The sequence below is a fragment of the Cajanus cajan genome, chromosome 4 (assembly GCF_000230855.2).
Source record: "Cajanus cajan strain Asha chromosome 4, NIPB_CcT2T_4, whole genome shotgun sequence".
NCBI lineage: Eukaryota > Viridiplantae > Streptophyta > Magnoliopsida > Fabales > Fabaceae > Cajanus > Cajanus cajan.
The window spans coordinates 9,626,951-9,743,212 of NC_138520.1; the positions used below are offsets into that span (position 1 = coordinate 9,626,951).

General features: G+C 32.3%; 6 protein-coding genes across 9 annotated transcripts; 2 read left to right on the forward strand and 4 right to left on the reverse strand.

Moving 5' to 3' along the window:
- Positions 1 to 20,094: 20,094 nt before the first annotated feature.
- LOC109802347 (cation/calcium exchanger 1) lies at positions 20,095 to 22,343 on the reverse strand. The gene has a single exon (XM_020363680.3). It carries the CDS (start codon positions 22,085 to 22,087, stop codon positions 20,330 to 20,332), a length of 1,758 nt encoding a protein of 585 aa, XP_020219269.1. The 5' UTR covers positions 22,088 to 22,343; the 3' UTR covers positions 20,095 to 20,329.
- A 12,806-nt stretch (positions 22,344 to 35,149) lies between these two features.
- On the reverse strand, positions 35,150 to 41,378 carry LOC109802952 (protein EMSY-LIKE 3). Of its 3 annotated transcripts, XM_020364383.2 has the most exons (8): positions 41,193 to 41,376; positions 40,138 to 40,259; positions 39,912 to 40,021; positions 39,449 to 39,638; positions 37,580 to 37,804; positions 35,707 to 35,778; positions 35,544 to 35,601; positions 35,150 to 35,461 (listed from the first exon to the last, which is right to left on the reverse strand). In XM_020364383.2, exons 1-8 carry the CDS (start codon positions 41,236 to 41,238, stop codon positions 35,328 to 35,330), a joined length of 957 nt encoding a protein of 318 aa, XP_020219972.1. In that variant the 5' UTR covers positions 41,239 to 41,376; the 3' UTR covers positions 35,150 to 35,327. The 3 variants fall into 3 exon arrangements, with proteins under 3 accessions (XP_020219972.1, XP_082928327.1, XP_082928326.1); XM_083072201.1 differs by lacking the exon at positions 37,580 to 37,804 and having other exon boundaries at positions 41,193 to 41,378; XM_083072200.1 differs by lacking the exon at positions 40,138 to 40,259 and having other exon boundaries at positions 41,193 to 41,369.
- Positions 41,379 to 50,065: 8,687 nt separating this feature from the next.
- RIF10 (polyribonucleotide nucleotidyltransferase) lies at positions 50,066 to 81,608 on the forward strand. Its single transcript, XM_020363124.3, has 25 exons — positions 50,066 to 50,509; positions 52,014 to 52,082; positions 55,244 to 55,350; positions 55,452 to 55,494; positions 57,214 to 57,297; positions 58,717 to 58,781; positions 59,419 to 59,575; positions 61,314 to 61,370; positions 61,901 to 62,014; positions 63,686 to 63,952; positions 65,730 to 65,801; positions 68,006 to 68,119; positions 69,849 to 69,941; positions 70,733 to 70,911; positions 73,150 to 73,333; positions 73,516 to 73,563; positions 73,838 to 73,910; positions 76,907 to 76,980; positions 77,062 to 77,169; positions 77,267 to 77,361; positions 79,145 to 79,208; positions 79,555 to 79,608; positions 79,699 to 79,740; positions 80,292 to 80,767; positions 81,226 to 81,608. The coding sequence occupies exons 1-24, from the start codon at positions 50,243 to 50,245 to the stop codon at positions 80,646 to 80,648; spliced, it is 2,787 nt and encodes a 928-aa protein (XP_020218713.1). The 5' UTR covers positions 50,066 to 50,242; the 3' UTR covers positions 80,649 to 80,767; positions 81,226 to 81,608.
- A 3,506-nt stretch (positions 81,609 to 85,114) lies between these two features.
- Positions 85,115 to 87,343, forward strand: LOC109802191 (Ribosomal protein L30/L7 family protein). The gene is made up of 5 exons (XM_020363432.3): positions 85,115 to 85,369; positions 85,443 to 85,534; positions 85,651 to 85,788; positions 86,662 to 86,764; positions 86,860 to 87,343. Exons 1-5 carry the CDS (start codon positions 85,205 to 85,207, stop codon positions 87,073 to 87,075), a joined length of 714 nt encoding a protein of 237 aa, XP_020219021.1. The 5' UTR covers positions 85,115 to 85,204; the 3' UTR covers positions 87,076 to 87,343.
- A 562-nt stretch (positions 87,344 to 87,905) lies between these two features.
- Positions 87,906 to 106,380, reverse strand: LOC109802457 (cationic amino acid transporter 2, vacuolar). Of its 2 annotated transcripts, XM_083072202.1 has the most exons (15): positions 105,723 to 106,380; positions 105,167 to 105,368; positions 104,551 to 104,635; positions 104,022 to 104,162; positions 103,117 to 103,235; positions 102,926 to 103,022; positions 100,472 to 100,627; positions 92,386 to 92,558; positions 92,216 to 92,282; positions 91,566 to 91,724; positions 90,524 to 90,788; positions 89,928 to 90,033; positions 89,527 to 89,639; positions 89,226 to 89,301; positions 87,906 to 88,494 (listed from the first exon to the last, which is right to left on the reverse strand). In XM_083072202.1, exons 1-15 carry the CDS (start codon positions 105,868 to 105,870, stop codon positions 88,338 to 88,340), a joined length of 2,064 nt encoding a protein of 687 aa, XP_082928328.1. In that variant the 5' UTR covers positions 105,871 to 106,380; the 3' UTR covers positions 87,906 to 88,337. The 2 variants fall into 2 exon arrangements, with proteins under 2 accessions (XP_082928328.1, XP_020219426.1); XM_020363837.3 differs by lacking the exon at positions 100,472 to 100,627 and having other exon boundaries at positions 105,723 to 106,378.
- A 2,081-nt stretch (positions 106,381 to 108,461) lies between these two features.
- Positions 108,462 to 115,325, reverse strand: LOC109802580 (cationic amino acid transporter 4, vacuolar). The gene is made up of 14 exons (XM_020363999.3): positions 114,962 to 115,325; positions 114,387 to 114,588; positions 114,076 to 114,160; positions 112,971 to 113,111; positions 112,753 to 112,871; positions 112,567 to 112,663; positions 111,940 to 112,112; positions 111,782 to 111,848; positions 110,850 to 111,008; positions 110,509 to 110,746; positions 109,769 to 109,877; positions 109,466 to 109,578; positions 108,895 to 108,970; positions 108,462 to 108,797 (listed from the first exon to the last, which is right to left on the reverse strand). Exons 1-14 carry the CDS (start codon positions 115,122 to 115,124, stop codon positions 108,641 to 108,643), a joined length of 1,899 nt encoding a protein of 632 aa, XP_020219588.1. The 5' UTR covers positions 115,125 to 115,325; the 3' UTR covers positions 108,462 to 108,640.
- Positions 115,326 to 116,262: the final 937 nt, after the last annotated feature.

The window sequence follows — 116,262 nt, forward strand, 5'->3', positions numbered from 1 at the left end:
TCTCTATAGTACTAGTATATACTTGACTTGCGAAGGCTTTAACCATGGAACATAGGTAAATATCCTGTTCTCACAACATAGTTTGATTAAAGAAGAAGAGATGTTAACATTTGTGGCAAAAATGTTTGGTTTGATCTGTGAAGATAGTAATATTGAAATCCTTAAAGCGAAAAAGGAATGATAACGTTGGTAGGTTGATGAGGCAATAACAAGTGGATGGGTTTGTCGTGATCTAATCCAGTCCATTGGTGGAAAGTTAAATCGATGAACACATCTTTTCTCAAGGAAATGCCAAAATGGTAACCATCGATATTAATGTGAGGTACTATTCCACACCAAACCAATGCTCATTCATATACGTCAATAGATTATGACCATATTTCTTCTCGTAGATTCCAATACATGAATTCGTATTTTGTAGTTAGTGGGTTTTTGAGATTATTATTGACAAATCCTAGACTTTTGTCGGTGTCAAGGATAAGCCTATGTGTGACTGTTACACATTGCTCTATTCATTGCTTACGTGATGCCATTGCCCAAGATACTAATGGAAATTTTTTTTTTTTGTTCGTCTTTGGAGTATTCACTGTTGATAGCAATGACTAATCTCCTCGCTAGGTTAGAAGTACCTCAAAGGGTGGGATAGCTAATTCCAAGATTTAACGCAGTTACATGCCTACATACACAAGGCATGATTCAAACCTCTGACCTTACTTAAGCGTAGATCAACCCTTATCGTTAAACCACACGCTTGGGGTACATTGCTCTTGATTTCAGAGAACAATCTTATAACAAAGTTTAGGGTTTCAAAAAATGGGATAAATATGTCTAATTTCTTAAATAAATAAAAAAAAAAAGAGTGATAATGTTTAAGCACAACATATGAACTTTGTAAACTAATGACTAATTGAGGTACATATATTTATTTAAGGGAATCACATGACATCTCCAACAATATGTCACATTAACTTTATTGATAAAACAATATACAAAGTTAAAAAGGTTTGTGAGAATTCTTAATTTAAAAAATAACTTTTCATTTTTATTCAGCAAAAAAGAAATCAATATAGTTGGTGTTTATTGCATACAATATGTATGGTGCTAAGTAGCTCAGGTGCTTGCAATGGGGAATCCCTGTTCTCTTGAACTTTTACGTTCCAAAAATAAAATAAAAAACTTCAATGTTGACCCTTTGACAGCACAACTCAATTTAAGTGGTAGGTGAGGTGAGTAACCTAAACAGCAGGTAATTGAAGTTAATTTTTCTTTCCATTTTAAGTTAAATTTAATAATTATAAGATCAAATAATTAATGCAGGTTATAATTTTCTTTGTTTATTAATTTATTAATTTTAAAATAATGTTTTATTAGGTAATAAAAATTATAAAATATGAAAATACAGTAACTTGGAATTTTCAGTTTCGGAAAATTTAAAATATTAATTTAATTTACAGAAATTAATAATTGGTAATTTATAAATATCTCATTATGTCTAAATATTGTTCATCGAGGACATTTGAGTATTGTTTAAAGAAATTACAAAACATTAAATATTCTTTAATTAAATAACTAATTAGAAAATATTTATTTAATTTTATATAAAAAAAAAGCTCAAAACACATACAAAACAAACCGAGACAGAAGAGTGGTTAGGTGAGAAAAAAAGTATATATAGAGAGATTGTTCTCATGCTTAAGAATAAAAAAACAAGTTTATTACATAAAGATGAATAACTTTTTTTTTATATTTTTAATCAATATAAAAATTTAATGATTAATTTTATTTTCAAATAAGTCAATAGATTGACGTGTTTGAAAAACATTTGTCACCTAGAACAAAAACCGAAACTTATTTGTGGTTACAAAATAAAGTGTTTGGTGGTCAATTAACTTTTCATCTATCCATGAAATATGCTTGTGTTTATTTATTCTTTTATTAATTTTATACTATAATATATTAAATCAAGTAACAACAAATTAAGTCTTTTGTCATTAGGCGAGATCAGTAATATCATAATTTTATAGTGTGAATAATGTTTATAAAAAAGTAATTGAACATGAAATATTTTTTAATGGTATTGGTCTATTGGTTATAATTTTTTATAATCTTCTTCTAACTTCAACGATAAAGTTACTTTCCATCCAATTTACTATTTATAGTAGCCTTTCATAACTCTTTTCTAAATATCTACATAATTCTCAATCTATAAATTTATTTTTAACAAAAGAAATGAAATAAAAAGAAGAAATTAGACACAAAAGTAACCATGTGAAACAACTGATAAAAGATTGTTTCAACTTAATTATTAGTCTCGAGTTTGGATCTAAGTATGCAAGTGTCATTTGATGATTTTTTTTTTCTTTTGTTATTATATAAGCTACCTCTAAAAGTAATGCACATCAATATTGTACTAGACCTACGAGACTTGCGTAAGGGTAAAGCTATTAAAGATTAGGCTTTAAGTTCACCATCAACAAAAATTGCTATTAATTTTTATTTAAGTAAAAAGGTCATATATATTACAAAAAGGTCTCATGTTATTTTTTTAAAAATTTAACATATTCCATTTAATAAACTTATATTTTACATTAAATTTTAACGATTCAATTGTTGAATTTAAAATTTTTAATGTATAAATCAAGTCTGTAAATTTTTAAAAGTTTTAAAAATTATTTAATACTTCATTTTATTAACTTAAATCAACGTATAAAATATTTTTATGATTATCTGTCTATCTGAATTAATGAAATGAAATATAAAATAATTTTTAAATTTTTTAAAAATTCGTAGACTATTAAGAACTTTAAATTTCGTTGAAATTATATATATATATATATATATATATATATATATATATATATATATATAAGATGTTAAGCTTTATTAGATTCAAAACGTATAAGACGTTGAGCTTTATTAAATCATCAAACTGTATATCAATATATGCACTTTAAATAGAATATACATGCGATTAAAATCACAATATATTAAAGTATCATAAGTATGATGGTTTTGAGGATGAGTTCAATTCAAACACATTATTTTTCTTAAGGTTAGATGGTTCTTTAGGGGTAACTTATTGTTGAACTCCCTTTTCTGTTACTAAAGAGATTTTGGAGACTTCAATAGGTATTCCTATTTATTGTATTCATTTTATGATAAACTTTGTTCTATCTACTATTTTTTCACGACCAATGTTGTCAATTGGTGCATATGGAAAATCTTAGTAAATAATAATTTTTTTCTTAGTTATCATGTTATAGATGTAAAGAATTAATTAATATTATTAATTAATAATTTTTATTGGAGAGACTAATTGATTGTTTTCGTGAAAATTTTCTTGTCAATTATGTTTTTCTATCTATAAAACTCAAACTCAAGATCTTATTTTAAGAAGATGTTTGGTACATGACAAATTTTTTCATGTTTGAAAAACATGATATATGAGAATCGTAAATTCTAAAAATCATGATTTCTACAAATATGATGAAAATATGTTTGGTTAGTCATAAATATTTTTAGAAATGTTTATAAATGTTACCTGAGAATCATGAATTTTTTATTACATTAAATAAACAAATAAATATAACATGATACTTTTACCACTTTAAAACTTTATTTTTACATTGAGAAAGTTAGTTTTTCACATCTCTCATGAAAATATTTTTGTAGAAAATTTATGCAAAAATTATTATCAAGAAATAATATTTTTTAGGAATATTATTATTTAAATAATAAACAAAACATGAAAAAAACTAACATTTCTGACGTTAGATTTCTAAAAAGATTAAAAAGAATTATGTATCAAACACCTCCTAAAAAATTGCGAGACGAATTTCACTCGAATCAATATAATGTTCGTCATATTAAATATCTTATTAGAATCTTTTATTCTCTAAAGCACGTCAACAAGTTGTACAACACAATTACAAGATAACTAATTTGTTATTTCATCAACAACTTAAATAACTAGACTTCAACAAATTGTACAACACAATTACAAGACAACTAATTTGTTATTTCATTAACAGGTTAAATGACTAGAATTTGTCCAATTTAGAAAAATTATCTTTTGCCTCGACACAATGTCATGACGCATGAGATCATGTAGAGTTATTGTCTTGGTCCCATTGTTAGTGCCTTGTATTCTTTAAGATTTCATTCCCATAAAAAAAAATCATATTATGGGACAGAATCAACCTTATATAGAAATGCAAAGGATTTTCATTTTCATGTAATATATAAAAAGTGTCATTATAGATATAATATATGTAGGTATATATCTATTTGATATATAGTTACACATAATTTTAGTGTTGATTTTGAATAAGTTTTAACAACATATTTTGTATATTACTATAAGCTATACTTACATTTTTTAATAATATATTAACATATATTGTATTTATTATTTCGGAAAAAGTAATTTTTAGTGACATGTATTATGTCACACTATAGAATATGTGTTACTATATGACAATTTTCTTGTAGTGACCTTTTCACCTCACCAATATCTCACCAATTGATATTATAATTCATCTCATAGTTAGGTAGTTTTTTCTTCATTCCAATACTCAATTGCTCTACTTAATCCATTAATACTTAATAATGAGGGATTTTATAAGTGTCACCACCTTCATCTACCATGGTAACATCCTAAATTTTCTATAAATAATAAATAATGTTTTTTAATTAATAAAATGTTTTAATAAATAATATGAAAATACTTAATCGTGTCTTTATTTAATTAAGGAAGATTTTGTGAAATTATATGATATTATGTAATTATTGAGAGAGATTGGTGTTTTTGTATTTATTTTAATTAAAATAAGATTAGGTTAATTTTAAAAAGAGGTTATTTTTTTTTTCTTAAACGTGGAAGTCTTTTTGGAACACATGTTGGAAACCCTTGTCTTTCGACTAGCATCAATCGTGGTAAGAAGGAAAAAGTTATCACACTCTTAGGTATGAGGCATATGTTAGGCAGCGGGAGCTCAATCTTATTATTAGCTTTTCTGTGCTTTATGGGAGAAATTCATATTGATATGTACAATGAGAATTAGTGCTTTGTATGATTATAAGTGCTTTGTAATTGATCATTGATTAATTGTGAATCTTTAAGATCTTGTAATTATTGTAGGAAACTCTTGATTTATAGAGTATATTGAATATTGATATTAATTAATGATATTTGTCAAATTGATGTTGACAGTGGTGCCACTCTCCAATGGAAGAGATATGCCAAGTGAACACCTGCCATAAAGAGAAATTTTTTAATGAAAGTTCAAATGGAGTCATATTCTAGAGAGAGAAAGAACTCTAAGACCTTCACTAGTGGAAAATTAGTATATTACGTCACCTCTTTAACGTTGAAAATACGAAAATCGGACGTAAAAAAGACGTAGTGGCATTTTTGTAATTTTCACGAACTTTTTTACATCGGACCTGGTATGGTCTGACGTAAAATGTCAAATCTACGTCAGATGTATGTTGTGTCTGACATAGATTTGACATTTTACGTCGGACCCTACCAGGTCCGACGTAAAAAAAGGACGCGAAATTGAATAAGAGAGTGCGAGACATACTGCGCGTATTCACTTTTCATTTTTTTCTCTATAAACCCTCTTCCTCTCCTTTGTTACTGAATCGTTTTTTTTGTCTTTTGCAGAGGGGTGAACTCTTTGTTACTCATTCGCACACTATTGCAGCTCATCAGGTATGAATCAAGGTTTCGTTAACACTTTTTTGCTTCGCATTGCTATTGTGGCTATCTGTTCTATTCGATTTTTTGGTTGTTCTATTTGTATAGGTCGTTGGTCTTTTCTTTTTGGTTGTTCTACGAAGCAGAACAGACCGTTTTGAATGGAGAACGGGCCGTTCTGCTTGCATTCTTATGTTTTTTTGTTTTGTTTTTTTACTACTTTTTTACGTCGGACCTTGGTGATGTCTGACGTAAATTTACGTCGGTTTTACAGGACCGACGTAAATTTATGTCTCCCGCATTAACGTTGGTATTTTTTCTGACGTAAAAATCTCAAAATATCCGACGTGGAATACCTCTTTTGTACTAGTGCTTTGAGAGAGTAGAAAAATTAATTTCAATTTCATAAATGCTCAAAAATGTTTGAACCAGGTAAAATAAACCTATTTATAAAGTTAGTTAGCTTATGGTGCAAGCTAGCTTAACCATGGTCTAGTTGACAATGGTTAGGTTAGCTTGTAGGACAAGCCAACTCAACCATAGTTCCACTAACCCATTCATCTAACCCATAGTTACATGCTTTCCAACCATAGTTTAATCCTTCCCTTAATCAAGTCTAGATGCATTAGACATGAGTAATGTGTGACTTGGGATGAAAGTTATGACTAGGGGTTGTGGTAGCAATCACATGGAAGGTGTGACTAAGTATGGAAAGTGTGACTAAGGGGGTTGTGTGAAGTACATGAGGGAGGTGTATGGAGCACCAATCTAAGTGCACCCCTTTGACTTCTCACAAGTTCACTTGGTTGTATCTTCCATTTACTAGATGCACCCCCAAAAATGCAATACATTCATAAAAGAAAAGTTACAAAATTATTTTTATACTAGTGACTCATAATACAAGGTCAAAAATAAAAGTCAAAGACTAAAAATATTTACAAGAAAGAAGAGATGAACTAACTATCAATTAACCTAAAGTTTAACATGAGTTTAGATCTTCGTTCTTCATTTCTAGTTTATACCTCTTGTATCCTTCTATATATGACCCTTGAAATATAGGTCCTTTAGGAGGTAATATTTCATCACTTGCATTTTGATATTAAAGATTGATATGAAACTTAACACATTTTTAGGAGGAGCAATTTTAGTTGTTATTTCTCTATTTTTGTTTGATGTTGGTTTAGATAATTGGTCTCTCCAATTTCAAATTAAACATGTTAGTTTTTAAAAGATGATAAGAATTATGAATTTTTCATTATATTCATATAGCTATACTAGCAAGTGACATTGCTTTTTCGTTGAAGCTATCACTACTAGAATTTCTCTTATTACATGCGACTTTTCCTGCGAATTTTTCTGCAAAATTTTATTTGCAGGTAATACCTTCGTGGATAATATATTTTTGCGAATTTTAAAATTCGCAGGAAATTTTCCTACAAAATTTCTTGCGAAAAAAATTCGCAGGAAAGTTTCCTGCAAAAAAAATTTGCAGGAAATTTTTCTGCAAAAAAAAATCCGTAGGAAAATTCGCAGGAAAGTTTCTTGCAAAAAAAAAAATTTGCAGGAAATTTTCCTGTAAAAAAAAATTTGTAGGAAAATTCGCAGGAAACTTTCCTGCGAATTTTTTCGCAAGAAAATCTACAGAAATATATTTTACCAAAAAATAAAAAAAAATTACTATAAATTATATATTTTAAGAATTCATAATATTTTATTTTCATGTCTCATACATAATCTTTTAAATTCTAAGATCGTAGATTATAAGTCTAACACTTAACCATACAATTCAACTTATAAGGTAAGTGTTGCCCCAACTTATATACTCTTTAATTGTTTTATTTTCAATCAATGTGGGACTTGAAGATTTTTTTAAAATATTAAACTTATGAATTTAAATAATTTTTTATTTTTCCTGTGAATTAAAATTTGCAGGAAAATCTGCAGGAAAAGTTACCTGTAAAATTTTTCTACCATTTAGTAAACATTACTTGCGAATTTATTTTTGCAAGAAAATTTGCAAGAAATAAAATAAAATTCTTACAATATTTTCTACAAATTTTTACCATGGAAATTTTTTTTCCATGATTATTAAAATTGTAGCAAAATTTGTAAGAAATATCTGTAAATTATTTTTTTGCAGGAAAATTGGCAAAAAATTTCTGCGAATATTTTTTTGTAGGAAAATTCGCAAAAAATTTCTGCGAATATTTTTTTGCAGGAAATTTCGCAAAAACTTTCTACGAATATTTTTTTGCAAGAAAATTTGCAAAAAAAATGACACTTTTCTAGTAATGTATATTATTTTTTCAGTTTGTACTTTAGATATATCTAACTAATAATCATGGACTAATTTCTTTCAAAATGTAAAAATCTCCCAAGTGTATTTTGTCTTTCCCATCAAAGTATTCTCCACACACAACTAGAAAATTAAACTTTGTCAACATGCTTAATATCTACCAACTGTTAGATATTATTGGTTCATTGAAAGTATATTAACTACAATGAACTTGATAGGTTTGAGCTTCTAAATAATTGGGTTATCTTGATCAAATTAATCCGATTCTTTTCAAGACAATTTTTTAAATCCATACGACTCTTTTAGCCTAACCTAACAACTCTAGTATTTATCATTCCTTAGCTATATTTCTAATACATGTATATCACAAAATTACATCTTGGATACTTGTTTGTGAGCTTTGAATTTGAATCTTGGTTAACTTGCGTTAAATAATTTTTTAAAAATATGTCACTTATAGTAATTTTAATCGGCTTAAAAAAATTGTCTCCCAATATAATACAATTTGATTAATAAATACTCACTTGAGAAATATATGTAAACATATCTTTGTAACCAAGTTTAATGCGATGTATTAATTAACGAAAGGAAAACTCTAACCATACTATTTTTATCTTTCTAATACATTATTATTAGATAAATTTTATACTGCTCTAACTAAATAATTTGGGTCACACTTTATATATACCGAGACTTGTATATATGTAATTTACCTAATAATAATATCTTAATTAAACTATACTAACATGGAGTTTTGATATACTAATAAACAATACCATTTTGTAATAATAATTTTAAAAAATTATTAAAAATAATTTTTAATCAAATAATATTTGACCATGCATGAAAATTAAACAGTGTTGCTAGATTTTTTATTTTTTTAAAAGAAAACTACTAAAATTGACATAATAGTAAAAAATTAAAGTAATATATACATAATATATATTATTATATATGTTTGAACCTGTTGTAAATAGATAAAGCAAAATTTTCTTAGAAAGACATCACAGTGACAAAATGTTGGTTTCAATCAATTACATTGAATTTAAATTTAGCCAATTGAATTTGAATGATATTTATTACATGAGAACATTAGTCAACATCTAATGAACTCCACATGTTGAAAGTTGAATTGCAGATGACATCAATAGTGCACCTATATTTTCAGATACATATGAAGGAAAAGTCAAAATGGTAAACATCAACATATACTGATGTCAAGTATTTATTCCACACCGAATCAATGATGGTTCTCTCCACAATTGTTTCCCTGTTTGAAAGATATGAAGTTCTGGAAGACCATTGTTTTGTTTGGAGATGGAGATTATTATTCATGACAATTAATGTAGTTCTGTGGATAAGTTTCTGTTCTGTTCTTGTCAATATTCTTTCACTTCTTACATGATGGAATGGATACGGTCCAATGCCAAGAATTGAAGCAAATGAAGAAGAAGTAAAATTGCCACTGAATAGTTAAGTAGCACCAAACAACACCGTTTATCAAAGTTACGTTTTGAATAGAAAGTGTTAATAGTTCAACTTCAACATATATGGTTTCCATATTAGAGTCGAATACAAAATACATCTTATTTTTATATAACTTATTATTATCAATATAGTCAGAGACGGATTTTTTTTAAAAAAAATGTATATTAATTAAGTAACATTTTATTCAGTATTTTATGTTAAAATAAATATATTTAAGTGATTCTTTTTATAAAATATTTTATACTTTTGTATTCTTTATTATAGAAATAATAATATTTTTCTTTAAATATTTGAGTATCATTTATTTGTTTTACAATAGATTTTATATTTTATATTTTATATTTTGTTATTACTATGTTAAAAGTTATACATAATTGTACTTGCTGATATTCTCTTTATATTGATTTCTAAATGATGCAAGCTTACAAATTCTATATTAAGGATATTCTTGGTTCATATCATTATTCTATCCATATTCTTTTTTTTATATTATTTTTTCTTTTTATCTATGTTGTTGTATAATTATTGAAAAAACAATTTTTCTCTCTTAAAAGATAATTTAGTATATATGTAAAGTAATTTATTCTAATTAATTTAGTATATTTTTAAGACACTATTAATTAAAAATATTAAAATATATTTAACATAGATATTAACTCTTATTATAAATTCATGAAGAATTTTCGCGACATGTGAAACTAATTAATGATTGACATGTAATTTTAAGCCTTTAACAAAATATGTTTAGTTTATTTTTTCATGTAAATATATTTTCTATTATATATTCATAAATTATTTTTAAAAAACCCGATTATGGATATTTTATATATATAAAATTTAATTATTTGGTAAACACTAATTTTGTCTCCCTCATCCTTCCCCAACCTGGCTTGGTCCCTAAATATAGCGTGGGAGATTTGAATAATTTGTAGATTTGAATAATTTGTATGAAGTTTTCAATCCTTATTGTGCCTATAGTGAAATAAACAAAATATGCTTTTGTATAAATTTATACTACTTCCGTTTTATTTTTCATAGTCATTTTGACACTTTTTATTTTTTATTTTTTCATTGTCACTTTTTTAAAATTAATGACTTATTAATTTTTTTATTATTTTTACTCTTGATAATTAATGTATATTTAATGAACAATGTGTTTATTCATTTTCAATGTATTTATTTCTTCTTTAACCACCTAAAGGGTATAACAGAAAAATAAGTAATAAATATTTTGAAAAACTAAAATATCAATCATTTTTTTAATTCTTGTGCATAAACCTTAAGCGTAAAACAAAAAAAAATCGGAGGGAGTAATTTTTTCTCAATTTATAAAACTTTTGGCCCAATTTTGATTGAAATACTAAAATGAATGAAAAGAATCACTATTATTTATCATAGATTTATCTCTCCTATATATAATGTATCCTCTACACCTATTATTTTATCTCCTTCCTTCTCTATCCTTTTTTTTCTTCTATTTCCTTATTCTGATTCAAGGCAAGGGATACCTTCTATGATATTTGTTCACCTTTCACTACACAACTTTGTGTGCCCTACCAGGCTACCACCATCAAGGCGCTCGCGCTCATAGTGGTAGAGTTGAAACCCACAACTCTTGATGTTTGCCATCGTGTTCATACATCAGAATTTTGAAAAATCTAAATCGAACCAAATCAAATGTTATAAAAGCAGATTGGTTCATTTTATAAAAAAAAATATGGATCAGATTTTTTAAAACTAAATTTATTCCATGTATTGCAATTACCCACTTTATACCCATACATGGATTAATTTTTTTAAAAAATCAAATCAATCCATTTTGTAAAAATGCATCAGGTAACCGAAATGGTTTTGCAAAGTGGATCAATTTAATTTTTTTTCTTAAAAATAAACCAGATTTTTAATAAGGATTCAATCGATTATGAATCGATTTAGATTTTTTGCACACTCTTACGGCCATCAATGCCTTTAGTCAAACACATAATGCTTGGTATCCACCTTCATCAGGATTCTTTTGCACACACCTCACAATGGAGTTGAAATAGAGCCAGAGCTTGGCATCAACCAAAGAATTTTGTTGACAATGCTTAAAAGCTCCATGCTCATGAGTTGTGAATTTCCCTTGTTAATAGTGTCATCATGGGAATGTTCTACTTCATGAACGTTTTCACGTGAATGATGTTTCCCTTTTAGGGACATGTCATTGTGAAAGGGAAGATCGGTGTTAGAGCACGGACAACAATGGGGTTCTAGCCATTATTGAACTAAGACTAAGTATTACATTGAGCTTACATCATAAGCAAATATTCTCTATTAGCAACTTGAAAAGTTGTTTTTCTCTTTAAAATATAAGATGTTGCGGGTTGCATCAATTGTCCCGTGGCGGAGGCTAGGTGGGCCAAGTCACTGTCGAATCATGGCGCTTGGGCTGCTGCGCTCTTAAGTAAAAAGAGTTGCGCCCTGACTATCAGCTATAGCTTTTGGCCTAGTGGTAAGCGCTCGATCCAACAATTGGTATTAGAGCCAAGGTCATGAGTTTGATACCCAACGGGGCAATTTCTGAGGGGGAGATTGTTGCGGGTTGCATCAATTGTCCCGTGGCGGAGGCTAGGTGGGCCAAGTCACTGTCGAATCATGGCGCTTGGGCTGCTGCGCTCTTAAGTAAAAAGAGTTGCGCCCTGACTATCAACTATAGCTTTTGGCCTAGTGGTAAGCGCTCGATCCAACATAAGATAAGCAAACTTTTTTATTAAATAAGAGGTGACATAATAAAGAGGTGTGACACTCTACCCTGCATGTCATTATAAGATAAGCATAAAAGAAGACAAATAAAGATTTGATATAAACTTTAATAAATGAAAACAGATTGCAAAACTTCTAAGAATAGAGGAAGTCACATTTGCAAAAGTATGAAACAAATACAAAAGAAGTACCAAAAACTAAATGGCTAACAAAAGACCATTACATTACTAAAAGAACAAACTTAGGTCCTAAACATGACAAAGACTAAAGTAAACATGAAACCCTAAGTTAAAAGTTCTGATGTCACATCCTATTGAAACTCAACTTATCATCGTAACATAAAACCTAAGTCTCATCTCTAATATCATCGTCAAGATGATCCTCACCTACAAAACACACATAAAAAACACAACAATAGAAGAAAGACAATAAGAAACATCGCACTCTAGCTACTAATGTGAGATATGGTTAGTTAGCCACACAAACAACAACATAACATATATCATTAAATTAGATTAGCATAGCTTTAATTAATAGCAATTATAACTTGAGAATAACTCAACATAATGACAATTCATGATTCACACAAATGTAATGGACATGGACTTCACTAGTTTATATGTGTGTGATGTCAATAAAATATCTTATCCTTTCCCGAAGGCACACATAGAGTAGCTTAAGATAACATGTCGAGTCAAGCCATTACAACTCTCTACACTAAGGAGATACATCAAGGTGCATCGGGACAACAATGTCGTGCAAGTTATATCCCATGCACATAAACAACCAAAACTAGGGCTCCTAAACTTAGTTATCCCCAAGGTCATGAATCCCCAAGCTTACAAAAAGGTAGGGATGACGAGTAAACCCGTACCTATGGGTAATGCCCAAACCTACCTTAACTTTGACGGAGAATACCTGATTTGACTAGACACAGGTATGTGTACGAGTAATACTCGATTTATTGAATTGTTTATATATGAGGACAAGGATGTGTATATACATACCTATCCCATACTCGTACTTATACCATCTTTAAATTTCTAGAAAACTTAATTTATTTTTTTAAAAGATTTACTTAACATTTATGTAATTCTTACTCTATTTAAAATTTATTTCAAATGAAATTTAATTAATGTAATTTTGTAATTTCTACTCTATGTTTAACATTTTTTTTTAATATTTTTTACAAAAAAAAAGTAATTAATTTTTGAGTGGGTTCGAGTATACCTAATACTCAACAAGGACGGAGATGAGATGCAAATTTCATACCCAACGGGTATAAAGATGGGGATGAGTATATGGTATGGGAATGGAGACAGGGATGGGGATACCAAAACTCGTACCCACCCCACCTCGTTGCCATCCCTACACAAGGAGGTCTTATTCATGACATTGTATTCTATATCGTACTCTTCACACAAAAAATACTTATGCTCATGATACATGTTACACAAGACTTAATGAACATTTCATGTGATATCATCATCACAAGTACGCATCACATATATTATCCATATCACTCCAAGGCAATCATTGCCAAACTTATCCCGACTAAGTCTTAGCTTAGACTTCACGTTACATGACGATCACATGGTCAACATATAAAACATCATACATCACCGTTAATCAACCTTAAGGGATAAGCAAGATAGTTAAGATTTACTTTTAAACTACTAATGCAATTCATTACTTAGTCATCATCTTATTAAACTCAACAACAAAGATCATACTCTTATTTAGATACCTCTAAAAGACCATCACATTATAAACATAAGTACTTGCTTGTAAACAGAGTGGTGCTTGGCGAACGACGACCTACACTCAATGAATAAACACTAGGGAGCCCCTAGAGCTCCCTTGCCCAACATGACCCAAGTCACGCCCAATGTATGAACCATAGAGAACAACCTATACTCTTTATTGTTCTCGATCCCAACGACACCATAATGATGTTCGATGCCATACTGGTTTTGAAAGAACCTACAAAAAGTGCAAAAATCGCATAATTCATCCCAATACTCAACATCCAATCCACACGGCAAAAGCCTTAATTAAACCTTACTATTATACAATTATCCCATCAATTCACTCAAAAAACAATAATTTCACATACACCCTTCAAATAACATCAATCTTCAACTTGCTCTAAAACAAGAGTTTCCTACAATAACTACATATGAGAACTCATAGATTCACAATCAATCAACTCAAAAAGCAATTCATGATATATATATATATATATATATATATGTATGTGTGTGTGTGTGTATGTATGTATGTATGTATGTATGTATGTATGTATATAATCCATATAACAAATAAAAATCATATAAAGCGTATATTTACAAGGTACAAGTCAAAAATAGATATTTCTCCCACATAAACATGAACAAATCGGGATTTGGGGCTAATCTCACTACCTAACATATAACTCACACTTTAAAGAAAGACTACTCATTCATTTTCCTGGATGAATGCTAGATGAAGTTTTTAGAACTTTAGAATGATCTCTTTCGATTCCTACTCTCTAGGCGGTTCTTCAAGTTTAGAGAAGGAAACGTAAAAACAAAAAAAAAAACATAAAGACTGACTGTTAATTGTCAACTTTACTTGAATAACACACATGTTTTTGTAGTACATTTGCATAACATCATCCCATTTTCTTTAGAAATTGCATAAGATGGCAAATTTTGTCAATACATTTATACTTATCCTTTTTTAATCCAACCCATTGTAGTTATATATCATTTTTTGATTACTTATGGTGGGTGTTATTTTGTAGGAAAATAGAGAGAAAAATAAATAAAGATAGGAGAAGATAATCAGAGATTTAAGCAACATTTGAAAGAAAGAAGATGAAAATGGAACAACCAAAAATTTGCTCAAGTATTAGAACAAAAGCTTAAGAAAATTTACAAAAATGAAAAATCAAATCTTTGCCAAAAATTCACTCTAGTGTTGGTTCAAAAGCTCGAGCGAATTTGAGGCAGAAACACAATAACTTTTTGCCAAATTTTTGCTCAAGCAAAAATTTCAATGCTCAAGCATTTGAGTAAAAGCTCAGGCGAATTTTCAATGCTCAAACGAATTTAACTTCTTTACCTTGAAGGATTATTTTTGGCTCAAGCGAATTCACCAAGGCTTAATCGAGTATAGGGCGGTCAAGTTGCTCTATTTTGAAAATCAGAACATATTTAAGGTCAAAGATAGAGAACAAAAGGTGACTCTCTAGACTCTCAGATCACATACCTCGCTTTCTCTCACTCCACCACAAAAGACCATCGAAGTTGAAGGTCTAAAGGGTGATTCCGACATTTGAGGACAAAACAATGACATTGTCCCTAGCTTATTCTTCTTATTTTTCTCTTTGTGAGTTGACTCTCATGGAAATAAGTGACTAAACTTTTTCATTTTGAAATTGGATGTAACCTATTGTGCTTTATGTGACTCTTGATCTTTATATATGTTATAATCTCTTCATTATGTTGTGATTTCATTTTTGTTTTTAAAACATTTACGTTTTAATCATTTGTGAATTGATTTTTGGTTTGGGATTCGATTGGAAAATGTTTTCTAAATCGAGACTTGAAATGAATCATCTACCGATCCAAGTTACTAATAATAGAGCTTAGATTCATAGTTTAAAAAAGGTTTTTCTTAATGCAAGTTTTTCTCTTGAATATGCAAGGAATTGGTATTCAACGAAAAAATTTCATCATAATCTTTTTTATCAAGAAATTGATATTGAGTGAATTTAATCATAATTAAAATATCAAAGAGTAATTAACATATATTTAGTTTCAAGGTCACGAAGAGGTATAAGGAGTCAAATCCAATCCCAAACGTCTCATATATGAATTTCTCCTATACTTGTTTGTTTGTTTGTTACTTGTCTTGAGTTTTATCAAGTTGATCTTTTAGTTTAATGAATCAAACAATGAACTTATATGAATATGAATATATCGTATATAACTATTTCTTATTTTTCTAAATTAATTGAAAATCAATCAATTGACTCAATCCCTAAGGAGATGACCTTACTCATCACTATTACAAGTTGACTATGGTACACTTGTTATAAGATAAGCATTGACCCAACCTTTTAAAACCTCCCTCTTAAAAACTTTAATCCCTTTTCTTAATAAAAACATGACATAATTAATAAAACAATACAATAAAGCACATATTTTAAATACACATTATACAAAAACCTCTTGGTTATTATAAAACTTAGTTATTTAATTAAAATTCTTCTATTAATTTTTAAAAACAATTGAGATGTTACAAAATGAGCATTAAAGACAAGCAATCATGTGTTGTAACAAATTATTCATTGTTCAAGGACAAAATAGACAAAGTATAGAAACAAGACATTATGATAAACAAGAGATGTAGATATTGCACTGGTCACATGTCTCAAATGCTTGTATAAATACCAAAGCATCTTCTTGAAGACTAGGTGTTGCAACAAATGTAAAAATGCTAGTTAAAAGAAGAGACGATGACAAAGTTGATGAGCCTAACTCTTGTCTTCTAAGGGTGATATTTAACATCGAAGAGATGAAGATAAAGTAATTGTTACAATTCCTTTCTATTGACATTTAGATCCTTGTTATTTTTTTTCTCTTTTTTATTCATATTTGATCTTAAAAATTAGATGAAAAATTTGTCATTTAGATTTTTGTTGAGGTAGCAATCATTGTCCATCTAAGTGACAAATATTCACATCATTAATTTTATGATACATAATATGTCAACTAATCACATAACAGAATGAGTTAACGTCTCTGTCACGCTAGGAACTAATTATTATGATGGAAATTAAAGTTGAGAGTTAACATTTCATTTTTCATAATTCAAGAATTACTATGTCACCGTTCTACAAAGTCGAGAATTAAAGTGGTAATTTACTCAAATATATTTATACAAAAAATTTAAATATAATATAATTTATATATTTAAATATAATATTTATTTTTATATATAATTTATTATAAGGTGTAATGCGTTCAAAATTGATTTTCAATATAATTAGAGAGGAACGAGAATGCACTACTAAAAGAAGTGTCATTTTCCTGCGAATTTTTCTAAAAGAAAATATTCACAGAAATTTTTTTGCAATAATAATTTCACAAATTTTTTTAAAAAAAATTTATTTACGAAAAATAATTTACAAATATTTATTACAAATTTTTTTATGAAAAATAATCTACAAGAAATTTTTACAAATTTTGCTACAATTTTAATGATCATATAAATTTTTTTCCATGGTAAAAATTTGCAGGAAATGTTGTAATAATTTTATTTTGTTTCTTGCAGATTTTCTTGTAAAAATAAATTTGCAAATAATGTTTACTAAATGGTAGAAAAATTTCGTAGGTAACTTTTCCAGTGGATTCACATTGATTAAAAATAAAATAATTAAAATATATATAAGTTGGGACAACACTTATCTTACAACTTGATTTATATGATTAAGTGTTAGACTTATAATCTGCGAATAATGTTTGCTGCAACTTTTTATATAAAATTCATATGAAAAGTCGCAGTAGTAAAGCCTTCTTCTAATGTTTCTGTATTACCCATTTATTTGCTTATTTGATCAAGGATCCAGCATTGTCCTAAAGAGAGAATCTACGAGTAGGAAATGGACCACCATGATTTGGACATGTAAGAAAACACAGTGGACAAACTTATAAATATCGATATGATTCATCCTCCCACTTGGTAGGACACTCGTGTTGGGTCATGATTATTGATTATTGGACTTGGTTCAGGCAACCTATTACATTTTGTCACTACTGCCCCAACTTGAACGTGTGACGTGTCCTAATATAATAAATACTTTTTTTCCCATTCAAAGTTTAAAGAGAAAACATGCATGTTTCATTCTTAAACAATTCCATCCTACAATCTTACAAAAAGTTTGATCATCATAGTACTGCTTATGAATCTACTAATATAAAAAAGAAAAAAATGACATCTTAACCTTTTTATTTTGTGTGTTGAAGTTGTTATCAGGCCTTTACCCAAAAGTTTTGGGTTTGATTCTTTTAGTTGAGCTATACACCTTTTAAACCAAAAAGATTTTTTTTCTTCTTAGTTTAAATACTTAGAAATAAATTTTATGTTAGATTCACAATCAAATTTTAAATACAAACATCCAAGCATAAATAACTTTACTTTAAAATCAATTTCAACCTATATTAATTTTATAAACTTAATTTCATCCAAAAATCAATTTTATAAACACTAATTCGAACATACATTAAACGTGCTCTTAGTAATTAAGTTATACTCAAATGACAGTAGAAAAACTAGCGTGAGATTAAATACCTAAAGGGCAGAGGATTCGGTTTATGCAAGGGATTTGCATTAAATAATGGTACAAAAATATTATCTTAGTTACACACTTTTACCAAAATTCAGATATATACATGTTGTTGTCCAGTAATGTTGAATATGAGGTTTGTCTTTGGACTAATAATTGATGACAAGATATGACAGTAAGTTCCAAACGAGACAGAAACATGAGCTTGCCTTGCTTAGCCAAAGAAAGTAAAAGACATTTCATAGTAACTAATTCAAGCGATAAGATAAGATAATGATCATAACAACATAGCTCTTATTTATAACTCAGGACTTTCAAGTTCATAGTGTGAGTTTTTGTTGATTGAGCTATTATCATTGAGGGATTGACTAGCATATATGATTTTGAATTAAATTTTATTTAATTTGGTAATGGCTTTTCAAATAATATTTACTACTAAAGTAACGGATGCTGAATTAATTGCTGATAAAATATTTGGACAAGTCTTGATGCATGTTTAATTCAACTAATTTTAAAGTTTTTTTTATATATAAATTTCTTGAAAGAAGCTTTAAAAAGGGAAATAATTTCTAAAATGTTGTTCCCAGATAATTAGTACTAGCCATGTATATATTTAATTCTTATAAATTTTTGTACACCTTTTATTTTAGACCTGAATTTTGGTAGACCTACTTTTGCTTTAAATTGAATTTATTTCCTCTTAGCATGTTATTTTCTTTAGGATTCCTCTTAGCATGTTAAACGACATAAATTGTGACAAGACATACCGATGCATACTCCATGATCCCAATCCTCGTATCCATAACTTAATTATGAATTAGTAGCTCTTAAACAAACATGTATGAGTATGACAAGAAAAATGAAAAATAAAATAAAATTGTGGCATATGAATCAGATGGCTGAAAGTGATCCTAGTCCTAACCCACATGCAACCAATCATTAGTAAGAGAAACTCTAGATAACATTTTATTGTCTGATTAATTGAATTTTTACAGTAACTAGTAGTAATAAATTAAATAAAATATAACTGACTTTTAAAACGTCTACCTATACAAATATACTCATATGACTGCATAAATCATCATAAAGAAATTTGAAACACACTGGGCTGTGAAAAATCACGTCCACCCGGAGGCAACAAGTAATAGTTTTCACATATTTTGTCTTTTGAACATTGGAGAAAGAACCCTAATACACGTTTAAAAATCTGTTCCAACTTTCAAACATGCACATATTTGTTATTCTTTTTTATTGCAACGAGGGGTACAACAAAGTGTCTTTTTTCTCCTTTACTATAAAGGGGTAACCTCCTTTGTTGTATATTTATTTAACCCATTTTACGATTCATAACTACACATAAACAGCTGCACAAACTATAATAACAAATATTTACTATTTTCCCTTCTTTTAAGTATGACATGTCTCTTTCTTATTAATTTTAAATAAAAGAAGAAAAAAAATGGCGGATACCAATAGTTAACACCTATAGAAGACAGGAGAGAAAAATATATATAAGTATAATACAAAGAGAGATGAAGAAAATAGCGAGTATCAGTATTTGATATCCGAAGGTGTATATCTATCTGCATATCATTACTCTAAATAAAAGTATTATTATTATTATAAAAAAAAAAAACTAGAGGAAAAATGTACAAAGTAGGCGTGTTGATTGTGACATGTATGATTAAACATGAGCTAGTTCCAAAAGATGGACCACAACGGAGAATGGACCCTCTTATGATGAAGTTCCCTTTAGAAACTTGCATCTCTAGAATCTCACAACCCCAACAGCCATAGCTATCCTTATGAACAAAAAACACAGGTACACACTCAAGAGTCCTGCTCCTAATGATTTATCAAGCCTCATATTCTTCCTTGGCAAGATCACAAGTGCCCAAAGCACCCCTCCCATCAAGAACAGAAGGGTCTCATAGAGTGAAGGATCCTTGGGAATGACATAAGGGTCTGGTTGCTCAGACCATGCTGAGAGCACAAGAGGCAAGCCCAAACCCATCAAGGTATTGAACATAGGCCCAGCAAAGCAGCCAGATATGGCCATTTGAGCCCCATCTGGCCCACCATTCAAGGCCATGGCACCATTGGCTATCAAGTCCCCAAGTGAGTTGCCCCAAGCTAGGACAGTTAGTCCAAGGATTGAAGGGCTCACCCCAATGATGCTCCCAATTGAAACCAACAGAGAAACTAGCTCCTCGGCAATTATGTAAGTCCATGTTACACTCATGGCAAAACCCCCTGCCAACCATGGAAACAAGGACTTTCTTGGTGGGCTACACCTCTCAGTTGTCACACATGCCATGTTGCCTAAAATTATCCCAATCAAAGTAGCTACTATGTATATGACAACACTGCTCCTTGAACCAATGTTTTCACTTTGAGTGTTGAAAAGAATTGCCAATAAAACTGGTGCTAATGTCACAGATATCACTGCATATGGCTTTGACCATTTCTCCTCACTCACCAATGGTATGGTAAGCCTTCTTGGCATGCCAAGAGGTAATTCCAGCACTTGTAGGATCTTCCAAAAGTAAATACAATCAAAAAATGAATTATTATCACCAAAACACTCTTGCTTTTGCTCCTTATCTTCAACCACCACTATCTCTCCCAAACTTTGTTTCTCTTCATCAACACAGCCTAACAAGGGTATGCTAGACTCTACCAGTGATTCATCAGAAGACACTGAGTATTGCCTTTCATTTCTGTCCTCTCCATAGATCAGATGTGTGGCAGAGACAGCACAGACATAGATAAAGTAGATGGAAACATAGCAGATTGAGCCCAACAAAGTGATTTTCCCAATGTAAATGATGACAAGGAGGATTAGAATAGAGAAAAGGAAGAAAAGTACATCCCTGATGAAATTGGCCTTATCAACTTCAACATGGTTTGGACTAACAAGTATGCTTATGATCCCCAAGACAGCACATGACACAAAGAAAGACCCTCCAAGAATGCTGTTGAGTCCAACAGCCCCATTGGAGGATGATCCTGTGAAGGACACAACACTAGCAAAGAAATCAGGAGCCCCATTTCCAAGAGAAAGAAGGGTCACCCCAGCAATGGTGGGGGAGAGCCTCAAGATGTTGGACAAACCCTCCAAGGAATTGCAAAAGTAGTTGGAAGCTGTGTCTCCCAAAAGATAGAACAACACCACAAGCCACAAAGCAAGAAGGGTTTCCCCCAAAATTGGGAATTTTCCTAGGTTGCAATAGTAGATTTGGAGATAGTTTATGTACCCTTTTGACCTGCAGTCAAGATGGTTTTTAACATACAAGCACTTGGAACCATAATCTTTGTACTTGTGGAGATCAGTGCAGCCTTCAACACTGATATCTTTGAGCAATCTTGCATGGTTGAAGATTGTGAGGGGGGCATTGGAGTTTGTGTTGGGAGGGTGGAGAGAGGCTTTTAGAAGGAAACAGAAGAAGAAGATGAAGGATAAGTTGAGGACAAGAATGAGTAGTACTCTTGGATGAAGCTTGGCATTGGACATGAAGGGTGCCATAAAGAGAGCAGTTTCTTAAGGATATGATGATGAAAGTTATTTTGTGAATGTGTGAAGTGAGAAACTAGAATTGGTGTCCATATTAAAAGGACTTGTTCTAGGGACAGTACTAAAAGGGTGAGGGGTTTGAGGAAGAAGACATAAATAGGAAATTTAACTCTCTACTCTCTAGTCTCTAGAATTCTTGCAGTGCTGGATTTGGAAGGTGTTGAAGGGAGAACAAATTTATTTATTTATTTTGCTGTGTCCATATGTGGGATTAGAGTTAGGTATACTTAATAGTCTTTGTGTGGATGGCATGGGAACGTACATGGGGAAACGGATGAAGCCAAACTCAGCACTTAACAATGGTTTGAAAATATTATAGATTTAAGTGGTATAGTAGTAACAATGTATTAAACCCAGCACACAAAAAGTATAACAAAAAAAACTTCAATAATTTGTTGCAGGGGAAGTGAACAAATTCGGATCTCAGACAAACTTAAACGAAGGTTTTATCTATAAACTACTACGCTTAATACGAGTGATAATCTTAGAAAAATATACCCCACCCGTCTCCCTACAACACACACAATTATGCTTATTGAGAAAGCACAAAATAAGATTTTCATTTTATTATCGATGTAAATTTTAAATTAAAATGAATTTATTCTAAGCCTTCTGAGTCTAAAAATATATTTAAGTCATTAGAATTAAAATAATAATAATAATAATATTATTATTATTATTAAATTTAATAATAAATAATTATTTTTGAGCATATATATTATATTGTGATTTTAATTATTGATATTTTAAAATATTAAAATATAATTTAAAATAAAAATAAAAGCTGATATTGAAAAGAGTTGAGATTAAGAAAAAAAAACTAAATTAAATGTTTTAAAACCACTGATCATTAAACTAGTTTAAGAAAGATTTTGATAATGATTTCTCTTATAAAGAAAATGGATAAGCGATAAATACAAATAAGAAAAAATAATGAGCAAAAATAAGATTTCATAACTTTACAAGCATTTAATACGTATTGATGTATACAGCTTTTTTATGTATGTAATTTATTTTTTTCTTCTATGAATAAAGTATTTTTCTTTATGAATTTTTTTTTTCTATCAAAGAAAAAAAAGTAAAAAATTGATTGGGTTTTTTAGATCCAATTTAAGGTTTAATAATTTAATTGTGATTGAACTAATATTAATAAGATAATATTAATATTTAAAGAATACATGAAATAATATTATATAAACATAATATATCATAAATTTATAAAAATTAAATTAAATTATTATTTTATATATTTTTATTTTTTAAAAGTGCATGTAAAAGTATAAATATAATATTTAAGTTTAATTTTTAATAATATATAATAATATGTATTAATAACTTTATAGTTAGAGTAGAAAAATATTAAATTAGTAAAATATAAAATATCATGATATAAAAATTATAAATTAATATAAATAGCTAAATTTTATCTTTATAAAATATTATTAAAAAATAATATAATTTATTCTAATTTATAATTTTATTAAATATATTATTTATTATAAAAAATATTTTTAAAATTTAAAAGAAAATAATAAAAAAAACATTTAAAAAATGGTTCAGTCCAATTTTTGGACTGATTTTGAGTTGATTTATCTAATTTTTAATCGGTTCTTTTATGTACTAATTTTATGATTCTTTCAAACTAGTAGACCGATAATTTTATGTTTAATCAATCAAAACAACTAATCCGATTTGACATCACAACTAAAATCACTCAAGAAAAAAAATCTTAAAAATCACTTTCCTAAAAATGATATATCAACATTGCACCACCACTATCACTTTCATCATCTTCACCATTACCATCACTTTCACTGTTACCATCACTTCCACTGCTAACAGTGATGGCAACAATGGTAGCGTTAGAGTGATGGAAGTGGTTTAGACAAAAAATATAAGAACACATGAAAAAATATTTATTTTAAATTGGAAAAAGATTTTAAGACACTCCTTAAATGTAGGCGTAGCTACACCTTGAGAGATGTGGCCACCTTAGTTTTGACATCTCATGAGCTATACTTTAGAACATTTTATATGGTGATACTTCACATAATATCTTATTGATCGAAATCCTTTGTTGGTTGTCCTTTTTGAGATCTTCAACAACTTTTAGGACCAACAATTATCCTCATAAACCAACACAAAAAACTTCTCAACGTGCTTTATTTTCACTCAAGCACTTTCTTGAAATTTTTTTCAAAATATCATCTCTCTCTAAATCACTTTAAGTCAAACATGTTTAACTATATATAAAAAATTTAAGTAATAAATTATAAAAAGTAAATACATCTTATTGATATAGGTAATACTAATTAATCATTTTAATTAAGTCATTCTAAATTATACAACACACTTGTATATGAATTTCTATCATTTTAATATATTCAAGCTGTTACAAAAGAGATAAAGAGAAAAGAGAGATGAGTAATTAATATAATTGGTAAAATGTGTGAGACCCCCCCCCCCCCCGTACGGATTTTTCTCCAACTCACCTTCTCTCTAAACTTCTACTTTCATACTTCACTACTCTCGCTTCTCCTTTCTCTCATTTTGAACTTGTGGTTTTGGTGGCTGAAGGTGTTGATTGAAGGTTGAAATTCTTGTCGAACTGTGCTGTGCGGAGCCTCTTCCTTCATCTTCTTCTCCAACTCTCTTCCTCTTCGTTCCGTTTCTCTTCCCGGAAGCTCGGATTCTTCACCCGAGGTAAGGGAAGTTAGTTTTCTTGCTGCGTTTTGGTTGAAATGGGTTGAGAACTCATTGGGTTGTTAAAGGTTGTCGGATTCTTGGCTGATTTGGGGGAAATATTGAGTTTTGGGGACTTTGGGGTTTTGAGAAAATTCTTGATTTTTATTTGATTTGTGGATGCATGTATGAAAAAAATGTCGTTTTCGAACTCTTGGATGGGAATGTGACACTTTGGCTGGATTGCATGTACTTGAAAGTGATTTTTTACAGGTGTTTGGGGAAATTTTTGAACTAGGTAGGGTTGCAGATGATCTTCGCGCTGAGCGCTGTTCATCCCGCTGAGCGCGTGACCGCCAGGGGACCTCATTTAGTCAAGCTCGCTGAGCGCCTTGATGAGTGCGCTGGGCGCGCTTGAGAATGTGGGTCTCTGGTTGGCCCTCGCTGGGCGCGACTTGGACTGCGCTAAGCACGATACCCATTGTAACTTGTTGTTGGGCTCCAGAGGCTGCGCTAAGCGCGACCCTTGTCGCGCTGGGCGTGAGACTCCTTGGAAGTCTCAGCCTCGCGGGCGCTAGGCACAATTCCGAATTGCGCTGGGCGCGAGACCAAGGGGTGGTCTCTGCCTACCCCGCGCTGAGCGCTGGGTTAGGTACGCCGGGCATGGGAGACTCCTTGAAGTCTCTGCCTAGCCTGCGCTGGGCGCAATGGATGTTGCGCCAAGCGCGGGAGAGCCTTGTGCTCTCTGGCTGAGTCCCGCTGAGCGCGAGCATGCTTGCGCTGGGCGTGCTGGCCCCCTGGTGCTCTCTGGTTGTACCGCGCTGGGCGTAACCATAAGTGCGCCGGGCGCGGGGATGTGAAATCTTTATATGTTGGTTGATGTTGTTTTATACTTAGTTGAGTTGAATTAGATGAATATATTGTGATGACTAATGGATGATGTTGGTTGATTGATGTTGTGTTGTATACTTGTGTTGTGCTATAAGTTGATGTTGAGTTGTCCAGTTGAGTTGTGTTGAAGGTTGATGTTGAGTTGTCCAGCTGTGTTGTGTTGCAAGTTGATATGTTGAGTAGCAAAAGTTGGGTTGTATTGAATGTTGATATGGATTGTTGTAGGCCTAAATGGCTGAGTTGTTGTAGGCCTAAATGGCTGAGTTGTTGTAGGCCTAAATGGCTGAGTTGTTGTAGGCCTAAATGGCTGAGTTGTTGTAGGCCTTAATGGCTGAGTTGTTGTAGGCCAAAGCGGCTGAGTTGTTGTAGGAGATCTCCGAGGTGATATGCGTGACGACGCATTTGTATTCAATTGCTGGTTGGTTGTATAAATTGATGGATAGTAGAATGTTGTTGTATTGGCGGTTGAAGTTGTTCTAATTACTTGAATTTTGTTATACGTTGTTTCTTTCTGTACTAGCTTACCCTTTTCTGTTTCCTTGTGGTTGGACTGCTATGATCGTACTATGTACGGGAGCAGAACAGGAATAGGTGTTTGGTTCGTGATGAGTAGGCAGCTGGTAGGCGGAGCTGGCTATGTTTGATTGGTGTTTTGTTGTAGTGGCTACTAGGTGTAGCGGTTGGCGTTGTATCTTGTTTGGTATTGTTATTTTGGCACTCTAACCCTAGTCGAAGTAGGACTTTGTATATAATTATATTCTAGAACCTATATTTATATACTTGTTCTTTCTGCCTAGTGTTTCTGGTGTTCAGTGGTGCGTGTAGGACCTGTCTCGGGTCGTTACAAAATGATTTACCAAAAATAAATAAATAAATAAATTTTGAATGTCACTTTGATGTTTTAAAAATATTAGGTATCTAAATAATAAAATCATTTCATATTCTACAACACTTTTTGATAAACTACAGTGTTATAGATCTTCAAAATGTGACATTCATTGTCACATATTAGTATTTTGAAATTGATCATACAAAATAAGATTAAGTAAAATGTAGCTTAATTTTTTTTTTTACATCAAAATTAATCACTAAAGAAATAAACATAATAAAATTTTGGAGAAATAAATAACACTTAGAGCATCTCCAATTAAAGCTCTTTGAGTTGTTTAATAATAAAATATTATTTTGCATGTCATATCACATGTTTTTGGTTGTTTAAATTTAAAGAGTAGTTGTTTACATAATCAACCACTTCTCCTGAGTTGTTTAGCATTTTAGTGTGTGAAAGTAAAAGAGAGAATCCAGGTATTGAAAAGAGAAAAGATATTTTTAAATTTGACAGTTTTTTTATAGGAACTTCTGTTAAAAGAAAAACTAAGTGTCAAGTTATTTAAAATTGAAATGATATATATAAACTCACTTCTAAATCTAATTCATAAAATTTGAAAGAGTGAAATTATACAATTATCATAATTGAGGACCAGAGTTACATCAAAGTCTATATTTTATTAGTAAATTCAAAATAAATTGCTTACAAAACAATGTTTCTTTTGGTACATTACAAAACAATATTTAATTATAGTTTTACACTTCTGCGTAAAACTATAATTATAATCAAGAAATTAATAAATATTCAAAAGCAGGAAGCAAATCGAAAATAATTAAAGTAAATTATTATAATTAAAAAAGCAAAACTAAAACTAAAATCTATAAATAAAAGCACAAGCAAATAAAATCTTAATTTTCTCATGACTAGCTAGGATATCATAATTTGATAATGAAGTAGTGAATGAGGCTTAGAGTTAGGTCTGGACATGTTTTTCTCCGGTGACAAATGAAGACGAATTCAAGGTTGGACATATATATGTGTCAATGTTGTCATCATTTCTTGTTATGGTATTTTTGTTAGATGTGGACAATAATCAAGTGGAAATGTGGGATGCCAAATTAATTAGCTATATATTCTGTAGATGGTCCTCATTCAATGTATAGTTAAGGCCACTGTCATTTAGGACACTACTATTAACTATAAGGCTTCAAGATGAGGGTAACAGTAAGGAAAATACTGGAACAAAATATTAAGCCATAAGTGTAACCCTAAATAAACTATTAAATCATGATAAATATGTTAACTTTACCTATTTTTAATTATTTTTTCAATCAAAAGACATTTTCATTTTCTTTGGTTGTTTTCACTATAATATTTAATTTTCTTCTATCATTATTATTAAGATTTATAGAAATAAATAAATCCCCGTAAAATAAGCTTATTTACAAAATTGTAACCAGCTTGTACCATTTATTTTTATTTATCAAGTAATGGGACTATACATAAAATAGGAATATATATATATATATATATATATATATATATATATATATATATATTCAAGAGTTATCCACTTATTTTAAGAATAAGTCTTAGTAAATTATTATTATTATTATTATTTATAAGAGAAAAAACTGAAATAAAAGACAAAATAAACTAATTTTTTTCTTAAATTAAAATTAGTTTATATATAGATTAAAATTCATTTTTGGATAAGTTAAATGAGTATTTTTATAAATTAGGGTTTTTATAAGTTAATTTTAACTTACAAAGAAACATAAAGCTTATTAATTTAGATAAACTTTTTACATAAATATTTACAAAAAAAAAAAAATGAATTAAGAAAGTAATATAAATTGAGTTTCTCTCCTGAGATAAAATCATACAGACCAACTTTTAGAGATGTTAAATAAGATAATTTTTATAAAAAAAAAAGTGAAGTTCATATATAAGTTTATTTTAGGTTATGGACAAAAGGTGAAATCGTTGTATCTTCTCATTCTCTTTTATGCTTAATTCATTTTCCTTTCTTATTTTTTCCTTTTAACTTATTCTTCTTGTGCTCATGAAGGCCGACAAATATTTCTTGCTTCAATGAAAAGCATTCAGTGGGGGAAAAAGTAGTTTTAATAAAAGTGAGATTTGAGAATGAAGGGCCACGTCTCATTGTGAATGTGGTAAGAAAGAAGCTTCCGGTGTCCGTTATAAAACAGGTTAATAAATGCTTTTTGTTCCGTTTTTGTTGTCTTCATTAGAATAATGTCATATGATATTTTTTATTTTGAAGGCCATGCAAGCCATGCAAATTAATGTAGCAATATCAATCAGATGGCAATTGATGTCGATGACCACAATTCACAACAAAATCTTGATTTATTCAATTCATTACCTTGGCTTGTTAATCATGGTAATTTCTTTTTTAAAGGTCCTGTTATACCCAAGACATTGGTTAATTGAGAAATGAATAATGAAAGTTATTTGTTGAAAATTATATAAGAAATGTGTTGTTTTCAATAAAAAGAATTCTTTTACTCTTAAGTTAGCATTAAGATATTAATAAATAATAATTTATATTTTACTATTAATTAAGCAACTAATTAACACACTTTTCATTAAATTTTAAACAACAATTGATCTTGGATATACTCATATGGGTTTGGTATTTGGTGAACTAAGTAGTTCTTGCATCATAATTTTTGAGCAATTTTTTTTTATTTGATAAGGAAATATAATCCCTTCTTACTAGATTAGTCTCTATATGGGTTAAGAGTAAAGTTATACCTTCAGTCATGACTTTAAATTTAAGACAGAGATTAACCTTTAATCTTTAATTAAAGAACATAAATGTTAAGCCAATTGAACTTAAACAAAGAAATAAATTACAAGATTTTATGAGAAATTATTTGATACACATTCTCCCATTATTCTTTATAAATGTTATTAAATCACATAATTAATTATACCTTGTGATGTGAAGGAGGGGGAAATAGGGTATAAGACATTTGATGATTAAATAACTAACAAATCTAGCTAGATTAAAAAATAAAAAATAAAAAAGAGGACACATTCTAACTTAAGTGTTAAAGTATCTTTTTTATAGTTTCTCTTTATTATTTGGAGTGGTAGAGGCTTCAAAACCTTCCATTAAAATTTTATTTTGGTAAGCATATTTACTCAATGAAATCCCTTAATATTAGAAGTAAAATTCCTTCTTGTGAGTCTATGTTGATCCTCAATTTGATAAATAAAGTCTTTAATCAAATAAAACATTATTAAAATTTGGTCAACCACTAATTAAGTTGATGGTGATACTTGACCTAAAAATCTCTAACATGTCATTAATTCTTTGTCCAACAGAGTTATGAAGGTGGCATCTCATATTTATCATTTCTCAATCACAAAAAATAAATAAATAACAAATTCATGAATTTTTGCACGAATACAATACTCGATTAGTGGGTTTAGAGTTTAGGATTTAGAGTTTAGGGTTTATCAAAAGTTAATTAATTAATTAGGTGATTCTTGTCCTTCTTTTGATTAAATTAATCGATAAGTATCATTATCCCTACTTGAATCTTATGCCCACCTCTCTCTAATTCAACTAAATACATTTAAATGAAAAGAAAAAAAAAAGAGACAAAAATGATATTAATTATTTGACTGAAGATAAGAAAAAGAGACAAAAAGAAAGTAAACCTAAACCCATTATTGTGGCTCTATATCCGTGCACTCAGCTCAAGTTTCCCATCTAATAAGGTTAATTAAGGAAACTTCCTAAACAACAACAACATCATCCATTAGATATATAGTATATGTCACTTGTTCATCCCCAACCTCAACAAGTTTCAACTTCCCCGTCTTGAAGTGCCTCTATAATAAGTTAGGGAAATTTCCTAAAGTCGTACAACAATGTCAACATTGATCATGTTAATTATTTAGTCCTTCATTGGATTTGATTTATTCTCTATTCTCCTGTTTGTTTTCAATCATCAAACGTTTTCTGTGGCGTTACCGTTGCTGTTCCGGTTACACAGCGACGAATGTTGTCTTTTACGTAAACCACAAATAATATTGGGCATATATTAATATTTTATTTTATACTATACCCTCTTCTCATCATAGCCACGCAATTTTTATCCACTTTACTCATTTTCCAGTGAATAATTCAACCAAGTTTGCACGTGGGAGGAAGTGGATTATTGTACAATAAACACGTTTTTTTTCATGCAATAATATTTGTAACTTTTGCTCATTACTATAGTTTTTTCCCTTTATTTAGATCTATTATTTGAACATACCAAAAAAAAACTGAGATCACATATTACATCATGTACAGTACCTCTCTCTCACTTTTTCATATATACACATAAATACAGTACATATAACATCCTGAAGACGATATCCGGAAGACGATATGGACGAGCAGGGATGACAAATAAATCTATACTTGTTGGTAATATCTAAAAATAAATCTATACTTGTTGGTAATATCTAAGTGCTAACTTTGACGGGAAATACTTAATTTGATTGAGTACGAATATAGGTAAAATTTGATATATTAAGCCGGGTACGCGTATAGGTATATACATACTCGCCTCGTACTCGTACCCGTACCCGTCTCCGATTAAATTATGTTAAAAAAAAAGTTTAATATTTTATTATGTGTAATTATTTATTATAATATAAAATATTTATAGTTGTTTAATTATTAAAAAATCTCTTGATTAAAATATGAGATAGAGAAACAATTTATTATAATTATAATATAATAAAAAATAATTTAAAAATATTATGTATTTTTTTTATAAAAAAATAATAATAATTTTTACAAGTACGAATACGAGTACAAGTATATCTGATATTTAAAGGGACAAAGATAAGAACAGAAATTACATTCACAGCAAATACAAATACAAGTACGAGATGAATTTGAGTCGGGAAAATGGGAGTAAGTATCATAAAACATGTACCCGACCCGTTACGAACCTACGTACGGGAATCCTATCCCTGCAACATACTATCATAGTCGCATAGAGAATAATTGCTTTCTACTCATTTGCTTGTTAGGAAAAGCCACATGACTGGTTTATTATGAGAGAAAGTGAAAGAAAATTAAAAGAAATAAAGACAAATAATGAAAAGTTAGATAACTTTATAAATTATTTGATAAAAAAATGAAAGGGGAAAAAAGTTGAATATGAGTATTATATGAGATGTGATAAATATCGTGAATAAAATAAAGTTTAATGGTGATCAACAATGTAGTTAACTAATATAATTTATCATAAATGATAAGTTTATTGAATTTTATAATAATTTTTAAAAACATGATTATTATTTGATTGACTGTGTAAAAAAGTAAAACATGATTATTAAACTCATAAAATAATAGTGTATACAAAAATAAGAATGTTTTTTTTTATGATATTATTTTCTCTCTTTCTTTTCGATTTGACTGAGAAGACAGTATGGGTCCTACCCCTTTTTTAAGCATTCCCCCCTTTGGCTAAATAGTAATTTTTGATAAACTTTTATTTATTATAAAAGTTTTTTTAATAAAAATAAATATTCTTTTTTTACTTTTTAATGTGTTTGTTTAAACTCATTTATTTTTAAAATAAGCAATGTTTTTTTAAGAAGTAACTCTAATTTATTTCTTTAATAATTTTTTTAAAACTTATTTAGAAACATTTCATTTTAAATTTAAATAAATAGACCCATTATATCTTCTATCCAAATTGAGAAGAAAGAAAAGAAAAAAAAAAGGTAACGTTATATATTAAAAAAAATCCAGATTCCTTGTTATTATTTTCTCTTTTGTATATTTATTATGATGTGTTACAAATGAATGATAGATTTTAAGGTATTAATGTTATTAGATATGATGTTGTACATACCTGACTTTAATTTTTAAAAAAATTATATTAAAAAAATTAAAATACTCCCATTTATACTTTTTATTTTATTCAAACTATTTATGACATTTCAAATACAAACATTACTATATTCTTATAAGGTCAATTTGGTAGGAAAGGGTTATGTCTCCTTATATACTAAAGATAGTATACATGTACTTAAATTCTCATTTATTCCATTTTCTTTCCTATCAAACAATTTATAAAATCATCTCAGTTTCAATTTTTTTCTTTCTTTCTTTCTTTCGGTCCTTTCACTTTCACTCATAAATCAAGCATACCATTAATATATATTTGATAACATTAAAATTTAAAAGAAATAATTGTTTTTAAAGTTTCCTAAAGAAAATAATAATAATATTATTAATTTTAAAATAAGTTAAATCAATCGAGCAATTAGTTTTCATTTTTTTTATTTGTCTCCTAAATCATGAATAATTCATGGTAAAAAAAAATAGTTGATCTTCGTATTTTATTTTATTTTTCTTGTTGAACAGAAGTGATATTTCTACCCAACATGAAAAGTAACATTGTTAACTTTGACATGGTTCAAATTGTATCATAAAGCTGACTTCCCATACGATATTGACCTAGAATTTGAGATAAAGCCTCGCATGATACCATTTCATGCGATATGATTTCTATCTCCATCTTTGAAAAAATGAAATTATACTTCCCATGCCAGAAATGCTTAAATGATTTTAATCTCTCTTTTGTTCAAAAAATAAATAAATAAATAAAACACTTTTTTTCTCGTTAAATTGATGTGTTATATTTAAATTTACACTAACGTAAGTAATTCGATCAAAAGCAATTTTATTGAAAACTAATTTCAAAACCCTATTATTAATTTGGAACGTTAAAAGTTTAAGTATAAATTTCGGGCTAAGTTCCAAAATCAAAACATATTTAAATTTCATTTTACTTTCTGAAGTTCTACAAGCAATAATAAAGTTTTAAAGGTGTGGATCATTTTCATTAAAATAGACTAAAATATAACAAATACAAATTATTTCTCACAAAAGAGAAATGTAATTTTTAAAAATTGGGGGGAAAAAAGCAATTTAATTTGTCATTTCTCCACAAAGAAAGTGCAATTAAAAAAAAAAACTCAAATTCGTGCACTATGGACATTTAGCCTATGATACCCATTTGTTGGATGTATATTGTGCTGTTATATAGATCCATATGATCCAAACTCCAAATAATGTTGCCTGTTGTGCTACTGCAGATCGAAGCACTTGCTTGGTTTTCTATAAATACATAGTAAATAGAAAACAAAATTAATAACAACTTTTACAAAAGAAATTGGCTTAATTAACCTTTAACTTCTTAGTGCAAGAGAAGAAAGGTGAGACTTTATCTATAACTATATATAAGAAAAATATAAAACTTTAGTATACACAGTCTTCAATGTTATTTAATCTATATGACTATCTCAAATCACTCGCTCTAATTATAAACCACTCACTATTATTTAACCTTTATTATTTGTATCTTTTGTTCATTTTTTTAGATAAATAAATGGAGATTTGAGTACCTCTTTTTCTCTAGTAATAAAGTTATATATATATATATATATATGAAGAAAATTTAAATAAATTGTTAGATCTTGAAAATATATATTACGAAATTAGTTTTTATTTGTGTTTAGTTTCTAAATTAACTTTAAGAAGTGTGGTTCTAGACTTCTAGTTTGTATAAAAGCAATAGGCACAATTGCTTTAACCAAAGTTGATTTTCTTTGCTTTTTGGTTAGAAAGCAGAATTTCTCAATTGACTGAGGAATGTTGAAGCCTTCAGAGAACGGATAATTTGTTGTCTTTTATAATTATCTTAAGAGTCATGCCTAAAATGATTTGTGATTTCTCGATTTTATTAAAAAAAAAATTAGATTGACAGGATATGAACGTTGAACTGTTTTTTAAGCTGCTTCACAACAACGAAAGTAGAACCAAATCATTTGAAAAAATAATAAAAGACTAAACCGACTCGAAAAATTCTTTTTAAATAAGATTCTCATCAAACTTCTGATAAACACAACTAATCCTGTAACAACGAATAAAAAGTAACAAGACACCCAACAATATCTTGAACAGAATATTAGCTCTATCAAACAAAAAAAAAATCACCCAAAAGGAAAGAAAACGAAAGAGACAAAATTAAAGAAAATGCCTAATTATTTATATATTTTTTTCTCAATTTATTTCTTTCCTCTCATTCAAACATACCATCTAGGGTGATTTATCATTTAAACTAAAATGAAAACATCTCCAACCAGAACTCACATTATAATGAAGGTGAACAGATGCACTCCCTCACTTTAATTAAATTATTAGTCTAAGTTTAAAAATATTGTATTTGGCATCCCTAATTTTATATATTGAACTCATGATGATTTTTTTTAACATTTATATTTTATTCTTTGTAAATATATAATGATGATGAGTATTAATTTTTAATTTTTTAAAAAAATTGCTCCCATTAACCTGGGAGTTTAGATCCGCCACTGTGGACCCCACCACACTAATAAGTAATAACAATCGAGACAAGCCACAGATGCAATCTCTGACTGTGAACTATTAACAACCAACAAGAAATATGCACAATTGCTAGCAGAATGGGCAAAGATTGGATTCTAACTTAACAATATATACTTAAATAAGCTGTTTGCAGTAGTATAATTCAACACGTATTGAAAGAAGTCATGCTAAAGAATTCATCTCACATCAATTAGCTACTAGCTTAATCCTAAACAAGTAAACTGTTCACTGAACCAATTCTGCATTAATATCACTGTATGAGTTGCATTGTCTCTTTAGTCAGAGGAAAAAGTTCTATATATTCCATGAAATCATCACCCTAATTGCACAGATCAGAATGAATCACCTAGTTCATTCAACCTACCATTCCCAATTAGTTTACAGTAATTAGCATGTATCTTCATTTCTTGCCCTCCAGGAGTATTCTTGGAGACTCCATAACTTTGCATCTGATTAGGTGCATCACCTGATAAAACCAAATGTTTACCCAAACACTAATGAAAACAAGATAAAGAGGAAAACCAAGGATATCAGCAAAGTATCCTTACCCCTTTCTAACACATCAACCACTTTACCAAGTGCTTCAGTTATGGCTATTTCTTGTTCCTGGGCCAAATTATATATTCGTATGATAAACTTTGTTAGAATTGTCTAAAGGGTGAAGACAAATATTTAAGGTAGCACAACGAATATCAAAAGGGCAGAAATTACCCTAAGAGTCCTTTTTGCCCTCTCAATATCAACTGGGTCAGGTTTCCCACTACTGAAAAGCATCTTCTCAACCTGGCAAAAATATTGAAGCAACAGATTGCAAAAAGAATTATCCAAAAACTGAAATTACAGTATATATTAATTGATTGCTAAATGAATGATGTATTAAACAACATATAGGTAAAAGATCCTGCTCAGAAACTCGTTGAGTAGACAATAGGTATCAAATCATGAACATGAACCAAAATACATGGAACAGTAAAACAGAAACCATACATGACAAATCATTTAGTCCATGAAAAAATGCTATTTGATATGAATCATAATATAACCACATAGATACCCTAATGGCCTATTGAATCATAATAGCAACCTCATGGTTTACTTAAACTAATCTTAACCAAATTATACAAGATATTCAGATATGAAATCCATGGATTTACCAATGCATTATTGGTCAATATGCGAATATTCAGATGCTTTACAAATGCATTTCACAATTTACTTTATCAAGTAAACAGTGGAATAGTGTTCCTTTAATCGGGCTTCTATTCTACCCTTATCATTTATTAAGGTTAAAACTTATAATTTTACTATCCATTCCAGAATTATGAACATAGAAAATATTGACATAGTAATTTGTCTTTTCTTCACTAATATTCTCTCTATCTTTAGATGAGAAAATAAATATTAAATATTTACCAAAAAAAAAATATAGAGATAGACGTTAAGAGCATAGAATAAGCAAATAAGCAAAGCCTGTCCGTCTCCCTATAAACCACTTTATAAACTATTATTGTAGGTACGCCAAACCACACCATAATCTGATCTCGAACTCAAAAACTCAATTGATCACAAGAAAATATCTTGAAACATGTGACTTCACCATAATCTGTCCTCAAGGGCAAGAACTTTTTTCTTTTTTGATCAACAAATAAAACAATAAATTAAAAAGGTACAAGAAGTACCTTAAACCCGTATACAAGAAAACAAAGAGATTATCCTATTACATCAGCCTGGTTAGAGCTAACTCGTATTTGAAAAATACAAATTACTGACTAACCATGTTTACTATAAAAATGGAACCATTGACCATGAGACACACTTCAACCCCTGCAATATTTCGGTTGACTCTATTTCCTCGAACCATTCTAGCAGTTTCTACACATTAACTCTTTCTAAAATTACTAGCACGTTGGATCTACTCATATACATAGAACCATAGTATATAATGAGATTCAAAGCCTCCACATGGCACCAACATCATATGACTGTAATGTATAGAATCAATATCAGTAAAAAGGACAAGAACTTATCCTCATGAGGTGCAAGTCCTCCAGATTTAATAGGCTAGGCTCCTCCCAGCTTTTATTGAGGTAACAGAACAAGTTTCCCTCTTATTACACAAATTAAGGAACTCAAAATTTGAGAGAAGAAAAGAGAGACAGGTGGAAAAGTTGGTTAACAGTAAAAGGGTTTAACATATATAATTTAAAATAAATCCGAAAATTAAAAACATTATTGAATAATTGAAACACTAACCTACTTTTTGAAATATCTAATAAAAACCACTTTCGAAACTACTGGCATTCTTAACCCTATCTGCCTCCTCATCAGCACCCTCCCCCCAACTGTATTTACCGATTCAATAATCATCGAATATTGCAAAACCATATTCCGAATACATACTGACAAAGTTGATAAGTACATAGGTAAAGTGGGTTTATTAAGATAGACAACGATCATCAACATCTAAACATGGCTTTATCCACTACAAAGTGTATTTTCTGGTTATCTCTTCATATCTACAAGTTCCATGAACAGCCAGTGAAAATGAAAATAACAACTACATGCAAATGAGGATTTTGCTTACATCATGGATAACCATATCTGTAGCACGAATCTGAATTATATCAGATTTTTTCTTTAACTTGACGCAGTCAGATCTGTGAAAATCCTTCTGCAATTGGTGCTTTCCTTTCAGCACTCTCCCTCCTCCAGTAGGTGGTAACTGAACTTTATAATTGAACATTTCCATAGAATGCTCCACATTTCCGTGGGCAAATTCAGCAGTCAATGGGACCTCGTTAAATTTTGGCTGGCACAGACAAATTAAATCACAATTGATAAGCCAGAGACTCAATGGTTTTTGACATGCAACTGTATCACAAACTGGCTGGTAATGTTCTTAAGAAATGTTCCAAGAAAAATTAAAAAAGAAGAAACTACCAAAACAAGCTATTCTAATATGAGAAACGTTAAATTTGTTGCCTTACTAAACTGTGTATAAACATTTTTGCACAGAAAAACATTCATAATTACATATATCACAAAAATGCATCTGATTATCTAAATGATATCCTTTGAGTCTTCGACATTATCTTACAGTTAAATTTTACAAGTCATCCTAAACTTCCAGGATAATCCCACAGGCTTTTTCTCTCTGGAAAAAATAGTTAGCAGGAACAGTTATACTACATGAAAATGGTTAAAATCAAAACACTAATCAAAATTGTTGAAGTTACCAATAGATGAAAATGAAATTGATTAGAAATCTCTTTCTTGGGACTCAGAGGCATGGCAATGCAATTGAAACAAGTTTAGATTTTAGAGAATTAATTTTGAACAAAACAATTTTTAAAACGGGTTGTGGAAGAATAGTTTTTGATAAAAGAAGGAATTCATTAAAACAAGGACAAAAAATTACACAGAATGAAGGGCACGGAATATTCAATAACCTAAGATCAAAAAGAAAAAAACACAAAAGGAGATGGAATAAGGAGATGGAATGGAGCAATGTTGTGGAGGCCCTCAACATATCTACTAGAGAAACCAGACAAACTACATAAAAAAGCATATGCCTTAAACCAAATAGAAGCCATTATATGCCCATTTTTTATCCTTAGGTCAAAAAATACAATTTAACAATTTACCAAATAAAGACCCAAGACATGCCTAAGATTCAATTTACCAAAAATGCCAAATAAAAAATACCATAACGAAACAGAAGCGGAACAGTATGAGAACAGGTATGGGAATGAACATAGCAAGCATCATACATTACACATATACCAGGGGAACAAGCTTTAGGCAGCCTCCAACTAAAAATATGTCATTAGAATTAATTCTACAAACTATAAAGTACTGTGTTTACAGTACAAATAAAAGACTTGACACTAAAGGGAGCTTTAGAGTTCCAAAGGAATTTATCAAGAAGAGAAGTAAAACCATTCAAAGAATGTGTTAGGAATTGGAATATTATATATGTGTGTCTGCACGCGTGCATGAAAAAACAGCTAAAAGGTCAAATCCTTTAATTTGTACCAGAAGAAGATCAATGAATAGAGTCAAATTGATTGCATAAGAACTGACCATACAAAGGTAAAAAAACAACTGGAATATATTGTTAGACTAAATTTCTTTTCAAATATCAAATTACCAAAATGTGTTTACATTAAAAAATTGTAAATTCATGATAAGGGTATTTATGTAAACATGTTGTATTAGGAAGTGTGAGAATTGATTTTTCAATCACAAGTAACAGTTTTTCATTCTAACTTTTAGACCCCAACATCAATTCTCAAACTCCATAATTCATAATTTTTGCCTAAAATGTATACATTCTGTTCAGCCATAAATCAGCCTTGTTTCAAGAGTGTCTAGAATCTAAATAAAACTAACTTTAGATGCATGTGAGAAGGCAATACAAACTTCATATTTGTATTAGGCTTGATTTACTCACGGGCATTGAAGAAGGAACAGGAATAGAAATTAGAGAAGCTTGGCTGCGTGACATTTTCTTCTGGGTAAAAAGTGTAGCAGAGGATGGAGTTTTTAATCTTATCATTGAATTTCCCATCGAAACAGAAGCACAAGCAGGAGCACTAGCTTTAATATAATCCTTAGCATGAGATGACAGTTTTCTCTGCTCCCTGCATGTTAAATGTCAATAGTAAAGATTCTGCATCATCATGACAATAAAAAATAAATAAAATTGTGCATCAGGGATTTAGCTCTTCAAGAGTGAGCAAATGAGTAAAGTAAGAAAGTAAAAGAGCATCTACTGTTGATTTGAATTAAAGTAGCTCTTAATCTTAACTAACCTTAGATCAAAAGTATATCCACCCTTACTTTCTCACTTTATACATTTACTCACTTTAGAGGAGCCATATCCAGGCATAAAGTATGAACAAGAAAACAATCACCTTATTCGCTTAATTAACTCATCTGAATTTATTTTCGTTAGAATTTCTCCATGTTCAATATCTGTAATGTTTAGTTCCTTTCGCAGCTCAGTCATAAGCCCCTCTTTTCCCTGCAGCCACAAACAAATTTTCAGCAGCTACATTGCATGGACAATTTGCAGGAGTACACTCAATAAGAAGACAAACTTGTTCGCAGATAACAGGTTTAGAATAAATATTAGTCTACCCAAGTAAGAAGATCAGATTGAGCAATGAAAGCCTTCAAAATAGAAGTATAAGCCTCAGTTTCCAGATAGTGAACATGACGCTCCAAGTCTGTTACATTCCTTATCCCATGAGGATGAGGTTCTGTAGTCGACGGAATAAAGAGACCAGCTATTAATAAACACTTGACATCATCAATAAACTCACATAATGCATTAAACCTTTACTTCCATTGAGAAAAATCAATGTCATCAACAGTAGTTACACATAACATGAGCAGCCATGAGCCAAGTACATACATTGCATAAAATCAATGGCATTTATGGTAAATTACATGCACATTTATGAATTGGGTGGAGTATCAATGCCATTAGTATAGTATCTTCACCGCAGGTATATATAATTCTATATCTTATGATGACATCAGATGTTGAAGAGCCAAGTGGGGCATAACAAAAATAAAAGGCAGATCACGGATAATCCTGCAATAAAGTGATTCATGGGTCCAGTTTTCAATAAATAACACCACCAACATTCACAGATCCTTTAATAAATTATTCCACCATAAAAAAATAGAGGAAAAAAAAAAAACAAAATTCAAAGGGCTGACCAAAAGGTCAACCACATGTCACCAAAAATCTAGGCAGCACACAACACAAGTAATGTCGGCCACTGTAAACATCATACATACTCATGATCACACTTTACTTATAAACAAAACTATTTATTTATTTATTTATTTATTATGATCCATGTAGCCAACCTTACCTAGAAGTACAAGGGTTTTGTTGTCATAAAATAAACAATTAGGATGCAACAAACAACACAAGCAAGGAGCCATTGGTAACACAAATGCCCATTTCCAAAAAAAAAAAAAAAAAAAAAAAAAAAAAACACACACACACAAAGCTCTTTTGGGTTCTGACTTGTGACCTTTGTTTGACTTTTAAGGGTCCCATGCCCATTAATTTATTTACTTATTTATTCATTTCTAGTTGAGCAAAGAGAAACACAATGCATGAAGAAATGATGATGGAAGTTAACAATGGAAGAGAGAGAGAGAGAGGGAAGGTTTACCAATGGCAACAGTGCGGTGCTTGGTGTCGTATGTATAATCCATCATCACTCACACTCACAGTAACCCCTTTCTTCGTCTCTTCAATGCTCAGCCTCGTTCCTTAAACCGAAAGTTTTTTCAACTTTCATTTTTTTCTTTCACAGTTTAAATTTTTCACTTATTCCACACTTTCTTCTTTCTTTCTTCTTCGGTGATTCCATTTTCATTTTTATATCTCTTTTTCCAAACTCATAAAAATATATCTTTTTTTCCTTTTCTTTTCTCTTTTAAAACTAAAAGGTTAGGATTTTTTTCAATAATTTTTTAAATTATTTTTAATTTAATTTAAATATATTCACTTACACTATTACTTGATCATATATATTTTTTTAAGTAAGCTTTGTTCATTATTTTGTTGTGATAATTGAATATATTTTTCTTAGTTATAACGGTGTAGAATAAAAAAATAAGGTTGTGTTTTTAATGAGAATAAATGTAATTCTTTTCTTTTAAGTTGGGTTTGGTTGTGAGATAATAATTTGATGAAAAATATAATAGAGATAAATAAATAAATAAATAAGAGAGAAATAGATAAGAAAGGAAGTGAAATTTAAAGAGTTTGGTTTAAGAGAAATAAAAAAAAAATAATGTTATATATGTTTAGTAGGTGAAAAGAAATAAGTATAATATGGATATATGAAAATTGGAATAAATTAATATGAGAATTATAAAAATTATAAAAAAAATTTAATTAATTAAATTAAATTTTATTTAATTATTTTATTTAGACCAATTAAACTAAAAGATTTAATCAATTATAAAAAAAGTTATAATTTATTGTATAATCAATTATGAATTAATAAAGATACTTTCGAAGGTAATCCACTGTGCACTACAATTAAAAACTTTTAGATTACTTAATCTCAAATTATTTTAATATATTATTCGCACAAGGATATTATTCATCTCTTTCTTTTTTCACCTTTCAACAATCCATCATCCATGACCACCATGAACCATTGTGAAAGTGATTTTTTGCTCATCATCGACCACTATGTACCACTACATTGGTGATTTCTGGCTTATTACTAACCATGGCACAGTATAATAGAGGTGATTTTTGGCTCACCACTAACCACCATGCACCATTATAATGATGATTTTCAGGTCATTATTGGCCACCATGCACCATTGTGAAAGTGATTTTTGGCTAACTTTTGACCTCCATGCATCATCATGAAGATAATTTTTAGCTCATCGTCAACCAATGTGCACCACCATGAAGTTGATTTATGACTTGGTCGTCAACCACCATGCACCATTGTGAATGAGGTTTTTAGTGACATTTCATTTTTCCCCTTTTATTGTCCCCATTTCATCCTAAATTTGAATGGTTGTCCCAGATTAAAACCAAAAACCCTGTTTATGTCTGTCACAAATCACTCCACACTTGAATCCATGTTCTTCCTTTCATTTTTGGGGTCAAAAATGAAATATTATTGCCTTCTTTCACAAATTGCTTCATGCTTAATCAAAAAGGAGGAGTAACAATTTTCTTTGATTTACAGCTTCAGGACAACTAGTTAACTGGCATCGTTTCACTTTGAGATATGAATCATTTTTGTCAAAAATCGCCTTTGGCAACACTATACAATAGTTAGTGATAATGTTGTAAGGGAAATGAAGAAACAGTGCTGGTATGATAAAAAAAGGGTGCATGACAAAGTTATGAAGATCAAATTAATTTATAGGTCATTAAATGTGGTGTATGGTGGATCACATGTGATTGTTGTCTTATCATTATCAATAGATCCATATTGAACCTTATACTCAAGGTTTTAAGACAAATATGAAACATTGAAATTTGTGGAAGATGAAGAGGTACAAATCGGATGGCGTGTGGCCATAAACCATTTTGAATCACACGATTGGGAGGACATTTAGGAAGTTGCATGGGGACTAGCTCTCTTAAAGCGAAAAAGGTCCAACAAATTGTATGAATAGACAATGGATGCATCAGGAGAGGTGGGCATCGAGAAGAGGGATTATGTGGAACAATAAGAAGATTGCGTGGGTAGGATGAATAAATGTTTTTGCAATTTGGAATTAGAGGGGTCCTAGAAAAATCCATAGGTCGTGAATTTGGAGATGTTTAAGGATGGTTATAGGACAACACTCTCCTAAATTTTCCCCCATTAATACCACACACTTTTTTCTTGTTTGATAATCTCATTCATCCAACAAAATATTTTGCACAAACCAAATCCCACACGACATCATATCACCTATACTCCCTTATCCAAATTATAAACCCCACCCCACAAATGCATTTCCACAATCCTCGTTCACTCCTCCTTTAAAAGTAGAGAAGAAACTTTTAAACCATATGTAACAGTACAAATGGATGCATCTAGAAAATAACTAGAAGAGAAGGTTGCAACAAATTTTTCTTTTCCACTTGTGATAATACCAATAACCAATTTTCTACAATTAATCTTGCATCTCTCTTATACCTCACCCTGTCATTTAATTTATTTTACATTTCACATTTTGTTACAATTATATTACCTACAATCAAATCTTTATTTATCTCTAATTTTAATAGTTTAGATTTACCTCTAAACCTTGAGGGCAAGGTTCAATGTGGACTTACGGGTAATGTTAGAATGGGCCTACAAAGGCCAAAATACCTTAAAAATAAAGTGATTGAAAGATTATATCGGATAAAGTTATATTTTTTTTATTCTCTTAAAATAATGGGATGTTGACACATGGATAAATGTTATCCATTAATTGATATCTAGTAGGGTTATATAAATGTATCCTTTTTAGATGTTATCAGAGAAATATTAGTTTTATATCTTAACTTTTATGTAGGTTTTTATTTTCTTTCATGGCTCTAATGTTAGTTTTCTTAGCATAGTAGTAGTCATATAAATAGTTCTTTATCATCACTATTGTTTCGTTTAGCAAATAAATAAAAAGTGACGTGTCTCACCATTTTTTATTTCTTTCTTCTCTTATTACTTTTCAACTAAACACAAACTTTTATATTTCTTACTTCTATCCTTTATTTTTCACTCATTTCACCTCTATCAAATATATATAATTGTCAGTATACACAATTTGACTTGCTCATTAACAAATTTTTAAAAAAAGTTAAGATATACCATAAAATCCTTAAGTAGTTAGAGTATTTAGATTTATTATCATTTATGAGAATGAAATTGTGAACAAAACATTCTTAAATTTCATATAAAATTATTTTTAATTTTTATGCAAACTTTAAAAATTCGATTTTAGATATTGGAACAATGTTGTTGTTTGGGTTTTATAGGGGGGAAGGTATTGAGTATTATGCCAACAATGCAAGATATTGGTTGACAATGTTTTTCGTATTTTATTGCTAATTTCCTTCAACAATCTTAGGACTTTTGAATATTTTTGCGAAAAAGTTTGATGTGCAATGTAAACTTGTAACATTAACTTGTGGATTAGTCGTATGGAAGAATACAAAGGTACCACAAGATTATACTTTACAATGTATCATTCCTTAGACAAGTATACTTGGGTAATTGAACATTTCTCATTCTCTTTCATTATATTACACTAGTGCATTCAATGGTAAAAAGAAATATTACACTTGTGCATCAAATATTATCATTGAAAGTGTCATTTCATCCATTATAATTTATTTTTGATTCTCCATTTTAATTTGTTTGTAAAGTGTGTAAGGAATTGTCATTCTCTGTCATGCAAATAGGACAACGTGACATAGATGTTATACCCCTTCTTTCCCATCAAAAATTTGTACACAGGCTTTCTTAAGTCACACGCCTCAACATGCACCTAATAGGTTCAAGACCTGACCACCTCCAAATCACCTTGAAAATATCATTTTGCATTCTCCCATTTGAATTATGAATAACATCATATGTTTCCTTAAATGAGAATGATCCATCTATAAAATTTTCCAAACAAAAACATAATTTCAACATCCAAAAAAGGAAGAGGATGCCTAATAATTTTGTACTATACCCATTGGAGCAATAAGTCGTATAAGTGCTCAATATCTCATACTTTTTGTGACTAGCATGTCATGCAACCTTTTTATCCAACTCCTCTAAAGGAACAAGGAGTACTCAACACTAAGAATGAAATTAACATTCAGAAGTCAAGGATCCAACCAAAAATTAACACCACTCTATCTCATATCTGCCAAATAATATTAGACTTCACATGCTTCCAAGTGTACACATTCCTTTCCAGCAATTTGAAGCATTCACTTTCTTATTAAAAGCAATAATGAGATTCAATGGGATCATGTCAAAGGGTGTCATCCAAAAGGAGCCCAAAGGAGTGGGTTGGGCTAGAAGGGCTTGGGAATATTAGGCCTATGTTGAGGTCAGTGGACCTTAGCTCATTTTGGGCTATGGGCACTAAACATATTATCCCAATACCTACCATATGTTTGTATATAGTTTCTTTACTTTGGGAATTGTATTGTGGGCCAAGTAGTCTAGTTGTTTTGGGTCTTATATTTTGGGTCAAGTAGTATAAGAAGTTCATTGTATTTTTTCTCTTGTATATTCCTATTCAAGCCAATGAGGTATAACTTTTATTTAGGCCTTGTAGTCAGATTTGAAATTGATTAAATAAGTCATGTGACCAACCATGTGGGAGGTGTACATGGTCTTTCTTAAACAAAATTCAAATACAACTTACATGGCATGCAAATTAAGTTTTAACCTCCTTAAATCTAGAAGCACATGGGTGCACGTGGTTATACCTAGGATTGAGGTGCCTAGCTTAACCAAGGCTAGGCGACCATGCTTCAACTTGAACCTTGGTTAACCTAGCTTACTCCATAAGTTTTTGAAGATCCCAATAAGCCTTTTTCTTTGTGCAATTCATCACTTTTGGAGATATATGAAAATTTAATTCAAAAATCTCTCAAATTCTCTCTTGAGTCACCTAGGAGAATTCACTCCTTAAGCACTTTCATCAAGGAAACTCTCCTTGTGGCAAACACATCCATTCTTACTTATCTCCTGCCTTGAGAGGTGGCACGCCACTTCCTATTCCTATCTCTCTATCTTTAACTTTTGTTTGATGATCCGTGGAAGGAGCTTGAAGAGCTTGGAAGATCCTTAGAGCAAGTCACGAATCACTACTTTATGAGGATTCCATCAAGATTTGTATAATTGACATGCATGATTTTCAATATTGGACATATGCTTTAATATTTTACTATGACACTCATGTAAGTGTGCAAGTGTTGTCTAGTCACTTGTAATGTTTTTTATTTGTATATTTTATCTGTAAATACATTTAAAATGTCTTTTAGGTGTAAATGCATTTATATATTTACGTGTCTTTTCTCACAAATCTTACCTTATGACAACCTTCTAAGTTGTTAGCAAATGTGACATGTATATAAGGAGGTTTAACTTCAACCTTTCTAAAAAATTTCTATTTGCATAATATCAATTGCAATCATTTTTTATGTAGTAGTAGTAATACACAATACCTTTCTTCTAACAAGGCATGATTGTGATGAAAATTGAATAATGACACATACCATTTTTTGATGTTAATGTCTACATGCACACGAAACATAGTTTCACTCATAGTTTTAAAAACCGAACCGGTCATCGAACCGGTTAAGGTACTGGGTCAGTGGGTTAAAGGTTGAACCGGTGAGTCACTAGTTGAACCGCATGACTCGATTTTTATTAAAAAATATTTATATTAAATATATTTTATACTTATAAATTTTAATAAATTCATATCTTATTTTAAATTTCAATTTTTCTATCTTATTTAAAATTATTTTTATTTTTATTTTGTAAAAAAATACATAAAAAATTACATGTTAAACGGTATATTAATACAAATTAAAAATATAAATAATATGTACATATATAATATGCTTGCAATTAATATCACAAAATAATATATGTAATATTTACATAGATATTGCATTATTAAATATATAATTTAAAATTAATAATATACAATAAAAGTTATTTAAGTTGTATATATTGCAAACAAATATATTAGAACAAGTAGTCATTGTTATATTTAATAAGACTCCTTGCTTTTTCATTAAGAGATTCAATTTTTATTATTATTTTTGTGATTTATGGTCCCTTAAAAAATTTTTAAAAAAAATAAGAAAAAAAAGTGGTTGAACCGGTTTGACCCATCGGTTCACCGGTTGAACCGGAAAATTGACCGGTTCAATCCGGTTTGAAACGGGTCGACTGCATAACCGATCCAACTTCAGATTCGAACCGGTTAGACCACCGGTTCCCGGTCCAACTGGTCCGATCGGCCGGATCGGTCCGGGTTTTAAAACACTGTTTCACTTCAATACCTTGTTTCACTTTTTGGTTTACATTTCAATTTTCATCAGTTAAAAACTTATCTTCTCCAAAACATGTACATGAGCAAATAAATAAATGTTTTCGATGATGTTTCTCATTTCAAATTTCTAAATACATGGCTTTTGCAAATAGAGAAACTTTTAATTCTTGCACATAACTAAAAAAATAAGTACACAAGTTTCAAATTATCAAAATCTAACCTCAATACATCATTAATGTTAATATTTTTCATGTCAATGTTCAATATATACCATTCCATTTATAATTATATCTTTTTCGAAAAATTAATTTTCTACAACACCTTTAAGTTTAAAATGTATTTCATTCTCCCAATTATTGTCATTTCTATTTCCATGTTTATCAATATTTTGATTGTTATCTTCATTTTCACTTTCATCTTCATTTACACTTATCATACTTTGTTTCCATTGGATGACTCTTGATTGTTGCTTTTATCTCTTCCTTGATAACGTCAATTTATGCTAGCATAATCAAAACATGGCCGTAAGCATAATCTAAAATATGTCACAGAACTATTCTTTTTGTTTAATATAATTAAATAATAATAATTGCAATTCTATCTTTATATTATTATTCATCAAATATGACAATTTCCATTTCAAAATCTGTATCACAAATTATAAAACATTCACATACAATACAATGTCATCTTAAGTTGCAGACATTCAAATACAACACTACACCATGTCAAATTACAAATTTGAAGAAAGGTTTTTTTTTTAATACAAACCGAGGAAGACAATTTACTATACAATGACTTTTTCCCCATTGCCATATTCACAAAAGTAAGGGAAAAAGAAAAACAACCAAACGATTATTGTCATGGGAATGTTATATGGTCATTAATGCTAATGGAACATCAAATAAGTAGGTGTGCACAATTTGAAAGATCTTAATCAAACAAAATTTTAAAAGTTCTTTCCACACCACCACCAATGCCTTCAACTACTACATAACAACAATAAAAAATGAATAAGAATAATTGTTTCATGAATGTGCAACCACAAAGCTTAAACTCACAAAATATCCAAATTGAAGGAATAGTAAGAAAGAACCAATGGATCAAATGCAGGTCTAACAAAGTTTAAAGGGGAACAAAAGATGCAACCAATTTGAAAAGAGTTGGTTCTCACTATTTATAGGATAAAATACTAATTAGGTTATAATTAATCATAATAATTGAAAATTAAATAATTTAAAATATTTGATCATTTAAAATTAAATAAAATTAAAACAGTCGAATTATTATCCCTCATTAAAACTAATATTAATTAAAATTTTAAATTTAAATTTAAAATAAATATTTTGAATTTAAATTTAAAATAATTTCATAAATAAATTAACCTTTTAGAATAGCTCAAAATGTACAACATGGGACCATGCTCTTAACGGGTTATATAATGCTAAAGCTACCTTCCATTGACTAACCAATGCTCCCCTTTCTAGTGACCCCTCCACAAGTATCGAATCTTAAGTTTGGTATCTTCCTGAAAATATTTTAAATTTTGTAAGGATAACATACCATATTTACCTATACCAATGTTTGTTGTCCTAGGTGCAGTTATCATCAAGAGTCAATTATTCACTTACTCAAGGATTGTCCGAAAGTTACTTATATTTGGCAATCTATTAGTATGATGTTTCACATGGATGCTATCATTATGGATTTTAAAGCTTGGTTGCTTCACCATGTTGAGGGTCTTTAACGAGTTCTTTTTGCAATAACTTGTTGGAGGTTATGAAAGTCAAGGAATCATGTAGTTTTTAATGAATATGAGTGGCTTGTTTGGTATATTGTTCGATGCATTCAAAATATGCATTTGGTCAAATCAATTGTGAGATGCACAGAAACTTATATTGGTAACACCGTTAAGCTTAATACTGATAGTAGTTCTCAAGAGAATTTGGGTAGCTCATGATTTAGAAATTTATTTTGTGATGTTTTTGGTACATGACTTTATGATTATTTTGATCTGTATGGATTCTCTTCTAGTTTAAATGCATGATTATTTGTTATTCTTCATGGCCCACAACTGACCTGAGCTAATAAATATTATTCTCTTATATGTGAATTAGATTTAAAGCTTAGTATTCATTTCATCAATAGTAAAATTGTCTCAACTCATCTATATACTCCTCTTATGTATATAATTCACTCTTTATTATCTTTTGCATGAAATATTACCTTCGTTCATTCTTACATATAAGCGAATACTTGTGCCTATTGTTTATTGAAGTACAACTTCATCTTTACCTTATGAAATCTTAACATATTGCCCATTTTCTCTTACATTGTTGTTGGTAGTAGATGTTGCAGGAACTGAGTTTATTATAGTAGCTTAATTACTTTGTTTGTGTTTCGTGTATTAAAAAAAATACAACATGGGATTAAGGGATAATTTAGTAATTTTAGCCGTATTTAAAAAAGTTGGGGGTTTTAAAAAGTAAAGTGGAGGTGTGAAGAGCAAGAATGCCCCCCAAAAGCCCACACCCTCAGCGCGCGTCTACACCAAATAGCAGAAGCGGATAACGGCAACACTTTCTCCCTCTTCTCTGCGTCTCACACTCTCACTCACCACTCCCTCACACTGAAAACCAACAACTTCACCTTCTTCCTCCGCAATCCAAAACCCTAACACCCAAAGAAGAAGAAGGAGAAGATGCTAGCATGTCCTAGCAGCTCCCTCCATGGCCTCGCCGCACTGCAACGCCATTCCCAACCCTCTCACTTCCTCCTCTCCAAGCCTCTCCTCTTCCCTCCTTCCTCTCGCTTCGCAGCTTCCCGCAAATGCAACTTCCGTTCCCTCCTTTCCACCGCTCGCCGCCGCTCCCGCGTCAGAGCTTCCGCCGAGGTGACGGACTCCGTCGTCGGCGATGGTGGCGTCCTGGAACCGTATTCCGTGAAGATTCCCGTCGGTGATAGACATGTAAGTTTGGTTCCGTGAAGTTCTCATAAAACAAAATTATTAGTATATTTGAGTTTGTGAAGCCTTTATTTTAGAAGAATGGAAACAAAGTAATGAAAATGTCAATTAGAGTTCATGCATTGAATGAATAAGTGACAAATAATAATAAACTAGTGAAATAATCAAATAGTATATGTTTAGAGTGCTCCTTCTGTTCCTTTTCATTAAACAATTGAAGTCATATGGCTTCTTTATTTCTGTCGCAAGACTTAGTGAAAGAAAAGTAAAAAAAGAAAAATTACGAATCATTGAATTATGTGATTCGTATCAGTGATATGAAATTACAGTAATTCATTCATGTACCGTAAGATTCATAGTTATTCGAGATTCTTCTCTTGGTTTTTTTTTGGGGTGTATATCCACAGGTTCCCTCCCTTTGGAGATATTCTTGTGGGGGCTTGTACCAAGTGACCCTCTACACAAGGATGTTTTTTTTGCTTCACAGGATTCAAACTAAGAACTGAGATTCTGATAACTATGTCAAGAGAGGTTGATAGTGAAAAATTTAAGGAAGGATTGCTAGCTATTTTTTTATTGTAAGTTTGTAACAATGGGAAGGAGGAGTCTCGGATTTGGTAGTATTTTGCCTAAATACATAGCTCTTTTGGTTAAACGGTTGTGAAAGTTTTCCCTTCGAACCTTGTTCCCTATGGCATATTTAAAGGGTAAGAGCTTGGGGGAGGTAGTAGGTAAGGGTTGAGTGAGGTAGAAAGGTTTGTATGGGCTGGGATATTCTGTTCTGCTGCATAATTTCCATTGTTATCCTCTTGTTTTCTTCTACATTTTAGTTTTCATCTCTGCTTGTAAGTTGTAAGGAGTTGGATCTCTATTTTCTATTATAATTTTCTGTTCCTATAAGTTTTGGCTAATAAAAGAAAATTTTCTGAGCCCAGTCTCATTACATTTAATTGGTTTAGATAATTTGGTTATTAATATGTGATCACCCCTAATTTTTGGTTACCAACAAGGTGATTGTTGCAATACAGCACACTTGGTTCTATGGAAGTAAATGCCATTTTTAGACTCTAATTTTCTGAAGCTGGGCAATATTTCCTCATTATAATTTTGAAGGAAGTTTTTCATCATCCTTATTATTTTTTCATCAAACTTCCTTGTCTTCAGAAACTTGAATGAAAGAATGCGTTGACTTAGAATCCATTTTTGTGATTTCACAAAAACGTTTATTCTTAAAGATTTTCTAGCTAAATAAATGCGGAAATGGAACAGTTTAATTTTTATCTTTCTATTGCAGTTGTAAAGTTTGTTTTTATTTCTTTGCAAGATTTTATGCCCTTGAGAAGAGTTTATTTTTGGTTCCAAATGACAAATCTGCACAATATTTTTGTGTCAAATTATGGTTGTATGTGGGGTGGGGTTGTTGCAATTTGCTAAAATATATTTTTGGAGTTAAAAATATGCATCCAGTACTCGTTTTATTTACATATTAGGTTGTGGCATTCTACAGATTTTGGTTGAGACTGGTCATATAGGAAGACAAGCAAATGGCTCTGTTACAGTTACAGATGGAGAGACTGTAAGTTCCCTTTATTTCTTCTAGTTATTAGTTTATACATGATTGTGAACATTGTCAGATGGATAAAAATTATGTTAAAAGAAAATTGAATGCTCTCTGTGAATCATACCTAGGGGTGTAAATGAATTGAGTAATTCATGAAGTATTTTAAGCTGGACTCATTAAGTTCTCAATCAAACTCATTTGTTTTTAATAAGAAATAAAATCAAGCTTGACTTTAAGCCGATTATATAAATGAGTTAAGTTAAAACTTTATAGGCTTGATATTAAAAGCTTATGAATGACTCATGTGCATTTATGTAATGATAGAAAATTAAGGGTGAGCATGAATTGAACTTTTAAATGGATTGGATTTAAAATCCATACCCATATAACAAAAGAACAGGTTGATTTTTAAAAGCCAGGTTGAAACTGGTTTCTGGTTTAAAACCATCAACTAGATTTTAAACCAGTTGATGTTTCAATACGGATTTTAAAACTGGTTTGGTTTAAAAATCGGTTTAAAATTAAAAATCTATTTAGAACCATTTTAAACCATAACCAGATTTAATCCATTATGATTTAAAATTATGTTACAACTTTTTTTCATACTCTCATTTTTAAATGACGTTAAGCATTCAAACTATGATGATTTAAAAACAATTTGATTTTTTCATGAACTAATTTGAAATTGGTTTCAAAACTGGTTTTAATAACTTGTTATAAAAGAGGTTCTAATTCACTTTCAAATATATTTTTACATTTAATATAGATTGAAGCTTGAGTCATAATTCAGAGTAGTAGTTGTCACAAAATCATATATCGGTCAATCAGGAGAAGTGAAAAACTCAAATTCCTATTTGACCATACTCTTTTTCTTCTAATATAAACGCATTAACTAAATAGAATATTTATATTTATTGTTTAAAATTTTTATTTACAGTTAGAAAATAAATAAATATACGGTTTTATATTCTCATTTGAATCAATAATTATTTTATCTATGTAAATCTTAAAAATGAAATGGTTATATTTTACAACTATCTAAGTTTTAATTTTAAAACAGAATATATCTATATAATTTTATGTTTGATATATTTTTTTAATAAAATTTCCATTATAAAACAAAACGTAATTATATAATATTATGTTGATTTTTTTTAATATAAATTTACTTTATTAAACTAAACAATGTTATGTTCTGTAATTTTCAATTATTGAACAATTTTAAATTGTTACACAAATTTAATTTGATACTCACTTTTATATTTGCTTGAGAAATATAAACGTATAAATATCATGGTGCTATATATATCACAACACTTTTATATATGTTAGAGTGTGTGTGTGTGTATATATATATATATATATATATGAGTAGAATTTAAACGGCATTGGTGTAACTTTTATCAACCATTGCACCCCTCAATAACTTTATATTAAATGTGAATTTTTTAAAACTTATCGTTAGATTGAAAGGTTCTTACTCCTATATCATATATACATTTTTATATTAATCTAAGATGATTTGATACCTCATTCTTATAGAACAAAATTGACATAATATATATTTCAAAATATATTAAAATATGAATACTTTGATTAATTTCAAATTGTTGTTCAGTTTTAACAAAATTTGATATACACATACAATGTAATATGAAGTTATGATTTAGCAGTTGGATCGACAAAATTCACATTTAACATAAAGTTATTAAGTAATATAATAGCTAGTAAAAATTACATTGGTGTTGCTTGAACCCTCTCTCTATATATATATAAAGAGGGAACCACTTACTCTAAGAGGAAGTTATGGTAAACTTACTCTACTCAATAACTCATGTTCTACATTAAATTTTAATTATTTAACCGTTAAATTAAAAGTTCTTAATTTATAGATCAAACTTTCAAATTTTTAAAATATTTGAAAATTTTTTATATTCCGTTTGATTAATTCAAATTGACGGGTAATTATAAAAATATTTTATACGTTGATTTGAATTAATGAAACAAAGTATTAAACAATTTTCAAATTTCGTGAAATTTTGCGGACTTAATTTATGCATTATGAATTTTCAATTTAATGGTTGGATTGTTGAGATTTGATATAGAAAATAAGTTATTGAGTGGAGTAAGTCTACTAAGACTTACTATTTGAGTAAGTGAATTCCTCCTCTCTTTTTATATATATATATATATATATATATAAGGAGTAATAATAAAATGGTACGCAGCTTACTGATAGTTAGTTTTTTGAGACTTGCAATTTGGGTTTTTTGGATTCTACTTAAAATTCATGTCATGGGAAATGGATAGTGGTTCTCAAACAGATTACAAATATGGGTTGGATAAAATATCCAATCCGTTAAAATAGGTTTATAAATCGATCGAACTGGTGCAGTTATGGATAGGTTTAGTAAAGTTGGATTTTTTGCCCACCCAAAATGTTAATTTTATTTTAAGAAAATATACTTGGTAAATTGTTATTTTTTTATTAAAAATTATTATTAAATAATTTTGTAAAAAAAAAATAATGAAACTATAAATGAGCTAAATGAGTCAACCTCAAGCTTCATATTTTTCCAAGAAGTCAAGTCTAAGCTTTAAATTTGGCTTTTGTAAATAATTGAGTCAAGTTTCAGCACCACCTTTTTTTATTTTTGCAAGACAAGTTTGAACTTTGAACTTTCAAGTATTCAGCTTGACTTGACTTTTACAAGAAAAAGGAACTAAAATTTGTTGTTTAATGGGTTCAAAATATTGAGTTTTTCCAATTTACATGATATAATATCGTACATTCTGCAAATATATTATTAGATGGCTCAGGTAAATAATGTACTGTTCTGTTGGTCATAAAAATTATTGGTGTTATTGAGAGGTTAGTAAGTGTTAGTGCCCATATACTAACATTTGACTAAGTGAAATTTTTAGCCAGGACATCAAATGAATTAATATACTGTTTTATTATATTGAGATGGAGAGTATGTAAATTAGGAATTTTTATGATGATGCATTGACACATATAATTCAACATTGATACTTAACAACTTTTTTTCACATTTTATTTATTGAAGAAAAATATGACATTTTACATTGTTTTGGATGGAAACAATCATTAACTTATGCATGAAGAACTCAGCTTTTATTCTTTTGAAAATTCAAGCTGGTGTTTTTCATTGCAGATTGTGTACACAACTGTTTGCTTGGATGATGTTCCTACTGAACCGTCTGATTTTTTCCCTCTTTCTGTTAATTATCAAGAGCGTTTTTCAGCAGCTGGTCGCACTAGGTATGACATACACACATTTCTATTTCCATATTCCATTTTACTTGTTACTTGATTTGTTTTTTTGTTCGGGTGTTTAATACTTCAATTTACTATTGTTTCAGTGGAGGGTTTTTTAAGCGAGAAGGAAAGACAAAAGATCATGAGGTACTACTTTTCTAGTTATTAACTTTGGCTTTCAATAATGTCAATCTACAATTAATCTTAATCCTGGTCACCCATCTTAAATTTCCACAATTTGTGACTTATATTTTGTTATTTTTCGTGACGGAGGATCACTTATTTTCATTTTTACATAAAAATAAATAATGATAAAAGCTGTATCCCTCTAGGTGAGGTCGGCTATATGGATTTTACATGACACTTAAAAGTAAATAATAGAGGAAATTCAGTCAATGATACATTATTAAAATTTTCATTTTTACATAAAAATAAATAATGATAAAAGCTGTATCCCTCTAGATGAGATCAGCTATATGGATTTTACATGACACTTAAAAGTAAATAATAGAGGAAATTCAGTCAAAAATACATTATTAAAAATCTTGTTCGATACTTAAAAGAAAATACAAGGGGAAACAAAATCCATATATTTTATTTGTTTCTATTCATCATGATGACCAATGCCTACTTAGTTTATGCCTACTTTCTTAGTTTTCCATCTTGCACTTATGCAATTGATAAAGTCCTTTTATCCACTATTACAGCCTGATTAGAACACTTCCCTTCATTTTTCTTATGAAGTGTAACAATTTATATACCCATCATTCCTTTGACAAAAAGGGGCGGTGCCTTTTTATTTGTTCTTATTTCAAGCATGATTTATTTCAGGAAGGTGTTTTGCCCTCTAATTTGTACTTGGTTTCTTCTCTAATTTTTTCTCTACCCCCTTCCCAATCTGGGAAATGTATGGATGGTCCTTCTCTCACTGCCATTTGTGTTATGCTGCCTTAGCCATCTCTTATTGCACAGTGAGGTAGCTTGGCAATTGTTTGTTGGGTAAGTTGTTTTGTCTGTTTGGGATAACATTAGCCATTTGGCTTCCCTATGTTGTATAGCACTTGGTCTTTTTAAAGGGGTGCCTCTTACTGATATGTTGAGGCATTGGCTTGATTTACTACATTGATGTCTGTTGTTCTTGATACTAATTTTTTCCCGTTCAAACCCTACACTAGAATCCCATACTTTCAATGTGGGATTAAATTCCATACCTTGTAATTTGATCCTAACATGTCACCACGCTTTGCAGCCCTTGTACCCATACGGGCTGGTTGTGCACTAGCCCTTTGACTAGTCTCGAGGGAACTCTGCAATGCTGGTGTAGTGTTACTACCTGCATTGCTCTTTTGAAGCTGAAAGATAAATCTCAGATACCAATCAACAAGAAAAAATTGAAGAAATATTCTTGGCGGTTACTTTTCAAGAGTTTTGAGTGCTGATTTAGAGTTCAAATGAAGATACATGTTGAAATATAAATAAGAAGCCAAGCTGTTGATGGAAGACACATTTTGTAGTCGTAAGGGGCCTCTCAGAGTCCAAATAAACCTTTGTGAAGCATGTATTTCATGTGTAAAGCTTGAATGCACAGTTCAATTTCTTTTTGGCTTGACATCATGACTCTGAAAAGCCAATTGAAGAAGTTATGTACTAGGATTTAGCGATTTGGAAGTTTTTATGGATATTTGATCAATTCAATCTTACTTAGTATTGGCTTCTTGGTTTTATTTTCAATTTGGATGAACTTGCTTCTACAGTATATTTTTGAATAAAAGAAGACATCTTATTTATATACAAGTTTGCTATTTGTAAAAGGTTTTGTTTTTAATTCTTGTCCTTAAATTTTTTATTGTCATATGTTGCTTGCAGGTTCTTATTTGTAGATTGATTGATAGGCCCCTACGTCCTACGATGCCAAAGGGCTTCTACCATGAAACTCAAATATTATCTTGGGTATAGTCCTTGTAATTTCACTTCTTAAATTTTGTTGTTAGACAGTTAGAGTCTACTTCTATTGATCATGTATATTATTTATATACATAGGTCATAATTGGTAGCCATCATGTTTCGAAAAATCATTAGTATGTCACTCACACCTCGTTAGTAACAAATTCACAACATGAGCTAGAGGTACAAGTTAACAATGCAAATATAAAATCTTTTTTTTTACAATGCATGAAGCTAAAACACCAAAAGAAAACAGTCTAACTCTAGACCTAGCATATCATTCATGCTATGATCATCATAGCTATCATTTTCCATAGATTTTTCATCTTCATCAATATCCATGGTATTTTCTCTAAATTCCATCAAGTTCGTCTAGAGGGGAACCAACACCACCACTAGAATCCTCTCCTACTTGAACCAAGTCTTCTTCATTTGGAGTATCCAAATCCAAACCCAAGTTATCTGAAATTTCATCAATATTCCTGATCTAATCATCATAGGAAGAAAGGTCATCATTGTTATACTTAATTTCTTCTGTAGCTTGCTTCTTGGACAATTTAAAGTTAGCCATCATAAAAACATCATTCATGTCTTTTCTTTCAAATGGTTTTTTCTTTAGATGTAGACCTGAACCAAATACAAAAGCATTTAACATGTCGCCAATGGTAGGTAACTATAAAAATGAAATATAATGCATATTCCATATATTTTTTTCTCATATGCACTTTAGTTACACTCACATCCATAGGAAAAAAATACATGTAAAGCCTAATGCATGTATAGCAAATTTTTGGAGCTCTGGATGTTTATCCCATAAGAATTGCACCATTGTGCTGGATTTTTGGTATTAACTCCAGTCATGGCTACACTACCAAAAACTTTGACTGATTATTGAAAGTTGAGCATAAAGCTTAATTATTTCTTAAACACTCAATTCCATACAACATGACATATCTTATAGTTGAGTGGCAAAATTATCTCTTAAGCTTGAGTAGTACCTTTTTGTCATAGATAACACGTAAGACACTCATCGTTTTTGTTTAATCATTGTTTACAAAATTTATAGATAGATAGTTGTGGGAAACCGTTAGTTTTATTTTAGTTGTGGGAAAACATTAGTTTTATTTTTCTTTCTTTTTTATCATTTTCTTGTTGGCCTTCAAAATAGATTTTAGGAAATACCATATGTTGATATTGAAAATGTCATGGCTGTAAGCATCCCAGGCAATAAGAGAGATATGCAGAACTGCCACCCTTTTCTTTGTTCTTTGTCTATCAACAACTTAACAATATTTATTTCATTTCTCTGCTGTACTGAAATGGTTTATATATCATGCTTTTGTTCATTTTTTTGGTGTATTAAAATATGTCTCTACCTTTTGGAAATTTCACATGCTAGTGTCTATTGTAAATTAATGCTTTTAGGTTTTGAGCTACGATGGATTGCACTCCCCTGATTCTTTGGCTGTCACTGCAGCTGGTATAGCAGTGTAAGTTGGTCATTCTATTTTTGCTGCCAACCATAGGACATTTAGAACCCATGCACAATGATATTTTTTTTCTTCTATTTAAATGAATTAAAAAAACTTCTCTTACTCAATTTTTGGTTGCCAAAACATAAAAATGATGATAATTCAGTAAAAAGGGGAAAGAAATACAAGCCGAAAGGAGGATGAGATGATGAAATATCCTATAGAAGATGTAAAAATAAGGTACATATGCAATATGACACAAACACAGACACTAAAGTTAGGTCTGAGGTGTTTTGTCACGTGCTATTAGATTTCTGTTTCAGTGAGAGAGAAGAGGAGAGTATAGAGTTTATTTTGAATCTGAAGTATTTTCATTATGCACCAGAATGCAAGGATCCCTATATTTATAATAGGGAAGGTACAAAGTTCGGTTATAACTCAAACAGCTACTAACAAATAACAGTCTAACAGAAAAATAACAGAAAGCAAGTAAAGATACAATACAGCAGAACCCTGAGAAGAGCCTGTGCCTGCACTACAGAAAGAACCTAACAATTACAGTCCTACTTGACATATTCTAACACATGCATTATGCTATTTACACATGCCCATAAACACTCTGCATAACTATTAATCTTATTCATTTAATTTCCAGAGCACTTTCAGAACTTCCTGTGTCAAAAACAGTTGCTGGAGTTCGTGTTGGTCTTGTTGGTGATAAATATATAGTAAATCCTACAACTCAGGAGATGGAACACTCTGAGTTGGACCTCTTGCTGGCTGGCACAGATAGTGCAATATTGATGATAGAGGTAAAACATTATCCTTTATTGTGAACAATAAAATATTAGGAATATGTCAATAGACTGATAGAGCATGTTCAATAATTGTTTGTAACTTGCTTTCAAAAGAAAATCATGCAGGTCTAGATATCCTGATTTTTGGGAAATAAATAGAAGGTAATAAATATTAGATTTCTCTTCATACAATGCAATTATTCTGTTCTGTATATTTGTTGTGATTCAGGAATTGTGTGTATTGTTGTACACATACCAATCTTATTTATAGAGTGAATACAATAAATGATAGAGATACTAATCTCTAATATTGTGGAAACTAATCTAATCATATCCCTAATTGATAGTGAGGATAATAGCCATAATATATGTATCCACAATATCTGTAATATATTCACAATATCTGTAACACTCCCCCTCAAGCTGGAGCATATATATCATATGCACCAAGCTTGTTACAAATGTAATCAATCTGAGGTCCTTTAAGCGATTTTGTGAACATATCTGCTAACTGGTCACCAGAGGCAGCCGGAGGCAGTGGTCAGAGGCGGCGATCGGAGGCGACGGCCACCTGAAGCGACGGTCGGAGTTAGCGACTGGAAGCGGTTGTAGGTGGCGATCGGAAGCGGCGGTCGGAGTTGGCGACCAGAAGCGGCGACTGGAAGCGGCGGTCGGAGTCGGCGATCGGAGGCGATGACCGGAGGCGGCGGTCGAAGTTGGCGACCGGAAGTGGCAGTCAGAGGTGGCAATTGGAAGCGGCAGTTGAAGGCGACGACAGGAAGCGACCAGAGGTGACGGTCGGCGGCGCGGCAACTGGCGGCACGACGACCGGAGGCTGTGGTCGGAGGTAGCAACCGGAGGCGGCGGTCGGCGGTGCGACGATCGGAGGTGGTAGCCGCCGGCGCAGCGGCCGATGGCAGCGGTGGTCGGCCGGCGGCGGTGGTCGGCCGGTGAAGGCCCCTGCAAGAAGAAAAGGAGAAAAAAAAAATTCTAAAGGAATAGACCTAAGCTCTAGATACCATGTTGTGATTCAGGAATTGTGTGTCTTGTTGTACACACCAATCTTATTTATAGAGTGAATACAATAAATGATAGAGATACTAATCTCTTATATTATGGAAACTAATCTAATCATATCCCTAATTGATAGTGAGGATAATATATGTATCCAACAATATCTGTACAATTTCTGTAACAACATAAAAATAGGTTATCACAAATTAAGACCAATTGTGAATTGCAAACATAAGAGGCTTCCATGAAGACCAGTTGAGTGACCTTTTGGAGTTAGGCTAGTCACTCTGCTGAATGCCTCCATATTAGCGATTAATATTGAGAATGAATATGCCTTGCTATAGTGCCTTGAAGCAAGTTTTTTCATTAAAACAAATGTAAGATGAAGTTCTACATCATAATGATTAAATAATTGAAACATTTAATTAGCTTTTTTGTAATCCTTATCCAGATCAAGTATATGTAATCTTAACTACTATGAAATTTTATTGAACTGGCACTTGTCAGGGGAGCACAAATTCCAAAACTTTCTTCTCTAATAATTTTCAGTATTTTGAAAACAAAGAATTGTCACCATTTTCAGCTGTTAGAGACAAGTTTCTGGAATCTGCATTGATTGGTATAAAAAAGGCTTATGAAATCATATCTTTCCCAAACCTATAATCTGTCAATCATGATTCTTGAAATTCCGATGGTAGTACTTTCATACTGGCTCAACTGCTATAAATTTTTGTTGCAGGGCTATAGCAATTTTCTTCCAGAAGAGAAGTTACTTAAAGCTGTAGAAGTTGGTCAGGTTGTTACCTTAAAATACTATGTAGACAAGCTTACCAATCATTGGCACATTTAATGGATTTTCCTTTCCTACCCTAAACTGAAATCATATGCATGTATTATTTAAAATATTATTTGAACTGCATCATTCAATACACATTTATTTATGGGTGTTTAATATAGGAGTCACCGCAGAAGGTTTTGATCTCTGGAAATATCCTCGTCCTCAACTCCTTGCAAATGTAATATTGTTAAAATATTTCAAAATAACCTTTTTGCTGTGTACATCTATCTATAACGTTAGGACCTTCAATTCAGTTTTCCATGACTATTATTGCATCGAGCATTTGAAATTTTTACTAAAAAAGCTCATATGGTACAAGAATAAGCACTTGCCTCTCAAAAAGGTTTTGTTTTAGTTATAGTGGGATTGACATGCTTTACTTTATAGGTTTTCCTGTTTTTATGTGCCATCTGTTTTCTTTGATAGTTTATGAACAGCTCTTTGCATACTTACCAATGAATCATCTTTTGCCTGTTGTTTACTGTCAGGATGCAGTGCGAGCTATCTGCAACGAGGTAGAAGCTCTGGTTAAGAAGTGTGGGAAGCCAAAGATGTTGGATGCCATCACGTTGCCTCCTCCTGAACTTTATAAACATGTTGAAGTATGCTCTTTGCTATCCATTATCATTTTCTTCTGTTTCTTTAGTCTAAAGATTTTGAATTATTCCTGATTTGTGAATGTCTAGGGAGATGCTATTCTCCCCTTCACAATTCCTACATTACTTGACAGCTCCTCAACAGTTTGTATGTTACAGTAGTTCATTGTTTGTTTGGGCAATAGTATTTCACAGGTTAATGCTATTGACTATATCAAGGACCTGGCCGAGAAAATCCAGCTTAACAGATCAAAATAGGACCATACAGCAACCATAACACAGTATTTCATGTGGGCTGGGAAAGCAGCCTAGCAGAGAAGAAATCACCAAACAATAGCAAGTTAATCATATAGAGGCAAACAGGAAGAATGCCGGGACCAAACAGCAATATCTCAGCCAAATTAGGGGGTTCCAACAAACAGAATGAGTCTGTTGAAATTATAGTTCTCAGACTTTAGGTACAGTAGGAGGATTAGAAAGAAACGAGGCTCTTAATATTATTAGGAGAATATTGATTTGGTGTGTATAATACAAAGTTCTAACACCTATCTTGTCTATACTTATAATAATTATGTCAACTGCGAATGTAGCAAGGTCATCAAAGGCATTGGGTGCCCTTAAGAGGCTGATGGATTTTAATGCCTTTAGGTGAGAGGGAACCAAAAGGCACACCCTTCATTGAAGATAAGTGCTTATAATAATCAAATCTTTTGCTAACCCTGATATGCATATCTTTTTATACTCCTAAAACTCTGCATTCTGTTGCCATTGTGCTGTGAAAGTAATTATTTTAAATTTGTTGGGCTAGTGCCATTCCTGACTGGGCCCAAAGATGACTGTCTTCAATCAGAATTATCAATGGCAGGCAGTAGAGGTGCTACAGTGCTGTCAAGTTGTGGCAGGTGGCTGCTACAAGTGCTTAATCGCATTGTGTTTAACTGTTTATTGGCTGTGGCTATTGTGCTCAATCATAGCCGCTATATTGTAAAAGTGTGGCTGTTGTGGCCACTATGATGAACAGGGGCTAAAATCCCCATTTTCCCTTGAATTGAGTTTTCAAACCATTTTTGTGGGATAGTCTCAAGACCTAGCTATGGCTTTGTTGTGGTCATGTGCTCTGCGCTGCTATTCCAGATTGATTACTATGCTATGAATTAATTGGGGTCCTCTAATCAGGCTGGTTATGCCCACTAGAGCTTCTCTAGTGGCCCTTATTCAGGAGACAATTCCTCCACCTGTGTTATACAAAAAACTTGCTGTCGAAACCAGAGCTAATATTCTTGGAGGAGTTTGGAGGCATGCAGTGCCTCTTACACATCTATGGACTCTGGCCAGATTTATCACTTTCATGATGTCGTTGGGATCATGCAGTTGCGCTCTGTATTTCACTTCAGTCTTCACCATCCTGCTCTGCCATGTGTGTGCAAGAGAAATACCCCAAATATCTTTCCTCTAACATGTTGTGATACTGTTATTTTGTGTGAATTTTTTGTGAAATATTTATGAAATCATTTTGCTCATCTGTTGATATTCATTGTTTGTTGCATGTCCATATAAGAGGAATATGCATTTTACTTGATTAAGTATTAGGTTAGACAAGATGATTGAAGACTTCATTAAATATTTTTCTTCAATATGTTTGTTTGGATAGAAACTGAAGTGAGTGGGAATGTGCAGGAAATTGCTGGTGATGAGTTAGTAAAAGTTCTTCAAATTAGAAACAAAATACCCAGAAGGAAAGCCCTTTCATCATTAGAAGAAAAGGTTCTGAAGATACTCACAGAAAATGGGTTTGTCTCAAATGACTCAACACTGAGGAGTAATTTTGAGACCATTGCAGAGATTCTTGAGGAAGAGGATGAAGATGAGGAAATAATTGTTGATGGTGAAGTTGATGAAGGTGATGTTCATATAAAGCCAACTCCACGCAAACCAGCCCTTTTGGTACGAGCTAAGCTTATTTCTATTTTTCTTACCCTTCTTTAAATGGATTATAAATGTGATGCATATATGGATGTCTTAGGCTCAGTGCTCTCTATTATAAAACTAGGCCAGAGAAACAGTCTAGGATGCTCAAATGAGTTGATTTTTCTTGTCCTCTTTTTTTGTTTCTGTAGTTTGTTTGTTGCCTTTGGAGGTTTAATCATATTTTTCTCATTTTTTTATTTATGATTTTGTTTGTAAAAAAAGGTGATGCATAGAGGTAATAGTCTTGTTAGAGCTGCAACAGCAGGTCTTTTTAGAACCAGTGTCATCAAATAGCAGTGCTATAATGCTATTGCGTTGCAGACTTCATCGGAAATGCAATCGCGACGGTCATGTTGCAGAGTCTGCTATAAAGGTGATTGCGGCGCCAGTGCGGGTATTGCATCGTTAGATGGGTGGGGCTTGTCGTACTCGAGTTGCCGCTGTGTCAAGAGGTTGATGACAATGCAGCACTAGGGTTTTCATGTGCAGGATAAAATGGGCCTTGTGGGTTTCTCCATATTCTGTTTGTGTTTAAAAATGTCCTTATTCATGCTTTAACTGATTCTGGTCTGCTGATGGTTGAGTATTGGAGAGCACCATCAACAGACCTTTAAAGTGTGTGTTTCTAACGAAGTTAGGGAAAGTGATAGAATGAGAAAGAAACTACAGAGATAGAGGAATCTCTCCAGAAAATGAGATCCTAACCTTGTGATGGTTATAGCATGTACATGGTGCTTTAGGAGCAGTTATGTCTAAATATACAACAGTCTGCTACAGATTACCTAAATAACAGTATTGTAACAGAGTGCTGACCTTTTAACACATGCTCTGTGAAAACTTCAGACATTATGACATATTCTAGCAAAGAATCTTGACTCTAGTTGGACCAGGTCTCTTTCATTTGGAGATTGCTTGATCTGGGATTAAGTCCCAACCTGGAAGCTTGGGGAATGATTTGCAGCAGCTTTCTCTAGGAAGGTGAATCTGTGAAAGAAAGTTTGTGATGTTAAAAAAAAGCTTCATGAACTAAAAAAGGTAGTTGAATTTGTTGTATTTGCCTATGAAATGACTGAAGAATCGTTACACTTAAAATTTTTCAGAATGACTCAACTTGGCTTGTGTTGCAATGAAGGCCTTTCCGGACTGGATGCTTGAGGATATCCTTTCCCCAGCTTCAGAAATCCTAGATTGAAACGTGACTAACAATCTATCAAATTTAATTTTCGGAGTTGCCTGATAGATTGCAAAATGCACATATTGCAATTTTCTCAATGAAGCATGCCAAACTCAATTTGAGGCTTGTGCTGCCAATATATAGTTTTCCTCTCGTTGGTGCTCTGCTTGTGATTCTTTTAGGGGAATAACCATTGTCAGTGCAGAGATATTAGCCAGTTTTGCTACAATTTTTTTCCTATTTGGTTTTGTTTTTATTAAATTTCTCTTTTTAGGATGAAACCTTACTGTATCTCTTGTAATCTTTTATCTGTTCTCTGTCTAATAATGTCTTTATTTATACCCACCCATGATCCAAGAACTGGGGCAAAACAAGGATATTGCTCATGTTTTCTTTCCCTTGTTTTGTCAATATAATGTTCTATATAGTTTATTTTTATGTATTTGAATTGTTAATATTTATACTTTGTCCCTTGATTCATGTAGAGATGATGCCCTGCCCTATGCCTATTGTTCTGAATTCGTTTGGTTTTACTTTTCAACATATATATATATTTTTTGTTTTTTTCACTTTGTGCAGTTTTCTGAGGTAGATGTGAAGTTGGTATTTAAGGAAGTTACATCAAAATTTTTGAGGAAGCGCATAGTAGAGGTATGAATACTTGTCATAAAATAATTAAGATTACTATCAAACAATTGTATGTATATGTGCGATTTTTTTTATTTTTTATTTTGTCTTGGGGAGACTTCAGTCAAATAGTCTATAAATTTCTGCTTTTTTCATAAAGGAAAAGCTCTTTCACTAGAGTATAATTGAGAGTTTTAGATATAGTTTTTAGCCAATGAGAATAATTTGATAACTGTGGCAAATAAATCTTAGTCTTTGTGGAAGCATAAATGGAATATGTATTCCTTCAAAAGAGTCTTAAAGGAGTTACTGTTCTCAACTGTTGAAATTTAAACTTGTAAGATTATTCCATTCCATGCTATCGAAATGCATTAATCATTTCAATGGGCAATGAGATAGGTAATGCCCAACTATCTATCATGAATTTGCTATAGAAAAGACAAGTCCGTTTTGTATTAAATTATTCATGGGCTTGCATGTTAAACAGCTGAAACAATTGGTGACATGGTATTGGATTGAAATGATCTTTGCTGCCCGTTTTCAGCTAGCCTAAACATGTGTCATGTTTGAAGTAAAACCATTATAAGTTTTGCACCTAACTTGTTAACTTTTAGTTTGAGTTGGTCCTAACAAGAAAAAGGCATTACCAAGTAAATTTACCTTTGTACTTCAACTTAGAGGTTTGCATTTGAGCATGTTGATGAGCATTGGTTCATTTATGCCTTTAAATAAAATTGATAAATTTCAATTGCTTCATATATGAAACTTTATGACAATGCTTACTGCGTATGTGGATAACCTGTCCTTTTCTTTTGCATATGAATATGTTATATTTCTCTGATTTAAATTTGGGCCAACATTTTTTTGTGCTGAAAACATGAAGCTAATAAAGGGTGCATGCTATTGAAGTTCTTCCTCTTTCCATCTTTCTTTAGTTCTTCAGTCAATCAATTAGGGTTTGCAGAACTGTTATTTGCTTCATAGTGTAAGTGCTTGACTGATAGGATTCCACAATTATAACACCGATTTTATTTAGTAAAGACTGAGCCAGGGCTCATCCAGATCATAAAGCTCCTACAGAATGTTTTTACTTTCTACTTATGTTATGAATATTACATGCATGAAAATCTGTCTACCTATTTCCTAACTTCTATATTGTATAGCTTACCTTAAAAAACGGCCATAATCCATAAAATAACTGTCTCAGCCGTGCTTGCACTCTACATTATTAATTCTAGCGATTACCATACTCCTAACAATAACTGCCTCATGGCAGTTATTGCACTCTACATTCTGAAAATTAATATCTATATCTATATCTATATTTATAATCTATATAATCTACCCTCGAATGTTAAAATAAAAATAAAAATTTCTCATACTCTCTTTGAATAATTACCCACAACTATCTAATATTCTGTCTGTGTAATTGCTAGAAGTACTAAGCGTCTCGGTCCCTTTAGTCATAATAACTTCCATACTCCTAAAATAATTGTCTTGTGTCAGTTATTGCACTATTCCCAGGCCTGGAGTAAACTCTCCAAATGGGTGTGGTTTGTTTTACTTGCATTCTCTGCTTGTGTTTCATTTTCTGCTTTGTCCTGATCTTGGTAACCATCATTGACAGTGTCTTACATGGAGTAACTGTTTACACCTGTATCATGTTGGACCTTTGAATATAGACGTAAAGCAGATTCCAAGACTCTGAACAAGAGATGTTCAAATAACTATTTTTTGTTGTTCATTTCCAGTTTGTATTATTAGATAGATAATGCTGCAGCATTGCTTATTTCAGTGCCAACATATTTATTTGGATGCTAAAATTGCAGATAAAGCTACCTGTAGTGGCTGTAAGGTGATAGGATAATAAGCCTTTTATTAATAAGGATGCCGTTGGCACTTGGCATCCTTGGGTAAAACAGAGGAAGTTGTTCGGATTTCTTGATTTGAAAGTGACTTAAGACTTGTTTACCAAGGAGCTTATTCATAGAGTTGTAAACTAATTCCAACTTTTTCTTGATCACAAAGTATTTTAAGCTATTAACTTGGCCATGTACTTGTCAAAAGGATGCAACTTTTTTTTTAAAAAAAAAAATTGTATAATTTTTGTAAGTTCAAGTAAATGTTATTGTGACAATACTGCTGCAATCCTTAGAAGCTTGCCTGCATGATGAATTACCAAACATGTGGATCCATGTTTATTGAATTCTTTTCTTTGTATGTGACAGGGGGGGAAAAGGAGCGATGGTCGAACACCTGATGAAATACGACCAATCAACTCTAGATGTGGTCTATTACCCAGAGCACATGGAAGTGCTCTTTTCACGAGAGGCGAGACACAGGTCTGAGCAACTTTATTTGATTCCCAGTTTAGTTTTGATGATATCTGTTGGTGTGTTTATATGCCTGTGCAGTCACATTACCTCTTTTCTTTGTTTGTTAGTTTTATTAGAAGGGAGATAGAATGAACAAATACAGAGGAGGAACAAAACTAATAATAATAATACTGACTCTTTGAACAGAGAACAGATCCTGACCCACTACTAACAAAATTCTCCAAAATTGCCTGCTCCAATTTCCTCTTTTACCCTCCTACTTCTATATTTCTATTATTTTTTATTCCTCCTGCTTTATGTCTTCCAGACTAATAGAGTTGTGAGAGAGAAAGGTAGAGAGAGAGAGAGAGAGCAAAACAGAGGAGACGAGAGAAAGTTTATAATAAGAGAATTATGTTTTCATTAACTAATTCAAAGGAGAACAATACAGGTATATATAGAGCCAAATTATATTGGTCTGTATTAACATAAATAAATGTGTACATATATATTTTAGGAGTAAAACTATACTCCAATACAGAGACCCTGGGCCCATGTTTGAGTTGGACTGGGGCTAGCTAATATACGAGTCCTGACAAACTGTGTGAATTACTCAGGTTATTACAAGCCTTAGAAGGATGGAATTATATAGTTTCTCTAGCTTGGTGACAACATAATAGTATATTTTCTGTTGACCCTTGTGTAAATTTTTGCATTGAGCACTAGATCTGGTAATACTTTATACTTATTGTTGTGATTCAGGAATTGTGTGTATTGTTGTACACACACCAATCTTATTTATAGAGTGAATACAATAAATGATAGAGATACTAATCTCTTATATTATGGAAACTAATCTAATCATATCCCTAATTGATAGTGAGGATAATAACCATAATATATGTATCCACAATATCTGTAATATATTCACAATATCTGTAACACTTATTTTAGTATACATGTAATTATACTTATATTTCTGAGGTATTCCATGTTTAAACTGCTACTCTTTATTAAAAAAATATCCACCTTAAAAAAAAATTGGTTCTCCATATTGCTCTTCTAGAGTTCTAGACACACCAATTGTGATGGTTGTTTTAAGAAGCTTCTACTTGAGGAAACATGTATTTTCATTATGACTTCACCCAAAATCATAACTGTATGTTTCTCCATTTTCAATTTTGGGTCTGGTCACAAGTCTTCCATGCTGCCCCATTTTGGCAATTTGGTGTTGTTGGAGATCCCAGATCAATTACTGAGATGACCATAATAATGTATATAAGTGGAGATTAATCCTATAACAGTGTATATTAATGTGGAGCAATCCTCACCTTACTTTGTTAGATTGAGTTAAACTCCGATCCACTTTCTTAAGTTGGTATTAAAGCCTATCCTAGGCTATTTGTTGTTGGACTTATCAAGCCATCTTGCTATTGGACTGTTATCAGATTACCTGCAAATGTTCGGTCTTCAATGTGAGGGGTGTGTGTTGGAGATTCTACATCAACTAGTGAGATGATCATAATAATGTATATAAGTGAGGAGTAATTCTTACCTTACAAGATGGTTTCGTAAGGTAGAATTAGACTCCAATCCACTTTCTTTAGAGGTGTACAATGAACATCTCATGATTACTAAAAACCATGTGATTTTTATTTTTGTACTTTTTTCAGAGTTTGACTTTCAATACTTCCTTTAGTGATTTTTATATCTGCATCTTAACTTGAGTGATAAATTGGCTTTATCTGGTTGGCAGTCACTAGCAGTTGTTACACTTGGAGATAAACAAATGGCGCAAAGAATAGATACTCTTGATGGTGTTGCTGATTTCAAGAGGTTTTATCTGCAGGTATCTTTAGAACTTGACTACTTTTATGTTCTTTTAAATTGGTGTAAGGCTGTGGATGTTGCCTATTTTTAGAAATCTGAGCAATATTTGAAAAAACCTAACTGGACTGGTTGGGTTGACTTGTAATCCGTTTTCAAGTTTAGTTCATTATTAGATCTATAGATGCCAAAAGCCAAGATAACGCTCTGAACTGCCATTCAGCAGGTCCAACTAGTTCTCAGTTGATGACATGGCAGTGGCTGCATCAAATGCTCCACATCACTGTCATGAGCCAAGAGGTTCCAATATTAAAAGATTATTCTAGGAGACAAGGGAACCAATGAGATGTAATGAGTGACTGATTACTGGGAAGCCTCGTTTGACAATTTGGGATTTGTGGAGGGGGCTTTATAAATACCTTTGTACTTTGAATTAGGGGGGATATTATTTTTCTTTGTATTGAATAAACTGTTTTCAGAGTAGTAAAGGAATTTTTCCCTAGGCAGAGCAGAATAATACATTTGCATTTTTCTCTCTGATTCTCTTCTCTTTCATTTTCCATTCTTATTTATGTTCAAAACCAACCCACCTGATCATGATTTTTCTCAAATCAACCACGTTATATATCTATACTCTTGTAGTAACATTTGATATTGGTGACTGGATTTAACTTTGAACATTTGTCGCTTCTTTTCTTTGTATTCATTTTTTTGCTTGTTTATGCACCAACAAAACTTTTGGTATCCATGTTTTATGCCTCTTCCCTTAAAATTTCAGAATGAAAATTGTTGTGACTAACTCAACATTTGCAGTATTCATTTCCACCTTCATGTGTTGGGGAAGCTGGCCGGATTGGTGCCCCAAGTAGAAGAGAAATTGGTCATGGTATGCTTGCTGAGAGATCCCTTGAACCAATTTTGCCTTCTGAAGTTGATTTCCCTTACACTATACGAGTTGAGAGTACTATCACAGAAAGCAATGGCTCTTCAAGGTGAGTTATTTCTTTTTTCCTTTTATTTTCTTTCCTTTTTAAGTTTCAATACAAAATTTACATTCTTTATGTTGGAAATCAGAATATGATATTCTGTATTTATTTATTATCATAATAGCAGTTTATAGAGGAGACAAAATATCCTCAACTATGGTTCTGATCTAGAGGAAACAAAATATCCTCTATTTATGTATAATTAATGTAATAAAATCTGACAGTGAAAGATGATATAATCCTCAATTATGGTTCTAAATTGCGGTTGCGAGCATTGCGGCTACTGCAATATAGATTGTGACATGAAGTTATTATGTGTTTGCACTTAACATTAAAAAAAATTCTATAATTATTAGTATATCTTTTGTTTAAGTTTCTATATATTTAATATTTTCATTCATTTTTAAAATTTTGTATCATTTATAATAAAAGTAAGGCATAAATATGTTTAGTTTCTCAAATTTAGGGTAAAGTTGGTTTTAGTCACTCAAATTTATAACTGTTATTTTTAGTCTCTGTAATTTTCAAAAATCTTATTTTAGTTCCTCAGGTCACCAATAATATATTTGAAAGCAACAAATTGAAACAATTATACGCTATTAGTTTGGTTTAATGTGATGTTTTTACTAATAGAGATATTAATAAGTAGATTTTATGCGACAATATTTGATAAATTCTCATATAAAATTTGAATATAAGGATTAAAAAAAGATTTTTTGAAATTACATGACTAAATAAATCAGTTTTAAATTTGAGGGACTAAAAACATATTTAAGCCTAAAAGTAAAGATGCAATCTAAATAAATTTAAAAAAACTAGAGAAACACAATTAAAAATATACTAGAGTTATTTCAATATAACTAAATATTAATTTTAAATTAAAAATATAAATATAAAATTATTTAAATCACTTATATATTAATTAAATAAATATCAATTAAATGGCTGACATATGAAGCTCACAAAGAATGTGCACATTGGGCGGTGTGGGACAACTTGCAATGGAGTGCATGCGTGGAAGACAGTTCAAGCCATAATTTTTTTTTTAATAAAACACAAACCCATAGTCTCCCTTTTCCACTGAGTCATGGATGGATGAAACCACAGCCCCTTCAACTCTCCCTACTCTCCTCCTCATTAGTGCAGAACAGAAACAGGAAGGTGGAGAGCAGAGCACATTCAGCCACACAGCGAGACAAAGATGTAGGGAGAACCTCTTGGAGTCTAGATCTGAAAGACTCAAACAATTATCTGCTCTGCTTTGCTTTCTTCTTTTTTTTCACTTGCTTCTTCGAGTTGTGAATGTAGTGGCTCTGTTGTGGCTGTAATGGCATTGTATTGCAGGAAAACGTGATTTGAAATCACTCCACATTCCACAATTGCGGTCTGTTGTTGTGTGAAGCTCTAGAACCACAATATTGTAGCTGCAACACGTAATGCAGCCCGCAATTTAAAACACTGATATTCTCAACACTCATGTCCTGCCTGGTACAACGATCCTAAACAAGAACAAAAATTTAACAAAAAAAAAGTTCTTGGCTAAAAAATTATAAGTTTAATTGAACTTTTTGTCATTCATATTTTATGATTTTGCCGCCAACTTTCAAAATTTCGCATATTCTACCATGTTAGTTGATCGTTTGACACTTTTAGTAAACCACCAACATGGCACATTGACGGCTAATGTGACACATTGATCACTTGTATGAATCGATGACGTAGCATAATGTGTCACGGTACGGTAGCAGTTATTGGTCAACTAATGATGTTTGACGACCAACTAACAAGGTTACACAATGTTGAAAATTTGAAAGTTGGATGGTAGAATTTACGACATTGTGAAACATGAGTAACAAAAGATACAATTAAGCCAATAATGTTTCCCTGGAAAATGAGCATCGAGGGACACATGAATTACATTGATTGTTCTGTTGTACTCCAAACATTTTAAGCTAAATTCTGAAATGTCTTGGGTTCCAGAATCATGGTTTTGTGATGGGTAAGAAGCTGTAGACTTTCTGAAGCTATGCTGTTTTTGCTGTTGTTTAGCATTTATGTATAGAACTCAGATCCAAAGCTCATGGTTCTTTTGCTGTTGATGAGATATTTTTGCTATTTAAGGGGGATGTCATATTCTACCACCTCTAATTCACTGTTTTATATTTTTGCGCACTATACTATTGTTCTTTTTTACGAGCCTTTGATATTTCCACATTTAATATAAAAAAGTTTATTTTATTATAGTATGGCTTCTGTTTGTGGAGGTTGCTTAGCATTGCAAGATGCTGGGGTTCCTATTAAGTGTTCAATTGCTGGAATTGCAATGGGTATGGTACTGGACACCAAGGAATTTGGTGGAGATGGAACTCCACTTATTCTGTCTGACATAATTGGCTCTGAAGATGCATCTGGAGATATGGATTTCAAGGTTGTAATTTACATAATTGAACTTGTATACTTACTTCTTCACCTGATCATGTGGTTGATAAGTAATATGGAGAGTGGAGTTGGGTCTGTTCTATAATTTCATTTCTAGTTTATTTATATTTGGTCAACATTGTATTCATATCATATTGCTAAAAAATATGTTTTGACAATGATAAAATGCAGGTTGCTGGAAATGAGGATGGCATAACTGCATTTCAAATGGACATTAAGGTGAAATATTATGAATATGAACATTTAAATGCTAATATCTTGATATGCTTATTTCTTCTTTACTCACTTGTTTGGATTTTGAAAAACTGCTTATTTTCTTTGAAGGGAGAGCACTTATTATTTATTAACTAGCTTCTACTTGTTATTTTTATTCACTTTCCCTTCTAAATAAGTTATTTTATTTGATATATATATATATATATGTGTGTGTGTGTGTGTGTGTGTGTGTGTTATGGTACTCTTTGTTAATGGTTATTAATATATCATGTTGCAGGTGGGTGGAATTACTTTGCCCATCATGAGAAAGGCACTCCTTCAAGCAAGAGATGGCAGGAAGCATATACTTGGTAAAGTTAAAACACTAGCTTCCTTCATGCTGGTATGACTTGCATGTATGGTGCAGTTAATGAATTTGTACATTTCATAAGTGGAGCTTTTCCTTGTGATTGGAACCAGAGGAATAAAGTAGAAATGAAACTAAATTTGGTATTAAGATAGCTCAATTACAATCTCACAGAACACAGACATCACAAATGAAATAGTAAGAAGACAGTCGGTGCATACAGCTACTTACAAGATGGATAGGAAAATTAAGGAAAAACAATGACACTCCAACCGAGATAGAAAACCTTCTTTGCTCACTCTATGGTAAAATAAAAAAATAAACTGTGTTTCCATCACTCTATGGTAGCAACTATCAAGTGATTTGTAGCTAAAATGTTGAGTGGGTGCTAATCTCAAAGAGAAACACATTACACAAACCATTAGGGGAAAAGTTCTTTGTTGTATTATGTAGTCTGCAGCATTTCATTCAATTTAATCCTATGTAATTATTCAACTCAGAGGGTGCCTTAAAATGCATTTAGCACGTAGAAACTCATATACATGTTGGAGATCCCACATCGACTAATAATAAGGTCATAATAATATATATAAATGAGATGCAATCCTTATCTTACAAGTCGGTTTTATAAGGTTAAGTTAGGTTTATAACTCATTTTCTTAAGATGGTATCAAGGTATATCCTAATGATTATTAATTGTTGTTGGACTTATTAGACACCTATTATTAGGTCGTTATCAGACTATCAACATTTGTCTAGTTATGCTAATTTCATGTTAGAAATGTCCATTCCTTGGCTTGAGGGTGTGTTAGAGATTTTACATCAACTAGTGATAAGGCTATAGTAGCGAGGTGTAATCCTTATCTTACAAACCGATTTTGCAAAGTTAAGTTAGGTTTATAATTCACTTTCTTAAGAACATGTATGGAGGATGAGCGAGGATCTGGAATTAGGAATTGCCCATTTACATGAAATACTTTAGAGGAGTGTAAAATCCAAATCTTTTCCTGTTGTTTGACTAGTCCATTTACTGAAATTTCCATTTTTTCTTCTTTTTATAATGTTAGTGATCATGACTTGTAGTTGTAAGACTTCTGTCATAGTTTCCTTGATGGCCATTCTTGGCTGTTCCTCTTTCGTAATCCCTAGGATGCTTGTTTTTGGAGTCTTTGGACTTTAGAACCATAAGGTTGTTCTCCTGTATGTCCTTCTTCCAGTTTCTTATTTCTAACTCTTTTATATATTTTTCATTGGTAGTTCACATGTTCTTTTTGGAAGGTCAGCTTCCTGTATATTGGTTAAGGCTTTTATTTTGACAGTGATGAGTTTTCCTCTATTGTCCTCCTTCCATTTCCATTTTTTTTTTAATTTCTTAAATTTTCACTATATTCTTACAGTACACACATTCTTTCTGAAAGACCAAACTCCCCTATATGGTTAAGGCTTTTATTTTGAAAGTAATGCTTAATAGGATACTATTTTAGTGCATGACCTACTTATCAGTATAAATTGGTAATGGGTTTTATCCAAGCATATTATTCACTATCAATTTTATTTTCTTTTGCTCTCTTTTTCTTAAATCCTGTAGATTTTTCGTGGGGGGAGGGGGGATGTCAAAAGCTTTTTGTTTATACTGTAATATAACACCATATTGATGTTGTTGGGAAGTACCACATCTCTTGCCTCAATTATTGGGGTGTCTTAGAATGTGGGTTTGGAGCTTAACTCAACGTTACAAAATCGGTTTATAAGGTGAGAGTTGGCTCCCACTTATATACTTTTTGTTTGCTATATATCTAGTCAATTTAGGACTTGGGTGTTTCCCAATAGGGTGTAACACATATGTGTTGGACAACTTCACTCAATACCAATTGGATTTAAGATGAAATCTAACATGTTATCAAAGCCTACAACCTATCTTTGTGGTTTGCCTATTCTGGCATGCATTGCTTGTTTTGGCAGTCATATGTAGAGGGGGTTGTTGGCAAGTCCCTCATCGCCTGTTTCAATTCTTGGGATGCTGCTTATATAACTGTTTTAAGATGACATCTAACAACTGCACCTTTCAAAGCATGAACCTATCATCTTAGAACTGTCTTCTTGGTTGATGTCAAACATGGATAATTAATATAAGTAGTTTTTTGTAACTCACTTTGGGACTTTAGTTTCACCCTGATTATTGCATATCTTGCTTTTTTATATTATATGTAGGAGCTTTCAGTCTCTTGTGGCATGCTTAGTCTTAGACTATATGGTATAGCTATTAGCTAACTATCAATTGTAATATGTTATATATTATATATGACAACTGTACTCTGTTATAGGTTAGTTAGATAAACTGTAAGGTGGGGAATCTGACTAACTTTGTAACTTAAAAATAGGCATCACTGTGCTTGGCAATAACTTTGATCAATCCATCAATTTTCTTGGATTTTCTCTCAAATCTCTCTAGATTCTGAACACTTAGTAAAATGACAAAAAGTCAAAAAAACTTAAACTTTTACATTTACCCGATAAAAGGTGTCAACACAGGAAAAAAAAATAAAAGTGGGGTTTTGAAGATGGGATAATGAGCTCTTTTTTTTTTTTTTTTTGTCAAAACCTAAACTTAATGGTTATCTATTCATATTAGTCACACCCATATTTTATTCAAAATTCACATGGAAGGACCAAACTAGTAAATACTAAATATAAGTAGGATATTCCTTACCCTTACGTTAACAATTCTATAGAGGTGAACATTTTCTATATTTTCCATTTACTTTGTTTGCAGTTAAGAAAATATGACTCTTGATCTTCCTGTTCACATTTTTAATTCAGTCTGCATATACTTCACTCTTGGTGAAATAAAATCCTACTTGTGATTTAGGGAGCAATACTTGTAGTTCTGTAAAATTCCAAAATTGTTTTATATTTTTCAAGTATTAAATTAATTTTCTTTGGTTGCTGTTGATGTCTTAAATATCTGTCTTTTGTTCTCCCTTTTGTTGCCTAATCCAGGAGCAATGATGAACTGCTCACCTCCTCCCGCCAAAAAGCTTTCCAAGCATGCTCCTCTGATTCACGTTATGAAGGTTTGTTTGTTACTTTCCTTTTCCCCCTTCATTGGTTATCACTTAATCATCCATCGGTTATCATGTACACATTTTTAATAGGTCAAACCAGATAGAATAAATCTTATAATTGGTTCTGGTGGGAAAAAAGTGAAGAGCATCATTGAAGAATCTGGAGTAGAGGCTATCGATACAGAAGATAATGGCACTGTACGAGAATAATCAGCTTATATACGTGCTTTTATGTGATTATTACAGTTACTCTTCTGTTAATTTACAATGAATAACTCTTCCGTGGCTTTTGCAGGTGAAAATATTTGCAAAAGATCTATCTAGTTTAGAGAAGTCTAAAGCTATTATTAATAGTTTGACAATGGTTCCAACTATTGGTGATATATATAGGTAATCACTTTTTCTAGTTATATTGATTTGTTGCTTGCATTGCTACGACGAAAATAGTACAAGTTAAAAAATAATTAGATAGAAAGTGTGAAAAATTAAGTACTCCTAAACAGTGAAACATCTGCAAGAGACTTGTTAAATATATGATTTGATATGATCCCTTTGTAATTAGTAGGGGTGTTCATGGATCGGTTTTTTTCAAACTGAACCGAACCGTTTTATAAAAGTGGATCGGTTAACCGATCCGTTTTTTATAAAATGGATCGGTTTGTTTTTTTTTATAAATATGGATCGATTTTTTTGAAATTGGATCGGTTCGATTCGGTGTGGTTATCCATTTTTTACTCACATATGGATCGTTTTTTTTTTTAAAACCAAACCGAACCGAACCGATCCACTTTGTTAAAATGGATTGGATAATTGAACCGGTTTTATGAAGTGGATCGGTTCGGATTTTTTTTCTTCAAAATGGATCGGATTTTTCAATATGGATCGGATCGGTTATGGATCGGTTCGGATCAATTTGGATTTTTTGCACACCCCTAGTAATTAGGGAAATTTGTATAGCAGGAATTAGGGATTCTGTTCATTATTACTTGTTATCTTTTGTTTTTGTATTTTCTTATTTTGTATCTTTATTCATTATAAATTGAGGATTACATGTGTGGATACACACATTTTCTCAGCATCTCTTCAAGATTCATGGGTCAATTGCTGCTCATAACGTACAAAATGCTTGGAAAGTAATTCTAAGTGTTATTTTGGTGGGGTGGGGATGGGGAGTAGGTTGTTAACCTTTTGGTTTTATTTCCTGCTTCCTCCTCTTCCTTCTTATCTTTCAAATGAAAGAGTAGTATGTATGCTTTGGCTCAGAACTATTCATCTGGCTTTCCTGGTCTTTACCCCCAAGGCCTTTGAGAATGATATATTTCTATGTCATAAAATTTATAAAATAGTAGACTTTAAATAGTGACTTATCACTTAATACAGAAAATAAAGACAAAGGTTTGATAGAAAACTTGCTTGAGTGAGAGTCTCCCCGCCCTTCCATGTATATAGAAGTACTGTACATGTACAATGGGGGTTTCCCATAATTAGGGAAAGAATATTACTTGATCTACAAGATAGTCGGTCTAATTATGTTCAGCTATTAAAAGGAAATAATTACAATGAAGTCAGTTAAATATTCTAGCAAGTCTCAGCTTATATCTCATAATCTTGATACAATCTTATCGTAATCTCAACAAAAAGAATTATTTGTGATTTTCTTTTCGAAATTTAATGACATGAATGGATCTATTTTCCTCTTGATTTTCTTCTTTCTTGCCTTAACAAATTTCTTCTTTATAAAAGTAGTTTAAGTTATGATTTTTGTCCCTCAAAATATCATGACTCTCCCATTTGGTCCCCATTTTCAACAAGTTATTTAGTTCTCAATTTTGCTTTTTTTATTTTTGTTCCCATATAGTCTGTTTGTTAGACTTCTATTTGTTTTCTGTCATGTGCCAAGATGACTAAGAAAAAAATAAGGGACCAAACGGAAAAAAGAGGGTCATATTTAGAGAGACTAGAAAATAAGCAAAATTTTTTTTTGGATAAAACTAATGAAAGACTAACGAAGGGGCCAAATAATCACAATATTTTAAGGGACTGAAAACATAAATTAGCTATGAAAATTTCCTTTTGTTTTTCTTTAATGATTACCATTTTGTTTACAAAAGAGAACTATTGATAAATTATATATATATATATATATATGATTGTGCTGCCTTCTATACTTCAGGAACTGTGAAATCAAATCAATAGCCCCTTATGGAGTTTTTGTAGAGATAGCACCTGGACGAGAGGTACATGCTTCCACCTGGTTGCCAAAAGTGTAAATGTAGATAATTTAGAAACAGATACCATTAGATATCTTCTTTAATGTAGTTGAATTTTGGATTTTCTAATGAAGTTGTATCTTTGCTTGTTTTATTTCTTAAATCTCATATATGTTTTAGAGCTGAGCTGATACTTCATGTTATCATGTTTTATAATTCTCAGATGATTAGAAAGATGTATTTCCCTTTCATTGTTTGCATTTCACTTGAGAATGCTTTAAAAAATTTTGAAAGGAAAAGTAGCATGCTTCTATAGAATGATGAAATTCTGAACTTTATATAACATGTAGACATTTTTTATCATCTTATGTAGGGACTTTGTCATATCAGTGAACTGAGTTCAGGTTGGTTACCCAAGGCAGAAGATGTAAGCTTGTTCTTCTGATTTCATTTTCCAATGAAAATTAACAGTGTATGCAAATAATGCTGGGATAATATTTGACTTGCATTCCTCCAGGTTTTCAAAGTGGGAGATCGTATTGATGTAAAGCTTATAGAGGTATGTCATTTTACTCATTGTTAGCTTTGAATCATGTTCAAGTTTACCAATAGCTCTATGCCTGATTTCGTAGTAATTCGTGTTTTTCTCAATGGTGATTCAACATAGCCAAGCGATTCCTTCATTTAGTGTCCTATTTGCTAGGTTATTTTAGTGAGTGACATAGTTGTGCTCACTTCTCACTTGAGGGTGTTCGTAAGTTATAACTATTTTATAGACAGTTGACTACATGATTTGGGTTTTATTTGCTCAAAGGAACATAAGGTTATGATATTACTGTCTTCATGTAATTGTAGACTCGATTTGTCCCTGAAAAGAAGTTTTTATTTTTTATTTTTTATTTTTTTTTAAATTATAGGACTTAAAGATCAATTTTAAATTTGAGAACTAAAAATATATTTACTTCAAATTTGAGGCATTAAAAACATATTTAAAACAGAATTTTCTTATATTCTAAGAATGTGATTTGTGTTTTTGTTGTTTCAAAATGTTCGATGTTACCATTTTGTGTGGTAGGCATTCTGTCTTATGTTTTTAAGCATGCACTGCAGAAAAATGATAAGGGCCAGCTGCGCCTTAGTCACCGAGCAATGCTTCCTGATACAGATCCTGACAACTCAAATGTTAAACAGCCTACTGGCAAACTCACTGAAGATGCAGAAGAAACTTCATCAAAATCACCTGATAAGGATTCATTGAAAAAGGTTTCTAGCACTCCCAAAGTTACAGCCTCTTCTAAAAGGAGTTCAGAGGATGATTCTGTACTTCCATCTAAAAAGTTTGTCAGGAGATTGGTCAGCTCTTCTCAGGACAACCCTGATGAAGACAAAACTAATAAGAGTAGCAACAAAGAAGCTGGTAGTGTCTCTGGCAAAGATGAAAATAGTTTGGTTAGTGGAGAGGCATAAAACCGATAGCCAAAGTATTTGCAACTAAAGCAGAGAGAAGTAATGCTAATGAGAAAATTTTGGTTTCACATGCACAAGAAGGCTGAGGTTGCAAGCTCTTGCAAACAAGCAGATTAATGGTATGAACAACCTATATTGATTCTCTGCTGATTTATTTTATTGATACCCAGACTCTCAAATCTTGCCTCAAGGAACAACTATTTTGATAACACTATATAAATGGTAAACAAGAGAAAATTGCCAGAACTCAAACTGCTCAGCCCCTGTTAAATGATTGGCAATTCAGTAGCCCCAGAACAGAGGCTATTTAGAGGGCAAGCCTTGACGCAAAAATAAGGTTGCTGCCTTGTGACTGGAAGGTCACAGGTTCAAACCCTAGAAACAATCTCGCAGGGATGAGACTGCATAGCTAGGATGGCAGTTGAGTTTTATGTTTATCTAAGAACTAATGACTAAGTAGTATGATTGTAAGTCTGAAAGTTTTGTTTTCTATAAGCATGATGCAGGCTTTGGTGGCATGTTTTCTATTTCCAGAGTTATTTTACTTTCCTACTGATTGTATTGATCTTATTGGCAGTGAAATTTTTTTGGAACATGCTGGAGCCTAAACTGGAATCCATGCGACCCTTGCTTCTTTGAAAAGCAGACAACCTTTGCTTATGCTGGAAAGTGGAAAGGTGTAAGAGAGAACTCTTTGTATAGTCCGTACATCTCACTGTAATGCTTCGGATGTTTGTGATGATGGGAATTTTGTCTGTTTCTTCTCCCGATGATACTCTCTATCTTCAATCCGTTGTTATATATTTCAGTCTTGAATTATTTTATGTGTTGCTTCCCTCCTGATTTGGAGGTATCAAATGTAAATCTATGTAACAACAGTTCAAGGGAGAGGGATGAACATCACATTGTATTTATTGTCAGTTTTACTTAATTAAAATTTTGATATTTCGATACTCCAAATCGCAAGTTTTGCTGTGTAACCTCACTGGTTATTAGACTCTATTTATTTATTTTTATATAGAAGTCATTAGACTTGTTAATACTCTACTGTTATTTCGTGACATGTATTACTTCGTAAGATTTGCACCTTGAAATTGAATGATAACTTCGAATTATTCTGATAGAAATAGGTTTTTATTTTTATTTTTATTTTTATTTTTTTACATCATTAATAAGCTGTCTAGATTATATTCCATAATTATGGCTTGTGTAGTCTTAGTTTATTTGTGTTTTTATTTTTTAATTACAAAATTATAATCTTGTTTTCAAATATTTATCCAAGAAATATTGAAAAAATATATATTTTTGTTTCATATACAAATACTTGAACAGAGAAAATAGATTAGAAATAATGATAGTTTTGTAATTAAAAATGGGAAATGGAAACACAACCGGGTCTTAAATTTTAATTTTTTTTTCCTTCTTTCAAACCTTCGTAAGATGATTTAAAGTGAAAATTAAATTAAATGCCTGTTAGACCTACTAAAATTTTGATTATGTTATTTTTAAATAAGTAAATCGATTTATTATAATTCCAGTAACTTTTGTTTGCAAAATATAGCTTCAAAATATAAAATGTAGTTATTATTTTCCACAATTTACTACTAGTCTATCACCTAGACGAATTATACATTCATTGGCATGTAGTGTTTCAAAAAATTGACTCACTATCTGGTTGGGGAACCATGATTTCGTGCAAGTTGTCTCACGCTTGTTAGCCTTGCATAATATGAGAAAAACACATTTTGAAAAAATTATAGAAAATGTTAGGACTTTGATTAAAATGAAATTCGAACTCGAGTGTTTACGAATAGTTGAAGGCTAAATGACCACTAACTCACTTTTTTTTTTCTTTCAATTTGATATGCACTCAACTCGATGCAGCAAATTCAATTATATTTATTTTTAAACTTTAAAAACTTTAACATCTCTTCTAGGCACATGTTTGTCATTGCTCTATTTTTTCATGTTTGTCTCACGTTTGTTAGTCTTAGACGGTATGAGAAAATCACATTTTGAGAAAATTACAAGAAAATGAAAGGATTTTGAATGAAACAGGTTCGAGCTCAAGTGTTTAAGAATTGGTGAAGGCTAAATGTTCATTGAACCAACCAGCTCTAGCTTCTTTTTCTATTGGATATGCACTTGATATGGTGCAACCTGTTCAATTAGATTTTTTTAAAACCTTAAAATTCCTAGCATCTCTTATATGCATGCATTCGTCATTGCTCTATTTTCCATGCCTATCATTGTGTAGTGCAAATTGTCTCACGCTTGTTGGCTTGGCATGTTATGAGGAAATCATGTATTGGGAAAATTATAGAGAAAATGAGAGGACTTACAATCAAATGGGATTCAATCTTGAATGTTTAAGAATAGTTGAAGGCTTAATGACCACTGAACCTATTGGTTTAGGGTTTAGGGTTTATATATATATAGGAGGGTTCAAACGATACCGGTGTAATTTTTATTAAGTGTTACACTGCTTAATAATTTTACATTAAATGTGAATTTTAAAAATCTAACCGTTAGATTGAAAATTCATATATCTTAAATCATATACGTCAAATTTTGTTAAAATTGAACAACAACTTGAAGATAATTAAGGTGTTCATATTTTAGTATATTTTGAAATGTATATATTACGTCAATTTTGTTTTATGAGAATGAAGTATCAAATTATCTTAGATTAATATAAAATTTAATATATATGATCTAAGATATATGAACTTTCAATCTAACGGTTGAATTTTTAAAATTCACATTTAATATAAAGTTATTAAGCGGTGTAACACTTAATAAAAGTTACACCAGTGTTGTTTGAACCCTCCTCATATATATTTTATATATATATATATATATATATATATATATATATATATATATATATATTATGTTTGTCATAGTGTAGAGCAAGTTGTCCCACTCTTGCTAGGCTTGCATATTATATAAAAAAATCGTGTTTTGAGAAAATTATAGAAAAAAATGTGAGGATTTTGTATGAAATGGGATTGAAGTTCGAGTGTTTAAGAATGGTTGAATGCTAAATGACTACTTAACCAGCTAATCTGAGCCTTGCATGTTTTAAGAAAATTACATTTTGAGAAAATTACAAAAACTGAGAGAATTTTGAATGAAATTGAACTCAAACTCGAGTGTTTAAGAATGATTGAAGGATAAATGAACATTAACTCCTCCTACGCTTGTTGGCCTTGCACACTATAAGAAAATCACAATTTGAGAAAATTATATATAAAATTAGAGGATTTTAAATTAAACAAGATTTGAACTTGTGATCTGAATTTTTTTTTTAGTAACTCATTAATTTAAAATTATTTATTTTATTACATATTAATTCAAGCAGTTCAATCAGTAATTTACTCATCTAATATATTAATCTAGTTGATCATCGAACCAAGATTTATAATTATGCTTAAACGAGTCAATTTCTAATATCTTGAACCTATTATCACTGTAATAATTTGAATGCAAGAACTTTTTCTTTGTTATAATAACTAATTTATTTGTGTAAACTACTATTAATTTTATTGATGACTAATATTTGAAACTTGACTGAGTGCCTTTAGTGAAGTCTTCCTTTTCAATCATGTTTTTATTTTCATTCTAAAGACTTAAATTCAAGGTTTTATTTAGATGTATTGAAATCAATTATTAGTTGCAAGAACCTTTCTTAAATGCCTAAGTTTAATTTTGAAATTTAATAATGTCCAATTATATAAATTAAAAAAAAAGTAAATAAAAATCCCCTCAAGTAACTCAAATGCGTGATTGCATTGGACATTAATTACGAAAAACATGCTCACAAAAATAAAAAAGAATAGCATGAAAATCTAGTAAATAGTGTATTTTTTGTTTGACAAGTAGTGTAATTTTGTTATGCATGTTCTATGCGTCTTCCTCTCATTAGAGATGAATGAGAGAAAATAGTAATGTTTATTTTTAAAAGTTTCTTTGTTTATTTTTATTTTAAAAGTATTTTAAAAGCACGTAAAAGATTTCATAAATTCTATAAAAATAAAACACCATGGCTCAGTTATAAATTGAAATATTTTCTTCTTTCTCTAGATATATTTTAAGAATCTGTGTTGTACCAGTTCCATGTGCCAAAAAACATATTATTTAATGTTATATATTTTATTCCAATAGATTTCACAATATTTTTCTCTGAATTTTTTACGAATGCATAAAAAATTTAATTAGTATGTGATTTGCACGAAAAAGTGTACCTAAGAAAAGGATATTCCTGTTATTATTATCATTTATCAGTATATATTATATATATTATTTTTTTTATTAAAAAAGATGTCCAACTTAAAAAAGCCCAATCAAAAACTCGGCCCAATGGATCAAGACCAGCCCAATGAAGCGCGCAACCAAAATCAAATTAAAAGAAAAAAGGAACAAAAAAAAAAAAAAAAGGAGCACTATATAACACCAAATCGAAAGCCGAAATAAACACACCTTAGGGCTTTACGTTATCGCCGCCGTTCGCCGCCGCAAGAGTACAACCATCTCCGCCGCGCGCGTTTGCAGAGATGGCAGAAGAGGATCCAAAGCCTCTGAACTACATCCCTGAGGTTATACTGAAGAAGAGGAAAAACAGCGAAGCATGGGCCTTGCGGAAAAAGGAACAGCTCCAGCACAAACACTACCAATCCATCAAAAAGCCCGAAGATTTCGTCCACGAGTATCGCAACAAGGTAACTTGTTCTCTGGCGTAACTCTTTGCAATGAACCACTAAACCTAATTGTTTCGATTTGATGTATATATAGGAGGTGGACCTTATCAGAATGAAGCGGAGAGTGAAGAGGAATGTGCCTCACTGTAACTCCTCCACCGCCTTGATAGTTATTCGGATACAGGGGTTGGTATCTTGCTACCTTTTTTTTTTTTATAAAAAAAATATTTGGTGGTTTGATTTTTTATTTTTGGAATTGTGAAATTGAATAAGTGGTGACGTGTGTCTTGCCGTTGGTTTAGGAAAAAGGACATGCATCCTAAGACGAGGAAGGTGTTGTACAGCTTGGGGTTGAGGAAAATTTTCAGTGCTGTATTTGTGAAGCCTAGTGAGGGGATAATGGCCAAGCTGCAGAGGGTGGAGCCATATGTGACCTATGGGTAAGATATTGGTTAATGTTTGTTTATTTTATGTTTGCTGTGTTAGTGAGGGATAGGGTGGTTTCAGGTATTTGCATATTGATTTGGAATAGGAGTGTTCATGGGCAAAATCAGTTTAGGGTCCATTTGGGATAGGTAGTTTTAGCTTATATGCATGTCCTAGTATAAACTCGTGTAAGTGATTGGGAGTGTTTATCCGTAAGTTTTTTTTTTTTTTCTTTTCAGCTTATTTTAATAAGTTTTCTAGAATAATGTGAAAACACTTGACCCTAATTTCCTGTATAATTGTAGAAACAACTTTTACATAAGTGCTTATGTGATTAATACGCAGGTCCTGCTGTAGGAAAAGAACATAAGAAGGTAACATGAATCGAGATTCTATCATAACGTAAAATCAACTTATACCCTTAACTTCGATTGAAGTGTTCCCATTTAACTTCTCCAAAAGCTGAAGCACATAAGTTGATTTTATCTTATGGTAGAATTTCAATTCATGTTACCTTATTATCTATTTTCTAAGTGTTTATTATGGAGAAGTTTATCCATAGGATCTTATTCAATAAGCCTTTAATTAAGCTATTTACCCAAATTGACCCTTAGTATTTAGGAAAGATAATGCTAAGCAGTATGATAATGTGTTCTAATCCAACGAATATCACACTGTTGCTTTGCTCCTCGCACATCAATTGTATTTCATCCAGTGTGGAGTGCTTTCAATGCATCGGGTGGAATTCACTGCCTTCTTGAAAGCCTTGTTTAGCAATTTCTTCTATCTTTATGTTCCTGTATATATGGTGTTCCTTACTAAAGTGAAATCCTATATCACTTGCTAAGGGTTGTTCTTGATTTTGTGAATGTTTGTTTCTTTTTAAGATATCCGAATCTTAAAAGCATAAAAGAGCTAATTTACAAGAAAGGACTTGCGAGGCTGGATAGGCGAAAAGTTCCCTTAACAGATAATAACATTATTGAGCAGGTAATACTAATATATGGTATTTCTTGATTTCTGGATTTCCTTTAACTTTTTTCCCCTTGATTGTTTTTGTTATTGTTCTACTCGTTGCCATGCAGGAATTAGGAAAGTTTGGTATTGTATGCATAGAAGACATGGTGCATCAGATTTGTAATGTTGGTCCACATTTTAAGGAAGTTGTCAGTTTTATGTGGCCCTTTGAGCTCAAGAAGCCAGCTGAAGGTTTGAAAGGATCAAAAACTCTATACAAAGACGGTGGAGACACGGGGAACCGTGAGGATCACATCAACGAACTAATCAATAAAATGAATTAATAGTCATTGTTGTATCAAAATTGCGATGTTGTCTATGAGGTCCATCGGATGATTACTAGGTGCAAGTTTCTCATTTTTGAAGTTACCAATTTATTAGCCAGAAAATTTTGTTATAGTTGAATTTTTATGTGTGTATTATCTTTAAGCTTTCATTTACTGCCTTTGCTTCTCATTGAGTTCCATGGGGGATAGCAGAATGTGCCGTGGTGCTTGAGCCTGTGGATTCTCGTTACATTTTTAATGTGAAGAATTATGATTAGAGTCTCAATGATGTTCTTACAAGGTGGAATGAAATGTGATGGTAGTTAAATCGATACCTATAATAAAGAAAATACCTTTAACCAAGCACTAGGTTTCAATTTTTTAATTGGACATTTTTACTCCTAAATTCTTGTTTTTCACCCTTAGCAATAAAAAAAAGCAGTGCACACAATAATAAATATATGCTTCTTTCCCGAGCTGGTCTGAATAAGGTATGAACATTAATTGTTAAATGATCCAATTTCTTGTTCGCGAGTTTAATAAAGGATTTAAAACTTAAAAAGATTGTCAACGACTTTTAAAACTTAAGATGTATGCTCAGCGCCCACAATAGCAGATCTCTGGATAAAGTCATGGGAAAAGTGCAGTTTAAATTGGAAGTTTGTTCTATGTATATACATGACTTCGGGAAGGGTACTCCTTCACTTCACACGTTTTCAAAATTCTGAATACATGTTCTTATTCGGTGGTTCCTTGAGAATTGAAATCGGTAGCTAGATTCATGTTAACCGGCTCACTTTGAATTTTTTTTAATGACATTGAATTTCTACTGTCATCATTCTACCATGGAAAACAGAAAATAGTAGGTTTTCTTAATGATATATATATACAACAAATTTGTACAACTTGTCAACATCACTTTCTGCGTCTTAGAAAATAGACTCCTCTAATGTTTTCATTGTTCCAAAACAAAAAAGATGAATTTAAATTACAAAGATCAAGCTAAATTTACATTCTTTTGAACATGCCCTAAGTCACTCACACAGAACAAGATATATCGTACAAATGGTACACAATGAGGGAACAAATGAGATATATTTTAGGCACACCACAGTGACATTCTTCTCGAGAAGAAAAAAAATATTAAACACGACCCTAAGCTTGAGAAGCACTTCTGTACGAGATTACATGTTCAACCGGGGGAACTGCACTATTTTCTTTGGCTTGAGATGCAAGCAATCTTCACACAGACATATTCCTCCTAATTTGGTTTGTAGAAATTAAGCAAGACATCTTGTGTGAGTTTGGTAAATTTCATCCACTTGCTTCACTGGCACATAAATTGCATCTTTTAGAGAGCTATGTGTTCGGCCATAAAACACGTACACTAGTAGTCCTGTTGCCAGCCATATAGAAACACGCAACCATGTACCATCTCTGAAAGAAAGATAAGCAAGAATTAGATAAAGCATGCAATTCAATTAACAAAGTCTCAACATAGAATTTCTGATTCGACAAAATACATTGAAGATGTCTTAATAGTTTTGTCCACATGCCTCTTCTCTGTTCTTGTAGGATGAAAGTTCAATTTATTGCAGAGTTTCTTTCAGGACATGGACATTCCGTTTGTAAAAACAGAGATAAAAAAATGAAAACAACAATTACATGTACTTTTGATTTAATAAAGAAAAGTTTCACTTTGGTTCCTAGATTTGCAGGAATATGTAGTTATTGAATTGTACTAAATTTTATTATTCATTTATAAACTATAAATATAAACCAACGACTAAGGAGGAAGGATAATTCACTAAAAGAAACTAAACAGTTCAATTAACATTACATATGATATGACTATCATTATACTATTAGAGTCCCTGCCTGTTTACTCAGATGAAGATGAAGTTTAGTTTGCCACCGTTAAAGCAGGCATAGCAGAAAGAAAATACCAGATAGATTCTGATATTCATTTTAAAAAATATTTATAAATGGATAGATGGTCCCTGAGTTACTTTTAGTCTTGAAATCAAACCACTTCCTTCAGTTTCAATATTTCATATCTGTGGAAAAACTTAAATGTTCAAGATTTCACACAACTTGACAGAAAAAATATATACAAAAGGTGAGCTTGATTAATCAAAAGTATTAGCAAATTAAGTATCAATGCTTACCCAAGATTAACAAGTAAGTAGCAATTGATGAGAATGCAAGCTATGGGAAGCAGTGGCACAAATGGGCAAATGAAACCTGAAAAAAGATTAAATTATTGTTATTTATCTTAAACTGAACAGGCTTAATGGCCAACCTACTTTCTACAGTTCGTTTTGATAGTACACTATGCTTGTTCAATACACTTCGTGTGTGTGACATTGCATTACATCTACATTAGTCGACAGGAATGAGATACTACCCACACAGGCAACACTAATGACATAAATTTATGAAACACAAGGAAATGATTGTAAGACATACCTCCAGAGTGCCCAAAGTTATGCCGTGCGTCATCTTGATCTATACAGGTTAGGAAAACAAAACAACACAAAAGAAGAGCACCTCCTACTCCACAAAATGCGAAGCGAATATAACTGTCAATATCATAAAAACATTCTCAAGACTAGGAACATCAAGCAATCTTTAAATGACACGATAAACACTAATGAAGTGCATATTTATTGTAGAGATTTTCCATTAATAATATTGTCAAACCACTCCACTTCCCAGAGCATAAGGCCAAGTCCCTAAATAGTCCACTTCTTTGCATTTCAAACCAGCCACCATACTATTTAGGGATCTTGAATCCTTGACCATGAATTAATATATTGTTATTAAATGTGCAGCTTAAGCAAAGTTACATAATCTGCAACTAGACTAACCTAAGAAGAGTTAAATCTGAAGCAGCGTATGCAAGGACAAACGCCCCTAAACATATGAATGCTATGATCCACCCAACAACAATTCGCCTGTTACCTTCATTTAGATCTGCACCCAAAATAAACAAATAAATTAAGGAGAAAAGAAACATATGCCAAATGACAAAAAGAGAATAACAATCTGGATATAGTCTAAATCAATCCTCACAAGTGAACTAGTGTTAGCTACTTGAGAAACATAGATTATAGGTTTAATTATCCTTTTAGCCTTGTAGTTTCATAAACTTTACTTTTTAGTTTCTATTGTAAAAAATGTTTCATTTTAACTTTTATACATATCATTTTTGTTTCTTTTTAGTCCTTATCATCTATTACTAGAGGGACTAAAAAATAAAGTTTATGAAACTAAAAGAATTAAAAAGAAACAAAAATGATATGTATTAAGACTAAAAATATTTTTATTTATAGGAACTAAAAGGTAAAGTTGATGAAACTATAGGTACCAAAAGGGTAATTAAACCAAAATTATATATCTGGAGTACTGAAAGTATATTATCTATTATAGAGATCAGTAAAGGAGAAGCGAAATGATAACTCACGGTTGCCTACAGCAAGATGTTTAGCAAAATCAATCATAACATCTTCCTTAACAATTAAAGGCTTTCTGTCCTCAGCAGTACCAACATTTGCAGCATCTGTATATTCCACATCTGTCTCTGCACTGTTCAAACTACACCGCTTTAACACCGAAACAATTGAATCCTGGAGAGATGGAGGCAATGGGACTTCATCTGGAGGAATATATCTTAGGATCAACACAGACACTGCCACCATGGTGAATGCTAAAAGCGTACCCACACTAACCTGCAGGAGAAAAGGTACATGCACATTAATACTACTATAGACATTTACATGACAGTCAAAGGATCTTTAGGAGAAGACCATACATGCCATTAGTACTACTATAGACATTAATGATTTCATGAGTATGCAATCACAAACAAGAAAAGAAGATCTAGCCACATTAAGATAAACAGCCACAAGTTGTTAAACAGATTCATTGTAGACTTTTATTGAAGAATTCCTGGTGTCATGACCCGTATAGTGTCACACATTGTTATTACATGTACATGAATGATAAATACACATTATTTAATACACTATATTATTAGTTCATATTTTAAAAAGTGAATTTAGTTACCTCATAAGCAGGTCACTATTCAAAGAGTATTTACTTTTATAGAAGAGTAAGAGCTTGTTTGGATACAAATTTTGAAGCGCTTTTGAGAACTTTTCTACTTAAAAATATTGTTCATTTTCAATAGAGAAACTCTTAAAAGTGCTTTTAGCTTGTATTCAAATAGACTCAAAATTGTCTATACTCTATATAGTGATAGTATAATGGGTTTTTATATTGTCATTCGATCACATATGGCCATGAGTCATGTATGTTAAGTTTGTATGCTTTGAAGGTCAAAAATCATACCATGATTTCTTGTTAGTTGATTGTGCAAAAGTTTTTATTCTAACAATGTATAAAAATTAAACTGATAAACTCTATACTGCAATGCATATGTCAATTAGTACTGAAATTTTTATACACTAAAGCGAAAAGTCCTAGCAGATAATTTCTGGGCTTACCATTCCTGCCAGTTGAGAGACTTCCATAAAAAATGCCAAGATTGAAGCCATAACACCAGTAGCTATTGTGCCCTTAACAGGAACTTGAGTCTGCTTATTTATATCAGAAAAAAAAGGTGGCAGTAGCCCATCCCTTGCCATAGACATCAAAATTCGTGGCTGGGAAACATCGAAGAAAACACATTTATCATTTTTGCCTTGTAAATTAAATACTTGAAAAGAAAAAAGGACTAATTTGTGATGAATGGAACTATATGATTGAATGATTCGAATGAAATTCACTAGACTAACCTAGGTTTTCTTGTCCATTGCAAAATGCAAATGAATTACTAGTAACATTTTCTTTTGTGCTGAAAATCAAGGTGTGTATTGAAACATTGATAACATTTTTCTATGAATACCTCCACCTGTAACATTCTCCTAGAAATGATCAAGTAACACAAATCCTTAATCAATACCTACCACTATCTACTCGATAGAAATATCATTTAATTTTCCTCTTCAACAAAAGGTAATTTCATTACACTTACTAGGTATCATTAATATGAGAATCTAGAGATTTCCATTTGTTTAACAAAAATCTTGAGCGACTGAACAATTTATAATATGACATTAAAAAAATGAAGCTAAACAACTTTCATTGGTTTTACCTGGGGAAGTATTCCACCCAACAAAGCTGAGCAGAGAGCTGTGAAAGCTCCAGCATTTATAATGTAACTGCAATCACGAACAAGAAACTTGTCTTTGGCAAATACTACATAGATTGAGCCATCAAAACTTAATGAAGATTGAAGAATGAGATGCCAAATTGTAAACTCACGCTGCCCATTGCATCCCTTGATTAGCAAATGCAGATGATATTGGGGTATCCGGATCAATTGCATAATAAGGTACTAAACCAACTACAACAACGGACACCATCATATAAATCCCACAACAAAGAAACAGTGAACCACCAATACCAAGGGGTAAATCTCGTTGAGGATTTTTTACCTGTTCATCAAGTGAACAATTGTCAGCAGTTTGAACAATTGAACATCCTTTGTATAGATTATTTCTTTTTCTCATACTTGAATCTGAATAATTTTCATGTTATTGAATTGATGGATACAATAAAATAAATAGGCATAAAACATAATCAATCCCTAAAGTTTAGGGATTTAGATAAAACTAACTAAGGAAACTAAACTAGAAATTAGGAGAGGATAAACTAGTATATCTAAACTATATTTTATAGAATTATCTTAACACTCCCCCTCAAGCTGGAGCATATATATCATATGCATCTAGCTTGTTACATATATATGTTATCCTAGGACCTCGTAAAGATTTAGTAAAGATATCTGCAAGTTGATCCTTGGAGCAAACTGAGGTGGTCTTAATGATACCGGAGAGGATCTTTTCTTTGATGAAATGGCAGTCAACCTCTATATGCTTTGTTCTCTCATGAAAAACTGGATTAGAGGAGAGGTATAAAGCTGACTGGTTATCACAAACTAGTTCCATATGACCAACCTTGCAAAACTGCAACTCTTGAATTAAGAATTTTAGCCACAAGAGTTCACATGTGGTGTGAGCCATAGCACGGTATTCTGCTTCTGTACTTGATCGTGCAACAACACTTTGCTTTTTACTCTTCCATGAGACAAGATTACCACCCATGAAGACACAATAGCCTGATGTTGATCGTCTATCACTTGCATCACCTGCCCAATCTGCATCTGAATATCCAACAATGTCTGTATGTCCTCTATCATTGTAAACAAGTCCTTTTCCTGAAGATCTTTTGATGTATCTAAGGATTCGAACAACTGCAAGGCAATGACTCTCACAGGAAGAGTTAAGAAACTGACTTACAACACTCACAGGAAAAGATATATCAGGTCTGGTCATGGTGAGATAATTCAATTTTCCCACTAATCTCCGATATCTCCCTGGGTCAGGATAAGGCTCCCCCTGACTAGGCATAAGCTTCACATTGGGATCCATGGGAGTGCCAACTGGCTTACTGTTGAGAGTAATGGTGAATGGAGAGAACATATTCCTTGTGTATTGCAAAGCAAAAGATGTGTTTAAATACAAAGCAGTGGGCCTAGGCCCATAAGATAAAAAACTATAAGATAAAAAACTATAAGATAAAACTATATCTAACACTCCCCCTCAAGCTGGTGTATATAGATCATATGCACCAAGCTTGTTACAAATATAATCAATCCTAGGACCCGTAATGATTTGGTGAAGACATCTGCCAACTGATCAGTAGAGTTAACAAACTGAGTAGTAATGTCCCCAGATAAAATCTTCTCACGAATGAAGTGACAATCTATTTCAATGTGTTTGGTCCTCTCGTGAAATACTGGATTTGAGGCAATATGAAGGGCAGCTTGGTTATCACATATGAGAGTCATCTGTGTAACTTCGCCAAATCTCAGTTCTTTAAGCAACTGTTTGAGCCAAATGAGCTCACACGTAGCAGAGGCCATAGCACGGTATTCTGCTTCTGCACTAGATCTTGCCACTACATTTTGATTCTTACTTTTCCAGGAAATCAAGTTATCACCGATAAAGACACAATAACTTGAGGTGGATCTCCTGTCAGAGGGAGAGCCTGCCCAATCTGCATCTGAGTATCCCACAACTTGGGTATGATTGTTGTAGCCATATAATAAACCTTTTCCTGGAGCACCTTTGATATACTTCAGAATGTGGATGACTGCATTCCAATGTCCTGCACATGAAGAATTGAGAAATTGACTCACCACACTAACCGCAAAAGAGATGTCAGGACGAGTTACCGTGAGATAATTCAATTTCCCAACCAGTCTTCTGTACCTCTCAGGATCTGAGAAAGGCTCCCCCTGACTAGGTAGAAGTTTAGCATTAGGATCCATAGGTGTATCAATGGGCTTGGAATTCATTAGCCCAGTTTCCTCTAAAATATTCAATGCATACTTTCTTTGAGATATTACAATTCCATTTGTAGATTGCGCTACCTCAATCCCCAAGAAATACCTAAGTTTACCAAGGTCTTTTGTCTGAAAGTGATGGCAAAGATGTTGTTTTATCTGAGAAATGCCATGATGATCACTACCAGTAAGAACAATATCATCAACATACACTATCAAGTAGATGCACCCAGCAGTGGAATGTCGATAAAAGACCGAATGATCAGCTTCGCTTCGAGTCATCCCAAACTGTTGGACTACAGTACTGAATCTACCAAACCATGCCCTTGGAGATTGCTTAAGACCATAAAGTGATTTGCGGAGACGACATACCAAACCGGAAGACTCCCCCTGAGCAAAAAACCCAGGAGGTTGCTCCATATAAATTTCCTCAAGCAAATCCCCATGAAGAAAGGAATTTTTAACATCCAGTTGATAGAGAGGCCAACGGCGAAGAGCAGCCATGGCTAAGAATAATCTGACAGAGGTCATCTTGGCAACAGGAGAGAAAGTGTCACCATAGTCTAATCCAAAAATTTGAGTATAACCTTTGGCGACCAAACGAGCTTTGAGTCGATCAATGGTGCCATCAGGACCAACCTTGACTGTGAAGATCCATCGACATCCAACCACAGACTTCCCAGGAGGCAAAGAAACAAGATCCCAAGTACCATTGTTCTGAAGAGCACACAGTTCATCAAGCATGGCTTGTCTCCAACCAGGGTGGGCCAAGGCATCACCTACATTTTTAGGAATAGACACAGAGGAAAGAGAAGAGAGACAAGTATATTGGGAGGGGGATAATCGGTGATAACTCAGAGTAATATAATGAGAGGAAGGATTACGAGTAGAACGATTACCTTTCCGAAGGGCAATAGGGAGGTCAGACTCAAGTGGTTGGGCCGGAGGAGACGAAGGAGGTGGCACCGAAGTAGAGTCGGGTGGGGTCCAATGGGAAGGCTGGAGCGTTGCCGACGATGATAAACTTGAAGTGGAGGCTGAGGTGGTGGGTCGGGTGACACAGCAGACACAGGAGGAGTATCAAAGACAAGAGGTAAGGGTGAAGGGGCAAGGACAGGTGTAGGAGAAGATGAAGTAGATGAAAAGTAGAGAGAAGACTCAAGAAAGGTGACATCAGCTGAAATTAAGTAGCGACGAAGGGAGCGTGAGAAACATTTATACCCTTTTTGAGACCTAGGATACCCTAAAAAGACACATTTATGAGATCGAGCGGAAAGTTTGTCAAGACCAGGACTGTGATTATGGACAAAACACGTAGATCAAAAGACGCGAGGAGGTAGAGGGTGGAGAGGTTGAGTGGGAAATAAAATAGAGTGAGGTATTTGGTTGTTGAGGACAGAAGATGGCATTCGATTGATGAGATAGCAAGCAGTGAGAACAACCCCAAAAAGGTTGAGGAACGTGACCATGAAGTAAGAGGGTGCGAGTGGTCTCAATTAGGTGTCTATTTTTGCGCTCAGCCACCCCATTTTGTTGAGGGGTATATGCACAAGAAGTCTGATGAAGAATGCCATGGGAAGCCATGAAGGCTTTAAAGGAGTGAGAGAGGTATTCACGAGCATTATCACTACGAAAAGTACGAATAGAAACACCAAATTGAGTTTGAATTTCATTATAAAAAGATTGAAATATGGAAAATAATTCGGAACGAGATTTCATTAAAAATAACCAAGTACATCGAGAGTAATCATCAATAAAAGTGACAAAATACTGAAATCCTAAAGTGGACGGGACCCGACTCAGCCCCCAAATATTAGAATGAACTAAAGCAAAAGGAGACGATGCTCGGTTGTGGACACTCGGAGAAAAGGAACTACGACTATGTTTGCCTAACTGACACGACTCACACGATAAATGAGACAACTTAGACAGACGTGGTACAAGATGTTTGAAGCTTGGCAAGGCTAGGATGACCTAATTGAGCATGGATGAGGGAAGGGGAATCCGCCACCAAACCAACAGGAGCAGAGGTGCATAGGTGATAAAGGCCATGAGACTCACATCCGGTGCCAATCATCCGTCCCGAACTCCGGTCCTGTAAGAAAACAGAATCTTTGGTAAAAGAAATAAGGCAATCAAGAGAACGAGTAACACGACTAAGGGATAATAAATTAAAGGGAGACTCTGGGACATAAAGGACATTGTCAATGGAGAGAGAAGGAGAAAGATGAACAGTACCAACACCATGAGATGTGGCGCGAGAACCATTAGCCATAGTGATAGAGAGTAAATAAGTAGAGGTAGAAAGAGATGAGAAAAGAGACCGATTACCAGAAATATGATCGGTAGCACCAAAATCTAGGACCCAAGGGCCAAGAGAGGTGGAGTGAGTGAGACCAACAAACGAAGGGCCTGTGTGCGCAACAAAAGCAGTGGAATTGGAAGCTTGACGTTCTTCATACCATTTAAGGAAGTCATTGAAGAGAGCTGGGGGCCCAGAGCCAGAACTATCAGAGGGGGTAGCACCAGATGCAGTAGAGACAGGAGAGGCAGTGTGGGCAACAGCAGTAGTAGGGCGAGGGGGACGACCATGTAAGACATAACAATGGTCAATTGTGTGGCCCAGTTTGTGACAGTGATCACACTTGGGACGACCTTTGCCCAGTTTGCGAGAACGCTGATGATCATCACGTTGAGAAAGCAAAGCAGAGGAGTCGCCAGTGGGAGCTGAAGAAGGTATGTCAGGGGAAAACTTGCAAGGCACACGCAACAGAGTGGACCAAGCCGAGTTCAAGGTAGGCACGGTCGGAGATCCCAAAATCTGATCACGAATGGAAGAGTACTCATCAGGAAGCCCATACAATGCCATCAACATAAAGAATGTTTGGCGTTGCTCTAGTTCCTTGGCAAGAGTGTCAGCAGGAGGCAAAAGTTCATTGAAGTCATGTAGGAGGCCATGAACTTTGCCCAAATACTCAGCCATGGAGCCATCAAGGCGTCGTGGGGAGATGATATTCTGGAGATTTTGACACACACCATAGAGACGTTGAGTATCATTGGTGTATAACACTCGGGCTTGTTCCCATACACCAACACATGTCTCATGGGCACGAAAAATTTGCTTTAGGGAGGGATGAATGGTCGACTTAAGGACACTACAAATTTGAGCGTCAATTTTCAACCAATGAGGACGATCCTTCTCATCAACGGAAGCAGCTGTCTGGGTAAGGTGAGCAACGTAATCCTGTCCCTTAAGCCAAAGCTTGATATCCGAAGCCCAAGTATCATAATTGGTGCCATCTAACTTGTCAATGGAAAGAGAGACATTGACATAATTAGTGAAAATAGCAAAGTCAGGCCGATCAGCGGAAGAGGAAGCCATAGATGCTGTAACAGGAGAGAGAAGAAAAAAACGGCCCGAGAAGGAAGAGATTCGTGACAAACGAGGTCCGATCACAAAACAAATAGTAGATCGGGGTAGAGGAGGTCAGGGCGAGTCCGGCGCCGGTGATCGCCGCCGGAAAAGTCGCCGGACGCGCCGCCACGCGCGACGGCTGACGAAGAGGAGAGAGAAAACGCACCCAACACGGAAGCGGCGCGTGGGGGCGCGTGCGGCCTCCGTTTGCCGCGCGACCGATGGCGTTGGGTTCGCCGGAGGAAGGCGAGTTGGGTGGGGGGGTCGCCGGCCGGAAAGGTGGCGGCGGCGGCGGCAGCGAAGAAAAACCCTAAAAAAATAGGAAAAATTGCCGGAAAGAGACACGACTGAGTGGATAGCCGGAAAACGGAATGAGACACGTTTTCCGGACACCGATGAACAGTGGGTCCACCGGAAAGTCAAGGATAGGCTCTAGATTCCATGTTGAGAGTAATGGTGAATGGAGAGAACATATTCCTTGTGTATTGCAAAGCAAAAGATGTGTTTAAATACAAAGCAGTGGGCCTAGGCCCATAAGATAAAAAACTATAAGATAAAAAACTATAAGATAAAACTATATCTAACACTTACAATCTGTAAGTCCGGTCTCTTCTAGAATATCAAGAGCATATTTTCTCTGAGAAATAGCAATACCGGACTTTGACTAAGCGACCTCAATCCCAAGAAAATAACGTAGGGGACCTAAATCTTTAGTTTGAAAGTGTTTAAATAAATGTTGCTTCAGAGCCTTGATGCCCTCCTGATCATCACCTGTAATCACAATATCATCTACATAAACAACAAGATAGATAAATTTATGTGTCAATGAGCGTCTAAAGAAGACAGAGTGGTCTGCCTCGCAGCGGATCATTCCAAATTCCTGTATAACTTTGCTAAACCGACCAAACCAAACACGAGGTGATTGTTTGAGGCCATACAAGGACTTTTGTAATTTACATACAAGACTAGACCCCCCTTTAGCAACAAACCCGGGAGGTTGATCCATATAAATCTCCTCCTCCAAATCACCATGTAAGAAGGCATTTTTGATGTCTAATTGAAACAAAGGCCAATGCCTCATAGCAGCCATGGCTAGGAAGAGACGAACTGAGGCCATCTTTGCAACTGGAGAGAAAAGCTGTAATCCAAACCATATACTTACGTGTATCCTTTAGCCACAAGACGAGCTTTCAATCTATCCACTTGTCCATCAGGGCCCACTTTAACATTAAATACCCACCGACAACCAACAACAGATTTTCCAGGTGGAGGTGGGACAAGTACCCAAGTGTGGTTGGAGTCTAAAGCTGTCATCTCATCAATCATTGCTTGTCACCATCCTAGATGGGTTAAGGCCTCCTGTACTGTCTTGGGAATGGTAATAAAGGAAATAGCAGAGACAAAAGCATAATAAGTAAGAGACAAACGATGATATGAAAGAAAGTTATAAATAGGATGAGGATTACAAGTAGAACGACTACCTTTACAAAGAGCAATGGGCAAGTCAACTGAGGTAGGTGGGGCCGGAGTAGGTGAGGAGATTGAAGCAGGAGTAGAATCACATGGCTCAATTGTAGAATCATTGGGAGGAACAACAGTATGTGATCGACGCTCATAGGTTATCCCAAATCGGTGAGAGGATTGTCAGACCCTGGTAGTGCGGGAGGATCTGGTGCCTCTAAAGTAGCAGGTGTGGTAGGAGGCACACTATGATCAAAATGAGGAATAGGCAATACCTGAGAGAGGAGATCTGAGTCAACCAGAGAGACATCTGTGGCAATAAAATATGGTGTATCTTCAAAGAAAGTGACATCTGCACTGGTGTAAAATCAATGCGTAGCAGGAGAGTAACAACAGTACCCCTTTTGGACACGGGAGTATCCTAAGAACACACATTTGATGACCCGAGCAGACAGCTTATCACATCCTGAGAAAAGATCATGGACAAAACAAGTACAACCAAAGACACGAGGATGAACAGAGTAAAGGGGTTCCAATGGGTATAATAGGGAATGAGGTACTTGATCATTCAAGACAGACGATGTCATTCGATTTATTAGATATCCTGCAGTGAGGACAGCATCGCCCCACAACTTTGGGGGTGCATTGGCATTCAATAAAAGAGTACGAGCAATGTCCATAATATGTCTATGTTTTCGCTCAGCTACACCATTTTGTTGAGGTGTATGAGGGCAACTAGATTGATGTAGAATGCCATGAGAAGCCATAAATGATTTGAAGCAATCTGAAAAATATTCTTTAGCATTATCGCTTCGTAAAATCTGAATTACTTTGCCAAATTGAATTTTGATCTCCGAATAGAAACTTAGGAAAATATTGAATAACTCAGAACGATTTTTCATCGAAAATATCCAAGTACATCTAGAAAAATCATCAATAAAGGTGACGTAATACCTATGCCCCAAAAGAGAAGGAACACGACTAGGACCCCAAACATCAGAATGAATAACATCAAAAGGAGACATAGCTCGAGTATTAACACTATTAGGAAAAGAAGCTCTAACATGCTTTCCTAATTGACACGACTCACACTCTAAAGATTCTAACCGTAAGAGATGAGGTACCATTTTCTTTAATTTATTCAAGCTTGGATGACCCAGGCGACGGTGGATTAAACCAGGAGACTCAATAGATGCACATATGGTAGAGGTAGAAGGCTGAAGGTAGTAGAGACCATGTGATTCAGATCCAGCTCCAATCGTCTGTCCCGTACTCCGGTCCTGTATCAAGAAAGAATCAGAAGTGAAGGTTATGACACAGTTTAGTGACCGAGTCAACTTACTTATAGAAATCAAATTAAAGGGACATCCAGGAACTAGTAAAACAGATTTTAATGGTAGTGATGGAAGATGTGATATTTGACCAATACCAGTGGCTTGAACTTTTGACCCATCTGCAAGAGTGATATGATGTGGAGTTTTAGGTGATGATAGGTTACGGAAAAGGGAGACATTACAGGTTAGGTGATCAGAAGCACCGGAGTCCAAAACCCAAGGTCCAATAGACGTAGAATGAGAGAGACAGACTCTAGAATTACCAGTATGAGCAACAGTGATGGAGGAAGGGACCTGTTTAGTCGCCTTTAGTTGAAGATACTCTTTGTAATCATCGGCAGATAATGTGATTGGATGATTGCTCTTGGGTTCAATCTTGACTTCTAGAGCCGAAGTCGGAGATTGAGCCACTTTAGCTGTCTTGCTCGAAAAGCCATGCAAGGAATAACACTTGTCTCGTGTATCCCATCTCTTTGGCAGTAGGTACAATGGAGGTTTCCTCTACCCCCTTTACCACGAACACGACCTCGACCACGCCCTCGACTTCCACAGTCAGTTGAACTAGGGATAAAAGAAGAGGGTGTGCCATTCTTGGAAATCTCTGCCATGAAGAGAAAAAAGAGAAGAACAGCAAAAAAAAACACCTCCAAACAATCCGGAAAGACCTCCGAGATAGCAACCAAACAGTCTCGAAATTCCGTGGCAGCACCCAAACAACCACGAAAATCCAAACAGCAACCAAACGACCACCTACAGTGTGACCCACAACCTAAAAAGGGTCAAAACAAGAAGAGGGAGGGCCGGCGAGTCCAATGGTGCAAACGGCGTCGCAAATAGAGGCCTGGAGGGCGGCGCGTGAACCCCACGCGCCGGCGAGCTTTTCTGACAAAAATCGTGCGTGAGAGCGCGTGAGACACCGTTCTGGAGGTGGCTCGCGACGGAAGGGCCGATCGGCGACCTCTGAACACTCAGGCGGCGTCAACTCCGACAACCGCTGACAAAATTCGAAAAACCCTAGATGCCTTGGTGGCGGCTGGGTTAGGGTTTCCAAACCAGGACCAGAATGCTCTGATACCAACTTGAATCTGAATAATTTTCATGTTATTGAATTGATGGATACAATAAAATAAATAGGCATAAAACATAATCAATCCCTAAAATTTAGAGATTTAGATAAAACTAACTAAGGAAACTAAACTAGAAATTAGGAGAAGATAAACTAGTATATCTAAACTATATCTTATAAAATTATCTTAACACTCATCATGTTATAATTATAAGTATGAAGTATTCACTGAATTTTTCAACATCTAATCTTCACTGGAAACCTGGCTTGGCTACCACTAATGTATCCGCTCTCAATAAGTATTTTTCATCCATAAATTTCAAATCCAAGACACTTGTTTAAGGAATTCGAGTAGAGTTTGAGTTAAATATGTTTTTATCTCTAAAATATCAATTTTTTTCCTATTAATTTATATAAAATATGATTAAATATGTCTTTAATTTCTAAATTTTTGTTAATTTTTATTTTTAGTCTCCGAATAAATTTTTGACTATTTTTAGTTCTTAAAATTTTGTCAATTTTCATATTTAGACCTTTGAACATTTTCTCCTGTCAATATTTTTATCTTTGTCTTCAAAATTTTTTGTTCATATAAAATTTTTTTAGAGAATAAAACCAAATGAGAAATGTTTAGGGACTAAAATTAAGAATCGATAAAAGTTTATGGACTAAAAACATATCTAATACTATAAATTCATTAATCCTACATTGGAAAAATGACATTTTTTTAAACTTTTTTATTTTTGCTATGATTCAATATATATCTTCTATCGCAAGTAAATTTGTTTGACCGTAAAATTCTTCTTCTAAATATTTAATACAATTAAATATATAATTATCACAAGTCACAACTGCATATTAGAATTCAAACTTAACATTACTGACTAAATTAAAATAAATAATTTCATATTAGTTGATTTACGTGCTCATCTGGAAAAGAAAAAATGATGTAGTTTAAGTCCCTCAGAAAAACATAAAAACGTGAGTGAGGAGCTAAAACACATCACTTTGTTATAAGTAGGGATTTAAAAATGAATAAAACTTATATAGGATGAAAAAAATAGTTATATTTTCAAAGATTAAAATATATTTAAATATTTTCTTTCCACTATTCAAAAGATTGAGCTGCCTAAATATTTATTATTTAACTAAAATAAAGTGAAGCAATCATGGTATACCTCTTCAGCAGTGCTGGCAACTGCATCAAAACCTATATATGCAAAGAACACTGTTGCAGAACCAGCCAGCATCCCATCAACCCCAAAGGGGAAAAACCTATGCAACCAAAATAGAGAAGCCATATCATATTGGAAAGTGCAAAAACAAAATATTTATAGTACCAATTGGCAATTAGGAAATGAAAAAGTACCCCATAGGAAGTTCATATCCAACCCATCCAGATTTGAATCCCACGTAACCACCAGCTGCTATGACAAAAAGCAATGCACATACATTCACCGTTGTCACTATGCTTTGTATCGCTGTGCTCTGCATGTATTAAGTACACTAAGTTTTTGGATATTTTAATTATAAATAATAAAGAACAGTGATTGGATAGAGAATGCAAACAAGTTACACACCAACCAAAAGGAAAAGGAAAAGGAAACTCTAGCTCATACAGTCAAGAAATATAAACAAAATAAAATTTTGGTTGAATTATTCTATAAATTCCTAAATTCTTACAATAAATTTTTAAATTAGTCTCTACAATATGAAAATTTTATACTCTAGATAAAAATTCTTGTATTTTCACTATTATTATTTATTTATTTTTGCATAATTTTTATTTAGTGAAAGAATTTTAAATGAGTTAATCACCTATATACTGCCAGTGTAAACTGGCAACAACCAATTATATCTTTTAATTGTGTCATGTCACTATAAAAAATATATCTTTTAATAGTGATATGACACAATTAAAAAATATAATTGGTTGCTAATGTAAAAAACTTTACACTGACAGTGTATAGGTGATTAACTCATTTTAAATAAGCCTTTATTCGATGATAATTATTAAGTTTTCATTAGATTTTATAAATCATAAGAGTCTACTTAAAGACTTGGATAAATTATAGAAATTTAATTCCTAGATAACATAACTGAATAGGTCATTGTAATTTATTAGAATTTTTAAACAGATCCTTATAGTTTAGTAAAAACGTTTCCTACAAATAGTAAACTACTAAAAAATCTTGATAAATATAAAGACTTGTCACAAAACTTTTAAACTAATTTGAAAATTTAAGCTTAAATAAGATTATAGTAGAAAGTTACCTCTTTGATCCCCACACATAAGAGTCCAGTAACAACTAATACCAAGATTGCTGCACATGGATCCACAGCCACATCTGTTCCAGGAATATAATGGCGCGCTAAGAAGATGGGTAAATTATCCGCACCACCAAAAAGTGCACCCTAATCACACAAGTATTATATTTGATATTAGTGTTAAACCAATTTTACTTCAAATAAATCAGCTAATTTGTTTATTATTTTAAGACATGTAAAACATCCAATAGAATTTCTGAAATTAAAAAAAAATGAAAACAGAAGATTTTTCATACTCGTACACCAAGAAAATTATTTTATTTGCAATATTAAAGAAATAAGAATATTTTGCATGACATATTATCCTTACAGATTCACCTAACTAATGAAAATTATATAAATGAAAGGTGGGTCAAGCTCAAACTACTAAAAATATGAAAGAGCAACCATAAACACAAAGTTGAATTTGGATGATATAATCAACATATTCTAATAGAAGCAAAAACTCAATATAAGAATTAAAATAATATCATACCAAATTGGGGGTTATGCCACGAGCAACAGCAGCACTACCGATTGTATATTCCAATATCAAGGACCAACCAATCAACCAAGCAACACTGAAAATATAAGTAATTATTTTGTTGATGTATTCCCAATTAAGAATGACATAAGTTTCTTTCATATAAAAATAATGCAAATTAACTTCACTAGACCACATGATGTAAATTGAATTCACCTAAAATCAAGTTATCATAAAAAAAATACTATCCCCTTCCCCTCCCAATTTAAAAGAAAAAAAAAATCAAATAATATTTTAATAAAGACTACATGTATATTTTATTGACCAACAAATATTGGTTCAATAAGTAAGTAATAAAATCGTATCCTACAAAAATGTGAGTTTGATTTTCGCTGTCAATGACATATTCTAACCTTAATGTATAACAGTTTCTAAAGCTCAACTTACCTAAATTTTTCATTTCAGCAAAAACCTAAAATTAAAACATATATCTTCTATATCAAAAGTAATCTTCTTTTGAGTTGTTAAAATTCAATGGATTTATTATTTTTGCACACAGAAATCTTAGAATTACAAAGAAAAACAAAGATGAAGAATAATGTTGAAACACAAAGAAAGAGAAGAGTACCCTTCACCAAGACAAATGTATGAATAGTGATATGCACTTCCAGCAGAAGGGCAACGACTAGCCAACTCTGCATAGCAAAATGCAGAAAGAGCAGCTGCTAATCCTGCAATCAGAAAAGAAACTGCCAAAGCTGGTCCAGCATGCTCTCGTGCAACCGTTCCCACCAGAACATACACTCCAGCACCAATTGTTGAACCAACCCCTGATTATCATAACATATCAACTCAATTTGCAAAACAATAAGAATTCAGATTGAAAATGCTTTGTGGAGTGGAAAATGAGAAAAATAAACACGTTATTGGTTAATAACCAAATATGTGGCATGCTCACAGAAATATAAAAAATGTGAAGGCAAATGTTGCACTGTGAATGAGAAAATGGCGGGAAAAGTTTCATATCCGACAACATCGTCAAATCAAGGGTCAAACATGAACATAAACCGAACATTATCCTTTCCCACATAACAACACCGAATTTCAAGGAAAGTTATAACAATTCCTAGATGAAAACACGATTGAAGATGAAATTTTGAAGAGAATGGAATTGAATTAATTACCAACTGCAATGAGATCAGGAATATTTAGCTCCTTGGCAAGGAGAGGCTCAACGTTCCTACGTGAGGAATCAACCTGCTTCCTTCTAGTTAAGAACTTCAAGGAATCCCATGAACCCTTTTGAGAATGTGAACCAACGGAAACACCCATCAAAGAAAACACACACAAAATCCAATTTCCGTTTATGGGAAAATCAAATCAATGATTGTCCCAATATCAAAAATGGTGTTGTGACCAATATATTAATTTTGCATTCAGATCAAAATGTAATTAATGTCGATTGACCAATCAATGTGGTCGCATTCCAATCACAAATTGCTTTAGTTTGTGGGAAGAATCAGAGAAAGCACAAATTCTCCTTGCTTTTTGTGGTGGGGTTGTTGCCTTGAAGGACAAAACAAGCAAAATAATTGGTGCCTTCTAAAAGAAGAAACAACTCCAATTCCAAATCGGAACTCCTCTTGTTTGTAATTATTATTTTTTTAATCGTAAGAAATGATTGAGAAGCTATGAGGAAGATGATGATTATGAGCAACATCCACAAATGACAAAGTTGATCGATTGATAGGAGATGTTTTTTGTTTTTTGTTTTTTTTTTATCAATGATATTTTTTTTGTGTTTTTGTTTTTTGTTTTGATCAGTGATAGAGTATATGGGAATGGTTAGAGCAATGTGATATGCATATGCTGCTATAAATACTGGAGCATATGTTACCCCCATGACATACGGACAGGTTTGTAAGTAAGGAAACTTAAATAAAGCATAACGCTATTTATGTGACATTACGTGTTGACGTTGCATTTGCTTAATAAAGTCGCCATGTTTCATTCTCAACATTATAAATTTCATTGTCAATGACTCAATGAAGAGAGTGTTCGTGTTTCGGATATGTATACGCCGAGAAAAGTTTTAGATAGAGTAATAATGTTATTTTATATATCAACTTTCATATAATTTTGATTTTCTATATATGTTATAAATATCTATATATATTTTCTAAATATGATTACGTTACGATACATACTTACATATGTTTTATAAATATTACGTTTATGATTAATTGTTAATATAAAAATCTAATTATAAATACTTCTCATATGAAGTTATTATTATTATTTTTTCTACCATTATCACTATAGAATTATTGTCATTATTATTATTACTGTTATTATTATTGATGTCACTACTAATATTGTTTCATTATCTCTACATGGCAAGGACGATGATGGTAGTAGTAGTAACGACAATAATAACAATGTTAATGATGACGATAGTAATGTTAATAATCATGGAGATAACAATAATAATGATTTCATTATTAAGAAAGTATTTATATTTGAATTTTAATCTCAATAATGGATTATTTTTGTCTATAATTTAAAGACTATTATTTAACCATTTGAGACTATCTATAATCATGTTTACTATTTATGGGAGTGTATCAAATGAGTATAGTGAGCATATTGAATTAGAACATGTCTTATTATGAGATATGAAAGGTTAAGTAATAACCTTTGGATTAAATTTAATGAAATTAATTTGATTTTTTTATTACTAACATTGTGAAACTAATTATTGTTTATTTAATGTTTTAAAACTTTAAGGATTAAGAAATTTTTATGAATTTAATTGTTTGAGAATTATTTTGTATTGAAGTCAAAGTTGATCAAGTTTAACAGGAGATATATAAGATTTTTTTAAGACTTAAAAATTCATAAGTTCATATATAAGAAATTTAAAGAAAAATTTTAGAGATAGGCTTTAGAGCAAAAGAAGACTGATCTTCCATTTGACTTCACGAAATTGCTCTAATCCTTCCTTGAAGTTTAAATTGTAGGAGTTGAGTTGAGATTCAAAATTTCAGAGCTAAGAATCAGGAGTTGAGGTTGTCACGTGATGAGAGCTAAGGAGTAGAGCTTAAATTGTTTGGGGTAAAGTAGAAATATTGAAGAGATAAAAAGCATTTATGCAAATATTGAAAAGTTCTGCTTCCAGATAAAAACGATTGAGCCAAAATGTACAAGCTCAAGCTCGTGTTCAGTGTCATGCCCAACACACCTATTTAAAGATTAAGCAACACACTTAATGACTTTTTTTTTAACAGCACTTGGGTATGTTTGGATAAACATGGAACCTAACAAATGTAACAATGCACTTCCTCGTGTAACTTCAACGGGATTTTTAATAAAAGAAAAAAAAAACTATATATCGATTCATTTTTAAATATGATCGAAATTTCACCTCAATTGTTGTATTTTTGTAAATTATACTAATCTAAAAGATGAAGCAAGAACAAAAAATTATCAACACTTCTTAATTAATTATAAAGACATAATGAGGAATCAAATCAAATTGCAACTTTTTTGTGCGACAATAATGAGATTACTTCCTGTAAATGGTATATGTAGTTTGACTCGATTAATGTATTCGTTGTTATTCATGGAAATTATATTTGACTCGATCAAGACTACTTCCGGTAAAGGTAATTTCTACTAAAAATAAATAAATTGTGAACAAATGAATTCCTTTCCCACTCCGAAATAAATTTGATTCATTTTATCTCCTTGTTTCTTTCTCCAATAAATGTTTCTTGATAAGCTCATTCAAACCCAGCAATCTTCTAGTCTAGTGTTCAATTTTTTGGCAAAAAGAAAATTCATTTTCATGTTGCATGAAGCTTATCCAGTACCTTATTTTCGATGCGTTCATTTTATTTGCATTGTAAAATATATGACACCACTTGTTTAAATAAACAACTAAATAATCATATTTATCATCCGTCTGATAGCGGAAATAAAGTATCAGTTTTAGAATAGGATATTTACAAATTGGTGTAAGGCATGTGATTTACGGTGACAATTATGTAACAAATGGATGGAGACCTCCAATGTGGTAACTTTGGTACCTGCCGTGAAAATACTAGGCAAGATGAATTGCTTGAGAACGATGGATTTCATCAGCATATGCTGAGGGTACATAGATTGCATGCAACAGTGAGCTGTGAGTGCGGCCATAGAACACGTATACGAGTACTCCTATCCACATCCATATTGAAACTCGTAGCCATGTATCAACTCTGAAATACAAACATAAGAATGGATTAGATGTTGGTGCTCATGTCATGCATGCCACAAAACAGGAAGCATCAAGCATGGTTGTCAAGAGATTCTCACCCAAGATCAATGAGTAAGTAGGTATTTATGAGAATGCAGGCAGCAGGTAAGAATGGAACAAATGGGCAAGCAAAACCTGAAATACAAGGTATAAAACCATTGAGTTAGATTTAACCAAATCTTCTTGTATGAAATTAAGAGAAGAAACGCAATGAACTAGTAGTTAGTTAATATACACAGGATAGGAAATTTGTAAAGATGATATGATAAACTTAGTAAAATAAGTTCATTTTTTGGTTGATCCTTGCAGCTTAGGTAATTGTAAGCTGTTAGAGAGAGGAAACATCTAAATAGGAGCTAGCTACAAAATTTGTAGTTCATTTCATTCTAAAATGAGTTTAACCAATCCATCAAAATCTGATAGCTTTAGATATTTAAACTTGTCAAATAAATGCCAAAAACACACTCTTTTTTATTCGTTAAAATTATTGAAAATCACAAATATTGGTAGGTGTCATTCCTATTTAGTGTCCCTCTCCCACTTTTATAGTTTTCAATCAATTTTAATCAATAAGAGAACGTGTAATAAGAAGAGTGTGTTGCTAACATTCCTCAACTTGTTAACATGTACCTCCCGAGTGTCCAAAGCTGTGCCTTGTATCATCTTGCTTTATGCAGGCCAGTATAATTATACTGCATAGAAGAAGAATACCACCTATTCCGCAAAATGTGAAGCGCAAAATCCTGCATATGCACCATCGCCAAGAGAGAAAGGAAGTAAGGGTAGCACAGCCAATGAATTTTAAAACATAAAATTTCTAACTCAGACCATTTTTTTTCCAAAATGAATATATCATTCAGTTGAAAAGCATTCATGAAAAGAACACCATCCATACAACCTCAAACCTTGTGAGGATTGTCAAAGTTGACAGACCTGGGACACCACTCAGCAGAAGCCGCACTGGTGATTACAAGAATCCCTATACATAGAAGAGCAATGGTCCATGCAGCAAGTTTCCGCCTAGATTTCTCATTCTGTTCATCTGTACAAACAACTCGAAATCCAAGTTTGTTAATTTAATTAGCATATAGAAAATGGAGGCGAAGGTTGACACAAAGAATATCACATACCAAAACTTTTTCACAGAAAATTTAGTGCCAAGAGTGAAACTAAACATAACTTATGTACAATTCCTTATATGTTTTTAGTATTATTCTCCGTTCAGAACTGGAATTCACCTTGGTAATCTATTTTGATCTTTAATACAACCTTTATTATGCTGATTATTGATATAGATCTAATTTTGATTGGAAAACATTACAAACTTTATTATGATCTAAGTTTTTTCCATAGAAATTAGGCATGTTTCTGTGAAATACGTAATAAAAATAAATAAATAAATAAATAAAAAAACTCTTCAACAAAATGTGAGCATTAGGCTGTTCTTCATTGACCTCTCAAGATAATATTTTGAGCGAATGAGCAAAGCCTTTGAAGGGGTCAGATCATCAATTTGTACGGTTCCGCAATTACAGACCCTTTGATACAGGATATCATCAACCAATAAAGGGAGTCTTCTATCCACATACAAAAGAACTGCAAATGCATCTACACTCTAAATTTTCTCCAAAATTCACTCCATAAAAAGGGAAGAAGATTCAAAGAATAATTACCTTTGGTCTGTTCTTTTATGATTAACGGATGCCCAAGCAAAGCCTCTGACTTGTCATGTAGTTGCTCTACAGGACTTATGGCCCTATCTTCTCCAATATCACCACCAGAATGCGTCAACAATGGACCAACAGATGTTAGAAGTGACGACGGAATGGGTACCTCATCAGGTGGAACATATCTGATTATCAAAACTGAAACTGCAACGGTGGTGAATGCAAGCAATGTTCCCACACTAACCTGTATTCCCAAAGCAATAAATGTAACAACAAATTTATGTTTATAATATTCTAAGAAAGATGTATCTCCTTAGTTAGTCTCATTATTTTACAACTTAACTCACCATCCCTGCTAATTGGGAAACATCCATAAAGAATGCGAGAGTGGCTGCAAAGACACCAGTGACAATGGTACTTTTCAAGGGGATCTGTGTGCCTTTGTGAATGTCTGAGAAGAAAGGGGGCAATAAACCATCCCTAGCCATTGCCATAAAGACACGTGGCTGCAAAACATATATCCAACAGAAAGATATATTATTTATCATGTTCAAAAGACATTTATAATAACTATTAAATATCTAGCATATCTAATGCATAGACTCGTGTAAATAGAGATGTATACATGATATACAACCTTATACCAATCCTTGAACAGCAATGCATCAGAAAAAAATTATTTTATCAGAAATTTGTTTAGAAAAAGTGAAAAGGGTAATATGATATAAAGCAAAAATTTCCTTGAAATACATTAGTGCCCTTCAACATTCAACCACATCCATCTTTTCTAGCGATTTTGAATAAAATCCTTGCAAGATGTTTTCCAAATATTTTTCAGATGGTAATTTTAGTTATACAATTCAGAGTATATTCTCATATATGTGATTTTAGAAGTTATTTCCAATACTTTTAACATATGAAAAAGGAAACAGGTAAATTGAATTGCTAAAGAAGAGGATAAATTACTCTACTTAGGATTAAAAGAGGCATAGTAAGCTTTTCATGGGTGTTTTCCTAGGAATATTTCTAGCAAGAAATTTGAAATGTACTAACAATCTCAGTTCCTGACTTCCTGCTACAGCATTTCATCTCACATTAGACCAAAATACGCAGGAAGTACGTAATGACAATAAAATAATCCAGTAACAAATTAGGGCTTAAATGAAGTTGAGAAGTAATTTTTGAGGTCGTGAAAATTCAAAACCAAAATCTAGCAACCATAACTAAGTGAAAAGATCAACAGAGATGCTAAATAAATAATTAAGTCTTGTTTATGTACCTGAGGAAGAACTGAACCCAACAAACTTGCAAAAAGAGCAGTGACAGCTCCAGTTGTTATTATATACCTGCCAGGGGTAAAATGGAGCTTGAAGCTTCAAGAGATATCCATAAACTGATAGTATAAACAATGAAATAGTTTGCCACAGCAAACCTTACACTGCCCATTCCATCCCATAGCTAGAAAATGCTGAGGAGATTGGGGTATCAGGGTTCAACTCATAATATGGTACTAAGCCAACAATAACTGCTGCTACAAGCATATACAGAATGCAACATATAGTTAATGCAGTTGATATGCCAATTGGCAAGTCTCGTTGAGGATTTTTGACCTGCATTATGACAAAACAAAAAACTTTAACAAAAGAATCCTCAAGTGAATAATGTTAATCACAATACCAGAATCACAAGACCATGATGCATTTGAGATACAAAAACTACCAGACAGAAATATTGATAAAGCCAAAACACGTGAAAAGAACTAGCTATAGAAAGATGAACATGTACCCATTCACCTGCTTATATATCAACTTTTACAAGCAAATGGAAAAAAAGGAATGCCAGTCAGTCACCAGAATGACATCTTCAAAGGAATACTCCAGCATAAAACTGATTAGAGTAGTGTCAAGGTTTCGCAGTACAAGTCAGAATTTTAATCAAAATATTAAATGTATCCTTGAACAAATAACAATGCATACATGCTTATTTGATGTGCCTTGCATTTGGTTTCTGCCAATACAAACAAGACATGAGTTAAAAAGGTCAGTTCCCCCAGTGTATATTTACCTCCTCAGCTGTGCTGCTCACTGAATCAAAACCAATGTATGAAAAGAAAACTATTGCAGACCCAGCAAATATCCCATTCATTCCATAAGGAAAATACCTGAGATAAAAGAGAAATTTCAGTGATATCAATAAAACGTATGCTATGGATTGTGAGCTGAACAAAGCAGACACAAACACACCCATTACCCATTGGAGAGTTCATATCCAACCCATCCAGACTTGAAGCCTAGATATCCACCAGCTAAAATGATGAAAAGCATGACACAGACATTTACTGTGGTCACAATGGATTGTGCCATTGAACTCTGAAACATTATTGTAAGAAAAAATAAGTGAAAAAAAAAATAATAAATAAATAAACTAATATTTGTGTACATATTTTATTTGAAACTTGAAAGTTCAACCTCCTTGATTCCAAGGCACAGGAGTAGGGTAACAAGAAGAATTAATGCTGCTGCACATGGATCAACTACAATACCAAGAGCTGGTAAGGTATGTCGAGCCAAAAATGAAGGTAGGTTGTTCTCTCCACCAAAAAACAAGGCCTGCAAGAGGCAAGATCATAATTAATACAAACCCAAATTGCTAAGTATGTTGTGGTTGTTGGATAAAGTTAAGTATATATGTCGTCAATTACAAAAAACATAGAGCATTCCTAAGGGAAAACATGGGTATGGTATACGAGGCTACCATAACATTATTTTTATTTAAAACAATAAGAAAGAAGCATAGTTAGGCGTGACTGCAAGCAAGCCAAAATTCGAAAAATAAAGAATCAAACTAAACAAAAGGAATAAAGAAAGAAATCTCAAATATGCAACTTATGGTTTCAACTACTGAATCAATGCAAACAGTCATCTCTAAAAAATTACCCAACACCTTAGCCTATTAGGTACGTAGTTCTCTAACATGGGACATGGCATCATAGTTGACCAAGTGGGTCCTCACATCCCCCTAATACAGTTCCTCACTGTTAAATTAAATTCCAGCACAAATAACTGATGGCATGCTTAGTCCACCGTTGTTGACTTTCTGCCATTGGGTTTTAGAGGAGAAATCGATATAAACTGAGTATTTACCACTCTCTTAACAACATAAAATCTTAATATTTGGCAACACATATCATTTGACACAAGGTCAGCTGATTTCATTTCATTATTCAGTGGAATCTGCATAAAAAATAAATAGCAAACAAGTAACTCAAACGTTAACAGTGGTAGCACCATGTTAGTTCTTTCTCAGAATTTCCTCTTCTACCTTGTTTCTAAGATTATGGATGAGAATTCCAAACAGATCACACATAAGTTTGCAAATCAAATAGACCTTGTGTCAAAATGCATTTGGGGTATCCAAGTCAACCAATAAGTGATTCCCGAATATCCAGAACTTGTTTGAATGTATACAATTACTCCTTTCATACATTCCCAATTACAAAGATACCATGAACATAAAAAAGAAAAGATAACTTAAGAGGTTAGAAGAAAAAAGGAAAAAAAAGGTATAACACACCAGATTTGGGGTTATGCCACGAGCAACAGCCGATGCCCCAATTGTATATTCTAGAATCAGAGACCAACCAACCAACCAAGCAACCCTGAGATCAAAAGCAATGTTCAAATCATGAATTCACTAACATTGATGAAAAACAAACAAACAAAACATAACCATTCACAAATCAGTTGGCGGCAGAATAGCAGTCCATAGTTGTTCCATTAATGTTGATAACTTGACAAAAGATTTCTTCAACACATGAATAGTTCAGTTAACCATTATATTTATACCTAATGCTTTGTTCCAAAATAGCCAAAACTGTAACTTACCCTTCTCCAATGCATATGTACGTATAATGATAAGCACTCCCCGCAGACGGGCACCGACAAGCAAGCTCTGCATAACAAAAAGCTGACAGTCCAGCAGCTATTCCTGCAAAGAGAAGTGATAGCACAAGTGCTGGTCCTGCTTGCTCTCTAGCAACTGTTCCAATGAGAATATACACTCCAGCTCCTATGGTAGCTCCAACCCCTGATTTTCAGGAATGGTCAGTTACCTTCAGGAAAGTAAATGTCTCATAAAAAGAAGCTAAAGCAACATACACTAGAGAAACCAATCACCATAAATTAAAATTTGCCAATTGCACACGTCATGATAACTAAAAACAAAATCAGTAATCTTAAACTAGTAGCAAATCCATACATGTCAAAATCATCATGAAGGACAAAATTAAATTTTGATACGGGCTTCCTACATTAACTACAAAAAAAAATGTCAAAAAATAAAAGATGAAAGAAAAATCAGTCGCTAATAACAAACAAAGCACACACCACAACATCATATACTCCAAAGTTCTACTTAATTTCCTTCTTTCTTGGAAGTTGTGGTATTGAACATTAATTACCAATTCCAACGAGGTCAACAGCAGATAACTTCCTAGCCAGTTGAGCATGTCTCCTGTTATGAACAGAATCAACTTGCTTCCTCCTAATTAAGCTTCCAAAACCCCGCAACCCTCTTCCTCCTCCTCCAAAACTAACACCACAATTGTCATCCTTCACAATCATTATCCAAAACCAGTTAAATATTGTTACCAAGTATCGATGCTACTTTGGGGTCAAATTTCTTTTGCCGAAAAGAGCAATCTTTGATGATCCCCACCAAATTTTGTACCCAGAAAAAACGACCCTTTTGCTTGTGCTGAGAGAAAAATAGAAGACTGGAGCGAAATGAATCAGCTGCGACGCTTGCGTATTGCAATGCAACTGTGCGTAATAATAATATTTTAATGTATCCCTTCAAAAAATTAATATTTTAATGTATGAAGATGCTTGTGTGCGTAGTAATCTATCACTAGTATAAAATTAACTCTGCCAATAGAATTTTCGTCCCCTTTGGATTTTATTATTAACTCCTTTCTGTTTAGGATAACTACACAATCATTGATGATAAAACGTATAATTTCACGAAATCTTACTTTTTAGCCTTATTAAGAATATTTTATTTTCATTTCTTTACATATCATTTTTATTTTTTAAATTTCCATAATTGTATAAACTTTTTATTCTGGTCCTTGCAAAAAATAAGCTTTTTTTTTAAGGGAAAAATAAGTTGATAAACATTAAAATGAAATAAAAATAATATATAGAAACTAAAAATGAATCATTTTTAATTGTAAAATAAAGAAAATTTATAAAATAAGAATTCAAAAGATAATTAAATCCTTTTATAATATGATATATATATATATATATTAGTATAAAAGATTAAGAGAAAAATCTGTCTCCAAATATAAAATAATTCTACACTACAAAAATAATAATATAAGATAAACTTATTGAATTTTGAAATAATTATCTTAAAAATCCTATTAATGATAATTTTATTTGATTAATAATGTAAAAATTTTATACTATAATGTGATCATTAAACCTTAAAAGATTTTACACTTAATTAATCTAAAATTATATTTGATAAAATTTTTGAAACATTTATTTTCTATTTGTTATTTTTAAATTTCAAACTAACATTAAGTTTTCTTTATCAATTATATCCTCATTTTTTACCTAATATTTAATTGATTTATGCAATAAAAGTGGAAATGAAAAAAACCAATTTTGCAACGCACAGTCAACAATCTTATCTTAAGAACTTCCTGTGCCGGACGAACCTGGTGTCACATTCTCATTGCAGAATTAATTGTTT

Excerpts from the sequence above, each read along its gene's own strand:
- LOC109802580 (XM_020363999.3), bottom strand. The coding sequence starts at position 115,124 with ATGATTGTGAAGGATGACAATTGTGGTGTTAGTTTTGGAGGAGGAGGA. Across the intron at positions 112,872-112,970 it reads TGTGCCTTGGAATCAAGGAG|AGTTCAATGGCACAATCCAT; the intron begins GTTGAACTTTCA and ends ATAATGTTTCAG. Across the intron at positions 110,747-110,849 it reads TTTCCCAATTAGCAGGGATG|GTTAGTGTGGGAACATTGCT; the intron begins GTGAGTTAAGTT and ends TTGGGAATACAG.
- LOC109802457 (XM_083072202.1), bottom strand. The coding sequence starts at position 105,870 with ATGGGTGTTTCCGTTGGTTCACATTCTCAAAAGGGTTCATGGGATTCC. Across the intron at positions 104,163-104,550 it reads GTGGCATAACCCCCAATTTG|GGTGCACTTTTTGGTGGTGC; the intron begins GTATGATATTAT and ends TTGTGTGATTAG. Across the intron at positions 91,725-92,215 it reads TGGGTGGAATACTTCCCCAG|CCACGAATTTTGATGTCTAT; the intron begins GTAAAACCAATG and ends GATGTTTCCCAG.
- RIF10 (XM_020363124.3), top strand. The coding sequence starts at position 50,243 with ATGCTAGCATGTCCTAGCAGCTCCCTCCATGGCCTCGCCGCACTGCAA. Across the intron at positions 77,170-77,266 it reads ATACAGAAGATAATGGCACT|GTGAAAATATTTGCAAAAGA; the intron begins GTACGAGAATAA and ends TGGCTTTTGCAG. Across the intron at positions 79,741-80,291 it reads TTGATGTAAAGCTTATAGAG|AAAAATGATAAGGGCCAGCT; the intron begins GTATGTCATTTT and ends CATGCACTGCAG.
- LOC109802952 (XM_020364383.2), bottom strand. The coding sequence starts at position 41,238 with ATGATGGATTATACATACGACACCAAGCACCGCACTGTTGCCATTG. Across the intron at positions 39,639-39,911 it reads GAGTTAATTAAGCGAATAAG|GGAGCAGAGAAAACTGTCAT; the intron begins GTGATTGTTTTC and ends TTTAACATGCAG. Across the intron at positions 35,462-35,543 it reads GGTTGATGTGTTAGAAAGGG|GTGATGCACCTAATCAGATG; the intron begins GTAAGGATACTT and ends TGGTTTTATCAG.
- LOC109802347 (XM_020363680.3), bottom strand. The coding sequence starts at position 22,087 with ATGGCACCCTTCATGTCCAATGCCAAGCTTCATCCAAGAGTACTACTC.
- LOC109802191 (XM_020363432.3), top strand. The coding sequence starts at position 85,205 with ATGGCAGAAGAGGATCCAAAGCCTCTGAACTACATCCCTGAGGTTATA. Across the intron at positions 85,370-85,442 it reads TCCACGAGTATCGCAACAAG|GAGGTGGACCTTATCAGAAT; the intron begins GTAACTTGTTCT and ends ATGTATATATAG. Across the intron at positions 86,765-86,859 it reads ATAATAACATTATTGAGCAG|GAATTAGGAAAGTTTGGTAT; the intron begins GTAATACTAATA and ends GTTGCCATGCAG.